This window comes from Pelobates fuscus, chromosome 4, assembly GCF_036172605.1.
Source record: "Pelobates fuscus isolate aPelFus1 chromosome 4, aPelFus1.pri, whole genome shotgun sequence".
Lineage (NCBI taxonomy): Eukaryota > Metazoa > Chordata > Amphibia > Anura > Pelobatidae > Pelobates > Pelobates fuscus.
In genome coordinates this window covers 202745435-202889613 of record NC_086320.1, presented here as the reverse complement: position 1 = coordinate 202889613, position 144179 = coordinate 202745435, and the positions used below count along the sequence as shown (strand labels likewise).

At 42.1% G+C, this 144179-nt stretch overlaps 2 protein-coding genes across 4 annotated transcripts; one reads left to right on the top strand and one right to left on the bottom strand.

Moving 5' to 3' along the window:
* Window positions 1–69300: 69300 nt before the first annotated feature.
* On the bottom strand, window positions 69301–122821 carry NSUN2 (NOP2/Sun RNA methyltransferase 2). Of its 3 annotated transcripts, none has more exons than XM_063451853.1 (20): window positions 122530–122821; window positions 121648–121834; window positions 120856–121013; window positions 109867–109971; window positions 103504–103609; window positions 97099–97170; window positions 96117–96201; window positions 92290–92482; window positions 87049–87123; window positions 86705–86835; window positions 85470–85543; window positions 85238–85368; window positions 84727–84823; window positions 82940–83115; window positions 80513–80605; window positions 79432–79567; window positions 78080–78160; window positions 75033–75171; window positions 70821–70860; window positions 69301–69908 (listed from the first exon to the last, which is right to left on the bottom strand). In XM_063451853.1, exons 2-20 carry the CDS (start codon window positions 121747–121749, stop codon window positions 69536–69538), a joined length of 2367 nt encoding a protein of 788 aa, XP_063307923.1. In that variant the 5' UTR covers window positions 121750–121834; window positions 122530–122821; the 3' UTR covers window positions 69301–69535. The 3 variants fall into 3 exon arrangements, with proteins under 3 accessions (XP_063307923.1, XP_063307926.1, XP_063307925.1); XM_063451856.1 differs by having other exon boundaries at window positions 122469–122532; XM_063451855.1 differs by having other exon boundaries at window positions 122452–122530.
* Window positions 122822–123237: 416 nt separating this feature from the next.
* On the top strand, window positions 123238–133413 carry SRD5A1 (steroid 5 alpha-reductase 1). The gene is made up of 5 exons (XM_063450567.1): window positions 123238–123592; window positions 124433–124599; window positions 126852–126953; window positions 131960–132110; window positions 132970–133413. The coding sequence occupies exons 1-5, from the start codon at window positions 123306–123308 to the stop codon at window positions 133034–133036; spliced, it is 774 nt and encodes a 257-aa protein (XP_063306637.1). The 5' UTR covers window positions 123238–123305; the 3' UTR covers window positions 133037–133413.
* Window positions 133414–144179: the final 10766 nt, after the last annotated feature.

Here is a 144179-nt window from a genome sequence, read left to right as displayed (position 1 = left end):
CTAATTTGGACAGGAACAGATAGTCATTCAAACTTATTGGTTTGCTTAAAAGATTGCTATATCAGCAACATACACTACGTTCTTCTGTGTAACCGTACCTAACGCTCTTCTGTGTAACTATACATAACACTCTTCCGTGTAACTGTACCCAGGGGCGGGCTGGGCCGGGGGGCAGGGAGGCAATTGCACCCCAGGCCGCCCGAAATTCTTTTAGGACCGGCCGCGGCGGGCCGGCCCTTTAAATGCTGCGACCGCCGAGCGCTCTGTAAAGAGCGCTCAGACGGCTGCAGCTGCTTTTTCCTCCCTCCCCTGTAGGTGGCCGAGCTGCACTCCGGTCCGCGGTCCCGGCCGGAGTGATAGGAAGGTGCTCAGTGTGCACCTTCCTGTCAGTCCGGCCGGGTACAGGAAACAGAAACTCCTGTTCCGCGCGGAACAGGAGTTTCTGTTTCCTGTACCCGGCCGGACTGACAGGAAGTGCACACTTAGTGTGCACCTTCCTATCACTCCGGCCGGGACCGCGGACCGGAGTGCAGCTCGGCCACCTACAGGCGAGGGGGTAAGAAGAAGGGGGGGAGGGGAGAGTAAGAAGAGGGGAGGGGGAGAGTAAAAAGAGGGGAGGGGGGAGAGTAAAAAGAGGGGAGGGGGGAGAGTAAAAAGAGGGGAGGGGGGAGAGTAAAAAGAGGAGGGGGAGAGTAAAAAGAGGGGAGGGGGGAGAGTAAAAAGAGGGGAGGGGGAGAGTAAAAAGAGGGGGGGGATAGTAAGAAGAGGGGAGGGGGGAGAGTAAAAAAAGGGGAGGGGGAGAGTAAAAAGAGGGGAGGGGGAGAGTAAAAAGAGGGGAGGGGGAGAGTAAGAAGGGGGAGAGTAAAAAGAGGGGAGGGGGAGAGTAAAAAGAGGGGAGGGGGGAGAGTAAGAAGAGGGGAGGGGGGAGAGTAAGAAGAGGGGAGGGGGGAGAGTAAGAAGAGGGGAGGGAGGGGAGAGTAAGAAGAGGGGAGGGAGGGGAGAGTAAGAAGACTGGAGGGGGGAGAGTAAGAAGAGGGGAGGGGGGAGAGTAAGAAGAGGGGGGAGAGTAAAAAGAGGGGAGGGGGAGAGTAAGAAGAGGGGGGGAGAGTAAGAAGAGGGGAGGGGGGAGTAAGAAGAGGGGAGGGGGGAGAGTAAGAAGAGGGGGGGGAGTAAGAAGAGGGGAGGGGGGAGAGTAAGAAGAGGAGGGGGGAGAGTAAGAAGAGGGGAGGGGGAGAGTAAGAAGAGGGGAGGGGGGAGAGTAAGAAGAGGGGAGGGGGGAGAGTAAGAAGAGGGGAGGGGGGAGAGTAAGAAGAGGGGAGGGGGGGAGAGTAAGAAGAGGGGAGGGGGGGAGTAAGAAGAGGGGGGAGTAAGAGGGGAGGGGGGAGTAAGAAGAGGGAAGAGAGGGAATAAGAAGAGGGAAGAGAGGGAGTAAGAAGAGGGGAGGGGGGATAATAAGAGTGGGGGAGTAAGAAGAAGGGGGAAGTAAGAAGGAGGGGAGATAAGAAAAAGAGGGGGTAAGAAGAAGAAGGGGGGAGTAAGAACAAGAGTTGGAAGTAATTAGAAGAAGGGGGTAAGAAGAAGAGGGGGGTAAGAAGAAGAGGGGGGAGTAAGAAGAAGAAGGGGTAAGAAGAAGGGGGGGTAAGAAGAAGAAGAATGGGGTAAGAAGAAGAAGGAAGGGGTAAGAAGAAGAAGGAGGGGGTAAGAAGAAGAAGAGGGGGTAAGAAGAAGAAGGGGGTAAGAAGAACAAAGGGGGGAGTAAGAAGAACACAGGGAGGAGGGAGTAAGAAGAACACGGGGGGGTGAGAACACACAGAGGGAGGAGTGAGAAGAACACAGGGAGGGTGGAGGGGGGATGAGAAGAGCACAGGGAGGGTGGGTGAGTGTGAGAAGAGACCGCTAGGGGAGGGTGGGGGAGAGGAGAGACCACTAAGGGGCAGGGGAGAGCTCTAAGGGACAGAAGGGACAGCTCTATAGGACAGGGGGCAAGACAGGGAGCTCTTTAACACTACGCGCACACACACACACACAATGCATCCCTATACATACACAGAAACACACAATGCACCCCTATACATACACAGAAACAAACAATGCATCCCTATACATACACAGAAACACACAATGCATCACTATACATACACAGAAACAGAACATGCTTCCCTTACACACAGAGAAACACACAATGCATCCATTACACACACACACAATGCAACCCTTACACACAAAGACAATGCATCATTTGCACACATACACAGAAACATACAATGCAAACCCTTACACACACATGCAAACACACACACTGTTTTTCTTACATACACACAGAAACACAATGCATCTCTTACACTCAATGCACACACATACAGACACACACCTTGCATCCCTTATGCATACAAACACAGATTCACACAATGCATCCCTCACACACAACCAGAAACACATAATACATCCCTTATACACAAATACACACTGCTTCCACTACACACAAACACACTGCATCACCTGCACAAACTGGTATCCCTATACACTACATACCATAAGCACACATATTAGATAACACATAACACATCCCCTACACACTCCACTCCCTGTGAGCGAGCTCATGGGTGGGTGGAACATATAAGTGGACTTATGAGTGGGCCTTATGGGAATACTCACCGTCAGGCACTGGGGCCCAGACCTTGAGCTGTGTAAGAGGCCCCCCAAAAATGGAGCTGCTTCCAATTCTCCCAGAACATTGAATTTTGTGACCAGAGTTGCAAACAGCCTCCAGAGGTCCTGTTCTACACCAGACCAGTGGAGCCAAACTGCAGCCCATCATCATCCTCGTCTAATTGTAAGTAGGCAATTTAGTATATTATTAGTGACTCTAATCTATAATTTACCTCACATTAAAGGGACACTATAGCTTAATGAAGTGGTTCTGGTGTCTATAGCTGGTCCCTGCAGGCTTTTTAATGTAAACACACACTGTGTGCAGCACTGGCGTTAGTTCATATGGCAGATCATATGGGTGGGGCATTGTGATGTCACATGGGGGGGGCGGCAAATTTATATTTTGTCTAGGGCGGCAAAAATCCTTGCACCGGCTCTGATCCTGGGCAGGTGCACCAGTCTACTGGTGACCCACAGGAGGAGAGTGCACTGATTGCACTGCACTCTCCTCCTGCCCAGACCCGTCTTGACCGCAGTGCAAGTGCCCTCTGCCCCTAATTTACAGTGGCTCACACTCACAACAAGCAGTGCCTGGAGCCCTTTGCAGAGACGGAAACAAAGAGGTTCTGCGGCAGCTGGCCGTCCTGCAAGCATTACATTAAACAGCTGTTCCCCAAGCAGCCACAGGTGGCGTTGTGCTGGGAGACTGTGATTACTCTTCACTTCCTCCCAGCCTACAGAGCAGCGCATGGGGGAGAGAGTGTGGTGGAATCTCGGTAAAAATAAATTTAGTAGGCCGAGATTACCACGTGGCATGTGTACGTGCATATGCTGACGTATCGATCAGTTGGTTGCACGAGGCAAGATACGATCAGTAGTGTACGGAGCATGTGCAAGAATACAGGATGTAGTATTCCCCTCCTCCATTGTGCTGGACAAGCCATGCGGTCAAGCAGGAAGTTAATTCTTATTTGTATTGATTGGTCAAGAGAATGTGCGGGTGGAGCTTAATATGGGAGGAGTTATGTGCCTATATAAGGAGCCTGCACTATTGTCCGGGGCTCAGAACTTGTGGTATTTTGGTGACGCTAGTCCCTCTGAGTCCCGATCGGTGATCCAATAAAGAATCTCTTCCTTCCTGAAGAAACCTGTGTCCATCTCTCTGTGCTTCGCTTCCGTCAGTTTCTCCGGTATCATTTGGTGCATTGGCCGGGAAGCTCATCGTTCAACGGTAGCTGAGAGGCAGAGGCGTGAGACGGTCTATCTTTGCCCACGTTCTCTACGGCTGCACCCCTGAACTTCTGCGTGGACCTCCCTTCGTCTCGGCGCCACTGGTCTGTTGTCCAGGAGATCATCGGCCTCTACGTGAAAAGTGCTGGGGTGTCCCCGTCGATGAGTGTGAACTCAGGTTCAGGAACGAGGAGGTAAGACAACTGCTGTTTTAGACGGCAGACCCACTAGGGGTATACCGATTGTGCGGTAGGCCCATAAGGGGTTATTTGTGTATGGAATCTGCCCCCTCTGTCGGAGGGAAGGAGCGAAGGCGCACCGCTCGATCGAACGCTCTTTAGTCAGACCGTTTGATTTTGTTAGTCAGGCGGGGCTCTGGTGTAAATAGCCCTAGCCGGACACCGGTGTCTTATCTAGACTAGCGTTCTAGGGTGTATATTTTGTTCGCTAGGTCGGAGGGACCGGGAGACTAAGCGGCGTCTGTGTAAATTCGGTTCGCTAGCTCTCAACCTATCTTGGCTAAGTGGGAAGGCGTGTAAATTTGGAACCCACTAGATTTTTGATAGTAATCGACTAAGAGGCGTCTGTGTAAATTCGGTCCTCTAGCTCGCTATATGTGGTGCTTGGGCAGTGTGGCTAACCAAAACGTATGTAGATTGTTTTTGGTAGTCCATTCAAGGTACTGGCCAATAGTTTAGTTGGGAATTGTAAATGTGATAAAGATTGTTTAGTAAAGTGTATATCTTGTTAGATAGCGCAAGCTCAGCCGTCTAGCGAGAGTGTTAATAGTGTGTTGCTGTATCATAGTGCACGGTACCATAACCCTGTATATTTACTGACACTGTATATAAGTACTAATCATTGTCGTCCATTGCATGTTTAACACCATAACCACTAATAATTGTATTGTGACCTTAACTTGTGCTTTGACCTATGCTAACCGTACTGTAACCGCTATTTGTAAAAGACGATGTTACTGGGGTGTGTTATAGACGGGTAATTTGTATATAGAGAATTATAGCGTGGGTGACTGTATAGTTTCGCCAAAGGGCATAATATTGATTATTTAGTGACTGGTGTAACAGCTGTGTGTACGGGAATTCCCTGAGTGTTTATTGTGTTATTGTATACGTTTCACTTGGTAACTGTACCACGTGGTGCTGTTGCCAGAGGAAACGGGTGTGACTGTTGAATAGTACGCGTGCATAGTATTCGTTGTCAACGGCGTTCCATTGATAAGTATGGGCGCGTCGCAGTCAACGATTCCGGATCCCTTAGGTTGTATGGTGAAGAATTTTAAAAAGGGATTCAAGACATGTGATTTTGGGGTTAAAATGTCTCCTGTACGTTTGGTCACTTTGTGTACTAGGGAGTGGCCTACTTTGGTTGCGGCATGGCCGCCACGTGGCAGTTTGGATCCAACTCTGGTACAGCGCTTACACGTGGCTGTATCGGGTAGGCCTGAACTTTACGGCCAGTTTCCTTATATTGATTGTTGGAGACAGGCCGTAAATGACTCGCCAAAATGGCTTCAGACATGCCACGAGGAGCAGTGTCGCCTCATGGTAGCTAGGACTTGTTTGTCCACTAGGACTGGTGTTAGGCCCATTTTGGACACGCCCCCTGAGTCCGAGATCCCTTTGCCGCCCCCTTACTTTCCGTTAAGAGGAAGTGACGCAAATGCAGGAAGTCCTGCAACCCTTCCCTCATTGCCCTCATCCACTTCCGCTTCCTCCTCCAGTACAGAATCCACCCCCTCTCGTACTAAATCTCCCCTTCCGGAATCAGAGCCAACCCCCATTAGATCCGAATATCCTGATTTGGCGCCACTTCAGACTTCCGGTCAAGCTTCTTCTAGCTCGACTCGAAGTGTTTTATTTACAACCTTTTCCCAAAACCAAGCTCCCACATCCCCATACCCTATTTCTCCCCGACTGGAACCTATGACTGACGCCCCTCCACGTAGCCCCATACAAACCCGACAACTGACCGGTACCCAACAATTAAAACACTATCAGATGCCTCTTCGTCTGAATCCTGGGTCAGCCTATATCGATGCCGCAGGCCAAATGGCACATGCTGACCCAGTCTTTGTATATGTCCCGTTCACGACAACCGATCTCTTAAATTGGAAGACCCACAATTCCTCGTATACTGAGAAACCACAAGCTATGACTGATCTGTTCACCTCAATAGTACAGACACATAACCCGACATGGGCTGATTGCCAGCAGTTATTAATGACTTTGTTCAACAATGAGGAAAGGACAAGAATTAATCAAGCGGCCATTAAAGCACTAGAGGATAAAGCCCGTACTTTAAACCAAGCCAATCCATCAGCATGGGCCGCAACACATTATCCCAACACCGATCCCGATTGGAATGTAAATGGTGCTGATATGGTTCAACTCAGAGCCTATAGAGACGCTATAATTGCTGGCATGAAAGCCGGAGGAAAGAAAGCCATTAATATGTCGAAGACAGTTGAGGTGATTCAGAAAAGTGATGAAGCGCCCAGTGTCTTTTATGACCGATTATTGGAGGCATACCGCTTGTATACCCCCTTTAATCCGGAAGACGCAGATAATTCCCGAATGGTGAACTCCGCCTTTGTCAGCCAAGCTTACGGAGATATTAAGCGCAAGCTACAGAAGTTAGAAGGGTTTGCAGGTATGTCTATCACCCAACTAATGGAGGTAGCGAATAAGGTATACATGAACAGGGAAACAGAAAGTAAGAAAGAGGAAGAGCGCAAGATGCGTAGAAAGGCAGACATGCTAGCGGTAGCGATCGCAGGCGTAGATAGACGGGGCCCAGATAGAGGCGATAGTAAGTGGAATGAGGAACCTCTAAGTAGAAATCAGTGCGCATACTGTAGGGAAGAAGGGCATTGGAGAAATGAGTGTCCTCGAAGAGAACAGTGTGAGAGAGACAGACCTAGGACAGGTTATGGAAACTTTAGAGGCAGAGCGAGAGGTAGAGGAGGCCCCGGAGGGAGTAATGGTAATAGAGGGAGCAATGGGAACAGAGGAAGTGTTAGGGAAGATAGGTATATCCCAGCAGCGCAAAGGTCCCGCGATAGAGAAGGCAGGGACTTTGTAGGATTGGCTGACACGGTCATGGAGGACTATTGATACCGACCGGGCTCCATCCCCCTTGGTCGAGCGGAGCCTATGGTCGATGTATCAATAGGGGGAAAAAGGAGTGCGTTCATGATCGACACTGGTGCTGAACATTCAGTGGTGACTAATCTAGTTGCTCCTCCATCTGGAAGGACTATTACTGTAATAGGAGCAACTGGAAGAAGTGCTGAAAAACCGGTTCTTAAAAGTCGACTCTGTACATTGGGAGGCCACGTAGTAAAACATCAATTCCTTTATATGCCTGAATGTCCAGTCCAATTGCTGGGACGTGATATGCTATCAAAATTACAAGCGCAGATTACGTTCCTACCAAATGGAACAACATCCTTAAAGTTTAATGGACCTTCAGGTATTATGACATTATCTGTACCAAAGGAAGAAGAGTGGCGACTTTATACAGCGTTGACTAGCCAAAACCCTAGGAGTGATGAGTCCTTATTCAACATACCAGGAGTTTGGGCAGAGAACAACCCACCAGGACTGGCCCCCAATATTCCACCTATTAAAATTGAATTAAAACTTGGGGTTTATCCAGTAAGCCTAAGACAATACCACATCCCGCAGAAGGCTAAGAAGAACATCCAATCTTATCTGGATAAGTTCATACGGTATGGTATCCTAAAATTCTGTACTTCCCCCTGGAACACCCCATTGCTGCCTGTTCAAAAGCCCGGTACAGATGAGTATCGACCTGTGCAGGACTTGAGAGCAGTCAATGATGCGGTTGTTAGTATACATCCAGTTGTACCCAATCCATATAACCTGCTTGCTTTAATTCCGGGCGGGGCTACTTACTTTACAGTCTTAGACCTCAAAGATGCCTTCTTTTGCCTCCGAATTGCCGCAGAAAGTCAATGTATTTTCGCTTTCCAATGGGAGAACGCTGTAACGGGCTCAAAACGCCAAATGACTTGGACAAGACTGCCCCAAGGGTTTAAAAATTCACCTACCCTATTTGGTTCAGCTTTAAGTCAAGATCTATTGGATTTCGAGTCCATCCCAGGAGAGTGTGTATTGTTACAGTATGTAGATGACTTGTTGATAGCAGCAGTTACAAAAGAAATCTGTCAGCAAGCAACGCACGATCTACTACACATTCTCTGGAAGGCAGGATACAAGGTGTCTAGAAAGAAGGCTCAGTTGTGTTTGCCAACTGTCAAATATCTGGGATTCCATATCTCTGAAGGTCAAAGAATTATGGGGCCAGAGAGAAAAGAAGCTGTGTGCCAAATACCGATACCCAAGAATAGAAGACAAGTGCGAGAATTCTTGGGGGCAGCAGGCTTCTGTAGGATATGAGAAATACATACAATTGGTGGAACACACGTCCACCAATAGCTGCGTACAGAGGTTTTGCCAGTATCGCGTAGCTGGGAATCCATATCCTACAGAAGAGTAAGCAAGTGAATATACAGTAGTAAAATACGTGTGGTAGCCAAAAAATGGCTACAGACCACCAAGTGGGAACCCCTTATACCACTTATACAGAAAATATTAGAAATACATACAATTGGTGGAACACACGTCTGATGATTCTAGAAAATAAGACAAAATGGCATAGTATAATACTGTTTAGTATAGATATATATGGAAAAAATAAAGCAATATTACTCACAAGCCCAGAGCCAAATTAGCATATGGCTCTCATGGGAAGCGTGGTGGGACGCTTAATAGGATGTCCCCATCCTTCTTCTTGTTGTTCCTTAAATAGTAGTTGGTGAAGGATGCAATATTCAGATGTCTTTCAAATTGCAGATGTGTCTTTATTTGATGAATAAAAATTGTACAAAGATAAAGGATAAAAATTCCAATTGATAATTAAAAGGTGATATAAATAAAAGTCCTGTATATACAGTCTGATCCAAAACGCGTTTCGCCCTGTGGTAGGGGCTTCCTCAGTTGGTGTCAGTCAGTATCCTCTGGGTAGGCTTCCTCGGCGTTCTTTTGTAGCACTTCTGTGTTCTACTTCCGGGTTTGCATTACTTATCCGCATTTGGAACGCATACTGCGTTCCACCGCCGTCTACATGCGTTCCACTTCCGGGTCGCGTATTGTGTGTCAATCGGGCGTACAATAGACGTCACTGGAACGCATGGTAGTCGGTTTATGCGTTCCACTTCGGGATATTTAACAATTAGAGTCATAACAGAAAAAATGTCGGAATATTTTACAATTAGAGACTTTACAAAGTGTATATTCTCAAAGTGTGGTGATTACTATGTAATATATTAATTTGTATATTCCAAACTCTATTTTATATATATATATAAAACTTGTATGGTAGCTAATAACCAGGAATAAATAAAAATACAGAGCAATCTTCAAGGAAATTATAATGCTGTGAGGTTTAAATTAATATATGGCATTAAAATACATGATATGCATATTGATATTGGGTTCATATATCTGTTATATATAAATAAATGTTAAAAAAGGCATATGTGTAATAATATATACATATAGAACTTATATGACATATAATGATGTTGTACGTAATTGTGGCTAAAATCTATTATGGTAATATGCTATAAATGGGAAAAAATTTCATACTATAAAAGGAGTGGATAGGAAAAATTATGTATATATTTTAAATGAAGTGACAAATCTCGAAATCCGAATTTAGACCATAAGGGATAAGGGTATTAAAATTGAAAATAAATCTCATCTCTTCTGAGCCTATCTTTTTGGTGTAATCTCCCCCTCTCCAATTTTTCTTAACTATTTTGAGGGGGCAGAAAAAAAGGTGATCCGGGTTAAGGTTATGATGTGTTTTAAAATGGTTGGATACGCTGTGGGTTTCCAAACCTTTTTTAATATTTCTCACGTGTTCTGATATTCGTACATGTAGGCACCTAATTGTCCTGCCAATATATATTAAATTACACGGACATTTTAATAGGTAAATGACTCCTTTTGAGTAGCATGTTAATTGGTCTTTAATAACAAAATCGATATTGGTGTGTTCTCTAAGGTCTGTTATATGTCTTTTCCGAATAAAAGATATATTCCCTCGTACGACCAGTCTCATAGAAGCTACAGTGAGGTAGTTAAACAGGGTTCACAAAGGACAGATAGAAGGTCCCCACTGAAACAAAGAGAGAATAGACAATATGAGAGACCCTCTCCCACATCGGCTGCAAGAAGAGATACATACTCCAAACCTATTCAAAGGAACAGCCATCCAGAAACAAACTCTATCAGAGAACGCAGAAGGGACGATAGAGAGCCCAGAGATCAGGATGAAAGAAGAAGACCACTACAAACAATAGATGATACATTGGAAAATTATAGGACACAACAAGCATCAACATCTTCGTTTTTTTGGAGGGAACCGATCACAGAGAGGCTCAAATGGCAAGAAAAACCCCCATCGTGGGAATCCCCGGGCAAACGGCAAAGATCAATCGAACACGAAATAGAGGAGGAAGAGAGAGGGAACAAAGAAAAAAGAGGGAAGAAATAAACTCAGACGGGATCTTTAATCTCACCGACTACCCCCTAACCAATGAAGAATTGAAAGTCCTAAAAAAGGGTCTTAAATTTGCGCCCACATTAGAAATAAACAAATTCGAATTTTTAAGAAAATTATGTCTAAAGAAATTTTTTTCACAACAAAGAAACATCAACATACACAGAACAGGAAGGGGAATTAGAGTTCATACACACAGATTTAAAGGAGAGATCACAATTCTTTCCTAAAAACATGATCTCAAATGAGATGAGGGCTTTTGAGACGATAGTCATGGCAGAGGTAAATAATGTGAAAAAACTAAACAAATATCAAAACAATATGTCAGCAAAAGAAAGAAACACCCTTAGAAAGATACAGAAAAATGAAGATTTAATTATTAAACCAGCCGACAAGGGGGGAGGAACAGTGGTCCTTTCCAAAGCACAATATCTACAAGAATCGGAAAGAATTCTTTCAGACAACAACACTTATAAAAAACTAAATTCAGATCCGACCAGTAAAGTCAAAGATCTATTTGACAATTACATACAAAAAGGTCTAGATAAGGGTATACTAACGGAAAAAGAAAGTAAATATCTGTCAACTACACATCCAAAAATACCAGTATTTTACTACCTTCCTAAAATCCACAAAGACATAAAAAATCCCCCAGGACGCCCAATTATTTCCGGGATAGACTCCATCTCCTCCAGAGTCTCGGAATACATTGATTTACTTTTACAACCCATAGTAGTTAAAAATCCTGCATATCTAAAAGATACTATACACATATTACAACTTTTAGAAACAAGCAAATGGGAAAATGGCAATATATTAGTCACTAGTGATGTCACATCTCTATACAGCATAATTCCACACGAAATTGGTATAGAAGCAGTAAAACATTTTTTAACTAAAGCAAATTTTAAGGAAGAACAGATGAATTTTATATTGGAAGGCATCCATCTTATTTTAACCAATAATTTTTTTTGGTTCGAGAACACTTTCTATCTACAAATTAGGGGTACGGCGATGGGCACCAAATTCGCACCCAGTTATGCCAACTTGTTTATGGCATACTGGGAGGAGATTTTTATTTTTTCAGAGCATCCCTGGGTGTCGAATTTGGTGACCTATCGCCGATACATAGATGACATATTTTTAATTTGGAATGGTTCTCATGATCTTTTAAATATGTTTTTAGCCTTCCTCACATCCAATGAATGGGGAATCATACTCACTACCATACATAGCACTACAGAAATAAACTTTTTAGACCTCCATATTTTTATCGAAGCTCAACAGATTAAAACTAAAAACTTTTTTAAGCCAGTGGACGCTAACGGATTCATAGAAAAAAAGAGCTGCCACCACAAACCCTGGCTGGACAATGCTCCCAAGAGCCAGTTCTTAAGAATAAGACGCAATTGTACGACTGAACAGGACTACATGGATCAAGCCAGCATAATAAAACAACAATTCCTAGAAAGAGGTTACGAAGAAATAAAACTAACTAAAGCTATGGAAGAAATCCGAGACACTCCCAGAGAGCAACTATTAATTTACAAACAACAGAAAAACCCCAAAATTTTAAACACAAATGAGGCACATTTTATATGCAATTACAACGGAAACAATAACAAAATAAATAGGACTATTAAAAAACACTGGCACATCCTCCAAAGAGATCCAATTTTAAAAAGTGTTTTACCATCTAGACCTCGAATCGTCTATAGAGGTGCAGCGAATCTAAAGAAAGCATTAGTCCACAGCAGCGAAGGGCCACCAAAAAGCATCAGACACTTTCTAAACCAAAGCAAAGGTTTTTACGGGTGCGGAACATGTTTAGCATGTAGGTCAACAAAAAATCCAAAAAGACATATAACAGACCTTAGAGAACACACCAATATCGATTTTGTTATTAAAGACCAATTAACATGCTACTCAAAAGGAGTCATTTACCTATTAAAATGTCCGTGTAATTTAATATATATTGGCAGGACAATTAGGTGCCTACATGTACGAATATCAGAACACGTGAGAAATATTAAAAAAGGTTTGGAAACCCACAGCGTATCCAACCATTTTAAAACACATCATAACCTTAACCCGGATCACCTTTTTTTCTGCCCCCTCAAAATAGTTAAGAAAAATTGGAGAGGGGGAGATTACACCAAAAAGATAGGCTCAGAAGAGATGAGATTTATTTTCAATTTTAATACCCTTATCCCTTATGGTCTAAATTCGGATTTCGAGATTTGTCACTTCATTTAAAATATATACATAATTTTTCCTATCCACTCCTTTTATAGTATGAAATTTTTTCCCATTTATAGCATATTACCATAATAGATTTTAGCCACAATTACGTACAACATCATTATATGTCATATAAGTTCTATATGTATATATTATTACACATATGCCTTTTTTAACATTTATTTATATATAACAGATATATGAACCCAATATCAATATGCATATCATGTATTTTAATGCCATATATTAATTTAAACCTCACAGCATTATAATTTCCTTGAAGATTGCTCTGTATTTTTATTTATTCCTGGTTATTAGCTACCATACAAGTTTTATATATATATATAAAATAGAGTTTGGAATATACAAATTAATATATTACATAGTAATCACCACACTTTGAGAATATACACTTTGTAAAGTCTCTAATTGTAAAATATTCCGACATTTTTTCTGTTATGACTCTAATTGTTAAATATCCCGAAGTGGAACGCATAAACCGACTACCATGCGTTCCAGTGACGTCTATTGTACGCCCGATTGACACACAATACGCGACCCGGAAGTGGAACGCATGTAGACGGCGGTGGAACGCAGTATGCGTTCCAAATGCGGATAAGTAATGCAAACCCGGAAGTAGAACACAGAAGTGCTACAAAAGAACGCCGAGGAAGCCTACCCAGAGGATACTGACTGACACCAACTGAGGAAGCCCCTACCACAGGGCGAAACGCGTTTTGGATCAGACTGTATATACAGGACTTTTATTTATATCACCTTTTAATTATCAATTGGAATTTTTATCCTTTATCTTTGTACAATTTTTATTCATCAAATAAAGACACATCTGCAATTTGAAAGACATCTGAATATTGCATCCTTCACCAACTACTATTTAAGGAACAACAAGAAGAAGGATGGGGACATCCTATTAAGCGTCCCACCACGCTTCCCATGAGAGCCATATGCTAATTTGGCTCTGGGCTTGTGAGTAATATTGCTTTATTTTTTCCATATATATCTATACTAAACAGTATTATACTATGCCATTTTGTCTTATTTTCTAGAATCATCAGACGTGTGTTCCACCAATTGTATGTATTTCTAATATTTTCTGTATAAGTGGTATAAGGGGTTCCCACTTGGTGGTCTGTAGCCATTTTTTGGCTACCACACGTATTTTACTACTGTATATTCACTTGCTTACTCTTCTGTAGGATATGGATTCCCAGCTACGCGATACTGGCAAAACCTCTGTACGCAGCTATCAAAGGTACAGAGCACGACCCCTTCTTATGGACTCAAGAACAGCAAACGGCATTTGAAGATGTGAAGAAGGCTTTGATGAGTGCCCCAGCATTAGGTCTACCTGATCACACACGACCATTCTACCTGTATGTACATGAGCAAAGAAGAATGGCTGTGGGAGTATTGACACAGTACTTGGGATCATGGCAAAGACCTGTTGCCTACATGTCTAAGCAATTGGATGCAGTGGCCAGCGGACTTCCACCTTGTCTAAGAGCCGTAGCTGCAGCCGCCCTGCTAGTAGCTGAAGCCGATAAACTCACTCTGGGTCAAGAACTTTATGTACGAGTCCCACATGCAGTACAGACGTTGTTGGATTACAAAGGAAATCATTGGTTTAGTAACAGCCGTATGACCAAGTATCAAGCAATGTTGTGTGAAAACCCAAGAGTGCATTTAGAGACTGTAAACACCTTAAATCCAGCTACCCTTTTGCCACAACCTACCGAAAGTCAACATGATTGTTTGGAAGTAATGGATGAAGTATTCTCAAGTAGACCAGATCTTCGTGATTTTCCCATCCAGAACCCCGATGTTCAATATTATACCGACGGCAGTAGTTATGTGAAAGAAGGGATCCGCTATGCAGGATATGCAGTAACAACAATAGACAAGGTGATAGAAGCTCGGCCACTGGCGAAAGGAACATCAGCACAAAAGGCAGAATTGATAGCACTGACACGAGCGTTACAATTGGCTGAAGGTTTAAGAGTGAACATCTACACGGACTCCAAATATGCGTTTTTAACCACTCATGCCCACGGAGCTTTGTATAAAGAAAGAGGACTACTGAATTCAGAAGGAAAAGAAATCAAATACGCAGCTGAAATCCTACAACTATTGGAAGCAGTGTGGGAGCCGAAAGAAGTCGGTATCATACATTGTCGAGCGCATCTGAGAGGAGATGGTGATGTAACCAAGGGAAATCGGATGGCAGATAGTGCAGCTAAGCGTGCTGCTGAATCAGGAAGACAGGAATATGTGGGGCATATAGCTGCTCTTATACCAACTCCACTGTCTCAATGGACTCCAGTTTATACAGCTCACGAAGAGGAGTGGTTAAAGACTGAACCAGGAAAGTATTTGGAGAACAAGTGGTATCAGCTAGAAGATGGAAGAATAGTCATACCAGCATCACTAGCGGTAGAAATTGTCCAAAATTATCACAACGGGACACATTCTGGGAGAGACAGCACAGAAGAATCTCTCAGAAAACATTTCTACATACCAAGATTGTCCAACTTGACTCAGGCCATTGTACGAAGATGTGTAACGTGTGCTAAAAATAATGCAAGACAAGGACCAGTAAAGCCACCAGGAGTCCAGTTTATGGGGGGACTCCCCATGTCCGATTTACAAATTGACTTTACAGTGATGCCTAAATCGGGTGGACATCGTTACCTGCTGGTAATTGTGTGCACCTATTCAGGCTGGGTAGAAGCATGTCCTACTCGTACAGAGAAAGCAGGAGAAGTTGTGAGATTCCTGCTACGAGAAATAATACCCCGATATGGACTACCCTGTTCTATAGGATCGGACAATGGTCCAGCTTTTGTTCATCAGTGCCTACAACAACTGACTCATATGCTTGGTATAAAGTGGAGGCTTCATACGGCATATAGACCCCAGAGTTCTGGTAAGGTAGAGAGAATGAATAGAACTATTAAGAATCAGTTGGCTAAAATGTGTCAGGAAACCCAACTTAAGTGGAACGTTCTCTTACCCATAGCTTTATTGCGAATCCGCAGTACCCCTACCAGAAGGATGGGCCTCTCTCCTTTTGAAATCATGTATGGGCGACCACCTCCCGTACTTGGTAACTTAAGGGGGGACTTGAGTCAGTTGGGAGAAGGAATTACCCGGCAGTAGGTTGTAGAGTTGGGTAAGACTATGGAGGAGGTACAGAAATGGGTACAAGATAGATTACCTGTGAATATTTATCCCCCAGTTCATAGTTATCATCCAGGAGATCAAGTGTGGATTAAAGAGTGGAATAATGTACCGTTAGGGCCCAAGTGGAGAGGTCCTTATGTTGTTCTTTTGTCTACCCCTACAGCGATAAAAGTAGCCGAAGTGACTCCGTGGATACATCACTCCAGGGTTAAACCAGCAGCAGTCGATTCTTGGCAAGTTACAGCAGATCCAGAGAATCCCTGCAAGATCCGGTTAAAACGCACGACTCAGTCGGAGTAACGAGGAACTATTGTGGATTACAAATTTTATTATTTTTGGGATTTGGTGCGTGAGTGAGAAGGCCATAATAAAGCCTGTCCGCCCACCGACGTATAGTGTATAAGCCAGGGAAAGTCTCGAAGGGACTCCTGTGAAGACGAGCAGAACTCCATTCCCTGCAGCCCTTACATCCTGGAAGCTGAGGTGCCTTCGCACGGACGAAGACTGAGGATGACGGCGAAAGATGTGTTGATGATAATGTTTATTTATGTGTATTTTTATATTCAGGAAGGTAGAGGTACCGACACTCCTAGCTGTGAGGTATGCATTAAGACTACAAGAACAGGTAACCATATTTCCCAAACCCTAATTTGGCATTCACAATACGAGTGTAAAGGAGATGTATCGAGATGTAGATACCTAAATATAGACTATAGTGTGTGCCATTTAGGAGTAGGAGAACCTAGGTGCTTCAGTCCGGAGTATCAACCTCGTACAATTTGGTTGACTCTCAGGAATGGAGATCCTCAGGGGACCCTAATTAATAAGACGGTGTTAGAATCCGTACATTCTTCGGGTGTTCTGCTATTTGATGCGTGTAAGGCGATATCAAGTGGTAGAAAGCCGTGGAATGTATGTGGGGATCTTAGATGGGAGAGGACGTATGGGTCTAATGATAAATATATTTGTCCCAGTAGTAAAAATAAATATGTGAGTCCTAGATGCCCAAATAAAGACTATAACTTTTGCCCATATTGGTCTTGTGTGGGGTGGGCGACTTGGGGACAGACAGTAGACAAAGACATGATAGTGACTAAGTTGCCTACCAGCCCATATTGTAAGTCTATGGAATGCAATCCCATCCATATACTTATAAATAACCCCGATAAGTTCTTAGACAAATATGGCAATTTATTTGGGTTTCAAATATACGGGACGGGTTTAGATCCTGGGACAGTATTGTTTATAGGGATAGAGACTGATACGGTATCCTCCCAAACTCATCAAGTATATCATTCCTTTTATGAAGAGATGAGCATAGATAATAAGATCCCCCATAATGCTAAAAACCTGTTCATTGATTTAGCTGAAAGTATTGCCGGTAGTCTTAATGTTACCAACTGCTATGTGTGTGGAGGTACTAACATGGGAGACCAATGGCCTTGGGAAGCAAAGGAGGTAATGTCCGGTTCTGAGGCAGTTGACCAACTAATATCTACACAAGCCGATTATCATATGAGTGTTAGAGGTAAATCTGAGTGGAGATTAAAGACCTCCATCATAGGTTATGTTTGCATAGCAAGGAAAGGAATAATGTATAATACTTCTGTAGGAGAATTAACTTGTCTAGGGCAAAAAGCTTATGATGATGATACAAAGAATACAACTTGGTGGTCGGCTTCAAATGTCTCAGAACCATCTAACCCGTTTGCTAGATACGCCAATTTAAAGGATGTGTGGTTTGATTTATCCATCACATCTACCTGGAGAGCCCCAGCAAATTTGTACTGGATCTGTGGTAAGAAAGCCTATTCGGAGTTGCCACAGGACTGGGAAGGGGCATGTGTGTTGGGTATGCTCAAACCATCCTTCTTCTTGTTACCTATTGAAACAGGTGAGACTTTAGGTGTTAAAGTGTATGATGTGAATCATAGGAAGAAAAGGGGACCCATAGAGATAGGCGCCTGGGAAGATGATGAATGGCCTCCCCAGCGTATCATAGATTATTATGGGCCAGCCACGTGGGCAGAAGATGGTACCTTTGGTTATAGAACCCCTATTTATATGCTCAACCGTATTATGAGATTACAGGCGGTGGTTGAGATTATTACTAACGAGACATCACAAGCGCTCAATCTTCTAGCGAAGCATAATACTAGGATGAGGACAGCAGTCTACCAAAATAGATTAGCCTTGGATTACCTTTTGGCAGTAGAGGGAGGTGTATGTGGGAAGTTTAACCTGAGCAATTGCTGTCTTCAAATAGATGACGAAGGGCAAGCAATAGCTGAGCTTACTAGCCATATGGTTAAACTAGCGCATGTGCCTACTCAGGTATGGAAAGGGTACAATCCAAGTAGTTGGTTTGGTAGCTGGTATGAGTGGTTTGGAGGGCTTAAGGCAGTGGTAGGTGGAGTCCTACTGATTTTAATGTTGTGTCTACTCCTGCCGTCTTATACCCTTAGTAGTTAGGTCTGTGCAAAGCCTGATAGAAAATATAGCAGAGAGGAAGGCTGCTGCACAGATAATGGCAATTTATAAATATAAGGCTCTAGATCAAGGAGAACCAATGCAGGAAGATGAGTGTTGAAGATTCACATCATAAGTTAAGTCTGGTCTGGTTCCAGGTAACTCGCGGTGTATGCAAACTAAGGTTAAGTGATGCCTCAAGTAATTGTGAAATATCAAGAGGCATCAAAGGGGGGAATGTGGTGGAATCTCGGTAAAAATAAATTTAGTAGGCCGAGATTACCACGTGGCATGTGTACGTGCATATGCTGACGTATCGATCAGTTGGTTGCACGAGGCAAGATACGATCAGTAGTGTACGGAGCATGTGCAAGAATACAGGATGTAGTATTCCCCTCCTCCATTGTGCTGGACAAGCCATGCGGTCAAGCAGGAAGTTAATTCTTATTTGTATTGATTGGTCAAGAGAATGTGCGGGTGGAGCTTAATATGGGAGGAGTTATGTGCCTATATAAGGAGCCTGCACTATTGTCCGGGGCTCAGAACTTGTGGTATTTTGGTGACGCTAGTCCCTCTGAGTCCCGATCGGTGATCCAATAAAGAATCTCTTCCTTCCTGAAGAAACCTGTGTCCATCTCTCTGTGCTTCGCTTCCGTCAGTTTCTCCGGTATCAAGAGGAGAAGGCATGATTTAATCTTGAATAAATCCTCTAAGCAAACCTTTATAAATTTGGGGGGATCAGCTCTGTTTCCACAGTTTATTGGTGTTTACTCTCATCTCTGTATTAATATTGAGGGATGTCTAAGTAGTAACATCAGTGTGTGTCAGCAGGGCCAGCCGTTGGGGTGCCATGACAACAGAGGCGCCCGGCGGCCAACACAGCTCACAAGTTGGGTACACCAGCATATTTAATTTAAACGATTCGCTGGTGGTCCACTGGTGCGCACCAGCAGTAGGTGCAGTCAGATCATATCCTCTCCCTCGTGGTTCCGGCGCTCAGTTAGTGAGTCAGAGCACAGGCTCAGAGATTCTCAGCCTGTGCTCTGACAACATTGAAAGTCAGAGCCGTGAAGGAGCGGGTATGGCAAAGAGCTACTGATTAGCATAACATCAATATCCGTTATAAAACCAGAAAAAGGTGGGCATGGATGGTGAACTGATTTGGTGGCGCAATGGGCCACTTGACTGGTTTTGCCCCCCAGGCCTAAGGCTGCTAGCCCTCCCCTGACTGTACCTAACACTTTTCTGTGTAACTGTACACAACACTCTTCCGTGTAACTGTACGTACATTCTTCTGTGTAACTGTACATAGCCTTCTACTGTGTAACTGTACATAACATTCTCCTGTGTAACTGTACATAGCATTATCCTGTGTAACTGTACATAGCATTCTTCTGTGCAACTGTACATAACATTCTTCTGTGTAACTGTACATAATATATTATTGTGTAACTGTACATAGCCTTCTACTGTGTAACTGTACATAGCATTCTTCTGTGTGACTGTACCTAGCATTCCATTGTTTAACTGTAGATAACGCACTTCAGTTAAATAGTGCCTGACACTCCGTAAATAGTGAACTTGCATACTGAGTACACCTGTAGTCAGGGAACTCACCAACTGAGTTACCTCACAAGAGGTGCTCCATTGGTCAATATGATAAAACAGAGCGTTGCAAGCAATCATCTGAACAAACAAAAAGGGGGGGATGAGTATAAGTGGTAACACTGCCAGTTGTGCCTGTAACCCTTATGGGGTTGTGCACAGTTCTATATAGCAAGACTGTGATCTATACCATCCACTATGGTCCCCAGTAGCCTAACCTGCCAGCCACATGGGGCACAAAGCCAGGACAGCCTGAGGGTGCACTGCGCCCAAGTCATAGCTGAGTCCCAGTCACAGCTACAGCACATGTGCCTGCCATCGACGGAACTAATGCGGTAAGTCTGGAAACTGCCGGCCCCGACCCCCACCCGACCAAGCGGTTACGGGAAAGTGGATGCTCGGGGCCACCGCACTGCATGGGAAGGGAGCAGTATACAGCGAGCAGAAGTGTGGGTCGGGTGGGGGACAGAGCCGGCGGGCGGGATCCAACACGTGGGACCGCCGGAGTCTTACTCCGGGGTCCCGGCAGTCGGCAACGGAAAGCGGTCAGAGGACCGCTTTCCGGCTGCCGCAAACGGACGAAAAGCCACCCAGAAAAAGTTAGAGGGAAGGAGGGAAAAAGAAACCCCCCCCCCCAAACCCGAGAAAAAAAACGATCCCCAGACAGGGGGGCCCAAAACAGGAGAATGCAGAAAAGTCATAAGAGAAAATACATCCCTACAGCAAAAAAGTACCGAAAAATACAATCTAAATAAATAAATCATAATGGCAGTAGGAAGGTAAACACTTTCTAAAAAAATAAATCCCTGCAGCCATAAGAAGGTAGATGCAGAAAATACAGTATAGCTAAATAAATCAATCAATCCCTACAGCACTAAGTAGGTAGATGCAAAAATACCCTCTAAATAAATAAATCAATACAGTAATAAACATATAAATACAGTAAAATATCCACAACCACCCATATATAACAGGAGGCAGTGGTACTCTGACCTGTACTGACTGCGGAGCAGCAAATAAAGAGGAAATAGTTAGTTGGGAGAAGCCTTTTATAGATTCCTGATTTTTTTGTCTCTGATGTTTTTATCTCAGTGTTACTGTGCTGCGGTGGAGTTCTAGTAAAGAGAAACTTAAGCAAATATGAAGCCTCCTGTCATGCTATAAAATTAGGTGGACAACGCTAAGAATTATTATAATAAAATCATACATACAAAGGTTGTTAAATCTGCTACTACCTTTGTATGTATGATTTTATTATAATAATTCTTAGCGCTGTCCACCTTATTTACTAGCTTGTTTTGTTCTATTGTTCACAAGGTAAAATGAACTCCTTGTTGGTGAATAGCTGCTTTATTGGATAGAGAGCACTTATCACTTTTTTCACGATCTGCGATCAACAGAATCCGCCAACTCCAGCTGTCCCTGCACTTTAGCGAATGCCTTAAGTATAATGTGAGTGTGAAACTTGCTTTACTTACCTTGCAGGAGATCACTGAGGAAAAGTTATGATGCCAGCTGATGCAGTGTCACCAGGAGTGACGTGGTGATCTTGCGCATGCTCCCAGCTTGCACCGGATATGATGCGGGTCGAAATTTCTGACGCAGTTTGGATTTCTGACAGAACACCGGCCCGTTGTCTTTTGGCAGAAGGGCCTCCAAGCCCCTCCATGAACCACAGGTAGAGGGGATTCCATCACAGTTCTCTTCTTCCCTGTATAAGTTTTTTCTTGTTCATGGAAGCCTTATGCAACAATTTCTAGCAAGTTTAGATTTTCCTCCACAAATAAAACTTTCTGTATGTTTGCCCTTTTTGCATGCAAATGTATATTACCTTGGCTGTTGTTATAAACCAATTTGTTTCCTATGATGTTTATCAGTGTTTTGTATTGCAAATGCTTGTGTTTTGCCACATACTGCTCTCCTTGCTTGCTTTTTTTTTTTAACAAGTACTTTAACTTATTTTATAGATAGAGTCTCTCCAGTTTTTAATGCATGAATTAATGAATTGTAGCTTTCTAGAAGATTTAATAAAACCAGAATTACTTTGTCTTCATCAAATTCCTTTCCAATATAATCTAAATAATCAATTAACTAACAGTTCATTCAGATGATTATCTAGATCTTCTTTCTCAGACAGCTTCACATTGAGCAGTCAATTTGACAAATAAAGTATTTAAGTTAGACTGCTACTTCCATACCATTTGTTTTTTTAAGTCTTCCTATAGCTAATTGGCTATCTTGAAGTTTTTCATGTGGCACAAATTCCTGTTACTCACATAAACAAAGATCTCATCTTGTTTTTCTGTCTTTCCCTCCCACTGGATTGTTTCTGCATAATCTGCTGGTGGGGGCTCTTACAATTATTATTGCCATTTATATAGCGCCAACAGATTCCGTAGCGCTTTACAATATTGTGAGAGGGGGAATTTAATTAAAAATAGGACCATTACAAGCAGGGGCGGACTGAGAACCCTCAGGGCCCCCGGGCAAAATAAGTCAAGGGCCCCCTTACAGGCCCCACCCATACTCCGCAGCAAGCGCCACCCTTGTCCCGCCTCCATGCACCGCCTCCAGCCACACCCTACACAGTCTTTAGACACAAGGAACAAAAGTGCAATAATGCCTTCGAGGCCCCAGTAGAGACTATAATTGAGGGCTAATGGGCCATGGAGGGGGGTCATTCTAGCAGAGGCTATCTCAGTGTCCTTTAGAGAGTGTGTTAGAAAGAATTTCCTCCAGGTCACATTAGAGACTACAATGGAGTCTAATGGGGCCTGGATGGGGGGTCTCTCCAACACTCTGGTTCCTATTCACAATATAGCAACACAACAAAGCTCCCTGATACCTAGGCCAAGTAGGCTCCTCTTACCTTAATTACTGTTGCTGGCTGGCAGTCTGTGGGCTTGCTGGAAGGCTGTGAGCTTACTGGCTGTGGCTGGCAGGCTGTGGGCTTGCTGGCTACTGCCGGCAGGCTGTGGGCTTGCTGGCTGCGGCAGGCAGGCTGTGGGCTTGCTGGCTGCGGCTGGCAGGCTGTGGGCTTGCTGGCTGGCAGGCTGTGGCTTGCTGGCTGGCAGGCTGTGGGCTTGCTGGCTGTAAGCCTGTGGCTTGCTGTAGGCCTGTGGGCTGGCTACTAGCCTGTGGGCTAACTGGTGGCCTGTGGGCTGGCTGGTTACTGGCCGCCTGTGGGCTGGCTGGCTGGCCAGCCTGTGGGCTGGCTGGCTGGCTGGTTGGCCGGCCGGCCTGTGGGCTGGCTGGCTTGCTGGCTACTGGGGCACTTGTAGATTATTTAAAGCAATAATCCATGCACAATAACCACTACTGCTCTGTGTAGTGGTTATGGTGCCAGGAGGGCCGGGTCCCCCACCCAGAGTAAGTAGTCAAACCGTTTAAGAACAGTTTGACAACTTACCTGGGGTCTGCTGGGATATGAGGCTGTAGTAGGGTATAAGAGCAGTGGTGCAATGTGTGAGGGGTGCAGTGTGTGTGTGAAAGGTTCAGTGTGTGTGAGGGGGTGTAGGGTGTGTGGGGCAATGTGTGTATGAGGGGGCTGTGTATGTGTGTGGCAATGTTAGTATGGGGAGCTGTGTGTGTATGGGTGGGCAGTGTATGTGTGTGTGTGTGAGGCAATGTGTGTAAATGTGTATGGTGTGTGGGGGCAGTGTGTGTGTATGGGGGGCAGTGTGTGAATGTGTATGGTGTGTGGGGGCAGTGTGTGAATGTGTATGGTGTGTGTGTGTGTGTGGGGGCAGTGTGTTTATGGGGCTCAACGCTCTGTGCTCGCGCAAGAAGGACCCAGAGAAGCTGCAGGCTGAGCTCCCGGGTCCTCTCCCCCCCTTACTCCCCCTCTTCTTACTCCCACCTCCCCCTCTTCTTACCCCCTCTTCTTACTCCCCCCCTCTTCTTACCCCTTCTTCCTCCCACCCTCTTCTTACTCCCCCTCCCTCTCTTCTTACCCCCCTCCCCCTCTTCTTACTCCCTCCTCCCCCTCTTCTTACTCCCCCCCTCTTCTTACTCCCCCTTCCTCTTTTTACTCCCCCCCCTCTTCTTACTCCCCCCTCCCCCTCTTCTTACCCCCTCTTCTTACTCCCCCCTCCCTCTCTTCTTAACCCCCTCCCTCCTCTTCTTACTCCCCCTTCCTTTTTTTACTCCCCCATCGTCATACCCCCTTCTTACTCCCACCCTCTTCTTACTCCCACTCCCTCTCTTCTTACCCCCCATCCCCCTCTTCTTACTCCCCACCCTCTTCTTACTCCCCCCTCCCTCTCTTCTTACTCCCCCTTCCTCTTTTTACTCCCCCTCACCCCTTCTTACTCCCCCCTCCCCCACTTCTTACCCCCCTCTTCTTACTCCCCCCTCCCTCTCTTCTTAACCCCCTCCCCCCTCTTCTTACTCCCCCTTCCTCTTTTTACTCCCCCCTCCCCCTCTTCTTACTCCCCTCCTCTTTTTACTCCCCCTCCCCCTCTTCTTACTCCCCCTTCCTCTTTTTACTCCCCCCTCTTCTTACCCCCTTCTTACTACCCCCTCCCTCTCTTCTTACTCCCCCTCCCCCTCTTCTTACCCCCTCTTCTTACTCCCCCCTCCCCTTCTTTACTCCCCCCTCCCCCTCTTCTTACCCTCTTCTTACTCCCCCTCCCTCTCTTCTTACTCCCCCCTCCCCCTCTTCTTACCCCCCTCCCCCCTCTTTTTACTCCCCCCTCTCTTCTTACCCCCTCCCCTTCTTCTTACCCCCTCCCCTGTAGCGTGGCCGAGCTGCTCTCCGGTCCGCGGTGCCCGGCCGGAGTGATAGGAAGGTGCACACTCAGTGTGCACTTCCTGTCAGTCCGACCGGGTACAGGAAACAGAAACTCCACGTGGAACAGGAGTTTCTGTTTCCTGTACCCGGCCGGACTGACAGGAAGTGCACTCAGTGTGCACCTTCCTATCACTCCAGCCGGGCACCGCGGACCGGAGAGCAGCTCGGCTATGCTACAGGGGAGAGGGTAAGAAGAAGCTGCAGCCGCCTGAGGCTCTTAACAGAGCGCTCAGGCAGCTGCAGCATTTAAAGGGCCAGCCCTGAACACGGCCGGCCCCCTCAGAGTGTGCCGCCGGGCCCCCTGATGGCGGGCCCCCCTCCCGGCCGGGCCCTCGGACCATGTCCAAAGTGTCCGACCGGTCAGTCCGCCCCTGATTACAAGAAAACATACAGAAACAATAGGTTGAAGAGGACCCTGCTCAAACGAGCTTACAGTCTATACAAGTACATGTCCTATAACTCCTTTCTCACCAGCTCTTTCTGCATTCTGAACTTCCTTACCAGATAATGTGCAGCTGTGAGAACAGAAACAACAACTCCAATAACATTCACATTTCCAGTGTATGTGGCCATCCCTGCAGTTTTTACAGTTTTGACACTTAGCAAAGTTATATTAGCTCAACAGCAACATGTACAAGTCAGAGCAAGGTACACATGTGAACACATATGAAGTTAAGTAATCAAGAATTACTAGTGCTAAAAAACGTCCTGATTTAATAAAACAAGAAAAAAAATGTTTACATCTTAAAGGCAAAATGGTTTGCATAGTATGATTGAGAAATTAGGTGAGGAAAGACAAAATCATAACATACAGCACAACAGAGATCGGACAAACAATCAAGCTTTACCAGTAGCAGTAAGTCCTCCAACACATCCAGACTAGACACTGAGGAATATTACCAACATATCCAGACATATCCAGCTGCAAATTTACTAATTTAGCCTAAATTTTGCAATTCACTTTCAGTTCCATGTATAGGCCTGTAACGGATGCTGGTATAACAGCTACCCGTTCGTTTATTTCCTCCTGAACTGCCTGAGCCTGAGTGATTATAGCTCGCAGTTCAGGTGCTGAGTCGAACGATTCTCCATACGAATGACAGTCTCCCAAGTTGATTCTCCCAATAAAGTAGACAGGTACCCAAACATCAGCCGAAACTAGATGAAGGGTGTAACATGAAGGATTTTAATGGGTGCCTAACTGGCTTTTATGCAAGTCCCCATGCAAGAGACATTCCCACGTGGACCTTGTGGGGGACAGGGACACAAAGTGTACAGCCAATAACAATACAAACTGTGACACTCCCAATACAAAAAGAGAATTCCCTCCTCTCTGTCTGGAGATAATTGAGTCAGATACTGTAATTACTTAATTATCTCCAGGCAGAAAAAATACAATTTCCACAAAACTTGAAAAGTACCCCAAAACACACAAAATGTCATATCCCCTGATAGCCCTGATATGGAAGTCCAATTTTGACCATCCGCACACAAAGCTCCTGCCCAGAAACAGTTCTATGAGTTTAGGCTGTGCAGCCGGTTTATTTCGACAAGTCTTATTTTTCGACAAGTCTTAAAATTAACAAATGCACAAACTGCACCCCCTGGCTCATAGTAGCGTTTGTTCCCCTGGTTCATGGGAACCAAACTACCGACCCGCCATCTCCTGGCTGTTCGGGAAAAGGAAGCAGGCGTTTGTACTGTTTGACCGGTGGTCGGGAAGTTGAGTGTCCGATTTTAGTTCCAGACACTCGACGACCAAGTCCTGCTGCCTCCTTTTGTGCCGCTGTTTTCTCCTGCACGTGGCGTTTGACTATACAAACGGTAGCCACACAGGGAGAGCACTTAATCGACTGTTCCCTTTGAAGATAATGAGCCGGGGGGGGGGGGGGGGGAGAGGGCTAGTCGGTGTTCAGTAGTTACAGCTACCGAATGGAAAAAAAGTAAAATAAATGAAATAACTCTGTAATTTCTTCACAAGGCCTCTTGAAATTTCCAGCAGCTTCCTGAATCGTATAGGAGAGCAGTGAGAGGCATACATATTGCCTTCCTTTTAGTAAATGTAGCACAGAGCTCCCACATGCTAAATCTTGAATTTTATGTAGAGCTCTGTGTTTTATTCATGCCACAGTGCCACCTAATTTCAATTCCCCTTATGCCTTCTTCTTATTCTTTATCACTAGCTACCATCCCTCTCTTCCCAATAATTCCCTCCCCCACCATCATTGCCTACCACCCTTGCCCCATCCTCCAATTACATTAACTTATCCATCCCTTCTCTCCCCATCACTTCAGTCACCCTTCCCTCATTTCCCATCTTCCTATAACTTCATATAAATTTAAACCCATTCCTTTTCTCTCCCTTTCCCTCCCCATTTCACTCACTCTCCATCCTCCTATTTTTCCCTCTCTCCCAATCTCATCATTCCCCAACTCTCCATCCTGTCATCACTCCACCCACTTCCAGTTCTCCCATTAACCCTCTCTTACTATCCTATCCTCCCACCAATTCCCCTCTTTTATCCCAATATTATTTCATTCAATACACATCCTTCTATCTCTCCATCCACTTATCACTGCTGCCAATCCCCTACCATTTTCCTATCACTCCCACCTGCCCCTTCCCCTCTCCCCATCCCTTCCCTTTTCCCCATCCACTTATCACTCTCACCTGTGCCTCAATCCACATTCTCCTATCACTCTCACCCAGCCTATCCTCTCTCCCCATTCCTCCACTCTTTGCCATCCATTTATTACTCCCACCCATACCTCTACATACACATCCTCTTATCGCTCTCTCCTCCCATCCTCCCATCATTCTCACCTATACTGCAGTCTCACTCCACACCCTCCTTGCTCATTCTCCTATTACACCTAGTAGCATGCTAAAGAGGGACCGCTATTTCCCTGTTGCCCTCTTGCCAGGGCTGTCATGCTATGGTGCTGTTGTAATTGGCTGCAGAGCTGGCAGCGAGTTTGCTGCTTTGGGATCTTCACTGAGCATCCAGCTTCCTCACATATGTTGGTGTCAGGATGTGAAATCACCCAGTCCTGGAATCAGTATATAGTTGCAGGGAGCTGGGCAATCGAATGGAAGATCCAAGCAGCAAATCACTGTGAGATTCTAACACAGCTTCCTTTCATGGTAAGAAAAGGAAGCCTGGGTGAAGCTCCCGGTGAAAAAAAAACAAATGAAATAAAAATTGCGTGTATGTAAATGTTTGTGTGTATGTTTGAGTCTTAGTGTGTGTGTGTGTTTGTATATATTTGTCTGTGTATGTTCACAAATTACAGTCACCCCACACAGATCCTTATAAGAATGTAACGGAGCTCCTGTACTCCGACCAAGTACCTCCGCTCAGTCCACTTCCTAGCCACTTGCAAGGACCCTGGAACGCTTCAGCCCCAGTCACCGCAGCTTGACTGGGGTCTCTACGGAGCTCTTCCACCCGAACAGGCTGCAGCTCTCCTTCCAGGCAGGGATTGTCCCTTCTGCCTATTCCTCTGCAGCTTTCCTTCCAATCAGGTATCGTCCCCTCTGCCTATTCCTCTGGAGCTCTGCTTATAGCGATTACAGTTATTGCCTTTACAAAGGCAACTGCAGCCCTCAGGCCTAGATATTTTGATCTATCCCAGGGCTAGACTGATCCAGCAACCAGATCCAAAGACTCTAAAACTTTATTTTTCTCAGGACTAGCCCATATGATTATTACATAAAGATTGCTGTGACAACTCAATAAAAATACAAACAGTCAAATCCTAGCAGACAACATACAGCAACTTATTATAACACAGTGACATATTTATAATGGGGATGGGATAGACAATAAATAACAGAACAAAATCTCTCCTGTATGCAGAATTAGCAATATGCAAATATATCCGAATATGCAAATTAACCAGCCGGGGGCGGGGTGGGGCAGTTGAGTTGAGAGGCAGCAGAACACTATGCCTCCCGGCCTGAACACGGAAAAACTGCTAAAACTCAGCATATAGACGGACTCAATATACAAATGACCGACACATCCCTAACAAGCAGCATCCAAGCTTCATGGAGATCCCAAACAGGGACGGGTACCGGAGTCGGGAACACCGCAAATACAAAAGCGGCCTACTCGCCATCACAAACATGGAAAATGGCGGCTCCCAACAACACATAGATAACTGACTGGCAGCCAGGAGACAGCGGTATGCCAGCTACGCTCACTACACGGAAGACCAGACCGTTACGAAGGGCGGTCCGGCCCCGCCCCCCCCCCCCACCGACCGGGGGGGGGAGACAGACCCGGCCACATGGCGGTGGCACGCCCCGGGCGAAAGATACCACGAGGGGTTTGAGCAGACCGCCTGAACGGGCAAAGGCTACCAGAATGGAGCCCGCCCGAAGATTTATCTCAGACAGAGAGGCAACGGGGAGACAGCCATGGGCGGCTCGCACGGGCCCTGGTAGAACCGAGCGCTAGACAGATCCCCCGTGCTGTGTCCCTGACTGCTGGAGAAGTGGGTACCCAGGCCTCTGGGTCTGGGTGGACCCTGGAGAGCCATGTCCCCGATGCCGTGAGCCCGGTGGGGCGGGACTCTGCCACCCTCCCAACGGACCGGTGGTCGTGGGGGTGGAGCACCAGCTCCAAACATGTGGCCGACACCGGGCGAGACACTGGAGTACACACTTCAAGAGACCCACGTGGAGCTGGGGAGGTGCAGGGAGCGGATGACCCGAGGACTTTTGTAGTGGGGTCTAACGGACAGCTCCTACTCCTGAGTGCCCACAGCACTGCGGGGGTCCGACCGGTGAGCGGAGACCGACATGGGGAAGAAGGAAGGAGGCCTGGCGACCTAGGGACGGTGTGGTGGCAGCGCCATGGGAGACTCCCCCCAGACGGCTACGCGGTCTGACAAGGCCACGCTGCCGTTCTATAGTTCACAATTTATTTTTCTTTTTTTATTATTTTCCTTTTTTTATTTTTATGTTTATTTCTTTATTATTTCCACGCTTGTATTTACATTTTAAGCAGTTAGCATAAATATGCAGGTCCTTCACGAATCCAGGGACCATTAAAATGCCCAGTAAAGCATGGAGAAGCTGCTTTCGTAGCTCCACAAATTATTGCACACTCAGTGCAAGGAATGCCCATATTGTCATTAACTAGCGGCTGCACTAATGTAAACAGGATATATTGATGCCTCAAGATGCCAGACTAAATATAAGTTAATGCGCGTATACTATACAAGACAACAGCATTTTATGTTGGGAGTCCGTTTATATAACCTCTACCAGTACTGCACTATTAGCAACAGTCTATACCAGACCATGCATTATAAGCTAATTACGCTATTTCAATGAATATCTACATGCTTACATGTTACTGAGTATTATGTTTGGCTATAAATATGCAAGATAAACACATGAGAATTAGGTCAGACGGCAAGGACTTACCGATATGTTATCATTTAACGCCAAATGGTTATTAGATACTATAAAGTTTGAACAATGCTTTCAGAAGTAAGAGAACAAAAACACGTTTAAATGTGATATTATATTTAATGCTGAGGTGCTGAGGTGCTGAGGTGACTTATATGCCTCTGCGCAGGCAACCATATGTTAAAATTGACCAATTCGTACAATGTCTGCCAACGCTTTTCTGCGACTCTAATAAACATATTCAAAACAAATTAACCAGCCTTGCTAGTCAGGTAGTGCATATTGCTGTTGCTACCAACAGAGGGCGCTACACAGGCACCATAGCTAAATCCACCTAGTTGGTAGCAATCATCAAGAGTGCAGGAGTGCAGAAATATCCACAAGCCAGTCAGAGTGCTGCATCTTAAAGTGGCTCTATCAACACAAATTTACCTTTCTCCTTTTGTTTCCTCTCCTCTTTCAGAATCTGCTCTTCATTCTTTATTTCTGATCTATTTATCTTACGTATTTTTCTTACACTTGGTAATCTTGACAAAGGGTGGAGCTTAGGCAAGCTTCACCCTTTGTTAGCTTGACAAAGAAAGAAGGGCTTGCGTTAAGCTCCACCCTTTTGTCACAATTGTCAAGTGGAGGAAAGATTTAAAAAAAAATTTAACATGTCATAATTTTTTTTTTTTTTTATAATTCTTTATTTTTGTTGTACCATGCCTAAATCACTAAGTAACAATGACGTCGCATAGTAAAGCATAGTAAAGCATTAGAGATACAAGTAGGCCCGTAGGCCCTATGTCTGTCTGAGATACTGCACATTTTTTGTTATTATATAGAGAGATGATAATGCATGGTAGATAGTGGTCAGAAGGTAGAACAGAAACTGAGATCTAACACATGCTAGCTAGGTCTGTATCATGAGCTAAAAATTAGTAGAGGCTAAACAAATTATTACAAATAGATGAGTAGGAAACAATAACTGCCCGGTAAGCCCTGTGAAAGTACTGTGGCTGATGTGTTGCCTAACAGAGAGAGGTTGCAATCACCAAGCTTTGATGTTTGATTGCTGGAAATACAATACTGAGTCTCACTTAACCCTCGCCAGTCCTAGGTGAGACAAAGTCCCGTGGTAACACCTGTATCCAAGTTGCCATCTGCTCAGGCAGATGGATGAGTAGGGGGTGAATAGGTTGCTCGCTGGGGTGCAGGGACCTGCATTTCTGCTGCAAACGGGGGTGTCCGGGAATGAGCCCCTTTTTCTGGGAGAGCGGTCGGAGTCTGTAGGGTCCTCTGATGGCTGACAATAACCCTGGTTTGAACCTTCCCTGGCTTCTGCGTCGTTTGGAAGCGAGGGCATGTCGCGGTATGGCGGTGTATCTGTTGCTTAGGTATGGATACATGGAGTGGTTCCCACGGTATGATATGCCGATTGAGAGGGTGTCAGCAAGTCGTTCGCTTGGTGTTGTTGTTGGAGTTTGTGCTCCATGTTCCTCCAGAACTCATCAAAGTGTTCCTGAAATTTTGTCAGGATGCCGTGTGCCGCGTCACTGGGACCATCGGTGCAGGCTGTGTCCGCCATTTTGGGTGAGAGTGCATTTTCTTTTCCTGCCCCTGTAGGGGCACCCCCTACCTTAGCATGCTTCGGGTAACCTCTCATGGGTGGACCGGGATCACCCCCACCGGTCCGAGGAGGGGGTTGCGGGGCTTGCTCCAGCTGTGTGCGAATTTGAGACAACTCCGGGTCGTGGGAGCGCCCGCCTCCCCTATCCGATGCACTCCAGGCCGCAATGTTAACCGTGGGGCCAGCAGGCCTCGATTAGGTCTCATGGTACCCCAACGCAATCCCCTTGTTGTGGGGGGCAAGTGGGTATGAGGGACTGGTACCCGCTTCGCTGTAAACATCTGTAGCTCGCTCAGATGCCCATGAGAGAGTCGACTCTCCACCATGATGGTTAGGCCCCGCCCCCAGGAAAGATGTTTTAAAGAGAAATAGATCAGAAATTAATAATAGGAATTTGGTAACTGTGAAGCTTCAGAGCCACTTTAAGTCATCAGTCACATTATGTACAAACTTATAGGAAAGCATTGGATACAATGCTTTCCTATGAGAAGAAGTAGATGTGAGTGAAATTGAGCTATGATAGGCCAACAGTGCTGTACTAGTCATGTAAGGCATAAGGAGCTAGGAGAGCCTCCATTTTTGTCAAACTGCTCAAAAGCAGTTTAACATTGTCAGGATAATCTGATTTCAAACAGGCAGAACCCAAGTAACCAAATAACAGATCACTAGAAAACCATAAAACATGCTCCCAGACTTTATAGTGGCTGGATTTAACATAAAAACTAGAAAAAACAGGACACGCCAAAGGTCAGAAGAACAGAGAGGAGGTAAACGGTGAGACAAGCCAAGGTCAAGGATAATAGAAGTCAGAATAATCAAGTTATTAGCCAATAGTCAATAAGACAGAGGAATAAACAGAAAAACACGCTCTTGTATTTGCTAGAAATGGAAACCACAACAGGACACTGAAAAAATGCCTAACCAAAGTTTAAATAGCCCTAACAGGGCTATAATTCGCTATTAGCGATCACATGACGTCAGAATGTGCCTGTGCAAAATATATGTGATGACTCACACAAGTCTGCATCATATTCATAAGCAGAGTCTTTAGTTAGCTTTAAACAGCCAGTGTCCGTTACCATGCCGGATGTGAAGGCTGTCACCTGTGATGGAGGCTGCCCCGGCACTCCCTGGATCCTGACCAGCTGCATGGGTACACACAGAGTGTAAGCGTGACCAGCAGTTTGTGTGACAAACATTAACTGTAGCGACAGCTCCCAAAGACTCTTTGCAACATGACAGTGATACTATGCTATAGTATTCATGGTACTTAAAGTACCACCAGCTTTTTGTGTATTCAGGATGTTTTTATGGAGACAATTGCTAAACACAAAGCAAAGCTTAACTACATCTTTCCACTTATATAATCAAACCTTTGATTTGCAGAATCTGAAAGAGCATTAGGTCATTAAAGACTAATGGTACTTTCAACAGTAGAATGTTTAAAACCGCCCTAAAGGCCCAAATAGGAACAGATTCCTATATAACCACCATATTGTGAGCAAGACACTCATTAGACATGACATGCAATTATTATATGCTAATAATCCTCATACATATTTATTTGATGGGTTCTGAATCTGTGTTTGAGTGACCTTCATGGAATTTAGCAGAAAAGAGTTTCCATAATAATTTGCAATAAGAATTTGCAAAAATCAGAAATCGTGATACTCAAAATAGGAACCCTTCTAGTTTGAAAATGGGGAGCAAATGTGGAGTAAACGGTTCCCAGTTTTATGTCATAGTATATATCTTGAGCTTTTGTAAGTGGTATTGCTACTGAATATTATATGTAAATATCATACGTTCTGACATAGCAGACTGCCTCTTCGAAACACAAACCCATTGCACTGCTCATCTGCATTTTCTGCACAAGCCATGTACTATCGTAGATCAGAAGAATTACATCAGCAGAACACTACAGTTGTATGATGTATGTGGCCATTTGTTTTCACCATAACAGTGTTGTCATGATTATGTATTATTATCACATGTCATTTCTTATTTTAGAACTGTGATTGTTTGTATAGTGGATATTCATTTGAGGCATATATTCAAATATTGACACTATGTTAAAGAAAGATTCTGCTGAAGCTGCAGCCTGGCTGTGTATAATTTGTCATCTGCATTGTGTAGGAAATCGAAAAATATGACAGATTGCTGCTATCTGTTACTTAACATGTGAGACTGAATTCCTTGAGCTCCATTTGTATTATTATTTGTGCTTAGGTCGTGCAGACAGAAGCCTGGTTATTCAATGCATTTGTCTGAAAGAAAGGAACAATGCATCATTTCTTTATTACTTTCCTTATGCAAAAAATAAAGGCGAAAAGTCTTATATAACAAATAGTGATTGACAAGAATCACGGGAAGTTGAATAAGAAAAGCGGAAGGATGGATAGATAGATAAATGTAAAGATGGATATTGTTATAGACAGGTAGACTGATATTGCAAAGCTTATACGCATCTGATGTGAGTCCTGAACAAATGCATTACATTATATTGCTACAGGATATTATTGCAGTGATATTGATCATGTCAAGCCATCATGAATGTAATGTGGTTGGTCACTCTAATAGAAACATATTAATGTTTACATGTCATGCGCTGGGGAAGGGAAGCAGGAGAGAGAACCACGAGGCAAAGAGGTAAGAGAGAGGTTACAAAACAGGTAGATAGAATGTAGAAGATGGAAAAATACTTGCAGGGAATTTTGAAAGATGTGTACAGGAAATTTCCAATGTTAAATAAACAGAGATGCATTCCTAACGTTGGAGTCTATCTCTGCTTAGATTATTGGATCCACCCTTAACAGTTTAATACTTACCTTTAATCCCCTGGCACCACTCTGGCCACAGCCGCTGCTTCTGCCCTGGATAATTACAGATGATCTCAGCCAATCCAATGCTTTCTTATTGACTTAATGCATCTCTACGAGGAGCACAAAGACAATGGATTATATTTGAAGATATGAAAAATGAAGATGGAAGAAAAAAATGTTATTTATTTTATAGGTTTTTCTTTTATTGCCTCCCTCCCCCTCAATATTATTGGGGTGACGGGCTTGAGGACCCCTAGTCATCTTCTGCCAATGAGTGGAGGCTGGTGAGGTACAATAGGATCCCCTCATTATTATTTAGGTCCCTCACTTGCTGCCAATGGGTAGGGCAGGGGTGGACAATGGGTCCACTCCCCATTATTATTATTTAAGGTCCCCTCCCATTGCCAAAGGGTATGGGTGTCAGAATTACAAGCTGATCCAGCACGCAGAACTGTGTCACACCTGGGACTAAGGATAACGTATAACCGGACCTTGGAATGGCTGGACTTAACGTTTCCAAGAATAGTCAAAATACTTGCCAAGGTCAGGAACACAGAATCAGACACAATGATGAGGGAAAGCCAAAAGTCAAGAATACCAGAATCCAGGGAAGTCAAAACGAAGCCAAAGTCAAATACCAGAAAATCAAGATCAGGAACGAACTCTCGGATTACCATCAAGATGAAACCACGACAAGGCAATGAACAAAAGGAGAATGATTGCTGCTTGGCACAACTTTTCCTGTCAGGTCGGTAATGTTACTCGGCACAATTTTTCCTGTCAGGATGGTAAATGCCATTAACCACATTTTTATGTGCAGATGAATATGTGACAGTGGGCTGGGGGATCAGTAAGTCCTTCCCAACATCATTAAGAGCCCCAGCTTACCAGGAATGTGGGGCTTGGGGGGCACAAGGTGCCCTTGCACAGTAACCTCTCTTATTCACCAACACTAAGTTTTTTTTTTTACTTAGTCTTAGTAACGTTGTCTGAAAGAACAAAGTTAAAAAAAAGAAAGGGCTTTCTGTAATTTTGGTCTTTTAGCTTTTTAGTAGATAACCTTGTGGTATTGCCATAAGGATACCAAATAAAAGAGCTATCTACTAAACAGCTCCCTAATTTGGTATCCTTATGAAATATATGGCAATCCATATACAATATACATAGACAAGGGTACCAATTTAGGAGGTATCTACAAAACGGTAGATACCGCTGCTGGGAAATTTGTTTTGGAAAAAATAAAATACATTTTTGTACCAAGCAGGGCCATTTTTAATGTTGATTGGACCCTGGGCAAGCATTAGCTTGGTCCCCTGGTCCCCTCCCTCCCACATTTTAGCATGCAAACACGCCTTCCACCCAAAAACACACATAAAGAAAACACAAAAAAACACACACACATAGATCGTAGACTTAGCCACACTAATTTTTACCTAGAGAGAAAACACACACTGACACACAAACAGATGCAAACACTGACGCAAATGCAGATACACCCATACACAGGCTCAGACATACACAGACGTACAAAGACAAATACACAGATACACACTGGCACACATACAGATACACATATACACTCACTGAAAAACATGCAGACACACACTAACACACACAGATAAACAGACAAACACTCTGATATATAGAAACATAGAAATATAAAATGTGACGGCAGATAAGAACCATTCGGCACATCTAGTCTGCCCAATTTTCTTAATACTTTTATTAGTCCCTGGCCTTATCTTATAGTTAGGATAGCCTTATGCCTATCCCACACATGCTTAAATCCATTTACTATGTTTACCTCTACCACTTCAGCTGGAAGGCTATTCCATGCATCCCCTACTCTCTCAGTAAAGTAATACTTCCTGATATTATTTTTAAACCTTTGCCCCTCTAATTTAACCCCTTAAGGACCAAACTTCTGGAATAAAAGGGAATCATGACGTGTCAGACACGTCATGTGTCCTTAAGGGGTTAACGGACCACTATAGGCACCCAGACCACTTCAGCTTAATGAAGTGGTCTGGGTGCCAGGTCCATCTAGAATTAACCCTTTCTGCTGTAAACATAGCAGTTTCAGAAAAACTGCTATGTTTACAAATGGGTTAATCCAACCTCTGGTGGCTGTCTCATTGAAAGGAGGGGAAAGGAGTCGGAAAGTCCCCACCGCCCGGAGAAAAGGTAAGATTTAACCCCTTCCACCCCTAGAGCCTGGCGGGAGGGGGCCCTGAGGGTGGTGGGAGGGGGGGGGGGGACCTACAGACCCTATAGTGCCAGGAAAACAAGTCCAGAGGCTGGATTAAGTAACCAATCAGAGAGTTATGAGTCAAATTACACAGCGTGGGAAAATTCCAAAGAACTTTCCCACGCTGTGTAAAATGACACAGAGCACTCTGATTGGTGGATTTCAAACCAACCAATCAGAGTGCTGTGACAGGTAAATGTAGAGACTTACCTGTCAGTCTCTTCATTTACCTGTCAGAGCACTCTGATTGTATGGCTTAAACCCACCAATCAGAGTGCTCTGAGCCTAATTGCAGGGCGGGGCAAGGATTTATTTATAAGCCCTTCCCCACCTTGCAGAGCTCAGTCTGCGCGGAGCCCTCGCCGGGTGAAGGATAATTTTTTTTTGCGCTCGGTTTTTCTTTTCTTTTTTTATAATTGCATCAGTTATTGTGTTTTTTTATTTGCCCTTTTTTGGGGCTGAAAAAAGAAGAATTTAGAAGAAAGAAAACATTGAATGGTAAGTTTATTTTTATTTTTACAGGTACTTAGTGAAATGGTCCCCCCTCATTAATTTTAGGGTGAGGGGGGTAGGTAGGAGTTTATTTTTTTTGGGGGGGGGGGGGTGACTAGGGGTTTGGGGACCCCTAGTCACCTGGGGGGAAGGGGGTTAAATTTTCATTTAGGGCCCCCACCCACCGCTCAGGGGTGGGGGCCAGGGGGAAGGACATTAGGTCCTGCCCCATTTGTATTTAGGGCCCCCACCCGCCGCTCAGGGGTGGGGGCCAGGGGGAGGACAATAGGTCCCCCCCTTATTCTTGTGGGACATTAGGTCCTGCCCTATTTGTATTTAGGGCCCCCACCCGCTGCTCAGGGGTGGGGGCCAGGGGGGAGGACAATAGGTCCCCCCCCCTTATTCTTGTTTAGGGCCCCCACCCACCGCTCAGGGGTGGGGGCCAGGGGGGGAGGGGATTAGGTCCCACCCCATTTGTATTTAGGGCCCCCACCCGCCGCTCAGGGGTGGGGGTCAGGGGGGGGACATTAGGTTCCCCCCCATTTGTACTTAGGGCCCCCACCCGCCGGTCAGGGGTGGGGCCATGGGGGAGGACATTAGGTCCCCCCAATTTTTATTTAGGGCCCCCACCGCCTCTCAGGGGCCCCCACACACTCAGGGAGGGGGGACCCTTTTTTATTTTATTTTTAACAGTGAGCAGCCATAGGCTGCTCACTGTTTAATAAACATGCCCTACTCACGGTATTGCGAGTAGGGGCACAATTTACTAATACTAAGTAATTTTTACTTAGTATTAGTAAATTTGGCTGAAAGACCAATTTAGGTCTTTCAGCCTTTTGGTAGATAACTCCCTAATACCATGGGAATTAGGGAGTTATCTACCAAGCGGCTGCAACAAAAGTCCCGAAATGCCAAAGTTCGGAAGTGCCGTAGTTGCCGAAGTGTCTAAGATCCGAAGTGCCGAAGTTCCGAAGTGGTCAAGTGGCTGAAGTGCCGAAGTTGCCGAAGTCCCGAATTGATGAAGTCCCGAATTTCGGAATGCCGATCCGTGCCGAATATTTTCCCCATGCACATGCCTACAAGCTATACATGTTAAGTTCCTTTAACCTTTCCTTGTAAGTTTTATCCTGCAACCCATGAACCAGTTTAGTAGCCCTTCTCTGAACTGTCTCTAAAGTATCAATATACTTCTGGAGATACGGTCTCCAGTACTGCATATAATACTCCTAGTGAGGTCTCACCAGTGTTCTGTACAATGACATGAGCATGTCCCTCTTTCGACTGCTAATACCTCTCCCTATACAACCAAGAAATGTGCTAGCATTTCCTGCTGCTCTATTACATTGTCTGCCTACCTTTATTTTATTTTTACTAATTATAATTTTTATTTTCTGTCTGCCTACCTTTAAGTCATCAGAAATAATTACCCCTAAATCCCTTTCCTTTCCTCAGATGTTGAGGTTAGGACTCTATCAAATATTCTGTACTCTGCCCTTGGGTTTTTACATCCAAGATGCATTATCTTGCACTTATCCACATTAAATGTCAGTTGCCACAACTCTGACCATTTTTCTAGTTTACCTAAATCATTTGCCATTTGACTTATCCCTCCTGGAACATCAACCCTGTTACATACCTTTAAATAGAAAAGAAAATAGTGAAAAATTCCCAAACTAGGAAAATAGTGGAAACTATGTCTTTTTTTCTTTGATTTATTTCAGAGAATGATGTGACCCTATGTCTTTTTTTTTCTTTGATTTATTTCAGAGAATTATGTGACCCTATGTCTTTTTTTCTTTGATTTATTTCAGAGAATTATGTGACTTTATTATTTATTATTTATTTAATTATGTGACTTTGTGAATTTATTTTCTTGAGTGCTCTCACCATTGTTTATCTGTCTGTTACATATCTTCGTATCATCAGCAAAAAGACATACCTTACCATCAAGACCTTCTGCAATATCACTAATAAAAATATTAAAGAGAATGGGTCCAAGTACAGATCCCTGAGGTACCCCACTGGTGACAAGCCCAAGCTTCGAATATACTCCATTGACAACAATCCTCTGTCATCTGTCACTCAGCCACTGCCTTACCTATTCAACAATATTGGAATCCAAGCTTAAAGATTGCAGTTTATTGTTAAGCCTTCTATGTGCAACAGTGTCAAAAGCCTTACTGAAATCTAGGTAAGCAATGTCTACTGCACCACCCTGATCTATTATTTTAGTTACCCAATCCGAAATATCAATAAGATTAGTTTGGCATGATCTCCCTGAAGTAAACCCATGTTGTCTCTGATCTTGAAATCCATGTGATATTAGATGTTCAACAATCCTATAATGTAACATGGTTTCCATTACTTTCCCCACTACTTACTGGTCTATAGTTGCCCGACTCCTCCCTACTACCTATAATGTGAATAGGCACAACATTCGCTAACTTCCAATCTTCTGGGACTACTCCTGTTAACAATGATTTATTAAATAAATCTGTTAATGGTTTTGCTATTACACCACTAAGCTATTTTAATAACTGTCTCTTTTAATTCCATCAAGTCCCATTGACTTATTTGTCTTTACTTTTGACAGTTGAAATAGAACTTCTTCCTCTGTAAACTCACATATAACAAATGACTAATTTGTCCTTTTTCCTAACTGAGGTCCCTTTCCTTCATTTTCATCTGTAAATACTGAACAAACATATTCATTGAGGCAGTCAGCTAGACCTTTATCCTCCCTTACATACCTTCCTTCTTTTGTTTTTAATCTAACTAATCCTTGTTTTACTTTCCTTTTCTCATTTGTGTATCTAAAAATGTTTTGTCCCTTTTTTTTACTGACTGTGCTATTTTTTTCTTCTGTGTGTGATTTGGAAGCTCTTGTAACTTTCTTAGCCACTTTCTGCCGAATCGTATAGATCTGTCTATCTTCCTCACTCTGTGTTTTTTTATAATTACTAAATGCTATCTTTTAGTTGTTTTTTTTTACTATTTTTGGCCACATATGAGTACCAGAGTGGTTTTGTGAATTTTTTGCTTTTACTGGAAAGCCTAATGCAATTTTCTATTGCCTTCAGCAGTGCAACTTTTAAGTAATCCCATTTTTCTTGGACTCCATTTAAATTGCTCCAGTCTGATAATGACTCCTTTACACATATAATAATGTTAGAAAAGTCTGTTTTTCTAAAGTCTAAAATAAAACTTTAGTTTTTTTGCGGTGTACTCAGTCACGGTTCTTATATTAAACCACACTGACTGATGATCACTGGATCCTAAACTTTTACCTACAGTAATATCTTATACCAAATCTCCATTTGTTAACACTAAATGTAGTATGGCCTCCTTATGAGTTGGTTCCTCAAAGACTTGTTTTAGAGACAATCCCAGTAGGGAGTTTAGAAAATGTGTGCTCCTGGCACAAGCAGCTACAGGTATACCCCACTTTACATACACTCACTTTACATACACTCACGAGTACAGACATACTCACGAGTGTACTTAAAGGTGCCTCGCGAGTACAGACATTCCCGCACCTCTTCTGTTTGCGAGTGAACAGTAAATGTTCTATACTCGCCCAGAGCAACTCAGTTCAGTGTCATTGGGGCAAGAACTTTTCACACCCTCTGACATGGCACAGGTTAATCATCTCAAATTTATAATGCGAACTCCTAGCTAAACATATATATATATATATATATATATATATATATATATATATATATCGTTTTCTGCCCATACATTGTCCATATTCTGGAATCAACTGCCATCCAGTGAAAGGGTTTACCTTGCCATTTTCAATAACTATAACTTAGCAGCTTAGCTGCATTAGCCACAATTCTGAGGATTCAAAGTAAAACCATAAATGCTTAAATTGTGCAACTAAGCTGCTAACAAATACAAATTGGCACTGAATTGACAGAAAATGGCCCATTGGGCAGGTTTATTTTACTTTTCCTCCCAGTTTAAGGTTGTCAGATGAGATAAAGTACAATCTGGTATAAGATTTCTTTTTTTTTGTTTTTGTTTTTTTACTGTTTGTTTTAACTGAATAAAAGCCCACTGGAAATCACTAAATAAATCACTGGAAATCTGCAGTTGCAGATGCAGTATCAGTTATGCCTGTAAATTACTATTGCAATGCAGTACATGCATCGGGAAGTGAAAAAAGGATTGTTTCACTTTAAGTACATTTTCGTTTTACATACATGCTCTGGTCCCATTGTGTACTTAAAAGTGGGGTATGCCTGTATTTTGTTTTTCCAGTTCACATCAGGAAGATTAAAGTCACCTATAATGATAACTTCCCCCTTCATTGTCATTTTAGCTATATCCTCAACTGGCAGATTATCTAACTCTTCTATTTGTCCTGGGGGCCAAACGTAACCCAAACGGACTCTATGTTCACCTTACTTTTATTAAGCTAGATTTTATACTATCCTTCACATACAGGGCCACCCTTCCCCCTTTCTTGCCTTCCCTGTCTTTTCTGTATAAAGACTACCCTGGTATTGCTATGTCCCAGTCCTTTTTCTCATTATACCATGTCTCAGTAACAGCAACTAAATCTACATTATCAGTTGCCATTATTGCCATAAATTCATGGATTTTATTCCCTAAACGGCAAGCATTTATAGACATGACTCTAAGCTTAGAATTTTTTAACATACTTGCTACAGGCACCTTCTGTTCTTGTTTTGGGGGACAATTGGATTTATATTTCATCACCCTTTTGCCCCTCCCCCCCTTCCCCCCCCTCCCCATTTAAATACATCCTAGCAAAACCTCTGGACTGTTCACTGAGAACATTTGTTCCCTTTTGAAAAAGATGTAAGCATCCTTTTTGTACAGTTTATTTCCATTCCAAACAGAGCTACCATGCAAAATGAAGCCAAATCCTTGCTCCTGACACCATTCACCAAGCCACAAGTTAAAGTCCATAATATGCATCCGCCTGTCGTTTTGAGTGTTATGCACTCCAGAGAATGACAGTGTGGAAGCAACCTTTCTTATATCATTGTATCATCAAAACACAAAAAAAACACAAAAAACACAAAAAAACTTCATTTACCTCTGAAACCTCATTGCAAGACAAGTACATCCAATTCCCCTTCCTGCTTTGTTCGCTTAACAATATTACAACATATGTCTCCTGTCTCTGTAAGCAGTAGCACCGAGAAGACATCTTACAAGACTATTATTGTCCAGCTCCACACCCCTTATGATAGAATCTCCCAACAACAACTGCTTTCTATCCAGCCTCACCATAGTCTGCACGCCTGTCTCCACAACACCACTACACTCGGTAATATATGCAGATACACACAATAACACACATACAGATACATACACAGACACACATGCAGTTACACAGACACACACTAACACATACAGACGTACAGACACACATACTGACACACATACAGATACACAGACAGATACACAGGGGCACACACTAACACACACGCAGATACACAGACACACATACTAAGAGATGCATACACAGACACAGAGATACACATACAGACACACTGATACACGTGCAGGTACACAGACACACTTAATGAGAAACCTTCAGATACACTCATATAGAGGCAAACATTGACACACACAGATACAGAGGGGCACACACTGACACACATACAGCCACACTTACAGACAGATACGCATACAGACTGAGACCATTACAGACACACAGATACACATATAGACAGATACACACACATATGCATATACACATACAGACAGATACATAGACAGAAACACACAAATACGCATACAGACAGACACATACAGACACACAGATAAACATATAGACAGATACACACAGATACAGACACACTTGCATATATACATACAGATAGATATACACACAGATACACAGACACGCATGCATATACACATACAGACAGATACACACAGAGATTAACAGACACATGCATATATACATACAAAAAGATATACACACAGATACACATGCATACAGATATACACACACAAACAGACACACATAGAAAATATACAATTTCAGTCACCCTCCTGTTTCCTACCTTTTGGGTGCAGGAGGGTGACTTGCCTGGGGTCCAGTGGCTATCTGAGGCTGTTGGGAGTTGGGCTCTCTACCAGTCCGTGCTCCTCTTCTCTTCCTCCCTCCCACGCGTCACTCTCTCTGTTAGCTAGAAGGAAGTGACTGCACTTCCTCCTAGTGCTGACCTCATCACAGGGGGCCCGGTCGCGCTGTTAAAGCGCTGCAGCTCTGAAAAGGTTCCTGCAGACTCATTGCCATCGGGTGGCCCTAAGAGCATGGGCCACCCCATGGGTCTCTCATTGTGCGGCCCACGGTGGTAGTACCACTTGGCCCGCATGCACCACGGCGGCCAGCGGGCTCGAGGGGCAGCCCTAGGAATGACTGGGCCCAGCTGCTCCTTTTGCCCCACGTTAAAGATGACCCTGCGCCCAAGTCTAGTGTTTATAATTGTCAGCCTGCTGTGAAATGGCTCTTTGCACCAGAAACCATTACATTTATTTGTTCTGGTGCTTTGAGTGTCCCTTTAAAGAAACAAATAAAGACTCAGTGAATGTACATATACACATGAAGCTGATATGAAAAAACGTGCAACAGATATATATCATGTACTACAACAATCAACAGAAAATATCTGTCATAATAGGCAAAAACTCAAATATCTGTCTTTGAGGGAAACTTTTTTGTTAACAGCTTTAACCATCTGCTGACTATGGCATTTTTTTATTTTTTTTGCACAGTAGCAAAAATGTATACTCATATTTTATATAGGAAAAAAAGTCCCACAAAACCTACATGGCCTACAAGGAGTTAAAAGATGGGGGAAACAGTTCTATAAATAATTTAAACCCTTCTCCAGCAAGAAATACATTTTAATTTTAGGATGCCTGAAAATATAGAGGTAAAAGTTTCCAGGGCCATTACGTAAAAAATGCAGAGGTATTCTTTATCCTTACCTCTGGTTGTATGTAACCAACCTTACCTCTGGTTGTATGTAACTTACATGTTTATGCATTGAAAGACATCAAAAATATTCAAGGTCACTCATTTCCACAAATGCCCTAAATACACCCTGTTCCAAATTATTATGCAAATGATATTTTTCTCATTTACCTAAATAATTGATGTAAATAACAGTCAGCATAATTCTCTTGTTAGCAACTATTAAGAGTACAATTCCAATTTTATGATGATAACAGTATTTTTTTTAGTAAGTTTCAAAACACGTTATAGGTTGTAAAGAACTGAATATTGTCATTTGTTGTGTTTGCAGCATATTTACTAAAATCAAAAGCTATTTCAATCAAACTTATAACAACATTTTAACTTTTTAAACATGTTAACAGGTCATGTTACATTTTAACATAGGACCCTTTATTTGATAGCCGCTTCACAAGTCTTGCATCCATTGAACTTGTGAGTTTTTGGACAGTTTCTGCTTGAATTTGTTTGCAAGATGTCAGAATAGCCTCCCATAGCTGCTGTTTGGATGTAAACTGCCTCCCACCCTCATAGATCTTTTGCTTGAGGATGCTCCAAAGGTTCGCAATAGGATTGAGGTCAGGGGAGGATGGAGGCCACACCATGACTTTCTCTCCTTTTATCCCCATAGAAGCCATTGATGCAGAGGTATTCTTTGCAGCATGAGATGGTGCATTGTCATGCATGAAGATGATTTTATTACGGAAAGCATAGTTCTTCCTTCTGTACCAGGGAAGAAAGTGGTCAGTCAGAAACTCTGCATACTTTGCAGAGGTCATCTTTACACCTTCAGGGACCCTAAAGGGGCCAACCAGCTCTCTTCCCATGATTCCGGCCCAAAACTTGACTCCACCACCGCCTTGCTGACATTGCAGCCTTGTTGGAACAGGGTGGCCGTCCACCAACCATCCACTACTCGATCCATCTGGACCATCCAGAGCTGCACGGCACTCATCAGTGAACAGGACTGTTTGAAAATTAGTCTTCATGTATTTTTATGCCCAATGCAGCTGTTTCTGCTTGTGAGCATTGGTTAGTGGTGGCCAAATAGAAGGTTTATGCACAGTTGCAAGACTCTGGAGGACTCTACACCTTGATGTCCGTGGGACTCCAGAGGCACCAGCAGCTTCAAATATCTGTTTGCTGCTATGTAATGGTATTTTAGCAGCTGCTCTCTTGATCCGATGTATGGATCTGGCAGAAATCTTCTTCAATGTGCCTTTTTCTGCACAAACCCGTCTGTGCTCTGAATCAGCCACAAATCTTTTAATAGTGCGATGATCACGCTTAAGTTTTCATGAAATATCTAATGTTTTCATACCTCGTCCAAGGCATTGAACTATTTCACTCTTTTCGGCAGCAGAGAGATCCTTTTTCTTCCCCATATTGCATGAAAATGGTGCTCTGCTTAATAATGTGGAATACCCTCCTATAGTAGTTTTTCCTTAAATTGGGCTCACCTGGCAATCTAACTATCACAGGTTTCCGAGATTATTTTCAGTGATCAAAAGAGCCCTGAGACACAATGCCATCCATGAGTTAAACTGAAAAACAAAATATTTATTCTTTGTGACACTTAAATAGAATTTGCATAATAATTTGGAACAGGGTGTATATTTTGCACACACCGTCCAAAATATATAAGTTAGCATTAAAATATTAAAGGGACACTCTAGACTTTGTGAGACTCTACGGCGGTTCGTAGAGTCTGCAGTACTTATGGTGTCTACGCAGTAGTTATGGTGTCTACTGTGCTGATGGTCCTTTGGTGAGTGCTAGGAGCATCATTTCTATGATACAACTTCCAGCCAGCCTGGAGGCAACCGTAACACTAAGCTCTTGTAAGAGCTGTTCCTGCTACGCTCTCTGGACTAGGAGAGGTCTACCTACTGGAAGCTGGATCCTGTTCTTGGGTCCAGGGTGGGTGGAGGACGGCGAGACCCCAACCAAGCTGCGGTGGTTCGTGGGGTGTAAGGTGGTTATGGTGTTCCACTGCAGTGCTTATGGTACTCACAAGTGACGGAGGTACCCAGTCTGGGTGCCAGGCTGTCCGTCACAAATTACAAGGCACGACACTCCCACACAGAGCACACAATCCCTCCCCTGGGAGATAATTGGATCAGTAACTGTACTAATTCTAATCCAATTATCTCCAAGCACTGAAAAAACATACTTTTTTAAAACACCCCAAAAGTACCCTAAAAATACATAAAACACTGCATTCCCTGGTAGCCTTGACCTGGGTGATCAACATATCCAAAAATCACCACGATCAGTTCAGGGGTTCAGGAATTTCCTGGAAGTCTTTTTTTTGTCCTATGCCCAAAACAGTTCCAGGGAATCAGGGCTAACGGTCGGTCTCTCTGTCTGGAGTACAAAAGTACATACTGTATATATTCGAGTATAAGCCGACCCGAATATAAGCCGAGGCCCCTAATTTTACCCCCAAAAACTGGGAAAACGTATTGACTCGAGTATAAGACTAGGGTGGGAAATGCAGCAGCTACTGGTAAATGTCTAAAAAAAATTAGATCCTAAAAAAATTACATTAATTGAATATTTATTTACAGTGTGTGTATATAATGAATACAGTGTGTGTGTATGAGTGCAGTGTGTGTGTGTGTGTATGAGTGCAGTGTGTGTATGAATGCAGTGTGTGTATGAGTGCAGTGTGTGTGTGTGTGTATGAGTGCAGTGTGTGTATGAATGCAGTGTGTGTATGAGTGCAGTGTGTGTATGAGTGCAGTGTGTGTGTGTAGGAGTGCAGTATGAGTGCAGTGTGTGTATGAGTGCAGTGTGTGTGTGATGCAGAGTGTGTGTGTGATGCTGAGTGTGTTGCAGAGCCTTGGTGGGGGGTGGGCATTTTTATTATTATTTTTTAGATTATTATTTTAATATTATTTTTTGTTTGTTTTATTAGTAATTTTTTATTGATTTTTCATTTTTTATTATTAATATTTTATTATTATTTATATTTTTTTTCCGTCCCCCCTCCCTGCTTGATACATGGCAAGGAGGGGGGCTCTCACTCCCTGGTGGTCCAGTGGCATTGGCAGTTCAGTGGAGGGGGCTAGCAGGAAGCACTTACCTCTCCTGCAGCTCCTGTCAGCTCCCTTCTCCTCTGCGTCGGTCCGGTCAGCTCCCCTGTCAGCCCACAGTGTAAGTCTCGCGGCCACACTATGACCCCGCGGCTCTCGCGAGACATACACTGGGAGCTGACAGGTGCTGACCGGACCGGCGTGGAGGAGGAGGGAGCTGACAGGAGCTGCAGGAGAGGTAAGTAAGCGCTCTCTGACAGCCCCCCCTCCTACGCAGCCCCCAGTCTGTATTATGGCAATATAAGTTGCCATAATACAGACATTGACTCGAGTATAAGTCGAGTTGGGGTTTTTCAGCACAAAAAATGTGCTGAAAAACTCGACTTATACTCGAGTATATACGGTAACTCTAATGAACGGAGTCTTTTCAAGTGCATTGGGCAAGGTATATTGCAGGGCCCATAATACTGAGGCAAGAGGCTGGCCAGCAGGCCCCTCCAAGAACCCGTGACGAGGTTCAGTTCGTCACAGGTAGGCTAACATTATAGCATTAGGAATGCGTTTGTATTCCTGATGCTACAGTGCTCCTTTAATCTATGATAACATTTTACTCAGTTATTAAAAACATTAAAGGACAATACAAATACTTCTCCCAAAGTCTGTTTATATCATCTGCACTCTGAATGTTGAGCCGCCACTAAAATGTGTATTTCATTAATCCAGCTACCCTAGCAGGAAATGCAATCATCAACGTACACATTAAAGAGCAAACATCTAAAATGCAGTTAGCATATTAACAATTTACTGATCCTATTTACATTGTACATGCCAATAATGAGTCGACTGTATTTTTTTCTTCACAGGGACGAAAATAATACAAATCAAAATCACATCCTAGGATAAACACAATTATATTGCAGCTGAGCAGAATCACAACAGAGTTTATGCTTATCCCACTTACTGAAACGCCTTTGGAATGCCCGATCAATTACTAGCCAATCTACTGCAAGTGAATGTATGCTGCCCCCTAGTGCTCAAATCATATATGCTTCTCATAATATGGTAGATTTATGTATTCTTTCAAAGCCTCACACAAATATAATGAAACTATTTACCTATTTAACTATTCTAAACATAGCCCATATCCCAGTAGTGTGCAGTTTTATTCACTGCAAACATTAATTCAGTTATTATTTTACAACCCAGCCTGAAAAGCTGAGCAAGTCTTGTCTAATAACTCTGTAATGTAAGGTAAGATGACCTGAATAATTATTTAAAACTTTTCCAAAAAGTGTATATACAATAGTTAGTATAAGTAAACCATTCGAGTGTAAAGCAATTAATGTTAAATGTATGTAATTTATCAAAACATTATAATAGTCATATATATACACAGACACCCAGAGTCAGAGAGAGGGTTTTATCATCACCAATGACAAGCATGTCCCCTCTCAAAGTGAGCATGTTGGTTCAATGTGCAGAGTCCAGCTTTAAGAGCTCTCGCATAGAAAAAGGCACTGTATTTTTTTTCTGTGCAGTGCAAGCATATTTATTAACATGCTTGCGTTGTGTTTGCTTGTGACTTGTCTCTGGTGCCTCCTCTCCTCTTAGTGGACACCAGAGGACAAAAGGGCCAAGAAAGTGTATAGTGCATGTGTTTGGAGCCTGCTTCTGGGATTGCGTATATGTAGAGTAAGCCGATTGTGGTGTAGTGTTTTGTGTAAAAAGGTTGTTTTCAGTTTTGTTGTGGTTGTAGTGTAAAATGTGTGGCTAGGGGCTGTAGAGAGAGAGTGTGTGTGTCTAGAGGGGGCATAATATGTATTGGGGATGTAGTGAGTGTGTGCATTGGTGATGTAATGTGTGTAGAGGTTGTAAAGAGTGTGTGTTTAGGGAATGTAGTGTGTTTGCTAACACGGGATCTAGTGTGTGCATAGGAGATCCAAAGTGTGTATGTCAGTGTGTGCCAATAGGGGATCTATTGTGTGTAGGTTATCTAGTGTTTGTGGAGAACCCAGAGTGTGTATAGGAGATCTAGTGTGTACAGAGGATTCAGAGTGTATATAAGGGATATAGTGTGCATACGGATATGTGTGTGTGTATGTGTGTAGAGGATCCAGAATTGTGTAGGGGATCTAGTGTGTGTGTGTGTGTGTGTGTGTGTGTATATGAGGGGTGCAACATGTGTGTTCAAGGGGTGCAGTGTGTGTGTCAGGGGTGAAGTGTGTGTGTGTGTGTGTGTTGGATGCCGTGTGAGTGAAGGGGTGCAGTGTGTTTAGTGTGTGTGTGTGTGTGTTTGAGGGGTGCAGAGTGTGAATGTGTTGGGAGTTATTGTGTGTGTGTGGCAGATTAAGGCAAATATATATATATATATATATATATATATATATAATTTATTTATTTTTTAAATAAAAAATATATACTTTATATCCCCCTCCCTTCTTACTTTTGGCCTGATATGGGGGACATTGCTCAAACCCTGGTTGTCTTGTGGTAAAGCCATGGTGGTCCTCGGCCCAGGCAGTAGGAAGTTATTTACTAAACAAGGCAAATATCAGAATGTCATTCGTCCAAATGAAATTCTGAAATTAAAAAAATGACCAAATTTCATCCAAATCCAAATGGACTAACTGACTAAATTTGGTTTGGGCAAAACAAAATTTTTGGCAGCACCCAAGTCTACCTTACACCATAACTACTATAGCACCCCTAGTGGGAAATATGAGTAGATGCTCACGCCCAAGTAGGGAACTATTTTGCTGTCCTTGGTGCTGAACAACACTCCCAGCTCTTTCTGTAAGACCTTCCGTAAACGGATATTCACAATTTGTAGTCAGCATGACGTTACAGTAGGTCAGCTCATTATCCTTCAAGACATTTTGCTGACATGATTATTACTGGTGTGTATATATATATATATATATATATATATATATATATATATACACTGCTCAAAAAAATAAAGGGAACACTTAAACAACACAATGTAACTCCAAGTCAATCACACTTCTGTGAAATCAAACTGTCCACTTAGGAAGCAACACTGAGTGACAATCAATTTTACATGCTGTTGTGCAAATGGGATAGACAACAGGTGCAAATTATAGGCAATTAGCAAGACATAAAAAACACTCAGAAGAATAGTGCAAAAAATCCAGGAGCTAGCTAGTGTAAATGGCTCAAAGTTAAGGTAAAAATTGATACTAAATAAAATGCTATTAAAATAAGTCCTGTGCCTTTAAGAGGTGTAAATAAATAAACGTGTACTGTGTCTTTAAAAGTGATAGAAGATAAATCTATCAATCGATATGGGGAACAAAGACAGAGTGAAATAAAAAAATATAAAAATGAAACCAAACCAAAAATAAACAAAACAAAAAGAAAAATTAGGATTTAAAATGAACCACAATGTAACAAATAATTGAAAGGTGCAGCTACAAACTTTCCCTGATTAGTAACAGGGTAGCAGATAGTTGTACCAAATACTATACTTTGTACTTAAACAAAGATAAATGGATGAAATAACACTACAGTATATAGAACTGTATGCTATAGTAATAAATATCGTTAAGATGTGTAGGCAATGGTCAGAAATCATATGCTAAAAAAATCATATGATAGAAAACTGGGTTAGGTGATAAAAAATTGTTTATTATACAAATAGATGAAATTAAAATTAAAATAAAAAATTCATGAGATACAGATCAGTCCATAGTTAGATATAGGTTACCAGTCATTTGAAGTCTAAAAAAGTTCAAAGACCCTCGGATAGGGCGAGGATGGTGATGGATTGAGTTGGCAATTTGTGTGCTGGAATCCGGTTGCCGGTGAGGACGGCGTGCAGATCGTTTTGTGCGTCCCAGCACAGACCTCACTCCGGGGGACGTACACAACTGACGGACTCGGTTCACAGGTTAACCAAAGATCCTGAACAGGTAGGTGCTTCTGCTGGTGACTGCTGGTAGAATCTGTATCTGGATTTGATCTGTATAGTGAATTAGCAAGACATCCCCAATAAAGAAGTGGTTCTGCAGGTGGTGACCACAGACCACTTCTCGGTTCTTATGCTTCCTGGCTGATGTTTTGGTCACTTTTGAATGCTGGCGGTGCTTTCACTCTAGTGGTAGCATGAGACGGAGTCTACAACCCACACAAGTGGCTCAGGTAGTGCAGCTCATCCAGGATGGCACATCAATGCGAGCTGTGGCAAGAAGGTTTGCTGTGTCTGTCAGTGTAGTGTCCAGAGCATGGAGGTGCTACCAGGAGACAGGCCAGCACATCAGGAGATGTGTAAAAGGCCGTAGGAGGGTAACAACCCAGCAGCAGGACCGCTACCTCCGCCTTTGTGCAAGGAGGAACCAGAGGAGCACTGCCAGAGCTCTGCAAAATGACCTCCAGCAGGCCACAAATGTGCATGTGTCTGCTCAAACGGTCAGAAACAGACTCCATGAGGGTGGCAAATTCGCCACTGGCGCCCTGTGCTCATCACAGATGAAAGCAGGTTCACACTGATCACATGTGACAGATCTGGCAGAGTCTGGAGACGCCGTGGAGAACGTTCTGCTGCCTGCAACATCCTCCAGCATGACCAGTTTGGCAGTGGGTCAGTAATGGTGTGGGGTGGCATTTCTTTAGGGGGCCACATAGCCATCCATTTGCTCGCCAGAGATAGTCTGACTGCCATTAGGTACCGAGATGAGATCCTCAGACCCCTTGTGAGATCATATGCTGGTGCGCTTGGCCTTGGGTTCCTCCTTATGCAAGACAATGCTAGACCTCATGTGGCTGGAGTGTGTCAGCAGTTCCTGCAAGACGAAGGCATTGATGCTATGGATTGGCCCACCCATTCCCCAGACCTGAATCCAATTGAGCACATCTGGGACATCATGTCTCGCTCCATCCACCAACGTCACGTTGCACCACAGACTGTCCAGAAGTTGGCAGGTGCTTTAGTCCAGGTCTGGGAGGAGATCCCTCAGGAGACCATCCACCAACTCATCAGGAGCATGCACAGGCATTGTAGGGAGGTCATACAGGCACGTGGAGGCTACAAACACTACTGAGACTCATTTTGACTTGTTTTAAGGACATTACATCAAAGTTGGATCAGCCTGTAGTGTGTTTTTCCACTTTAATTTTGAGTTTGACTCCAAATCCAGACCTCCATGGGTTGAAAAATGTGATTTCCATTTTAAAATGTTTGTGTGGTTTTGTTGTCAGCACATTCATCTATGTAAAGAACAAAGTATTTCAGAAGAATATTTAATTTATTCAGATCAAGGATGTGTTATTTTTGTGTTGCCTTTATTTTTTTGAGCAGTGTATATTAAAAATGGCTAAAGTTTAACAATAGGTTGATGAGGACCCTGCTGCATATAGTAACTGTGCAATACTCATCTGTGATTTGTCAGATGTGCAAGTAGCCAGCTCTTCCTGACGTAGCCGGTAATAACCCACCAGGAGAATAAACAGATTGTGTGACACGTTATGGACTATTGTATTCATTAGTGACAGGTCATTGATTGTGTGAGCCTTAACTATCGAGCAGTCAGACCCCATAGAGGTCCCATATTTATTGAGCTGTGCTTGCCTTGTCAAGTCATGACAGCATAATCCTAAGGTAGGCACCAGGGACCATCAAGCTGTTGGAGAAGTAGTTATTCTAGATCAGAATGAGATTGAATCAAGCTGTTGGAGAAGTAGTTATTCTAGATCAGAATGAGATTGAATCACTTGGAATATCTCATATGTCTCCTGTATTCCATACATCACGTTAGCTTGATAGCAGCCTGAATTGTATGAAGAGCCAGGACAATACCACCTGCAACATTCCAATATATGTAACACTGTCTTGACATACATAGCTATTGTAGGTAATCTAGGTTGCATTAGAGCAGGGGTGTAAAAAGGTTCCCCGAATGTTGTAAACCAACAACTCCCATGATGCTTTGCATGCCTTTCGAATGTCTTTACATTATGGAATCTGTAGTTATAAAAAATCTGGGGATCTACCTTTTGGGCACCCCTGCATTAGACTATTTTAAGGGGGAAGTGTCACTTTTTGAAAACTACATAATTGAACAAAGCACTGAAAATCACCTATAATTTATTCACTTTTTTATGCACTGCACCATTTTTTGGAAGTGTATATTAAAGATTTAGTAACTGATGACAAAATCTAGTTTAGTCAAAACAAGCATTGCATTTTATGAGAAATAGAATCATTGTTTCATTTCCTCAGTCTCCACATATACTCAGTGACAGAAAAGAGTAGCTTCTAACAATGATTGACAGGAAGCCAAGATGCAGGCACTCAGTTCTAGGATACAGGTACATACAGTGGTATGGATCTCTAAATTTTATTTTATAGACACCAAAATTATTTAATAACTATAGAGCATAAATCACATTACTAGTACAAAAAAATTCAAAGATCTGATGGTTCCCATTATCAATGGAAACTTACATACACTGATCAGCCACAACATTAAAACCACTGAGTGGTGAAATGAATAACATTGATGATATCGTTCCTGGTCTTTTTGTCACCTAGCAATGCCCCTGTGGGCAACACAATTCCAGTTATCAACACCAAGAATATACTTATTAGTGTTCTCCCCTATTAGGTAGGTTAAAGCAGCTCTGCCACTTTGCAGGTTTTGCCCTTGAATTTTTCAGCTTTATATATTTATTTGTAATTATCCTTTTATTTGTTTTGTTTTATTTATAGTAATAAAACATTTCCTTCTGGGGAGTGTGATCTTTGATCATTTTTGCAGACCACTGTCACCTCAAAACTATATTTTAATATAATAATCCCTTTATCAAGGTTTGAGAGGAAATCAATGTGTTTTTTTTTAAATGAAGTGCATGAAAAAACTCATCCCCACCTTTAGAATATGACAGGATCCTTCAGCTATTTACCTATAGAACCTTGGTTCGGACAGTGTTTGAAAACTCTGGTCTCTCCAGCATCGGTGCAGGGAGTGAAGCAGGGAAGACCATAGACTAACTGTAGGTTTTCAAACGCTGTCCGAACCAAGGTACATGTATTTGGCCCAATGATCATATCATATATTAAAGGTGGTAATTAGAGATGTCCCGAATGGTTCGCTGGCGAATAGTTGCTGGTGAACATAGCTTGTTCGCGTTCGCCACGGATGGCGAACATATGCGATGTTCGGTTCGCCCCCTATTCGTCATCATTGAGTAAACTTTGGCCCTGTACCTCACAGTCAGCAGACACATTCCAGCCAATCAGCAGCAGACCCTCCCTCCCAGATCCTCCCACCTCCTGGACAGCATCCATTTTAGATTCATTCGGAAGCTGCATTCTTTTATTTTTTTTAATTTTTTTTTAATTTTTTTAGACAGAAGTGTTATATTTGAGCATGCTAGGCTGAACATGGCTAGTTGCACTGAGGGTATGAGTATATAGCAGTACATTGTTGTGAAAGATGGCTGTCATGTTTAGGGTGTAGCTTGCACGTTATCAACTGTGTATTTATATCAGCAGCTCCACCACTAGTTATAAATCAAGTGTGAGTCGCCCCATGAGATGAGACTAGTGAATAACATGATATATGAACGGTTAAGGTAAAGGCATGTAAGGAACTACGACAATAAACTCTTTAGGAGGTGAAATAATGACATGTTTAAACGCTTGCTACTTTACGATTAGTTAATGTGCAGAGAGCAGTTCATGTAATCAAAGGCATGGTATGGGGGATCGGCTATAGTGGGACATGCTTGGCAGGCTGCTGTTTACTGCTTGTGCTCATCTGATCCCTTCTAGGTGCCAGGTGCAGACCCTGGGAGTCCCTGATACCTGGAACAACAAAGGCAAGTCTCTGGCTGAGTGCCGGGTTTGCGGCTTGAGGTGGTGGAAGCTTGTTTTGTTAGGTGGTCGGATCAGTCCCGGTGGTGCTTCATGTCCGGTGCGGGATTGTGGTGGCGGCTTAAGGTGGAGGCGAGTGCTTGACGTGGGCAGGCTCTGCATTTCTGTTTGTGCCTCCGGTCCCGTCTTTGACGCCTTTTGCGTTGGTGGATTTTAATGGGGACTGCTTCGCTTAGCTGTGGTGGAGCTTGTTGGGGCTGTGGTGGAGCTTGTTGGGGCTTCCTGCTTGTTCTTTGCTTCCAAAATTGATTAAAGAGTCTGTCCAGCTTAGACTCAATATCCTGCCATGCTTTGCTGGTACCAGGAGGACACGCGGCTGCCGCCATATTGGGAGAGTCGCAGATGAGTATGTCAGCCTGGGCGGCTGTGCTCTGTGCGTCCATTAACTCCAGACAGCCTCTCAGGGGTGGACCGGGATAACCCCCACCGGTCCGAGGGGGGGGGGGGGGTAACGGAGCTCCTGCCGGGAAGTAGCTGCTCCTGGGCATCCCAGGATCAGGAGATCGTCCGCCTCTCCCGCCCGGTAAGCACCAGGCCACACTTGCCACGCGGAGGTAAGTAAGACTCTGTCGAGTTGCTGACCGCTATTAAGCATGTCGGGTCGGTCAGGTAGGAGCAACATTGCTGGGTCATCCCCTTCTGGGTTGAAATTCGCTTGTTGATAGCTGCTTAAAGTGAGATATTGAGGGAGCTCACACGAAGTGCGTCTTTCCTCCATGACAGCTAGGCCCCGCCCCCTGGAAGCTGCATTCTTAGTGAGAGGAGGGACAGTGTAGCTGCTGCTGATTTAATAGGCAAATCGATAGCTAGGCTAGTGTATTCAGTGTCCACTACAGTCCTGAAGGACTCATCTGATCTCTGCTGTAAGGACAGCACCCCAAAAAGCCCTTTTTAGGGCTAGAACATCAGTCTGCTTTTTTTCCCCTGTGTAATCTAATTGCAGTTGCCTGCCTGCCAGCGTGTGTGTCAAGCTCACAGCGTATACTGTGCCCACTTGCCCAGTGCCACCACTCATATCTGGTGTCACAATAGCTTGCATTTAAAATAATATAGCAGTCAGTTTCCTTCACACGTGTGCGTTCCAGGTCCTGCCAGGGCACAGTGGCACACCAGTGCAACTCATATCTGGTGTAACAGTAGTGTACATTTAAAAAAAAAAAATACAATTTTGACTGAAATAGATTGAATAGCAGTTTGTTGTCTGCAAGCGTGTGTGTCAGGCCTACAGCGTCTACTCTGCCAACTTCTGCCAGTGCACAGTGCCCCTCATATCTGTTGTCACAGTAGCTTGCACGCATAGTACCACTAATCGAAAAAAAAATGACAGGCAGAGGCAGGCCACCCCGCAGGGGCCGTCGTGGTCGTGGTGCTGTGATTCCCTTTGGCCCTAGAATAATGCCCAGTGTTCAGAGGCCACGTACCCTGAACTCGAAAAGTTGACTGGCTAACACAGGACACCCAATCTTCTACAGCTTCCGCTCAGAACCTTGACGCACCATCCCCCTCCAGCTTAGCTTCGTGCACCTCTCAAGTTACCACTCGCCCACCTGCCGCCACCACCAACACTACAGGGAGTGCAGAATTATTAGGCAAATGAGTAATTTTGACCACATCATCCTCTTTATGCATGTTGTCTTACTCCAAGCTGTATAGGCTCGAAAGTCTACTACCAATTAAGCATATTAGGTGATGTGCATCTCTGTAATGAGAAGGGGTGTGGTCTAATGACATCAACACCCTATATCAGGTGTGCATAATTATTAGGCAACTTCCTTTCCTTTGGCAAAATGGGTCAAAAGAAGGACTTGACAGGCTCAGAAAAGTCAAAAATAGTGAGATATCTTGCAGAGGGATGCAGCACTCTTAAAATTGCAAAGCTTCTGAAGCGTGATCATCGAACAATCAAGCATTTCATTCAAAATAGTCAACAGGGTTGCAAGAAGCGTGTGGAAAAACCAATGCGCAAAATAACTGCCCATGAACTGAGAAAAGTCCACTTGCCACCAGTTTGGCCATATTTCAGAGCTGCAACATCACTGGAGTGCCCAAAAGCACAAGGTGTGCAATACTCAGAGACATGGCCAAGGTAAGAAAGGCTGAAAGACGACCACCACTGAACAAGACACACAAGCTGAAACGTCAAGACTGGGCCAAGAAATATCTCAAGACTGATTTTTCTAAGGTTTTATGGACTGATGAAATGAGAGTGAGTCTTGATGGGCCAGATGGATGGGCCCGTGGCTGGATTGGTAAAGGGCAGAGAGCTCCAGTCCGACTCAGACTGGTTTGGGCTGGTATCATCAAAGATGAGCTTGTGGGGCCTTTTCGGGTTGAGGATGGAGTCAAGCTCAACTCCCAGTCCTACTGCCAGTTTCTGGAAGACAACTTCTTCAAGCAGTGGTACAGGAAGAAGTCTGCATCCTTCAAGAAAAACATGCAGGACAAAATTTTCATGCAGGACAATGCTCCATCACACGCGTCCAAGTACTCCACAGCATGGCTGGCAAGAAAGGGTATAAAAGAAGAAAATCTAATGACATGGCCTCCTTGTTCACCTGATCTGAACCCCATTGAGAACCTGTGGTCCATCATCAAATGTGAGATTTACAAGGAGGGAAAACAGTACACCTCTCTGAACAGTGTCTGGGAGGCTGTGGTTGCTTCTGCACGCAATGTTGATGGTGAACAGATCAAAACACTGACAGAATCCATGGATGGCAGGCTTTTGAGTGTCCTTGCAAAGAAAGGTGGCTATATTGGTCACTGATTTGTTTTTGTTTTGTTTTTGAATGTCAGAAATGTATATTTGTGAATGTTGAGATGTTATATTGGTTTTACTGGTAAAAATAAATAATTGAAATGGGTATATATTTGTTTTTTGTTAAGTTGCCTAATAATTATGCCGGGTAATAGTTACCTGCACACACAGATATCCCCCTAAAATAGCTAAAACTAAAAACAAACTAAAAACTACTTCCAAAAATATTCAGCTTTGATATTAATGAGTTTTTTGGGTTCATTGAGAACATGGTTGTTGTTCAATAATAAAATGAATCCTCAAAAATACAACTTGCCTAATAATTCTGCACTCCCTGTAGAACCACAGCTGCTTCACTTGATCTGTCAGAGGAGTTATTTACACATCAGTTGGAAGAAATGAGTGATGCGCAACCATTATTGCCAGAGGATGTAGATAACAGGGATATGTCTCAGTCAGGCAGCATTACACACATGGACGTACGGTGTGATAATGATGATGTTGTCATCAGTGAGGACAAGGAATGGGACATGGCTAGCTTGGTATCCAACCTTTTGCAAATGGGGAGTTTGCGGTTGTGCAAATGGACTGTTTGCGGTTGTTTGCGGTGCGTTAAACGGGGAGTTTGGTCTGTCACTGTGAAGTGGGCATAACCCTTACACTACCTGATCGATACAACATCATACCTGATGTTTTAAAGCACTTTATTCCAAACAATTTAGGAATGTTAGGTGATTTATGCCCTTTATGGATTAAAACCAGACTCTGCATCAACTATGTGATTTTCCATGGGAGTTTTGCCATGGATCCCCCTCCGGCATGCCACAGTCCAGGTGTTAGTCCCCTTGAAACAACTTTTCCATCACTATTGTGGCCAGAAAGAGTCCCTGTGGGTTTTAAAATTCGCCTGCCTATTGAAGTCTATGGCGGTTCGCCCGGTTCGCCTGTTTGCGAACATTTGCGAACGGAAAATTTTATGTTCGCGACATCTCTAGTGGTAATGAATTTTAACATATACTTATTTTTTTTTTAAATCTATTTCCTTTGAAATCGAAACTATTATTATATTAACAAAATAATTTTGAGTTGACTATTGTCTTTTTTTATTCTTTATTTTTGCAGTGCAGATAATTACAAACAGGCTTGTGGTGCCACAATAGCATCGACAAGCGTTCAGTATCATACATAATGGTACATTAGCATGGCATGTTTTTTTAAGGTAATATAAAAGATTTTCAAACAAGAGGTGTCAGACAGATTCTAAAGTGTAAGAGAAATGATTTTTAAACAAGAAGTGGCAGACGGATATAAAAGCAGCTCAAAGACAAATTCGAATACTCTGCAGGTTATGCACGAACAGGCATTGATTACTATATACGTTAGTTAGCATAAGACAGAATCCTGCACTTGATACAACAGAGATATATTCAGTATACCTGCTGAAGTAGGATAGATCATTCAAGGTTGGGTTACACTCTTTTGTATAAAACCACAGCTACTATGTTATGGAACAGCCGAGCAGTTATAGTTATAGCATAGACCCGGTGTAGGGAGCAGGGGCAGATCACATGCATTTTGAGCACAGCAAAATAACATAAAAGAAAATCTGCTGCAAGGTACATGCAGGTTACTTTAGGGTGCAGAGTGGCCTAAGAGCAGTTCGTGCCCCTCACCCAGGGCCGGACTGGGGATACAAAGCAGCCCTGGAAAAAAAAAATATGCCAGCCCCATAAGTCAATGCGCCATATATTGTCGCATGTAATATGTAAGGCTATGTCTTGCCACCCCAGATGATTGAGAAAATATATATATATATATATTTTGCTTTATCTAATATAAAATATTGGTCCTTTCATAGTAAAACGTTTAATTATACAGTAAGCATACTCACATGCAGACACAGACAATGTCACTGACACACACAAGTTCATTGATACACAGCCTCATAGACAAACAATCTCACTGATATACATAAGCTCAATGACATAAAAACACAAGCTCACTCAGTAACAGACACACACACACATGCAAGCAAGCAAGCAAGCTCACTAGCAGGCGCGCACACACACACACACACACACACACAGCTTAATGTAGTGGTTCTGGTGTCTATAGCCTGTTCCTGCAGGCTTTTCAATGTAAACACTGACTTTTCAGAGAAAAGGCAGTGTTTACATTGCTTCCAAGTGACACCTCTAGTGACAGCCAGTCAGACTGTCGCTAGAGGTGCTTCCTGTGTCAGTGCTGCACAGTGTGCAGCACCTACATTCAGGTCCTCCACGCTTTGGAGACACTGAAGGTTCCCCATAGAGATACATTGATTCAATGCATCTCTATGAGAAGATGCTGATTGGTGTAGCGTTTTGCAGCCAATCCTATGGCAAGCTTGATGATCTCAGCCATAGAGGCAGGGCCAGTCGAGGGGAGACCAGCATAGCGTGGGGGGGGGAAAAAAAAAAGGTGAGTAAAAACACTATTTTCAAAACACACACAGACACACACAGACACCCTGACACACACACCATGACAGACACACACACACACACCACGACAGACACACACATACCACAACAGACAGACCATGACACAGACAGACACACACACACTCCATGATAAAGACACAAACACAACGTGACACAGACACAAACACACACAACATGACAGACACACACCATGACACAAAGACACACGCCATGACACACAGACACACGCCATGACACACAGACACCCACAATGACACAGACACACACACACACCATGACACAGACAGACACACACATACACACCATGACACAGACAGACACATACCATGACACACACAGACCATGCCACATACACACACACACACCATGACACACAGACACACACACACACATCCACCATGACACAGACAGACACACACACATACACACCATGACACAGACAGACACATACCATGATACACACAGACCATGCCACATACACACACACACAATGACACACACACACCCACCATGACACAGACACATACCATGACACACACACACCATGCCACAGACAGACCATGCCACAGACACACACACACACACCATGACACAAAGACACACGCCATGACACACAGACACACGCCATGACACACAGACACCCACACCATGGCACAGACACCCACCATGACACAGACACACACACACACCATGACACAGACAGACACACACATACACACCATGACACAGACAGACACATACCATGACACACACAGACCATGCCACATACACACACACACACCATGACACACAGACACACACACACACATCCACCATGACACAGACAGACACACACACATACACACCATGACACAGACAGACACATACCATGATACACACAGACCATGCCACATACACACACACACAATGACACACACACACCCACCATGACACAGACACATACCATGACACACACACACCATGCCACAGACAGACCATGCCACAGACACACACACACACCATGACACAGACAGACACATACCATGACACACACACACACACTGACAGCATAACACATATTACCTGTGGGTGACCGGCCAGGGGGGTCATGCAGGGCAGAGAGCTGGGTGTGATGGCGGCCGCTGGAGGAGCAGGGATGCAGTGGCGGATCCAGAGCCTGACCTCGGGAGGGGCACTTGCAGATTATTTAGAGAAATAATGCAGACACAATACCCACTACAGCTCAGTGTAGTGGTTATGGTGCCAGTACCCCTCCCAGAGTAAGTAGTCAAACCGTTTAAGAACAGTTTGACAACTTACCTGAGATCTGCTTGGAAATGGGGCTGTAGTAGGGCATAAGAGCAGGGGTGCAGTGTGTGTGTGTTTGTGTAAGAAGGACTGTGTGAGCAGTGTGTGTGTGTGTGTGAAAGTTGCAGTGTGTACGTGAGGACGGCAGTGTGTGTTAGGGGGGCAGTGTGTGTGTGTGTGCGTTGCAGTGTGAGTGGGGGGCAATGTGTGTATGGGGGGAAGTTTGTGTGTATGAGGCAGTGTATGTGTGTGTGGGGCCAATGTGTGTGTAGGGTGTGTGTGTGTATTGGGGGCAGTGTATGTGGGCAATGTGTGTGTATGGGGGAAGTGTATGTGTGTGTATGTGTTTGTATGTATGTGGGGCAATGTGTGTGTATGGGGGCAGTCTATGTAGTTGGGGGACAATGTGTGTGTGTGGGGGCAGTGTATGTGTGTGTTTGTAGGGTATGTGTGTGATAAGGATGTGGGGCTTTTTAATGTTTTTTTTTTTTAATTTGATAAAATGTTTTTTTTTTTTTTTTTTAAATATACATAATGTCCCCCCTCCCTTCTTACCTTTGTTTAGGGAGGAGGGGGGACATTTCTCGGTGGTCCATGTGGTGAGAGTGAACTCTAGCCCCGGTCTCCAGGGCTAGAGTTCACTCTTGCGAGATCCGGAGCGTTGCCATGGCAACGCTCCATGCTCGCGAGAGAAGGACCTGGAGGAGCTGCAGACTGAGCTCCCCCGGGTCCTCTCTCTCTCCCTCCCCTGCCGGCGGCCAGCAAACAGGAGGAGAGGGAGAACCTCGGATTCTCGGGGGGGCAATTGCCCCGTTGTCCCCCCTCCCCCCGGATCCGCCAGTGCAGGGATGGCGGCCGCTGGAGGAACTTTTCTGGCGGCCGCAGGGGAAGCTGTGCTGTGTCTGCTCCCCCGCCCTCACGCGCTACTGAATGAGACCGGGGCCGGAATATGACGTCATATTCCGGCCCCGGTCTCATTCAGTAGCGCGCTGGAGAGCAGACACAGCACAGCTTCCCCTGCGGCCGCCAGAAAAGTTCCTCCAGCGGCCGCCAGCATACCCACATGTCTGCCCGGCCCCAGGTGCCGACGGCACACCGGGAAATTTCCCGGTATCCCGGTGGGCCAGTCCGGCCCTGCCCTCACCCCACGCCAACTTCGGGGATAAGATGAGTAAGTCCGAGATGTGGGCTGAGAGGGGGCCTGTGTAGGGTGTCGCCAAGCTGCAAGGCCGCCATCGCTTCACGTCTGCCGGCTTTCTGAACTCGAGTGAGCATGTGGGGTTTTAGACGCCTTTAAGAGGAGCTGCTCGCTGACACAGCCTGATTTTGCCAGAGCGGCTCTGACCACAGGTAGGTGGGTGCCCGCCTTTTTTCTATCTCGAACCAAGAGGTCTTCTCCCCCACTTGCCTTGCTTCTGATGGGACTCAGTCAGGTCCGTCTCAGCCGCTGTTGCAGCCTGATAAGTCTGAGGGGTAGACCGCTGTGGTGTCGCTTCCAAACTGATGCCATCTGCCAGCCTCCCTTGCACACTTCACCAGGATGTTGCACAACGCTGTTCAGAACATGTTGGCAGTACGGTTCTGTGGTATGTGGGTTCAGCGTGGTGAATGGCGGGCTTTTTCTTACATATAGCCGCCATCTTAGACAGGGTAGGTTGCGTTAGACACTTGTGTCTGTGCCCATTCACCAGGGCCTGTTTGTGTGGATCCAGGCTCTGGTCGGTACTGTGGTGGACCGGGATATCCCCCACCAGTCCAAGGGCGAGGGAGAGGTGGATCTGCGAGGCCCTGCAGAACTTCGAAGCTGGGAAAGCAGCCGCATCTGACCTGCCACTGCAGAGTCATCTGTGGAGTCCTGTTGCCCCATTTCTGCTCCCACCGAGAGCACTGTGGGGAGGGTAAGTGCTATACCTGTTCAATACAGCTATATCGCAGAATTGGTGTCTCCATTTCAGCTACTTGTTCGGAGCTCAGGGTGGATGCGACCACTCCGCTTGACAGTCAAGTTCTGCCCCCTAGTTGTCTTTTTAAGCAAACTTTTATTTCTCTTGATAAGCTGATTTACCCACAATCCATCAGGAAAGAGAAACCCACAGAAGGGCAAACAGCAGACTTCATGTGCATAGGAGAACAAAATGGAGGCACCCTGGTATGAGATTGCGCACAAGGAATAAAATATTCGAAACATAAGCAATGGCAACTGGCTATGGAGGGAGTGTAATCGTTAAGATATAAAGGCCATAAGCAATGTAAAAACTGAAAAGAGAAAGAAACGTGCCACTTTAACCCCTTAAGGACACATGACATGTGTGACATGTCATGATTCCCTTTTATTTCAGAAGTTTGGTCCTTAAGGGGTTAAGTATACAGGTGCAAAAGTTACCATTCCAGAACCCTATGATCATGTACTATTGTGGTTGAGCAACACAAATAGTGCATCCACAACCCTCAAACCACTTGCAAACAGAGACTGTTGTCAGGGCAGGTGCATCCTATAGGCTAAGAAGGTGCTTCTTAAGGGGGGGGGGGTGCCCATAAGAAGCGACGCTCTATGAGGGACACATTCTATATTGCATGCCGTAGTGTGGTGACATTTTGTCATAAAACTAATATGGTGATCAGGGGTCATGTGACCAAGCTCATGTAGGTCTTTCATGTAGGGGGATAAGCTTTACCCTTTGATATGGTAATTGGGTAATTCAATATCTTTACAAGTCAGGAAAGAGATAATCACTTCCCCCTATCCCCATCCCTTCCTGTTCCTTCTTGGCTGTGCTACTGAGCAGACATGAACTAATTTTTATAATGGTGAACTGTGAGTGGGATCCTGTGACTTTATAAGATTTAGTTGTTATTGTTAGTTAGATTGTTGTTGCTGTTGTTGGTATAGTTACTTAGATTGTGTGTCATTATTTGTATGTTGTTGTTGTTGTTTTGTCTCTGAATAAATATTTGTTAAAGTAGACGGACCATAGTTTATATGTGTGTGCGTACATAATAATTTATAGAGTTTGGTAATTTACCACACGCAGGTCATGGCAATGGGCTCTAGGGAGCACTTACATAGCTGCAGACTAGTGCCTAGTGCCTTCACTTTCAGCACGCAAAGATCAGAGAGCCCCCCCCCCCTCTCTCTCATATGCCGGCAGCACACGTGCGCATCATACAATAGCTCCCGCTCCTTGCCCTGTACTCTGGGTCAAGTGGGTGGGAGGATAGTGGGGGCAGAGCTAAAAGAGAGTCAAGGCAATAAGGCCTAGTCTGGGACCCATGGAGAGAGCATTTAAATGAAGGCAAGTGGGGGACTTCATGGTGTATGTGTGTGTGTGTGTGTTTCAGCCTGTTTCAGTCAGTATGTTTGTGTGTGCTTGGGTCAGTGTATGTGTGTCTGCTTGGGTCAGTATTTTATATGTGTGTGTGTGTCTGGATCAGTATTTTGTGTGTGTGTGTCTGCTTGGGTCAGTGTGGGTGTGTATCTAGATCTGTGTTTGTGTGTGCTTGGGTCAGTGTGTGATTGTGTGGACGATTGAGTGTGAGTGAGTGTACGAGCGTGAGTGTGTATATGTATATAGTATCAGTTATTGTATTTGAGCAAAAAGGACCCTTTTAATAAAAAAAATCAATACTTTTAAAGGAACACCATAGTGTTAGGAATATAAACCTGTATATTAGATATAAACCTACATTGATTCAAGCCCACGTGTGTTTTCTGTTTGCCTGTTTTTTACCTTGGCAGCTAAGTGGCTTACATTGACCGAGGTTCAACAATAACTGCAGCCTGAACCAGGAGCCAATGAAGCTGCGAGCTATATGTTATTCTGCAGTCAGAGGTCTGCTCAGGAAGTACGTTACCTATAAGTATCAAGAGAGTAGAAGATAAAAATGATAATGACAGAGTCTGGAAACTAGATCTAAGAAAATATTTATGCTAAGAAAATACAAACTTCATCTATATTTAATTACATAGGCAGCATGACGAGAGAGCCTGCTGCAGATATTGGAATGCAGCTTATAAACAAGATTACTCCAGAAAAGAATGCGAAACAAGCTTTTTTTTTTTTTCCATATTAGCTCCATTAACGTGCAAAAAGAAACCAAAGACAAAATCAGTTAAACAGCCACAATGGACTTCATGATGAGGAACAGCTACATTTCAGGTTAGGTCATTAAAGAAGCCAGCACACAAACATACACAAAAAAATAGGTTTAATTTTCTTCTTCTGTACATGATTGTCTACTTCTCAATCCAGACTGCCTTCTGATACAGCACAGGACATATACTTTTTCCCATGATTCCACCAGTTCATTTACAATATATTGTATCCAAAAATTACAGATAACTCGTATATATTGTATATTAGGAAAAAACAAAAAAAGAGAAAAAACACAATGTGTAGCAAGTGTCCAACAAAGAAGTGCAACATTTGGTCAATGCATTCAGAAGCATTGTTTTTGAATATTGCTTCCTAGAACACTTTTGCAAGACTGTTGTTTTAATAGTTGCAGGATGGCTGGTCCCGACATGTGGAAGAAGGCATCCTCTGTCCTGGTTTAGGGGTCTATCTAAGGTACTCTAGAATAGTATTCCTGCTACTGGAACCAAGTTCCATCCACTTTCACTTGTTGAGATTCCGTGATTGGTATGTATTCTGTCTATAAGTTCCTGCATGTAGAGAACTTCTGCCTCTGCTATTTGAGAAATCTAAAGTTTTTGGCTGCTAACATCACTTGAGTTGCTAGGTCAGGTTGGTAAAAGAAAAGGACGGAAGGGAAGGCCATGCATCCGATAAAGGGAGGGTAACTTTGCATAAGGGGTAATTAAATCACGGACCTGCATTCAAAACAGTTAGAGAAGGGGTCAAGCCCACCATATATAAATAGGTTCTCTTATAGGTTGAAGGCAACTCCAGTAACTAGAAATATCAGGTATCCAATACAATCTACAAATTATTTTTTTGTTTGCCTTAGTGTGGTTATAGCACCAAGTTATGCCTTTTAAGCCATTAGTCAACTTGATCCACTCATCAGTATCATACTCCACCCCACTTTTTGTTTCCTAGTGTAACATATAACCAGGTATCGTTTTGTTGCTACTATGATAAGTTTTGAGAGCATCATATCAATAGCTATTTAGGAATAAGTGAATTAGACAAGCTCTGGGGGTATATGCATTGTATCTTCATGAGTTGTGTTAATTAGCTTTCTTATCTTATTCGTTCAAATAATTAAGACTCCTTACGTCCATTGAGTGAAGGTTAAATATTATTTGCTGTAAGATTAGAATAGGGCCCAATGGAGTAGTCTTTCTAGAACTTAGATTAGAGGTCCTGCGAGGCCAAACCCCATCTTTATAGTTAGAGGTATTTTGCCCCTCAGCCCAACTCAAAGCTAGTGACTCGCAAGGTTACATCGTTAGGGCCTCAACTGTCTCTTTCTATCATATGTTGATAGATGTCACTGAAAGGCCAACACCCTATCACATCGTTCGGTGGCCTCTCTCCTCTTGGCCCAACGCCTAGATAGAGAGTCATTAAAGCAACTTGGCAGTAAAAGGAAAGGAAAAGTTCAAAGTATTGATTTTTTTTTTTTTTTGGGGGGGGGGCGCAAGTCTCAAGCTTCATATGTAGGAGAAGATTTCTCACCTACTAGTTTCCAAGCTAGGGCTAGTATCCCTTCTAGGAGATAAGTGGCTACAAGTTTAAGCTCCACTAGGTCATGTGACTAGGCCAAAGATCACTGCGGATAGCTACAGCTAGAAAAGCAGAACTGCTTAGGCTCATGAAGACCAATATTAATAATGCTAATGCCGAAGAAATCTCCTGTTGTAATAGCATGGCAGAATAACATGCGATGACTACTTCAGCTTTTTTTTTTTTTACCATAAGCCAGATTAACAGACTTGAGGGACGGGAATAAGCCAATTTGGCCATGACTCCAGCTATACGTGCTACCACTGGCCATGTATGCCTTTTAACCTTGGATTAAAACCTAAAACCTATAACATCCTTCCAATCCCCCTATCACACCAAAGATTACCCCTGCTCATCTAATTTCCTAATATTAGTAAAGATAGTCTGAACGTAAAGATATTAACTCTGCGTCTTTATTTATTGCATCCCAGGATATTTTAGACAATAAAACCTTCTCTTAAGATTTGTCAATGATTATGAATAGCAGGGACCCTAGGCTTAGCAAAAAACGTACTATACCAAAACATTTTTGGCGTTTGGCATTTGTAAGAATGTTGTTTGTTCTAGTTTCCCACATCATAGGGAAGAGTTTGACCTCTACTTGAACAAGTTGGTGGGTCTAGGGTGCAAATATGGGGGCTCTGCATTTTACAATTAGCATCGCCAATAAAAGAAACTAGGTTGCCCTATTGTTTTCCTGGGTAAAGCACAAATTTCTAATAATTTGATTGCCGGCACTGGTGGTTTAGGCTGTTAAAAGTTTGCTCAGTATGTTTCAGGGCACATGCCAAGTCAATATGTCCAAATAAAATGTATCCTAAACAATACCGAATATCTCAAAAGTTTAATTTTCTGACTTACCTATTTTCTACCTATACATCACCTCATTTAGCCAAATTCCTAATCACCGGGTTCACCTAAGGTTTTCACGCTGGTATACTTTTACTACCCACAGGGATCTTCGAATGTAGCAATCTTCAAACTGCTTTGAAGGATCCTGTTACAGCTGACTTCCTCCTAGCCATAGAATTTGAACAAGACTTTAATAGTTCCCTTTTACAGGATGACGTACCAATACTGATGAAAGTTCCATAGGGAACTGAAACGTCGACTTTGATGGAATTACTCTAACAAGTAATAATTGGAATTGGAAGATCTAGAGGATTTATAATTCTTTTTGTATATACTTTGCATTACTAAGCACGTAAAAAAAAATACAAAAATGTCATGTGAAGTACAAAGCTTATTGTTCTGCATTATACAGATATATATATTTATATTTTTCCCCTCTCTTAGCGAACTCCCATATATTTTAAATGTATGAAATCTTAATTAGAAAATTCATGCTAAAATAGCCAAGCCAATTCTGTAGTCAATTTGTTTTGTTTTACATTACAATTTAGTGAATATATCCCTCTTATTTTTAAAGATGCAGTAATCTGTTACAAGGAAACAAATAAAGCTTTACAAGCTTTTTGTGGTTACTTCCTTATAGGAGTTTGATTTAGGCATGGGAGAGCATTGCTTTGCATGGATTAATTGTAATTTGTTTGTACTGGAAGGTTATTTTTCCACTCAGAATCATTATCTATATTTGACACAATGGCATTAAGAAGCTTGACTGTCAAAGAAAATGCATAGTTTTCTCTGTTTCACATACAACATGGATTACTTTGTTATGTAGTTTGTTTTTTAAACTGCAGACACAAGAAACCAAACCAGTAGATAAAAAAAAATAAAAAACTTCTCTTAAATTCTTTATTAAAATAAGCAAATCCACATTGGATTAAATTGTATTTGGGATGATACAGACAAATAAAAAAAAAAAAAAAAGTCTTTAAAAGTGTTTTACTGTTCAAAATATAGAACTGGTAGGGAGGGCTGCAATACTATTTATGACAAACAACTAGTTTTGTCCTTTACAGATAAACGGCACCTTGTGCAACAATAAATCTATGATGCATTGTGGCCACTGTTTAAATCATTCTGTTAATTTTTCATCTTCGTCCCCACTGGCTTTTGTGATATCTAGGTTAGAATCCACTGCACATTTTTCATCTTCGCTTAAAGGTTCTACTTGACCTAGGTCATCCGTGTCGTCTCCAATATTTACAGCATCTGAATCCTGATTTCCCTGTGGATCTTCATCATCTTCCTTTATATGTGCATCTTCTTCCCTATGCTGGCCAGTTTCAGCCGAACTAGTCTCTGGGACTTCCTTTTTTTCCTTAAATACTTCCACGCCCATCATTCTTAGATAATGCAGCCTCTCATTTTTTGGCACAAAAGATCGGATTGAGGTTTTTCCCCTCCAGCCACAAAGAACAATAGAGCACTGGAGAGTATCAAGTTTCCTAATAAAAGAACAAGAAATAATTTTGCTAAGTAATTAGAGCATGCAAACCAAGGTTTCTACTCTGACATTAAAACTCGTGCACATAATCTTTCACAAGGCACACTATAGTCACCATAACAGTTAGAGCTTAATGTGGTTATTCTGGTGTCTGAATAGCCTATCCATGCAGACTTAATGTAAACACTCCTTTTTCTGTGAAAAGGCAGTATTTACATTATTGCCTAGTAACATCTCTAGTAACCATTACTCAGACGGTACAAGAGGTGAGAAGCAGAGTGACGCAGTGTAGCGTTTTGCCATACATACACATTAGCCTTGCAATGCTTTCCTACAGAGATCATTAGTTTTGATTATCTCAGTCGCAGAGGCAGGGCCAGCTGTGGAGAGACCGGCGCAGCACTGGAAATAAAGAAAATACCTTTTCAAACAGAAGCATGGGTCTGGGAACCTAAATAGTGATTTCATCACTATAGTATCAGGAAGGAACACAAGTTTGTGCTCTTGATACTATAGTGTTCCTTTAAGCAACTAACCAGCTGAGTATAATGTATACAGTAAAAGTGACAAGTGTGTATTTATGCAACAGGCGCTTAAAAGTGCAAAATCAAATTAATAAGTCAGAATAGCTGCAACCAGCTATGTGTAAATTCATCCCACCTTAACATGCTACTAAACCAATAAAACCTAACTGTGTGTTTTTTAGGCACTAGCTCTCCACTGTTAACTGGGGTGGGTGTGTATACCATACTGTTACGTTTTATTGGTTCAGCATACTGTACATTTGTCACTAATAGTTCAATGCATAACATGCATTTTTAGAGTCAAAATAAACCTAACTTGAGTGCTCAGTAAACTGTAAAGCAACATTTTCATGAACCTTAAAAGAGAAAATAATACATATTTTACTTACAGTGGGTCAGGTTCATATTTTAAGACAATGCTTCCCATAACTGAAAAACATGAAAAACAAAACAAAAATTAATTTCTTTCTAGATGAGTTTAAATAGTCATGATATATGGTATAGAGTACATCCCAACCACATGATGTAAAAACACCCAAAATGCAAATCTTAAACAGGTTTCTCCTTCTCCAGCCACTTTACAATACTTGGTTCTAGGAATAGTCAAGCACAGGGGGATAAAATAAGTAAATATGGTAGTTTAAGCATGGGCCAGGGTATCAGCAGCCTGTATAGAGCAGGGCCTCATGGGCTCTAACCATTCAATAGGAAATTAAATGTGTGAGAAACTTTGGATGGTGACAGCCTACAAGCCGTGACAAATGGAATCTTATACCTAAGCAGAGCAAGGCCACCTTCAAAACATAGTGTGGATCTTAATGGAGAAGAACACTTTCTAAAGGGTTAAATTGACTCATCATACTTGAAGGTGCAAACAAGTAATGAAACTTATGCATCAATCTCTCCTTGTCTTTTGCAGAGGAAGTAAAAAAAGGGAGATTAAAAAAAATCTCCTGGTAATATTAGTGGAGATCATCTGCAAAAAATAAATGTTAGTCCTCCTCAGGATCCTTATGGAAAGCCAATATGCAGGTTGCCAAGAAAGCAAAACGTTTGAAACCCCCTCCCCCCATAAAAAAAAAACCCTCCTAATTGTGGAGATTGCAGAATTGTGGAAACAACTCCTTCCAGAACAACAACTACATATCCAGTGAATGCATACGCTCAAAAGAGCACACTGCAGGCTTCCCCAAAAAGCGAGGAAACTTAAAAAGGCATCCAGTAGGAGCCACAGAAAGAACAAGCCAGGCATGCATACCACACCTAGTGGTAAATGTGATTGATGATTGTCTTAGAAGCCGGAATAAAAGTCTCAAAAAAATCTCTGGAACGCAAGATCATGTTATATGACCTTAAAGAAAAAATTCTTGAGACTACCAAAGTTGCATCCTAGGCATTATCCACCTGAAACTCAGGAGCCCTATCGTGACAGACTCTGCCCACCACTGAAGAGAATAAAAGGATTGAAACGAACAAGCAGTTAAAGCAGCATATCAGTGCATCTACCAGGGTTGCAAGCAAGTAGAGGCTCCTGGAACACTTCCTTCATGGCAGCATCACTTTGAGTCCCTTTGTGCTTGAGATGAGAAATCTCTGTGACTTTGTCTGGCATAAGACCAAAGACACTGTTCCAGCCAAGCGCCGAAAAGTCAAGTAAATTACTCTGAGCTCAATACATCAACTGGAAGTCTAGCCTCCTGAGGTGACCAAGGTTTTTTTTTTTTTTTTTTTTGTTTTGTTTTTTTTAATAAAAACACCAATGTGGAAAAGAGGAAGGCAAGAGGGAATGCACAGTGAGAGGGGGTTCTTGCTTGCCCTTGCTGGCACTCTGCCTGCAAGGAGAAGATTTCTACAACTTTCGTCAGCATAGAAACATAGAATGTGACGGTAGATAAGAACCGTTCGGCCCATCTTATCTTATAGTTAGGGTAGCCTTATGCCTATCCCACGCATGCTTAAACTCCTTTACTGTGTTAACCTCTACCACTTCAGCTGAAAGGCTATTTCATGCATCCACTACCCTCTCAGTAAAGTAATACTTCCTGGTATTATTTTTAAACCTTTGTCCCACCTACGGTATACAATGAAACACTGTGACCTGTGCGTCACCAATGTCTGCATGTATATAAACGTATTGGTTCTCGCATACCTTTAGTCGCTTTAAAAACGACCGATGGGACCTGCAAGTCCACACGGTGGTTTCTTTCTTTTACTGGTATTCTGGACAAGAAAATTCTCAATAAAAAGATATTTACACAAAAAAAAAAACCTTTGTCCCTCTAATTTAAGACTATGTCCTCTTGTTGTGGTAGTTTTTCTTCTTTTAAATATAGTCTCCTCCTTTACTGTGTTGATTCCCTTTATGTAGTTTAATGTTTCTATCATATCCCCCCTGTCTCGTCTTTCCTCCAAGCTATACATGTTAAGATCCTTTAACCTTTCCTGGTAAGTTTTATCCTGCAATCCATGAACCAGTTTAGTAGCCCTTCTCTGAATTCTCTCTAAGGTATCAATATCCTTCTGAAGATACGGCCTCCAGTACTGCGTACAATACTCCAAGTGAGGTACTGACAATAGGTGCTGACAACAAATGTATTTTATGCACAGACTTTACATTGCCAGGCCATGTCATGTGTGCTGGGAGTGCAACTAGGCCCGAGAGCATAATTATACATATCTCATTATGTGCAGTGGTTTCAAGTTGAAACACTGCACATAATGACTCTTACCACCATGACCACTTCAAATTACAAAAGTGATCATGGTAGTTGGCAACAGCTGTATTGCAATGCTTTAAGGGTTACTCCAACTCCTCCATTTGTTAAGCAATTTATCCCATACATGATGACACGTGAGCTCTCAGCATTCACAAAAATATAGTACAGAAATCTAGCAATTATCCATTTCCCAGTTAATGAGTTTCAAGCTCAAAAAGCAGAATGAAATGTAATTTCAGATCTAGAATATAGATTTACTTTTTTTTTTTTAACATCATTAATACAGCAGGGACAGTTAAAACCTTGGCACCAGGAGGGTTAATTACAAGATGGCTAGCCAGTGATTGCAAACCAGCAACCACATAAAAAACAAATACAATTTCTATGGGGGTCAATAAGACCCCCCATATTGTTATGAAGGATGATGTAAACATCCATGTGCTCCCACCTGCAACCTCCATTATAGCAATATTGGTGTTTTATTGATAACCCTTAAAATGTTTTGTTTATTTAACGGTTTTCATGTGGCTGCTGGCTAGTGCATTCAGTCAGTCTGGATTTCAGCAGTTCAGTAGTGTTCTGTACAGCTGAAACCTAGACTAAATTCTGGACCATTTAGTGCCTGAAATACAAAACAGATGTAAACTAAAATGAAACTATTTTTGTGCACATTACGCAGTAAAAGGGAAACGTGTTTACTTTGGCTGCTCTCTGTTACTTACACATGAAATAGCGGCCAGCAACCAGGGCAAGTCTAGCTTCACGTTATATAATGAAGGCTGGTTGCACAAAATAAAACAGCAAATGCAACATAGTGCATGCAGTTTTATCATCACTTAAGAAGTCAAGATAAAGAAAGGCTAATGTGTGAAAAACATTTGAAGCTTTTTTGATCCAATTGTATTACCTCTAACGAAGTGCTAAAACTAAACAAAAAATAAGTTGGGAATAAAATATTTTGATGAACTAACAAAAGGTGAAAAGTATGTTTAATGCATATGTACTTATGTGGATTTATTCAGATTTTTTGGGCATAGTGGAGTTGGAAGTTGCCCCATCTTTATCCCTATCTGACCTAGACATGCATGAATTGATGGTATTGCAGGGCAGAGGGCTCACATCCCCAATATTAAAGCACAAGCACAACGTAGAAACAAGTAAATATGAAACCAGATGAAAAACAAGTATGTGCATTAATTCTGCTGAGCTGGGGGGGACAGCAGCTCTGTAAAGTATAGTTAAGTGAAATGTATTGCTTGTCTGTGCCTCTCCCCCTCCCTTTTCTGGTTACAGCAAGACATTTAAATTGGAGCTGCTTTGTCCCTCTTTCATCCCCCGCATCAGCTTCTTGGGATTGAAACCCCTGGTGTATTGTATTGGAGACCCCATGTGGGGGTCTGTGCATGTAAAACCATGTGTGACAAAATAAACAGTTCAGTCAGTGTTGTACCTCCAGAAATGTGTGTTGTCCAGTTAACGGGAGAAATGGATCTCTTTAAACTCTAAGTGTTTCCTGAGTGGCTGAAGGAAGCAAATTAGCGGAGATAACCAGTCCGGTTACCCTGAGTCCGCTACAGTCTGGTACCTTATCTTTTTTTCAGCAGGGTGGGAGCAGAGGGGATGGGTGGGACCACAGCAACTTACAAGCTGTGGCTTATACTACATATACACGTCTTGATAAAGTCCCATGATAACTCACTGAAAAGTTAACTTTTTTTTTATAATTGTTAAGGAAAGCCAAGCTATTTTTTTTTTCCATATATCAAGATTACTTAATTGTCTTGCAAGATGAGATATTATAGCATAATATATTTATAAATAAAACATACATGCGCGCACACAGAATAACATACAAAACATGAAATGTTTCACAAGATTGCTTACCTAGGTCTTCTGCCTGTTTTTGTGTCTCCTTGCTAAATTTACTCAAGAATGGATTTTCTTGAGTTAGAAGGATCTTGATATCATCTACAGATACACTTACAATTCTTGATCTGATGAAAGGATAAAGGCTATATATGCCCTAGATTGCAAGGAATAGAAAACATGTTAAAATACAAAACCTGCCATGCAGCCTTACAATGTTATACACACAATGCACAGCACGAACATTTTTTATGAAAAAAACATATTTAACCCCTGTCCTTAAGGGGTTACATGTGTCCTTAAGGGGTTACAGGGGCACTTCAATAAGCACACCTGCTCATTAGACTGTTCTCAGTTCTCCTCCCCCCCTTCGCATACCCCTTTTAGACTAAACTTCTTTGATTGCCAAAAAAGCTATCCCACAATAATAACTAGAAGAAAACATCTGACCCGCTCAGACACTAAAGGAAGAAAATATATTATTTTAATACAAGGATCACAGTTCTAATCTTGCAAGGAAAACTTGGCTTTAACATTATTGAGATCAGTCGAAGCCACGTATTCAGTCGAAGCCACGTATGCAACTGATGATCTACAAAGGAACATAGATGATTTGCATTCAAGCTTACGCAGGTGTCAAAGGAAGTCAACACATTAAAAGACACAGACTGATCGTTTGTTGCTAATCATGGAATCACAATATATACACAGTTTTTTTGTATGCTTCAGGCTCACCTGCTCTAAAACAATATAAAATATAAATTGCATTCTTGGCCTAACTGCAAGACTCACAATCTTCTAGTGCTAATGCACTTGGTAGGTCTTAATGCACTTTGAGCACTTGGCATCATTCTGACAAAACCCGGTGTTTAATGAATTATCCTGCATATGTAACATTTACACAGAGCTTGGCATGATTAATTTTTTTTCCCCCACACAGCATTTAAAAAGTGTTATACATAAACTCTGATAAAAATTAAGCATAGGGAAAGTGTGCTTTATAAAACACATTTGCAGTCTGGAAGCAGCATGACTTGATGTGGGTTTCATTGTTTTTAGTAGTCTTTGGGTGCCAGACCAAAATATTTAGACACCAGTGTTATTTTCATAGATGCCAATCCAGAGTGACACTAGTAATGTTCTATATAAAGTATCAATTAAATAGTAATATCATATGATTAAATTAAAACATATTAAAGCTTCTGCATCTACAGTATTACCCAGAAATGGATCTTTCTTATCTTATTTTACAGACAGGTTGAAACCATACTTAAAAATGAGAGAAAAGTGTTAAGGTAGACTTCCTGGTGAAATATTTTATAATATAGAACAAATATTATGAAAGGAAACTAGTTGAGTTCTAAACAAGATATTGTGCTTTTGTAGGATCAAACTTTTAAAAGTGGTGCATCTTGATTTCTGTTAGTGTGACAGTATTGCAGCTGTGGCTTTTAATAGACTATTCAGTTAATGGAAAAAACAAAAATCACTCTATATAGCTTGATTTACACAGATGCTGAAACACAAATACAGCAACCAGGGCTATAGGGTTCACAAGGAAGCAACTTGCTTTAGAACATGTAATACTGCACACATCTAGCTTTTGTACCCTATAATAATACACTATACATATACTGAAAAAAAAAAGTCACACGTGGCCATGAATTTGGAATATATATATATATATATATATATACACACACTCTCTTATTCACCCCCATTATTTTTTGCCTAGGTGATGTGTTTTTAAATTATTATACTATTACAATCTCCCAGATTTGAAGTCATTGTTTAGTGAATAAGCGAGTGCGCTGGATTCTGTATTTTGTATATTTTGGCCCCAGCAGCACTCTATAATGTATGCATGTTCAGGTGAGTGCAGCCCTCTTGGTTCTTGGCAGGTCCTACTCTATATTTGGGAGTCCAGGCCAACTCCTTGGTTTTGCACCCCTCCCTGTCACAGGTGCCTCATTCCAGGGCCATATTTAGCCTTGACTTGCAGAGAGTCCCAGTAAGGAAGTATTTCCCAAGTAAGTGGGTTAATCTCATAAGAGCAACCATTAGGCTGCTACAGTAGGACCTGCCAAGAATGGGGTACCATTGACTGTGTGACAGGCTTATGCATATACGATCATATAATGTAACTAAACCTCCATTATTTTTTGCCTAGGTGAGGTGTTTTTAAATAAAACTATTACAATCTCTAAGATTTGAAATCATTGTTTAGTGAATAAGCAAGTGCGCTGGATTCTGTAATTTGTAAATTTAGCCCCAGCAGCACCCTATAATGTATGCTTGTTCAGGTGAGTGCAGCCCTCTTGGGGGTGGGGGTGTGTGTGTGTATATATAATATATATATATATATTATATATACACACATACACACACATCAAATGTAATACCAATAAAGACTATTGAAATGGATTATAAGTAGATGTAGAAATAGCTTAATTTGCTCATGAGTTACAATCACAATATTTATGTAAAAATACAGCTTAAAAGAGCTTGCCAATTAATTTAGTAATATATACTTAGTGGCTTACACAATGACAACTACTGGAAAATGTTAAAATAGGCATCAGGTCTTGAAATGTTCCAGTCAGTGAAAGGGCACTCCAAGCATCCAGATGCAATATGTAGTTTAGATCATAGTATTTATCCTTGATTATTGAATATACTTTTTTTTTTTTTTTAAATGAATGTTTTGCGCCATAAACCAATCCTTTATGATTTCATTTTTGCTCCTCTTCTCTTCTCCCCTCCCCCTCCTTTTTTTTTAGAAGCAAAAGTTGAAATTTTGAATGGGAAGAAAAAAATAAAATAAAAAAGTTAGTTATACAACTTTACAAATTAATAATTTATTTTTATTTTTTTAACCCCTTAAGGACCAAACTTCTGGAATAAAATGGAATCATGACATGTCACACATGTCATGTGTCCTTAGGGGGTTAAAGACTCAATGCACCCCCACTTATGACAGAAACCCAACTTACTTTACATTTTGATTGCAGTATTGAACATAAAGTAAAACATTTAAAATGTACCAATCCCAATTTAAAATGTACCTCTTGGGCTAATCTATAAGCACATCCATATTGTTCACCATCGTTATTCCGGCACAGCACTTTGATACCAGTGTTAATAACCTATGAAAAGAAAGAATAATTATTATAGTGTAGCATATTGCTTTAATCAGAGGCAAAACTTTTTTTTTTTTTTTTTTTTTAATCAAGTCACTCTGCTGATTACGTTTGGAAGCAATGGCATAAAATTAACAGTAAAATTGGAGAACTAAACCATTTAAGGTTCATCATCTCTAAATTTTGCAGAAGCATTAAATGTGCTAAATTAGTTTCCATGCTTTCAAAATTTTCTTCTTAATCAGCTAATTGAAACATTTATGTGTTAACTAGAAATGCAAACATATTTCAGGAAATAACCCTTTGTAACTTCTTTTATATGGCAATTAGAGATATGCGATACTGTGACAAAAACCTTAAAAGAACACTGTTAAAACAACACGATTGAATGACACCCTAAAGAAGCATAGCTCCAAAGACAAAATTATGGAATCAAAGAAGCTATTCTGAAAATGCATAACAAACACGCTTTTTTTTTTTTTTTTTATTATTTATGGTATGCAGGTACTTGAACATGATAAAAAGTCATTGTGATAAATATTACACATTTTGTAATTAATGGCTACAAAACATGATCACCACTGTTATGGGAAAATGCAAATATTGTATTTCTCAAACTGTGTACTTGGTCTTTAAGAGATATTGCAAACTGACAAGGTGTTAGAAATTTAACATTGTTTTTCATAACTGTTTCTTTAAGCAATTACCTTTTACCTATTTTCAGTGCATAATATGTTTACGCCATTTTGTCCCAGACAAAATACAATAATGCATAAACAAGCTTCAAGGCTATGCTACGACTCTTTCAGTACATAATATACTGCGGTAACCCTAAGTAGATAAAGATGCTCAGACTTTAATATGCCATCTTGTCCTAAGTCAGGGAATTTCCCATGACGTGTGGACCCTTACGTTTTAGTATTGTATTTTTGCCAAGTTAAGGGAGGTCCCTAGGAAACTATCCAGTTTGTCTAAGGTGGGCTCCTCCGACGAGGAGGACTCCTTGTGATGCTATTTTATCATCAAGCCTGCTTGGATCACAGACTTAGCTTTTTTTGGATCTCTGTCACATCTCCACTGGAAATGGGTTTGGAGGCAATATGTGTCTCAATTGACAAGACGCTGTAGACCCAGAGGGGGTCTTTAAAGCTGTAGACCCAGAGGGGGTCTTTAAAGCAGGCATCAGTAATTTATTTATTTTAATACCTAAAACAAGCAAATAAAGTAGACCATGCAATATAGGAAAGGGACAAGGGAGAAAGCAACACACAATTTACCTTCATCTTCTCACTATTGTGAAGTAGCACATTCCTCAGTTCCTTAGAGACCATATAAAGTTGCCTCTTCTTTCCTTCCTGAGTTCGAGTCAGTAAATTTCTCTTTGGAAAAGATTCATCTAATGCATAGAATTTCCTGCAAAAATTATAAGCATCTTTTAATTATCAGAAAAATTAAAAAATAACTATTTATACAGAGCCAATTACAGCTGACTATTTCAAGCTGTATAATGAGACAGAAGTCCATCTAAGAGGCAATGTAACTAGTTAAAAACATGTAGTCATATACGATTTTCTTTTCCCACATTCCCATTTTTAAAGGTTTATGGTGTTGAACAAGGAGACACGCTTCATTGGGTCACCCACCATTTTAAAATGTAATCCGCCACTGCTTACAATCATATCATTCATTTAACATGAATATATATATATTTTTTAAAAGGAACCTTTACATGGTTTTCCTATAGTCACAAAACTAGCGCAGCTACAGAAAAATACTCAATATGTCTAATTATATAATTTTCGGTTAATATGCATGGCTATAAGTCCATCACCATTACAAAGCTAAAGAGTTTAGGAAACATGCACATTTGTTTTATTCTTCCTTAAAGGAATTGATTTAATGACTCGTTTCTCTTTTGATTGGATTTTAAAATCGATTAGTTTTATAAACTATCAAAATGTACTCTATGTCTGATGAATCGAACAAACCATTCCAACTAATGCACGTCTAATGGTTAGTATGCTCAGTCTGCTAGTAAGATAGTAATCACAATCAAACCACCACACATTAGTATACATTTTAGAATTTACAGTTCATTTAGCTTGCATTATTAAGTCACTTTTTTATTTTTCGTGTGTGTCTGTCTCTCTCTCTCTCTCTCACACAAACACAATATATTTCATTTTGCAGTGTCTCAACCGATGTCAAACCAGTAGGTAATTCGTTTTAAAGCAGTACTTCAAAGAACACTATTTTCCTTGTGATACTAATTCACATTATGCAATAACAAGGTTGGTATTACCAATATTACATAGGTAATTTGATCAGTTGTGTATAAAATAAAAAAAAGTCACTTACTGGATGGGAGGAAATATTGGATCATCTTCAGAGAGAAATACAAAAGGATCTTCTTTAAAGCCAAAGAGTTTCATTTTTTTGGCTGGCGGTGGTCTATAAAAAAGAAAAACAAGTCACTGTAGATTGCAAGTACTCAGAAAGACAAAGCACTTCTCGGATATAAAAATATCCTGCTGCCATTATTATTATTATTATTATCGCCATTTATATAGCGCCAACGGATTCCGTAGCGCTTGTTCCCTAGGTAAACGACGCACACACATCCAGTCATCCACGTGATCTAAAAAGGTAACCCAATTCATCAGACCAGGCAATCTTCTTCCATCGCTCTATATATATTTTTACCACTCACTGAAGGTGCTTTCGGTGGTGGACAAGGGTCATCATGGGAACTGACAAGTCTGTGACTATTCAGCAAACAGTGATGTACTATGACACCTTTCTATCATGGCCAGTGTAACGGAGCTCCTAAATCATGAGACGAGGCACTATGTTGAGGGTCAAACAGGAACAGACAGAGCTGTGGTTTTATTGTTCTTATATACACATTTTTACACAATAGTACCACCCACATGGTTTTGTGGAACAGCCATTTAAACACTTATTATACAGTAAAACACTTTCATTCCCACAAAATCCTCCCCTCTGCCTCTGATATAATTACTGAACACAATGGGTTAATGTAATTATCACAGGCAGGAAAATATACAGTTTTACACAATATTCATAACTTTAAAAGTATACATCACATTCACATAAAAATTACATTTTCAGAATCAGCATACTACATATACAAACAGTCAAAAACCAGGCAATTCCTTCCAAGGGTTTAAAAGTTAGGTCGAAGTCCTTTGTGACCGACTGCAAGCATGGCTTTCCAGCCCAAACCAGTTGCACAGAGTTAGGCTATGCAGCCGGTCTATCTTCTCCTCCATCCTGGAGATAATTGGCTTAACTGGATGTAGTAAGCCAACTATTTCCAGGTACAGAAAATCTCTATTCACAACAGCAAAAATACATAATTCCTATCATACTGAACAGAACCTCCACATTCAACCTATCCCTAGATAGCTTGGATCTGAGCGCTCAGATCCCATGAACAGAATAAAATCGCAATGGGGTTAAAGTTTAGCACGGGCTGATGAGAGGTTGAGGAGGGACAAAACAGCCAGTTTCATTTAGAGGGCCAGAACAGGCTTTTAATACACCAATAAGTCCAAATAGTGTTTTTAAATGGCAAAGTCTCCCAGGGGCCATAGTCACATGGCAAGAGGCCGGCAATTAGTCCTCTCCAGGCACAAGTGGCGAAGTTAGTTTCGCCACAACCAGCATTAAGTTTTTCAGCAGCTGCTCTTCTGTTGGACGAGCCTTGGGCACCCATGATACTGATGCCGGTTCACCGGTTGTCCTTTTCTTTTGGTAGTTACTAGCAAAAGACTTGCCGTTTTAAAGACGCTCTGACAAGAGCCAAATAGTGATGGCCAAATGACTAGTCAGAGTCACTTGCCCATTTTCCTGCTTTCAACACATGAAATTTAAGAACTGACTTTACGTGCTGCCTAATTTATCCCTCCCCTGACAGATGCCACTGTAGTGATATAATGCCAAGACAGGAATGGCAAAGCTTAAATGAGTTATGAAAATAAGATCAGTGATGTACCATTAAATTAGAGGTTTCAGTTATATAACTTAGCCACAACTTTCACGCAGTCAAGTATCATTAAGCACTTACAGGAAGCCAAAGTGCATGCTGCATCATGAAAATCTTCATGATGACTGCCAGAGATAGGTAGGTGATCTGTGGAGTCTGTCGTCCCACTGATCACATGCCTACAGGGTGCTCTAGAACAGTGTTTCCCAACCCAGTCCTCAAGGCACACCTACTAGTCCAGGATTTAAGGATTACCCAGTTTTGTCTAAGGTGTTTTTAGAAAAAAAAGAAAAAACACCTTGGACAAAACTGGGTAATCCTTAAATCCTGGACTGGTAGGTGTGCCTTGAGGACTGGGTTGGGAAACACTGCTCTAGAAGACTATTTTGGGATTTATTAGTGAGATATTTAAAAAAAAAAAAAAAAAAAACACGTCTCGCTGATCATGGAAAGACCAGATTACAAAAAAGCGCCTTTGACAGACAAAGTACAGCATACATTATGTGTCACCAAATGCATGAGACAATGTATACTGTACATTGTCACTAGGCAGATAAGTCAATAATCCTATACTTTTGATTGGAAATGTTGCCATCGCTTACATCTCATTGTCTATGTTTTTGGGGACTGAAGACTGAAAGACTAAAATGTGAAGCAGCTCGAATATGAGGTATTTAACAGATTTTTGTGGACATTTAATTGTCTGTTAAATCAGAAAAGTGTTTCACTTGTAATAATAAAGATAGAAGCAGAATAAATCATGTTGCGGTACATACCCACACACACTCTCCTTTTTATTGGAATCTGGCTCAGTATTTGTGCAAGGTTTGGAGTCTCCATTTTTTGTTTCTACTATTGGAGCACCTGCAGTTTCAGAAGCAGCCTCCACTGCCTCAGTAACCTCAGCTGTCACAGACACATCAGACACAGCAGCAGGTGCCCTGCGTTGCAGCTGCAAAAAAAAACCAAAAAAACACCGAGTATTAATTACAGGCTCTAGTCATTAACATCACATATGCTATTAGGACCAATCACTGCCTTTCTGTGAGGGAAGGGAACTACAGGCAAGTTGTGCCATGATCATGTCATTAACTTAATTTTATTTTACTTCTAATTGGCACTTTGTGGCAAAACATTTTGAGTGGTGTAGAACCACTGGTACTATACACCTAGGAAACAAAAAAACAAAAACAATCGATTGCCACCTTCAGCAGTAACAATAGTGTTAAACTACTTACAATTAAGATATCAGAATGTTAAAAGAAAGATTCTGCTGGAAAAAAAAAAGCAGTAATACCTAATACTAGCAATGATACAACAAAATATGGATCCAGTCAGCACTCTGACAAAGATTTGGATTAAATTTGCAAAGATAAGGATTTAACCTATGCAACATTTTATCTTGTCTACGACCATGAGTAGGACTAGATAGGATTATTTTTTTATTATACTTATTATAGAGGATTAAAGACTTCCGCAGGGTTTTGGGATGGTAGAATTTAGTCCATACTGTTCTGCTTGGATGAATTTCGATATCAAAAAATTTTTAATTAGGAAATTCAGACCGCCAGGACAAAAAATAAAAATAAAAAATGGTGCCCATGACTATGCTGATATGCAAAAATTTCTAAAATACTAACGGATTAAAAATGCTACGCAATAGCAGGAGAATTTTGGAGAGAACTTTTATAATGATAAATTTCCTTTTCCGCTCTTCTCTTGTTTTTAATGAAGAATGAGGAGCAGGTGTCATTCTAAGTTGAAAATAGGGGATACATCTAAAAATGAAAAGTATAAGTCAGTGGGCAATTGACCACCCACTCATCCCTTCCACCCTGACAAGACAAAAACTATCCCACATATCCAATCGGTAGTCAATGACCGTCCTTCAGTGCAGGGAAAAACACAGTGCCATATCTGCTTCTCCCAACTGAATCTTCGGAGGTAACAGTCACCACAAGACAGAGTAATAAGTGCAAATCGGGCAAAAACGATCCAGCTGTGTAAAGGGCTAGTCGGACTGCAAAATCCAGGCATTGTTCATACATTCCAACAATGTCCAGATTTTGTAATTCATGCATGAGTTTGGTCCGGATTTCAACCAGACTGAACAGAGCAATGGAAGTCAAGTTGCTACTTTTAACATGTTCGCATACATGCTCCCAGCTGCCACATGGCAGGCGGGAGCATAGGGAGGTCTCATGCCAATGACAAGGAATTCTTTTAGGCGGAGAAACCAAACTATCAGAGAAAGGGGAGGAGTTATTAGCAAGACAGCATTTCTCTTAAAACACAAAAAAGCAGCCTGAATAAATGTCCTTGGCTTTTTCCTAGCTTCTATGGTTCACTTAGAGACAATATGTCATACAGAAATTACATAGTATTTAAGAACACTTCTTGACAGAATACACAAAAAAAAGGGGGACAGATCATTGAACCTAAGGCAAATGCAGTATAACATTTTAAAAAGATAAACAAGAAATAACGTACAAATAGAACACTAAGAACATAAGACAACGAAGCTTATACAAATAAATTAACTGTATTTTATCCAGTAACTTACCTTTGGCAGTCTCTTGTTCCATGGCATGGGTGCTCTCTTTATAAGCACAGCAACAAAGAATCCCCCTGTGTTCTGATGATGGGGTAATATCCGGAGGCTTTAAAATAACAGTGGATGGTATGGAGATTTAATCAAAACACAGCACCAACACACATTTTCATATTTTTAAGAGAGTTTTATAGCCAAGCATAGATCCTCTCATTTGGTTTTAAGTTCTTGTGGAAAATATAGTAAAATCTTATATGGATATATCTTGTATATCTATATATTAAAAGTATTTCTATTTTTTTTATATAACGGAAATAATTTAATTAGCATTCTCTAATTTAATGGAAGTAATTTTAAAACGCTAATAATAATGACTTTATTGACCCTGCTCCTAGTTATAAAATCATGAAATGACCTGTACTCTAAAGAACATCTAACTATGCATAAGCCGTACAAAACACACACACACACACACACACACACACACACACAATACTTCCAAACAGCAAGAGGAAAATCTTACCATCTGTTTAGATTCATAGCTTTCAATTTTTCTTCATCTTTTGGAGGAAACATTGTAGGACGGATCTGAGTATGTCTACTTTGGGGCACGTCTTCCCATTTCTCAAACCACTGTCCATCTTTTGTCATAATCTTAATGATGATAACATTTGAGTGAGAACTAATACTACAACGAAAATAAAACTAAAAAACTAAAAAGCAAGAAGGTCAAAATGCATCTATAACCATTTCACCTTCCACTGGGTGATTCCAGGCATCCATTTTAAACCAGGAAGCTCTGCAGACACATCAGCAAGTTCCAGACTCCCTAGAACAAGGGAAAGTAGATTACAATCAAATATATCATTCATCACAAGGAAACCCCAATATATTGGTAGGGAAAGGAGCATGCTTAGCAAACTAATGGAGAAAACAATTTTGGGGGGTGAAAATTTCTTTGCTAGAGGCTTATCTGAGCATGTGTTTATTAATACAACACTATAAGCACCCAGACCACTTCATTTCCTCATTGAAGCTGTCTAGGTGCAGTGTCCCTGTCCCCTCAGCCGTGCAATCTAAAACAGAGGCACTTCCTGCATTTTTATGGAGTTTAACTTCAAGAAACGACTCTAGATGTCCTAACTCTTCGCATGAGGATGTCCAGCATCTCCAAATCCCCCACAGGAAAGCATAGATTTAATGCTTTCCTATGAGGAAAGTCTAATGTGTGTGTCATTTGCCATGCATGCGTATTAGGTTCCCCCGATTGACGACATCAGAGCAAGTGAAGACAGCGGCAGCACTAAGAGACCTCAGCACTGGAAAGAGGGAAGTATTCAAAAGGTTTGTTTGTTTTTTCATTTAACTCTTTAACCACCAGGTGGGGAAAACCGATAATGGCTTTAGAGGGACAAAAAATGTTTGTGGCATATCTTAATTCAGTGAAACATATCCATTTCATTATGTTCAGGAATAGTAAAAAGGTTAATGTGTTGTCTTTCAAGTAAGTATCCTCTATTGCAAAGTGCTTACAAATGTACATTTTACATCTACTGCTGAAAATTGCTTATTCCCTTAACACTGCAGCATGTTTAACTAACACACACACACACACACACACACACACAAAGGCTTCTTTTTTTCTGCAGCAAGTTTACATGGTATAATAGCACAAAGCATTTGAATAGAATTGCCTCATCCCCAACTACAGTGTCTACGGAGTGTATAAATTAACCAATATCATAAATAAATCATATGCATCTCTACTTCCTTGTGTTACATGGACATATTTTCTACTCTAATATTGCAGTTTATAAAGCCTCTGCTGTATTAAGTAAAAAACCAAAACAAAACAAAAATTAAACCTTGCATTTACTTTAAAAGATGTTAAGTTCACTAAAAAGCCCATGTTTACAAAGAGTATTAAAATTCTGTTATGCATTCTATAAATGAATTTTGTATCTGGAGAGCTGAAAACTTGTTGCCTTGCCTTCGCTCTTTTCCAACAGAGAAGCAATAACAGCTTCATCCTCGACAGGATTCAGAGAGCACGTAGAATAAACCATTCTACCCCCTTCTGCCAGCTGTTCTACACCACGGGTAGCAATCCTAATCTGTAACCTAGAAATAAAGCACACTGAAGGTTAATAAGAATTTACAGCAGATTGCAAAATAATTTAATAGAACGTGGCTGCATGCAGCCTGTCAAATTCAGCTGCAATGAAAAGGTCAACTGCAAAAATCGATAGGTAAACCTTTTGCAGTATAACAGAATATATGGCAAGTGTTCACTTATATTTATATGGAACACATTTATTGGGCACCACTACATACCCATGCAGCTGCAAGCTATTTAATGTTGTCCACTTCTTCCACACATCAATATTCTTTCTCAAGGTTCCATCTCCACTGCAAGAACAAAAGACCATGTTACACCAGGAAACAAAGAATTTGACACACTAGGGGAATAAATGCTTCCAGTGCTATCTGCAATGAAATATTGATTTCAAAATACAGTAGATCAGTGTTTTACAGGTAACTAAATTCTCTGAGCCATACATTTTCTTTAGAAATGCAAACAAACAAAAAAACCTAGCCACCTAAATGTCATTACTCACAGAGTTGTTTTCCCTGCCAAGCTCCACTCTGGGCACAATACAACTTGAATGCATTGCATAGGTTTTGGCCTTATTAATTTTGTATGATCAATTTTATGTTTTTTGCACAATTTTTTTTATTTTTCACATAAAGCAGAATGCTAAACCATAAGCCTGACTCCTTAGCCATGCCCCCTCATACTGTATTTCCTTATCAAATGTATGCACAGTCTCAGCCACTGACACTGAGTGAGCTGCTCTTAATTAACAGCATGGATGCAGACAGAGAATCTACAAACTTGCAGTGATAGCCTTACTACAGGTTTCCCTGGGTCTCCCCTCCTAACGCAGGCAGCTTTGTCGTACAAATCGCTCCATGTTGTCAGTGACTGAGCTGTGTGCATACATTTGATAAAGAAGTCTAAGCAGACTTGTGGTGCAGTATTGTGCAATTATTTATAACTCCTGCCTAATAACGTGACGTGACTGTTACAGATAGAACTGTTAGGCATAATTGACACTGGTCTACAATCGTGCATGTTTGATTTAAAAAGACCTTTTGAACAACAAGACAACCTTAATGCATTTGGTTCGGGCCTCATTAATATAATGGATGTTTTGAATGCACAAATCTGTAGAGTTTTTTTTTTTTTGCAGAAATATCTTAATTAAAAAAAAAAAAAAAAAAAAAAATTAAAATTAATATATAAAATTAAGATATTTCTGCAAAAAAAAAAAACACTACAGATTTGTGCATTCAAAACATCCATTATATTAATGAGGCCCGAACCAAATGCATTAAGGTGGTATTGTTGTTCAAAAGGACTTTTTAAATCAAACATGCACAATTGTAGACCAGTGTCAATTATGCCTAACAGTTCTATCTGTAACAGTAACGTTACGTTATTAGGCAGGAGTGTTTGACTTTTAATGAGACATTGGAAACAGTATGTTCATACATAGACAATTTAAGCAAGGTAACAAAATTTATATCTATATGTGCATATTCCTAGTGATACATAACTCAACTCTACAATATAAACATTTAAATAAGCTTTAAAAACAAGTCAGGAGCCACATAAGGTAACAGTTGTTTGGTTGAAAAATCTATGCAGACCTTAGAAACCAGGAAAATATACATCGATATAGATTACTAGAAAATAACACAAAGACGCCGATATGTGACAGGAAGTGCTTACTGAACAACGTACAGCTTCCTGTCAGACCGGATAGAGGAAACCGAGGGCCTGGGAGGGCACACAGTGAGGGCCTGGGAGGGCACACAGTGAGGGCCTGGGAGGGCACACAGTGAGGGCCTGGGAGGGCACACAGTGAGGGCCTGGGAGGGCACACAGTGAGGGCCTGGGAGGGCACACAGTGAGGGCCTGGGAGGGCACACAGTGAGGGCCTGGGAGGGCACACAGTGAGGGCCTGGGAGGGCACACAGTGAGGGCCTGGGAGGGCACACAGTGAGGGCCTGGGAGGGCACACAGTGAGGGCCTGGGAGGGCACACAGTGAGGGCCTGGGAGGGCACACAGTGAGGGCCTGGGAGGGCACACAGTGAGGGCCTGGGAGGGCACACAGTGAGGGCCTGGGAGGGCACACAGTGAGGGCCTGGGAGGGCACACAGTGAGGGCCTGGGAGGGCACACAGTGAGGGCCTGGGAGGGCACACAGTGAGGGCCTGGGAGGGCACACAGTGAGGGCCTGGGAGGGCACACAGTGAGGGCCTGGGAGGGCACACAGTGAGGGCCTGGGAGGGCACACAGTGAGGGCCTGGGAGGGCACACAGTGAGGGCCTGGGAGGGCACACAGTGAGGGCCTGGGAGGGCACACAGTGAGGGCCTGGGAGGGCACACAGAGGCGCGCAGTGAGGGCCTGGGAGGGCACACAGAGGCGCGCAGTGAGGGCCTGGGAGGGCACACAGAGGCGCGCAGTGAGGGCCTGGGAGGGCACACAGAGGCGCGCAGTGAGGGCCTGGGAGGGCACACAGAGGCGCGCAGTGAGGGCCTGGGAGGGCACACAGAGGCGCGCAGTGAGGGCCTGGGAGGGAACACAGAGGCGCGCAGTGAGGGCCTGGGAGGGAACACAGAGGCGCGCAGTGAGGGCCTGGGAGGGAACACAGAGGCGCGCAGTGAGGGCCTGGGAGGGAACACAGAGGCGCGCAGTGAGGGCCTGGGAGGGAACACAGAGGCGCGCAGTGAGGGCCTGGGAGGGAACACAGAGGCGCGCAGTGAGGGCCTGGGAGGGAACACAGAGGCGCGCAGTGAGGGCCTGGGAGGGAACACAGAGGCGCGCAGTGAGGGCCTGGGAGGGAACACAGAGGCGCGCAGTGAGGGCCTGGGAGGGAACACAGAGGCGCGCAGTGAGGGCCTGGGAGGGAACACAGAGGCGCGCAGTGAGGGCCTGGGAGGGAACACAGAGGCGCGCAGTGAGGGCCTGGGAGGGAACACAGAGGCGCGCAGTGAGGGCCTGGGAGGGAACACAGAGGCGCGCAGTGAGGGCCTGGGAGGGAACACAGAGGCGCGCAGTGAGGGCCTGGGAGGGAACACAGAGGCGCGCAGTGAGGGCCTGGGAGGGAACACAGAGGCGCGCAGTGAGGGCCTGGGAGGGAACACAGAGGCGCGCAGTGAGGGCCTGGGAGGGAACACAGAGGCGCGCAGTGAGGGCCTGGGAGGGAACACAGAGGCGCGCAGTGAGGGCCTGGGAGGGAACACAGAGGCGCGCAGTGAGGGCCTGGGAGGGAACACAGAGGCGCGCAGTGAGGGCCTGGGAGGGAACACAGAGGCGCGCAGTGAGGGCCTGGGAGGGAACACAGAGGCGCGCAGTGAGGGCCTGGGAGGGAACACAGAGGCGCGCAGTGAGGGCCTGGGAGGGAACACAGAGGCGCGCAGTGAGGGCCTGGGAGGGAACACAGAGGCGCGCAGTGAGGGCCTGGGAGGGAACACAGAGGCGCGCAGTGAGGGCCTGGGAGGGAACACAGAGGCGCGCAGTGAGGGCCTGGGAGGGAACACAGAGGCGCGCAGTGAGGGCCTGGGAGGGAACACAGAGGCGCGCAGTGAGGGCCTGGGAGGGAACACAGAGGCGCGCAGTGAGGGCCTGGGAGGGAACACAGAGGCGCGCAGTGAGGGCCTGGGAGGGAACACAGAGGCGCGCAGTGAGGGCCTGGGAGGGAACACAGAGGCGCGCAGTGAGGGCCTGGGAGGGAACACAGAGGCGCGCAGTGAGGGCCTGGGAGGGAACACAGAGGCGCGCAGTGAGGGCCTGGGAGGGAACACAGAGGCGCGCAGTGAGGGCCTGGGAGGGAACACAGAGGCGCGCAGTGAGGGCCTGGGAGGGAACACAGAGGCGCGCAGTGAGGGCCTGGGAGGGAACACAGAGGCGCGCAGTGAGGGCCTGGGAGGGAACACAGAGGCGCGCAGTGAGGGCCTGGGAGGGAACACAGAGGCGCGCAGTGAGGGCCTGGGAGGGAACACAGAGGCGCGCAGTGAGGGCCTGGGAGGGAACACAGAGGCGGGCAGTGAGGGCCTGGGAGGGAACACAGAGGGGGGCAGTGAGGGCCTGGGAGGGAACACAGAGGGGGGCAGTGAGGGCCTGGGAGGGAACACAGAGGGGGGCAGTGAGGGCCTGGGAGGGAACACAGAGGGGGGCAGTGAGGGCCTGGGAGGGAACACAGAGGGGGGCAGTGAGGGCCTGGGAGGGAACACAGAGGGGGGCAGTGAGGGCCTGGGAGGGAACACAGAGGGGGGCAGTGAGGGCCTGGGAGGGAACACAGAGGGGGGCAGTGAGGGCCTGGGAGGGATCACAGAGGGGGGCAGTGAGGGCCTGGGAGGGAACACAGAGGGGGGCAGTGAGGGCCTGGGAGGGAACACAGAGGGGGGCAGTGAGGGCCTGGGAGGGAACACAGAGGGGGGCAGTGAGGGCCTGGGAGGGAACACAGAGGGGGGCAGTGAGGGCCTGGGAGGGAACACAGAGGGGGGCAGTGAGGGCCTGGGAGGGAACACAGAGGGGGGCAGTGAGAGCCTGGGGAATAGCAATCTACTGAAATATTTATGAGTCTATCCCCCTTATCTAATTATTTCCCCACTACTTGGCTTAAAGTGAACCGGTTAGTTAGAATTGTACTTTACATAAATATGCACTTTTTGCTTTATAATTGTTGAAAATTGTGTTCTTTTACTAACCTATGTACCTTCATGGAGTTTTCAGGCATGATGTCCCTGACGTGCTAGCTTCACTGTCAGCACATCATCCCACTGAACAGAGTGACATGACATTCTGTTCGTTTTTTCCCCAAACAAGAACTGTCTTGGATAGTGGGCTCACAGATCTTACAGTAATTTTGTTAGTGAGGCTCCTTCACGCTTTGTACACAGAGCATAGGAACCTCACCAGGTAATAAAGTTTTACCAGTGGAGCCTGGAAGTCTTTAGAGTGGGTGTGTGTATAGCCTCCTGAAGTGTTTGGAGCGTTGCCATGGTACTGCTGACGCACACTTGGATTGAATGAAGCTGGGCCAGAGAACAGCCAGTAAGAAAGGTTTCTTGCAGACAGGTAATGCCTGCAGACAAGGTCTGTGCCAATGGGCCTGCAGGGAGGATGAGCTATTGCAAGAAATCTATACCTTTAGATTTAAGAAATCTATAGATATGCAACGATTTCACTAACACATTGCATAACAGAAATCATGATTATTTCATTTTACGTGAAAAGTAGCATGACAAGTATCCTTTAGCAAAGCAAAAGTCAAACTTAATACGATAAGATTGTTTGACAATTAAGGAAATAACAATTGCATTGTTTGTAAGTGTCAGATCGCAAACAGTAGAACAGCTTACTAGCAGATATCAAGGGGCACAATTACAAAATAAATTATGGAAAAAAGGTTTAACTAACTACTAATCTTACATTGTATAAAATACTATTTGAGTTCAAAATAAAAACTCATTGTACCAAATCCATAAATACACACACTTACCTGCATGGTACATCACACAATATTCTGTCATAGTAGAGGACTTCTTTGGCTCCGTTATTTTCTACCAAAAGCCTTGGAATGCTGGAAGCATCATGGTTAACCACCATAATGCATGGGCTGTTCAATCGCTTAGCTTGATGGACCAACAAGTAACAACGCTTATTGTCAACATCGTTAGCTATGACAAAACCCTCTGCAAAAAGAGCATTAAGAAAAATTACTGCAATAAATTAAAAGGTGCAGTTTTATTTATTTTTTTATGCGTTATAAATAAAATAAATGTTGAAGTTTAAAATCATGATGATAGCTCTTCAGTGAAATGATTCCAAATGGGTGAAACCCAACTGAGCTCTGTTAGAGGTCATGTGGCCTCAAGGGAACTTACATACGTGGAGGACCTGGCCACAAGTGGTGCCATTTTGATTTCCAATTATTAACAGATACGCTTCAGAGACCTGGACCTTTTGTGTTTTCCAGACCCAATATAAAATAACCATAGTGGCCACTGGTTACATACTACTGTTACCCCAACTAATGAGATCACTGCCAAAATGATAATCGCCTCATGAATAAGCCAATCTCAATTCTACATTGCTCGCTTCATTCTTACAATAAAATCTGGTCCCAATGTAATAATTATACTGTTCGATTCTTGAAGCTTCCTGGATTTGCCTGCAACAATTCATGGGTCTTTACAATGAGCCGTTTTCTGTATTTTTGTTCCTTGTTACTGGTCAGGTTTTACCAATGGTTCCCCCTTGGTTTTTTTTTTTTTCCCGAAATAGCTCAGGTTCTAATTCTTACTGTACCTTCTTTCCATGTACATTGTATCTGTGCTAACAAAGTATTAATAGAAAACAAAAAATCAGACTCCTAATAAAGGTGAATGTGTAGTGTCTACCAGATATCCAAAATAGGGGGTAACCCTGGTAAACTTGAAAAAAGAAAAAATGTACAAGGGTTCTAACAAGTAGACCCTAGAACATAACTGATATCTGTAAAGAATGGTCTAAATAAAATATAACGAAAATAAATAATTGCTTTATTGAATAAATGGAATCCTAACTACTAATTCAAACACAAAAAAGTGAATTCCAGAGGGGAGCTATAAGAAGCTCAAAATGCCAAAATAAACATACTGAGCCATGAATTGTGAAATATATATGCCTAAGTATAGTATAGCCTATGGCTAATCCTATATAGAGGGTAGATACAAAACCCTTCTAAGGAGGTGAATACTACTAAACCCCTAGAGCATATAGACACAAAGTTGCAGAATATCTGCTAAAAAGGTAACAAGGTATAGCCAGTATAACAACTTAAGCGCTTACATAAGGATTGCAACAATTCCAAAAAAGAAAAAAAACGCTGAAAATAATTGAAGGACTGGACTGATAAACTGTATACCCTGATAGGGATGTGCACTAAGGATGTACCTGGTAGAATCTAGCTAGATAACCAAAATTGAAAAAATCCTATGATAGAAAACACTTCCTTATGGCTAGGACTGCAGACTTTAAAGTAAAGGCAAAAGATCTCAGAGAAAGATTCAAGGAAAGGGGCTACCCAGGTAGATGTTTGAAACAAGCCTACCAACGGGCATTGCAAAACGATAGGGAAAAACTTCTTGATGATATCCCTGAACCAAACACTACAAAAATGATACGCTGCATAGCCAAATATGATGCGGGTTGGGATGTGGCAAAGAAAATCATTGGTAGGTTTTGGCCCCTCCTCACTCAAGATCCCCATCTAAAAATGTGGTATCTCCTACAGTATCAATTACGGCTAGGAGAGGTAAGAATCTGAAAGAGATGCTTGTCCCGAGTCATTTACAGCTTAAAAATAAAAACAAGGGAAGTTGGCTCATGGTACACGGCACATATAAATGCGGCAGGTGTGTCGCATGTTGTTTCATGGCCAAGGACTCCAAAATTCTATCCGACTCCACAGGTACAATTCATATCCCCATAAAACAATTCTTTAACTGCAATACTGCAGGTTAGGTCTATCTACTAACCTGCAGCTGCGGCATGAAATATGTGGGGAAGACTATACGTCCCTTTAAGAGAAGGGCAATGGAGCATGTCCACTCTATAACATCATTTAGAGACACCCCAGTGGCCAGACATATGAGACAATACCATAATGACTCACCGAGAGCCATAAAATTTGCAGGTATTGCACGTGTCTATAAGGGCAAAAGAGGTGGAAATTTTGACTTAATCTTAAGAAGAAAAGAATGTTTCTGGATAAGCAAATTGGACACTATGTCACCAAAGGGACTTAATGAAGGGTTTTCTTTTACCCCATTCATTAATGTCTAGACCAGTAATAATAATGTTTTGGCTTTACTATTGATAATAAATAACTTAAGTAATTGTTGTTGCTTCTTTAATTTCAATTCCAAATACACTACAAATATAATGAACCAGAATAAGACTCCTGTTAGTGTTACATCTGTTAGCCCAGTCACCTGTATGACAATATTTCAAATAAACCAACCCCACTTTCTGTGTATGTTTATATATCCTTGGATCACTCAAGGGTCTTAATTCTCAGGACCTTAAGTGAAGTATGGGGTAATATAACCCTATAATGACTTAAGGGTTAACATTTAGGATCGGTATTGACTTCAAATACACACCCTATTATGCGGAGTTTCGCCGAGGATGTAATTGAAGGGGTGGCAGAATCGGAGGGGGAAGTGCTTCAATTAGCACGTTGCGTTTCAAGCCTCGTTCTGGTACGAACGCATACCCGCCCATCATCAGCGATTGGATAGCTGAGCTCTCCCTGCACATATAAAAGAACACGCAGGAGTCAGCACGGTTCATTCTGCCTTTGACAAAGGCGCTTCAGTAGCGCCGAAACGCGTTAGGCATCATGCTATTTTTATTTTCACTTCGCACGATTTATTTAAGCACTTTTTTTGTTGTTTGATTATGGGGGTTTTGCCAGCCGGATTCAAGAGCCTTTAGGTTGCAGTTTGCTACTGGTTGGGGGGCACTTCCACTCAGTGCTAGAATCTCATTAGTTACAGTCTATTATTTATAGCACCTGCAGGATCGAGTAAGGGGCACCTCTACTTAGTGCTACCATCTCTTTAGTTACAGGGTCGGTTTCTAAGATCTATAGCACCTGTAGGATTGAGATTTCTGCAGTCCTAGCCATAAGGAAGTGTTTTCTATCATAGGATTTTGCTATTTTGGTTATCTAGCTAGATTCTACCAGGTACATCCTTAGTGCACATCCCTATCAGGGTATACAGTTTATCAGTCCAGTCCTTCAATTATTTTCAGCTTTTTCTCTTTTTTGGAATTGTTGCAATCCTTATGTAAGCGCTTAAGTTGTTATACTGGCTATACCTTGTTACCTTTTTAGCAGATATTCTGCAACTTTGTGTCTATATGCTCTAGGGGTTTAGTAGTATTCACCTCCTTAGAAAGGTTTTGTATCTACCCTCTATATAGGATTAGCCATAGGCTATACTATCCTTAGGTATATATTTTTCACAATTCATGGCTCAGTATGTTTATTTTGGCATTTTGAGCTTCTTACAGCTCCCCTCTGGAATTCACTTTTTTGTGTTTGAATTAGTAGTTAGGATTCAGTTTATTCAATAAAGCAATTATTTATTTTCGTTATATTTTATTTAGACCATTCTTTACAGATATCCAAGTTATGTTCTAGGGTCTACTTGTTAGAACCCTTGAACAAAGTATTAAACAAAGAAAAACAAAAAAATTCAAAATGTTCTTGTAACTTTGAATTATTTATATATATCACATAAACGTACAATGTGTCTACCCATGACCATGACATACCAGGGAAAGGAATGTTCATATCTGCGTGTAGCATTTCAATAAGCTGTGCCGTCTTGGATCCTGGAGCAGCACACATATCCAAAATCTAGGCGAAAAATAAAATGTGTTTATAAATTTTATAGCTCAGCCCACTGTAAATATCCATGCAACATTTGGCACAACAACTTTGCAAAATTATTATCAGTTTAAACCCTCTTAAATTCTAGCTTTGGAAATTCGCCTATTGACCCTCAAAGTCAATACCACAGGAATAAACAAAAGAGGATAATAAAAAAAAATTGAGAAAAAAATAAAATAAATTGATCTAACTGAGGAGACAAACACTATTTTGATAGTTTAGCAAATATATGAATCAGCTTTTGTTGTCCACAGATTTGTGGAAAAATGTAAATCAAAATCATCTAGTTAGAGGTATATTGATTGGAGCATTATAGGTTTGTGAAACAGGCTTTCAGAGTCCATAGCCTTTACTGTTTAACAATTAATTAATACTGTTGGAATTAATACAAGCAAGCCTATCAACAGTGCATTAGAACACTGAAATTGCTAGTGATTTTCTGAGCAGTTGTACAATTCCACAGCTAATGCAACCAGTTACAAATGAATTGCTGTATTTACCGTATTATGCAAGATAACCGTCACTTTCATTATTTGCAATGAGAGACAAAGTATGTTCCTTCACCACCCATGAGTGCATGCACTGAAACCAGCATTAACATAGCCTTAAGACTTGGCAGCATAATGAATAAGTTTACACTACCACAGTTTACCTCCCTAAAAGTGATCCGGAGCGAGAGACCTCATAACGTCATAACGATAAAGTTGTTATGGTGCCAGAAGTGTTCCTTTAAATGTTGCAATGCTCTAGTCAACCCTCCAAAATTCTCAGTATACTAAATAACTGATGAACAGTGTACAATATATAAAAGGCTTTATATGAACAGCAGCTTGTTCTGATTGTTCTCATCAAGTTCCAAATCACCTTGTGATGAGGTTCCACATTCAGAAGAACAGGAGGAATCATACTGACCGCTTCTTGACGGCTGATGTTACCCTGAAACAAGACAGACATTTAATACATATGGTTACAACATATGATCAGTGACTGCAATATAGCTTTACATGGGATACTTTTTAAGCACATTAACAAGTAAATTAAGTTATTTGTGGAGCATTCAAGCTGACCCAGCAGGCTTGTAAATGAAACAGCCTTTTCTGGAAAATTTCACTATTCACATTTTCCAATATCCACGGCTAGTAGATGCTGCCAGACAGACAGCTACAAGTGGCATGCAACAGAAAGATTAAGTTACTGGATATATTTAATGTGAAAATAATGCCAGTACCATACAATGTACCATCCAAAGCAGTAGAATCAATTGTCGTGCATGTGCTGTGTGTTCACTACTTCTCTATGAAAAGCACCTGATTGAAAGAAAGGATAAAAAAAAAATAAAAGTCTTGGTTGGGGGCTGGGGGGAGGCAGTAGGTGCCCCCCACCTTTTGTCTATTAGGGCCCCTACCTGCCGTTCATGGGTGGGAGCCACAATAGGTTCCCCCCCCCCCCTCCCTTTTGTTACTTAAGGCCTCCACCAGCTGCTCATGGGTGGGGGCTGGAGGGGACGCTAGTTCCGTTAGTTGAATAGCTCCCACTCGCAGGGCATGGATGGCGGCTGGGGTGGACACTTTGCCCCCCCTATTATTTTCATAGATGCCCCACCATGCGGGAGCTATGCTAGCTCCCCCTTTATTGGATTCAAGGGCTTGAGGTCTATTTTTATTTATTTTTTTTAAAACTATTTAGTAGACTTGCACCTACTTGCGGCACAGGGAATAGGGGCATTCGGGAGATTTTAATCTCCCTCATGCCAATATGGGGGTCATATCGATCCTCAGATTAACAGGGGGCATGGGTGGGGACTAGGAAGTGGCAGGGAACACTCCCCGCCACTTCCATGTTCACATATTACAAGGAGGGAGACGCAAGCTTGTAGCTTTCTCCTTGTAACAAAAATGTTATTCATTCATCCTTCTTGCAAATTAAGGAATAGCCAAAATTCCCGTCAGAATTTCGGACAATAGTGAATGTCCAAGTGCTCAACTGGGCATACGCAGGAATTTCACAGCGCTATCTAGTGTGGGCAGAAGACGTGTCCCACAGGGCCTTCATCCCCACACAAAGGTGATGGTGCCCAGGATCTAGGTCCCACCATAAAATAAAGATTTAAAATGGGGCATTTGGGAGTGACTATGTGGACAATAAAATATATTGCAGTCAGGAGGAGGGGTTACAAAACAAACAGAAAAAAAAAAATGGATGCGGCCATGACAGTGCTGCTTTAACATTTCAAAGGGCGGCTCAGCATTACCCCAAAGAATTCAGTTCAGGAATGTTTATATTTCACAAATCAGCAAACCTAATTGGTCTAAAAACTGGTTAACTAGCCCCAGAAGGGTCTTTGCTTATAATGTAGCTATACATTTTATATTCTAAAATAATCCACCTACAATTATAAGCTTTTTTCCAGAGAGATCACCTATAGCATGTTGAGAACTGATGTTTATTGCTTGGGAAGTAGCACTAATTAATAGGAGTGGTTCACTGGCTTTCCTAAGTTGTGTTTCAAAGCTGTTGTATACAGCAAACAGACAAAGGAATCCATGTTTAAAATGCAATGAGGTAAAAATGTGATTCTTTGTTAAACTAATTTGCATTTGCCCACCCAGAATCCTTTGTGATAGTAATATCACTGCAGATTTGTTATTTCTGTGGGAAAAGCAAGTCTTAAGGCTTGACTGCTGTGCAGATTTTTGTTTAACATTGTATTAACTATCCACAGACTTCAGGTGGAAGGGGTTTTCAATTACAATCTTTCCCACCAAAACCTTGTTGGTTTGTGTTTGTTCACACACAGAATATAGCTCATTAGCACACTGCAATATAAATATACACACACAACTGAAATGAATATTTATACCAGTGATTTTTACTTTGCTCTTCCAGAATATAAGACTAGGCTATACAGGAAAACCTTCCTTTGATACTTGAGTGAAATTTTACACAGAAAAAAATTAAAAAAGGAAGGGTTCTTTGTAGTAAGTAGCATTACAACGATACATGCTGGAAAGCTCTTCTACTAAAGCAACGTGTTTATCAAGGGAGAAATCAGACATGCCACTATCTAGCAAGAGCTAAAACTGGAAATATCTCCAGCAAGTGTTTTCTTTCTTGTATGACAGCTTCATTAGCTGTTAGAGAATTCAACTATAAAGAACCACTTGGCCCAAAAAAAAAAAAAAATTAAGTTTAAACTATAATGAACAATAGCTGCTACAAGTAAACAAGTTTGCTTTTTGTATAAAATATGTATATAGTAATACCTGTCTGTAACAGTCTTTGCCAAGTTGCATTTTGAATTGAATTTTTTTTATTAAATTGTCCACACACACATAATATATACAGCAATAGAGTGCAAAAGATATCCACAACATTGCTATATTATCTCAGTAGTTCTACGTATATATTTTTATATGAATTGGTACTTTAATTCCTGTTTAGTATAGCTTGTCCAACTGCGTGAGTGATTTTAGTTCGATTCCCTGGGACACAGGCATGTTCAATAGTAAGCCGTTATTACCCCCGGTAATACCCCCGTTACATATAACTGACTTGTTGTCCGGTTACCTAGGAGATGACCCCTTGTGATGTCATGACGCCGGATGCAGCGTGATGACGCAAACAAGGTAAATTTTAAACCCGGGCAGGCACTGGCGATCCCAGACCGAATCTTTACACGGATTGGTAAGTTAATATTTTGGTGGTGGATATATAAGATTATCTCTTACTTTATTAGCTCAGGGCAGACGGGAGGAGCCTCGCACACGGTGGCACACAGGGCAAGCCTCTGGGCCACCTACAGATTTTACCAATTTTCAGGCGAAATGGGATTGGCCATTTTTGGCAGCCAAAATTTCAGTACATCCCTATTTTTTGGGAATATTTGTATTTTTTTTTTTAGGCAGCAGTGATTGGCTGAGAACATCAGCTGACATCAGCCAATTACCATTACCCAAGAAGATCCAGCAGAACAAGAACAAATGTGGTGTCCAGGGCAAACATTACAAGAGAAAGGACAGACATGCACTAAACTTCAGGGTTGAAACCATACTAAAACGGTTTAACGTATAATGCTGGCAAAATCAGCAAGAAAATGTCTCAAAGTCTGTTTAAATGAAGATCACTTCCTGCTCCAGCAACATCATCATTGAGAATGAACAGAGCATAGGAGTGTGAAATAAATGATATGCAGCATCATCATGTCCACCTTTACCAAAACACCCTACAACAATTTTTTTTAAGCTTCAAGATGCATTCCAGCAGCTAAGGACTAAGGAAACAGTAAGAAGTAGTGATGGGGTCTCTGAGCAGAGATAGGGAAACTACTAGGCAAACTGTTGCACCCTGCACACAAATTTTTTTATTTTATTTTTTAAAGTAGGAGTACCATATATACATGGTGTTACGGTGCTTTTTTTTTTTTTTTTTTAATGTGGATAAAAACTCCAGAAACAAGTGAACATCTGATTGAAAATGAAAACTTTTCTTCATGCAGGCTGTGTCAGTCACAACCAGGGGAGATGTGGCTAGGGCTGTATGGACAGAAACAAAAGTGATTTAACACCTAAATAGCAGACACTTAAAAAATAAGACTCCAGTGGCATGAGCTATACACTAAAAAGCTAAAGTTGTTTTGATGCCTATAATGTCTCTTTAACCTCTTAAGACCGCAGCCAAATGTACAAGTTGTGATCCAAAAAAACATAAACAAAACCTGGCATTTGCGCTATATGTCTGTCCAACCATAATTCACCTCTTTCATATTAAATGCACCCCCCATTATTATATATCATTTTATTCAGGGGAAACGGGGCTTTCGTTTAACATCAAATATTTAGGTATGGAACATAATTTAATATGAAAAAAATATTTTAAAAAATGGGAGAAAATAAGATTTTTTTAAATTTTTTTAGTTCTACGTGACATTCTAACTGTGAATGTCATAATACTGTTTGCTTTTACTGCAATACAATACACATATTTGTATTCAGCGATGTCTCGCGTGTAAAACAGTACCCCCTATGTACAGGTTTTATGGTGTTTTGGGAAGTTACAGGGTCAAATATAGCGTGTTACATATTTCAGTTTTTTTACATTGAAATTCGCCAGATTGGTTACGTTGCCTTTGAGACCATATGGTAGCCCAGAAATAAGAATTACCCCCATGATGGCATACCATTTGCAAAAGTAGACAACCTAAGGTATTGCAAATTGAGTATGTCCAGTCTTTTTTAGTAGCCACTTGGTCACAAACACTGGCCAAAGTTAGTGTTAATATTTGAAAATGCAAAAAACTAATTTGAACGCAAATTTTGCCCAGTGTTTGTGACTAAGTGGCTACTAAAAAAACTGAACATACCCTATTTGCAATACCCTGGGTTGTCTACTATTGCAAATGGTATGCCATCATGGGGCTAATTTTCATTCCTGGGCTACCATACGGTCTCAAAGGCAACCTGGCGAATTTTAATGTGAAAAAACTGAAACGCAAACCTTATATTTGACTCTGTAACTTTTGAAAACACCATAAAACCTGTACATGAGGGGTACTGTTATACTCAGGAGACTTCGCTGAACACAAATATTAGTGTTTCAAAACAGTAAAACGTATCACAACAATTATATCGTCAGTGTAAGTGCCATTTGTGTGTGAAAAATGCAAAAAATGTCACTGTCACTGACGATATCGTCGTTGTAATATATTTTACTGTTTTGAAACACTAATATTTGTGTTCAGCGAAGTCTTCCGAGTAAAACAGTACCCCCCATGTACAGGTTTCATGGTGTCTTGGAAAGTTACAGAGTTAAATATAGTGCTAGACAATGTAATTCCCTGAACTTTTGGCCTGGGTTGGCAGGCAGGTCCTGCAAATTGTAATTAATAAAATGACCTAATTATGTAAAATTATTACATAAATATATGCGTAGAATTATTATATATATATATATATATATATATATATATATATATATATATATATATATATATATATGTGTGTGTATATATATATGTATATATTTTTTTTAAATTATTTTTATTTATATATAGGTATATACATAGTGATATATACGTATATACTTATGTATATAGATATATTATTTCGTTCTACATGTATTTTGATATCAATATATATATATTAATTTTAAAATACAGTTAGAACGAAATTACGCATGTTTATTTTTTATCTATTTTTTTTTTATTATTTTTTTTAACGTATTTATATATTTATTATTATATATAAATATATATATATAATGAAAATTATATATATATTTAATCAATATCATTGTACGTGTATTTTGATATTAATATATATATATATATAATTATGTATATATTAATATTAAAATACACGTAGACAGTGTATGCATATTTATGTGTATGTGTGTATATGTGTGTATATATATACTTAGATCATATATATAATAAATATATATATGATCTAAGTATATATAATTTATTTTTACACTGTTTTAACATTTTTTTTTTTTTTTTCAGACAGCAGGGGGAGTACCTGTCATTACAGGCACTCCCCCTGCTGGCAATGCCTTGGACGGCTATGCCGTCCATGTGATCGCGGGGTCCTCGCAAGGACCTCGCGATCACATGGCCCTGAGCGGCTGAAGAGGACGCAGGGGGACTCCCTGGGCTCCCAGGTAAGTCCCCCATACCGCGATCGCCGGCGTGGGATCGCCGGCGACCGGGTAAGTACATAAGATCGCAGGACGTACTATGCCGTCCTGCGGCTTTTAGAGCCACCAAAATAAGGACGGCATAGTACGTCCTGCGGTCTTAAGGGGTTAAGTCATGTTACACACCACTTGTTTTAAATGCATTGATGAATAGAAATCTAAACATAATTCTGCCAGTACATCCTACATTCATGCTAGCGACTCATCTCGGAATTCAAATAAATGTTATGCTATAGATTTTAAAGTGGAAACAACTTGGGGAGGGGGTTAAATGATACACTATTTTAGGTTAATCTGGAAATCAGTTGCTAATGCAAAGTGACAATAGATTTTTGTAGAGTAATGCCTCAGTGTTCCTATGTGTAAATTACCAAACAAATGTATAACTGGAAATCGAGCCTTTCAATTCCATATAAATTAATATATAATGATGCTGTCCATATACAAACCCAACCACAGAATTGCAACACATAGATCATTTCAGTTTAAAATAGCAGTGCTGATGGAACCACATTTGGCTAAAGCCTCTTCCACCTTTGGCCAAGTTAACACATTCTGGAAATCCTGTGTTCTTACCGATTCAGTTTCACTGACAAGAAACTGGTGGAACTTTTCCAGTTCAGGAGATTTGCGGATTATCTTTCTGCTCATATTTGTATGCCATGCAAGGTCATCAGGGTACCTGCGGTGAATATTAAATACAATATTTTTTATGAAAGTTTAACTTTTCAATCAAAATTGTTGAGAGAGGGGAATACAACTATACAGACTAACAAGTTTTATTTCATATACAAATGTTTATAATATATATTTACATATACACACACACTTAAGAAAGGAAAGAAGACGGATTCAATTGACAATATTCTATGTAGTATTTGTGGATATGTAACAACAAATAATGTCAGATACTGCTGGATGTATCGTAAGTGGCACTCCTTAATAAGACATCAAGTAAATACGTAAAGTAAAGCACACATTGAGCTATCCAAGTCTGGTAAACGTATTGCTTAAGGAGAGAATTGATTCAATTAAAAACACAAATCAGACTTTCCCAGTCAAGACAGTACATCGCAGTACTGTGATCGTTTCCTCTGTTGGTTGCTTATCAAGTGTCGAAGCAGTGAAGCTCTGGGAACTCACACACCTATTGAATTTATGTAAATAAAATTATATATTATAAAGTATATTTTATATATTTTAATAGTAGCCTTTTGTTCATTTGTAACCCTCTATATCTTGTTTTCCCCTCTAACATCCAATATACATCTTGTTACTGCTGCTTACATTCTAGCAATATGAAACCTGTACATCTCTCAGTAAGTTCCTGATGCAACCTTGTGTATTCGCACTGCTGCTATACAATAATAAACCCTTAATTTGTAGAAGAATATAAAGATTTAACCACTAGACAAAAGGTGTGAAGGCACCTAGAAAACTTATTTTATTAACAACCACACAACTCAAACAGCATTTGCATGAGAAATTGCAAATCTGACTCTGCTCTTATTTTGTTTTAAATGACTACATACAGTCAGAATTTTGGTTTTGGAGGAGATGAAAGAAAGGTGTGCATCACAGAAACCAAATGTGTGTGTCCTGATAAGACAAAACAGGTGAGGCTCACATTAACATAGAGGTTAAGATAAAAAGAATGAAAAACAAAAAACCTAGTGTAAGCCATACTTTATCCTCTACCTATTTTGCTCCTAAAGTGCATGTGCTAGCATAGGATGTTGTCTTGTTCTAGCAATGGCAGCACAATATTATTATATTTATTTAGCGCCAACAAATTCCGTAGCACTTTACAGTGGGTGGACTAACAAACACGTAATTGTAACGAGTCAAGTTTGACGCAAAGAAACAGAGGGGTTGATGGCCCTGCTCAGTGAGCTTACATGTTAGAGGGAGTCGGGCAAGTGATAGAAAAAGTAAGGGAAGGATCAGGGAATTTGATTGATAGCCTTGACGTCTATAAATGAATAGAATATTGTCTTTTTGGAAAATGATCCTTTAATAATAGGCATAGTGCTTTGATCATAAACAAAGCACTCTGTTTTTAAAGGATACTGGTCCTCAATGGGGTTAGAACACAAACATGTCATTATACCAAAAAGTCATTGGCGTCTTGGGAGATACTTAGTCTGTTACATCGGAGATTCCACTGACAATTTCTTAAAAGTGCCACTGTAGGCACTTTAATAAATCCACCTTATTGAAGTTATTATAGTGCCTACCGTTCTGCTCTCCCTTGTCCTACCACCCTAAACCCAATATTAAACTAATGAGAAGGCTTTGAAGCGTAGCTTCAAGCCGTGCCTCCATGCCATCTGGGTATGAGAGTTGTGAATCTTACTCTTACTTTGTGGACAGAAGGGGATGGCAAATTCATAAGTGGCATCAGGACTGTGACATTAGGAATAGAGATATGCAATTCCCAATGGTACAGTGTTTTTAATGACCAGCTGATGTCACCAAGAGCTACATATCTGGATAGCTCTATTGGATCACGTTACTAAGAAATAAAAGTAGACATTGATTCTAAACATATTCACCACCTTTGCAATGTATGCTTTAGTAGAATTTCATTGTAAACATTGAGTGGGAGATAGGGGGTAGCACTGACTTTGCTTTGTATGAGTTACACTTATGTTCTGTGAAATAGTATATGTATCCTACCTAGAGTGTGCTTAGAAAAGTATTAAAATAATTATGGTCATAAGAACATTTTTAGGCTATGAAAAAAGTGATGCTGGTTATAGGTTGTTCCTATATTTTATTTATAAAATATTTTACCAGGAAAGATACATTGAGATTTCTCTCGTTTTCAAGTATGTCTTGGGTCCACAAATCATTGCATTGTTACATTAGGGTACAATAAAATACAAAAACAATATTAATACACAATATATACAAAATGTAACATAGAACAGGTAGGAAATATATAATCAACCATGACATGTGCATTCTGTTTTGAGGCATGTAGAGAGGGATCTCTTAAAGGACTTTAGGCTTAGGGAAGATTTTAAATTGTGTGGGAGGTCGTTCCACAATTGCGGTGCTATGTAGGAGACGGAGGATCGGGCTGCTTTCTTTTTGTATTGAGGTAGACTAAGTAAAGTGTTGGTACTGGATCGGAGGTTATAGGAAGTGGGAACAGCTGGTGAAAGCATTTTGTTCAGGTAGGGTGGGAGTTTCCCAGAAAAGCTCTTAAACACAAGGCTGGAAAGATGAAGGGTGCGTCTGGATTACAGCGACAGCCAGTTTAGTTCTTTTAGCATGTCACAATGGTGGGTCCTGTAATTACATTGTAGCACAAATCGGCAGAACGAGTTATACAATGTGTTGAGTTTATTAATGTGGGATTGCGATGCAGATGCATATACTACATCCCCATAATCAATGATTGGCATCAGCATTTGCTGTACAATCTTTTCCTTTACTGTAGGGCTTAGGCAGGATTTGTTTCTGTACAGGGCACCTAGTTTTGGATAAAGTTTAGATGTAAGCTTTTCTATGTGCAGGCCAAAAGATAGATTGGGGTCTAATGTCATACCCAAGTTTTTGAAAGAGTGGACTGCGGTCAGTGTGCCATTTGAATTTGTTTTGATGGATAGGTGGGAATTGTGTAATTTGTGTAATTTAGGTACTGTTGCAAAGATGATTGCGACAGTTTTGTCAGTGTTCAGGAAGAGTTTGTTTTTTGCGATCCACTTTTCTACCTCTGTAAACTACCTCAAGCTGCGGTAGATCGGATTTGCTCGCATAGATTACTGTGTCATCTGCGTACATTTGTACATTTGAGGATTTGCAGACATTAGGCAGATCATTTATAAATAATGTAAATAGTAGGGGGCCGAAACTGGAACCTTGGGGAACACCACACGTGAGTGGGAGAGGGAGGGAGTCGCTGTCAGAAATGGACACATATTGCGAGCGATCGGATACATACGAGCGAAACCAGGTTAGCGAATGATCACCGATACCTGAGTTTTTGAGTTTGACACAGTAGACCACAACATTCTACTGCACAAAGGCCTTTGCAAAATCAAGGAAAATAGCTCCAGTTAGGTCTTCTTGTTCCTTGCTAGTTTGGATGTCATTGCAAACTTAAGAGGGCAGTTGCAGTGGAGTGATTCTGGCGAAAGCCCGATTGATCAGGGGTCAGATAGTTGATTGTTGGTAGTAACATAGTTGCGTATGGACAAATTTTTCTAAGATTTTTGACAATACCGGGAGCAATGATATTGGGCAATAGTTAGAAACCAAAGTAGTGTTACCACTTTTATGGATAGGCACTACTCTCGCAGTCTTCCAAAGTTTGGGTATGTATCCAGACACCAAGGATTATCAATTGATACTTTAATGTAAACAGTTACAGTACTGAATTATTTCAAGTAATGTGATTTGTAAATGTAAGAAAAACAAAAACCCTATATAAAATTATGATGTAAGGTGATCAACAATAGGACTATGGTTCTTGTGTCAATATGTAGAAGAGACCTTCATACATTAAAAGATTATAAGAAGAGGGTAACTTGTTTTTGCCATCAATGTATACACCAGGGGTAGGAAACCTATGGCATGTGTGCCCTGCATGGTACTCAAGGTGTCTGCACGGCACTCAGGGCTGCTAGAGCCAAACAGGCTCTGGCCTATCAGGAGTCCCAGTGAAAACATCAGATATCTGCAAATACGAAAAGGTAGTGAAGGACAATACTCAATTTATGCATTGCAGCACATAGACGAAGTGATCTTAGATCACTTCATTCAAGCACTTGTGAATGGGAATCCACACTGGATTAGAGCAGCCCGCAGCTGCTGTTTCAGCTTATGTCCTTGACCAGTACCTGGCCAGCCTGGTCCCAACTGGAACCCAGGAAAGCCATCCACACTGTTCGATATACCCAGAGCAGAAGAATAACCTTTCCCTCATACATATAATACAAACAGCCCATATACACGCACACAATTCGCACAAACGTACCACCACTAACAATCCACATACATGCACATAACCCCACATGCAATACCCCAAAAAGTCCCACATATACACACACAATGAGACATCCATCCAGACAATTCCACAAGCAGCCCTCCCATTCATAGGTATCATACAGGATAACACAAACTACTCATGTACATATACAATATAATAGCTCATAGACGCACAAATACGACACAAAGCAACAGCAGTATAAATCACACAAGCAGAATATCAGAACATACACACCTCAATTTAGAAAAATAGGACCGGCTATATATCGAATGGCAAAAAGCTAAGAATAAAGAAAAAGATTTTAGAGAAAAGTATAGATAAAGGAAGGGCAACAATCCCTAACATTAAAAAGGTACCATGACGCTGCTATCCTTAAGTATATTTTTAAAAGGTTCAAAATAGATTCTAAAGATTCTTGGCAGGATATAGAAAAAATATATGTTGGAGATATTGGACCTCTCCCTTCTCCTGTGGATTGAGCCTAAAAAACTGGGCATAGATTAGATCCCAGCTAACAATGGAGGCAAAAACAGCCTTTAGTTTTGGTCTAAATTCAAAATAGAACATAATTTGTCATGGGAGAATACAATTCGCTGTAGGAGCAATATTAGCCTCCGAGAATATAACATGGAGGAGTTGAATCTATGTACTTGGAAAGAGAATTGTGTAAAGATTTTTTCTGATATCTTAAATGGCTCTCATTAAGTCTTCAAGAAATAGTCTCCAAATACCATATTCCCACAAAAGAAGTCTTCCGCTACCTTAGAATTAAACATTATCTTCGAAAATATGTATGCAAAAAAGACAATGAAATTCAGGGTTTGGAAAGTCTGTTAAAATATGGAGACAATGTTAGTACCCTGATGAAAATCCTTCTATAATAGATCCAGATAAAAATATAATAAATAAAAATCTATTTTCATCTAAGGATGGAGAGAGAGATCTCCCCTACAACTAAATATGGATAGAATATTTGGAACAATTATATCAAAGAGGCATAAAGTACAACTCTGAGTCTTATGTCTATGTCCAAGGAAAAAAAGGAAAGGATTCCTGGCATACACTATTATTCATGTCTTCCTACCTTAAAAGAGCACTATAGTCAAAATGGTAAAACTCTAGTTTTATGTCCCCAGGCCTTCTTTCTAATTTTCATTATTAATATCACCCAATTTTTTTATTTATAAGGCTTATTAATTTTAAAGTAATTAATGTGTTACTGCAGTTCCAACGCCGAGATCTTCCGCTGGCTATGGCCATTTTTTGTCCTAATGACGATTAAGGTCTCAAACGTTTCTCATAAAAGCATCATTGTCCTTATCTGCGAATGCGCTGCATAGCGCTCCAAACAGCTGCCTCCTCATAGAGCGGCAACTGAAACGAAAGTCACTATGATTTAGCATGGAGCGCTTCACTGCGCATGTGAACAGCGTAAAGTTTGTGTGTTGTATAGACACTCTCTCTCTGACACACTCACTCATTAAAATAAATGTACTTACAATTTGAAGTCCAGTAGATCTCTGGATCCTCCTGCTGCCTGTCAGTCAGAGCCAACTGTGTGTGCAGGAGATCCTCATCTTCCACACTATTGGCTCTGACCGCAGACAGCCTCAGGGGTTACTGCAGGAGCGTTCACAGTGCCTGCAGTGTCCTGATAATGTGTGCCTGCAGTGTCAGCTAAACGTGAAGACATCAAACTGCACATCAGGCAGGACTTAACCAGGAAATCCCTCCAGTGGCCGTCTGAGTGTATGCCGCTGGAGGTGTTCCTAGGCCAAGGTAAAAAGCCTGCAGGTATCTTATATACTCACCTGTGCAGCCTCATTAAGCTGAAGTTGTTCAGGTGACTATAGTGTCCCTTTAAATGGTGCACACTGCACAATTACTAATTGCAGGATCAATTGTAAATTGTTACATAAACATACAGTATAGGTACTCACCAGCTAAGTGGTTGAGGAGCTTCTATCTTTTGTCCATCAACCTCGATATCTTGCAGCTCTTTGAAGTATTTATTCTTTAAACAATGAAGAATTTCTGTGGCATGGCTAAGAATTAAGGGGGCGGGGGGGAGAAATCATTAATTATCAGACAGTTTGCCTCTGACAAGCAAAATTCGAACATAATATTACAAGAAGAAAAAAAAAAAAAAAAAAAAACACATACACCTTTCATTTTAATTACCATAAAATCCTTTTTCCTTAATATGGTGGCAGTACACTAGGGATGTGCTCGTTCCTGGGACAAGCATCTGAAAGAAATCAACATAAAAAGATCCTCGCCCACTAAGTATAAAGTACTAATCATCCAAGATCCCACAGTTTGTAACAATAAAACACTAGAGACCCAATACTGAAATAATTCATATATTATTAAAAAAAAAAGGGGGGGGGAGGGGGCGGGGAAATCTTGTACTCCAACCATATTAAAGCTGCTTGTAACACCTTACGCCCGAAAGCTGATTCAGAGGCAGAGAATATGTCAGCCTGTAATGCTGCACAAAGGTGTTGAATGAAGCCAATGTAGCTGCTCTGCATATATCCTCTGGCGATGCTTGAACCTTTTCTGCCCAAGAGGTAGCCATAGCTCTAGTTGAATACGCTTTTAAAGATGTAGTCAAAGGCAATTTAGAGTAAGTGTAAACCAATTTTATGGTATCCACGAGCCATCCAGCCAGACTAACCTTGGAAGCTGTAAAACCTTTGAATTTTCACAAAAAAAAATTAACAAAAAGATGGTCCGATGTTCTGAAGCCAGATGAACGATCAATAATATATCAATAATAAATTCTAAGGCCTCTTCTAACATCTAGCATATGCCAAGTTTTCTCCTGTTCACAGGCTGACTGCTTACCAAAAGAAGGAAGTACAATTGAATGATTGATAGCCCTAGACGTGATGACTTTTGGAAGGAAAGAGGATTTTAGATGTAGGACAAACTTTGTCTGGAAAAGATATAGTTAATTCTTGAGATGATTAAAGAGCCTGAATTTCACCGATTCTTTTAGCAGATGTTATTGCTACGAAAAAGGCTGTTTTAAGAGACAAAAGTTTCAGGGAAATTTCTTCCTAAGGTTCGAACAGTTCTTCACAAACGACATTAAGAACAACCGACAAGTCCCATGATGGAAAGAAATTCCTCTTTGGAGGTCTGATCTTTACTGCTTCGAAATATCTCTGAATCAAAATGTTGAAAAGCAAAATTCTTGACCAGAAAGTGGCTAAGAGCGGAAAGCTGAACCTTGAGAGTAGATAACCCCAGTCCCGCATTAAGACCATCCTGCAAAAAAATTCAATGGAATCTGTAGAAGGAGAACTACTTAGACAATGATGATCCTTGCACCAGTGAAGAAATTTAGTCCAGATTATTACATACCAGAGGTAGATTTTCTGGTGGAATTAAGTTAAAACTGGCATCTTTCATTCTTAATACCCTTGTGATGTAAAATCAGCCTTGCATCAGCCAGACTGTCAATCTAAACATCTTCAGGATTTCTATAGGAATCACAGTGTTGTCCAGGAGACTTGTTGATAGTGGAAGTTACCATGACCTTAAAAAGCCTTTGTCCTCAAGGCCGAGAACCAACTTCTGTTTGGCCAGTATGGGACTACTGCCAGAACCAACTGGCAGGCGTTGGTTCTGGCAGTAGTCCCATACTGGCCAAACAGAAGTTGGTTCTTGGCCTTGTCTGTTCTTATTTTTTAATAGAATCCTCGGAATGAGGCCTATCGGAGGAAAGACCTAAGCAAGGACCAGTGGAAAGTCTGCCTTGAAAAGGGAGGCACATTTTTCTACCTTTGCGTTCTTCCTTCTTGCCATAAGGTCTATGACCGGCATCTTAAAGTTTCTCCACAATCTGAGAAAATAACAGGATTCAAGGACCATTCGCTTGGAAACCATCTTGATCTGCTGAGGTCATCTACTATGATATTGTTTATACCCCTAATGTGAACAGCCGACAGGATCCTCCAGATTATGTTGAGCCCAAGTCATAATTCTTGTGCAAAAAATCTGTAGTTTTCTCACCCTTGTACCTCCTTGTTTGTTGATGTATGCAACAGTAGTTTGGTTGTTGGATTGTATTCTTACTGCCTTTCCCAGAATGAGGATTTGAACTGAAAAAGGGTATAAAAAAAAAAAAACGTTATTAATTCTTTGAAATTGGATGACTCTTCTACTGACCATATGCCTTGTCTCATACAATACTGACGATGAGCTCCCCATCCTAGATGCTATGCAGTGGTGGTGATGATGATCCAATCCTTTAGTTGAAATGACAGGCCTGCTGAAAGAAATCAAGTTTCTGTCCACCAGTGTAGTTGATCTTTTACTGGCTCTGAAATTTCTATTATAAAATTCAAATCTTTTTTGGACCATTGTGTCAGGATTACCCACTGTAATGGCCTTGATTCCGCTCTGGCACATTTTACTGCTGGTATTGCAGATGTGAGATGTCCCAGAACTCTAATGGCTCTTCTTATAGTGCATCTTGTTTCTCTTTGAAGATCTCTGATCGATACTCAGGTTTTTTTCCTTCAAAAGGTGGTAGGTGTATTGACAGGTCTTTTGACTTGATAATAAAACCTAGAAATTGGATGGTCCTTGTTGGACGAAGTTGTGATTTCTCTAGGTTGATGACCCAACCGTGCTCCTATAATATACGGAGAGTAAAATTCACATCTTTTACCAGAGCGTTTCTTGATTTTTCCCTTGATAAACCAGTCGTCTAAGTAGGGAACGATATTGATACCTTTTTCCCTCAAATCCACGGTGATAGGTGCCAATACTTTTGTAAAGATCCTTGGCGCCGAGGAGAGACTGAATGGTAAGGGTTTGAATTGATGATGAATCTTGGAACCCCTTTTTATGGCAATTCTTATGTATTTCCTTGAGACCTTGTCCATAGGAATGTGCAGATGTGTCTTAAAAATCCAGAGTTGCCATAAAATCTCTTTGTAGTATATGTGTCACTTATGCAATGGTTTCCACTCTGAAGTGTTGGTATGGAATCATACTCTTTATACCCTTCAGATCTAGAATGGGACTGAATGACAAATCCGGTTTTGGAACCAGAAACACAACGAGTGTAAACCATTGATGGGCCCTTGGAACTCATTCTATGACCCCTTTTTTTGATAGGGTAACAGTGGCTGAGAACAAAGCTTGTTTTTAGTAATTCGATTGGTAGGAAGATACTAGGAAATTCGGCTTTGGAGGGTCCGAGAATCTGATCTATCCATTTGCTAACAGATGTAAATTCCATGGATATGACGTGGTGGCTCTCCATCTGTGTCCAAAATTGTGTTTCCTGGCCATTCATGGCAGCATCACTAATGGGTTAGCTCCGCCCCTAACATTAACAGGACAGGAAACAATCAATCAACCAGACTATAGGTATAAAAGGTCCCTCCTCCTTCCACCCCACAGTCTTTTTTTTCTGTCCTTAGCAGGACAAACAGGAATTATACCTTTAAATTTTTATTTTTGAGGCCACCTCCCCATGTTTACCATGGGTTCCTTCCAGATAAAGTTCAGCCTCTCTTGATCTGAAGAACTCAGTAATCAGCCTGCAAGAGCAGGACTGAGTTAGGGTACATTTTAGTATATGTACCTCTTTAAATGGAAGGGCTGTATAATGATTAAATGATGTGGGGTCGGTGTATCCTTAAAAATTCCCCATTAAGCATCAATAACCCCCCCTCAGAATTGTGACAGGAGAAGCTGGGTAAGTGACCGAATTAATCTTACCCTAAATACAGGGATTTCTGTGTAGTATTTGGTCTGTTAACTTATTCTCCTGTCTCAGGCTGGTGCCTGGGATCAATCTGGTGTGGCTTGTGTTCCCCTGGAGCAGTAAGTTGCTTCTATGGCAGCTCGCTCAGGGGAGCTAGATCTGCATCCACTTCCGGGTTCGGAAGGCTAGCGTCGGGAAATCTCTATTGCGCATGCGCGATCTGCCGGGGCTCTTAAAGCGATATCGCGCCAAAATTCAAAAAAACGCGAAAACATAAATAAGCGGTTTTTTAATGTTCCCAATGCCCTGGCTGATGTTTGGGAACTGTTTTGGTGTGTTTAAGGCTGCCCTAGACTGAATTCTGCTGAAGCAAGGTAAAAGATTCTTTTTCTTGAAAAAAGAAGTTTTTTTCTTTGGTGACTTAGTTGTCAAGTATATTAGGATAACAAAAAATGTTTTTGTTAAATAGATGGCTTCTCACTCTGCGTCTAGAAAACATAGGTGAGCCTCATATATATAAGTTATCCCGTATGGGAGGGGGTTAAAAGAGTGCCACTATGGGCCAAAAATATACGATTATAAATATGGCTCTTGTTTTTACAGCCCGAGCAATCCACAAGAGGATTCACCTAGAAAACATAAAGAGAAAACGAATAGGTGTGTGAACTGCAATCAAGTTGCACCTAGTGGACGTAACTTATGTATAGATTGTCTGACTGAAGCCGCTGAAGGAAGGGAGAGAAGAAAGTCTCCACAGACAGAATTGAAAAAATGGATTGCAGAGGCGATCGCAGAAGGGTTTAAAACCACAAGCAAGATGTCCTCATCTAAACGCCTGAGAAGAGAAGAAATCTCCTCGGAGTCCAGTGATAATATGGAGATGGAGGATATGTCAGACTAAGAGGGTGAAGCTGATAATGCTTCAAGAAGTCTGGATTCTAGAGCAGTTGACAAATTGATCAACATAATCAGAGAGACCCTGAGATTCCCAGAGGAAGAAGCTGAAATGAAGGAATCTGATAGATATTTTGAGGATTTGAGAGCCAATAGACCTACTTTCCCAGTACACGCTACCATAAAAGAGATAATTTCTCAAGAATGGCAAAAACCAGAAAGAAAAGCAACACTGAAAAGTAAGGTGTTCGGATTGTATCCTTACGCTAAGGAAGACTGCAAAACCTGGAATTCTGTTCCCAAGATTGATGCCGCAGTCATTCATATGGCAAAAAAGACAGCCCTTCCTATTGACTCCATGGCTTATTTGAAAGAACCTATGGAAAAAAGGCTAGATGCCAGCCTGATAAAGTCGTACCTGGCTTTAGGATCAGCACTACATCCAGCAGTTGCATTAACAACGTTAACAAGAGCTTTTAAGGTATGGCTAGACAACTTAGAAGAAGATATCTCTAAAGCAGTTCGCAGAGAGCATCTACTGGAAGGAATGAGAGATATGAAGCTGGCAACTGAATTTTGCTCAGAAGCATCGCTGGATGTTACCAGAATGGTGGCAAAGAGCATGGGCCTCTCTGTAGCAGCAAGAAGAGCTTTATGGCTACATTCTTGGGGGGCAGACTACGCTTCAAAAGCATCCCTGTGCGCACTTCCTTTTCAAGGGGATCTCCTGTTTGGGAAGGTGTTGGATGAAGCGATACACAAGGCTGCAGATGGGAAGAAAGCGTTTCTCCCTCAAGTCAGAAAATACGGCTCTACAACATGGAAAGATAGGCGATATAAAGACCGGGCCTTTCGAGAAAGTAGAGCATACAAACCAGGGAAAGAATATTCCAGACCAAACTGGAGAAACACCCAGCAAAAATCTTCCAGAGGAAGGGGAACTAGACAAGGTAAAAATTTCTGAACGTGTGCCGGCCCAGCCAGGGATTACAGGGGGAAGACTACATCTTTTCTATCCTGTCTGGGTCAGAAGTGTGACGGACGCCTGGGTCCTTTCAATATTGGAAAAAGGATACAGGTTAGAGTTCGAGACCATGCCAACAAAAAATGTCTTTACCCAGTCTCGGGTAGCAAAAGGAGAAAAGGAGAAAGCCATGAAAGATTGCATCTCAAAACTCCTGAAAGATCAAGTAATAGAATGCGTCCCAAAAAGAGAAAAGAAGAAGGGTCACTATTCTACTGTTTTTCTAGCCCCAAAACCTCAAAAGAAGTGGAGGCTTATCCTGGACTTAAAGAAGTTGAATTTAACACTAAAAAGAAAATCATTCAAGATGGAATCTATTGCAACGATTATTCCAAACATCAGTGCGGGGGATTGGATGACATCAATCGACCTAAAAGATGCGTACCACCAGATCCCAATCAACTTGGAGCATCGGAAGTTCCTCAGGTTTTGTGTTTTTGGAAGTCACTACCAGTTCCGGGGTCTCCCATTCGGATTAAGCCTGGCTCCGAGAACATTCTCAAAGGTGCTTATCGCATTAGTCGCAGTAATCTGAAAGAAAGGGATAGAGATATACCATTACTTGGACGATTTCCTGATTATAGGACCATCCAGCCAGACGGTAGCACTCCACACCAAGTGGGTCGTGAATATACTCGTAAAACATGGGTGGAAACTAAACTTGGAGAAGAATATGATGGTTCCCTCTCAGAAGATTATATTCCTGGGGGCTACCATAGATACAGTAATCGGGCAAGTGAATCTGTCAGTGGAAAGAATGGAGAGGATTCAGACAAAGATAAGGAATCTTCGCTACAAGAGTTGCATTACGGCACGGGAATTTATGAGCCTTATAGGTTCCCTTACATCAACTATAGGCCTGGTGAAATGGGCACAGTGGAAGATGCGCCCGATCCAGTCGCAGTTTCTGCAAGAATTCATGACGCAAGAGGAAAACTGGGATCAAAACATTCCTATTTCTCGAAGAACATTAGACGACCTCACTTGGTGGGAGAATACCAAAAACCTTTCTGTGGGGTTTCCCCTGGAGGATCCAACTTGGATCACGGTAACGACAGACGCAAGTATATGTGGTTGGGGTGCACACTTCGAAAGGGATTGGATTCAAGGATCCTGGACTCAGAGAGAGAGCAAGCTGCACTCAAACCTAAGGGAACTGAGAGCAATTTTATATGCCTTGCAAGGGTTTCAACACGTAATATCGAAGTCTTGGGTGAAGGTCCAGACGGACAACAGAGCAGTGGCCTCATATGTAAACCGACAAGACGGAACCAAAAGCAAGGCGCTGTTACGAGAAATAGCTCCATTGATGGAATTTGCTCAAGACAAATTGCAGGGCCTGAAAGCAGTATATCTACCTGGGAAAGAAAATGTTCTGGCAGACTATTTGAGCAGAACAAAAATTCTTTCGGGAGAATGGCAATTAAACCCAGAGGTTTTTCAACAGATAGCATCAAGGTGGGGCACACCCCAGGTCGATTTGATGGCTTCGTATCGGAATGCTCAAGTCCCGAAGTTTTTTTCTCTGAAGGCAGAATATCAGTCAGCAGGACAAGATGCCTTTTCCCATCATTGGGACTTCGATCTGGGGTATGCATTCCCTCCCCTGCCTATGATTCACAGGTTGTTGAGGAAAATTCGGAAGGAAAAGAAGACAGTGATTGCTATACTTCCGAGTTGGCCGAGAAGACCATGGTTCCCCCTATTGAACAAGATGTGCGTGGGTCCTCCATGGCCTCTTCCTCTAAGAATGGACCTGTTGATACAAGGTCCAGCGGTGCATCCCAATCCGAACCAATGGAACTTGGCGGCATGGCTCTTGAAAAGCAGAGACTTTTAGAGCAAGGAGTACCAGAGCATGTGGTGAATACTTTGCTGAAATCCAGAAAAAGTTCTACATCTGCATGTTACCACAGGATATGGGATATGTTTCGTGAATGGGCGAATAATAAGTCCAAGAATTTCCTACAGCCTTCGAATTTGGATGTTTTGGAGTTCCTCAACAAAGGTCTTGAAAAGGGCTTAAGCTTAAGCACTCTGAAGGTGCAGTCATCAGCCCTGTGTAACACCTCCTGGGCATTAGACCCCATCATTGCGAGGTTCTTTAAGGCAGCTATACGCATAAGACCTCCTTCTAGAAACTATGCTCCTCCTTGGGATCTTCCTTGGGTACTGGATGTGTTGTCAGAAACCCCCTTTGCTCCGTTGGATGAGTTGGGTATTATTAATCTGACGTACAAGATTTTGTTCTTGGTGGCAATCACGACAGCAAAAAGAATGTCGGAGATTCAAGCCTTCTCCAGTGATTCTGACCACGTTCAGGTCTTTCATGATAGAATTATCCTAAGACCTAATATGGAATTCCTACCAAATGTGGTTTCTAGTTTTCATTTGGCTCAACAAGTGGTTCTACCTTCCTTTTACCAGAACCCCTCTTCTGCGGAAGAAGCTAAGCTCCATCAGTTGGATGTGAGGGAGTGTGTCATGAAATATATTGAGGTCTCTAACAAGTTTAGAAGATCGGAGCAATTGTTTATTATCCCGTCAGGATACAGACAAGGGGAGGCGGCATCAACAGCTACTTTAAGGCGTTGGGTTTCTAATACCATCATTATGGCATATAAACTAAAGAAAATATCTCCTCCGGAAAAGATAAAGACGCACTCTACGAGAGCATTGGCCACCTCCTGGGCTAATTGGGCAGAGGTTCCTTCTGATGACATATGCAGGGCAGCCACCTGGTCGTCACCGGTAACTTTCATCAAACATTACAAACTGGATGTGGTCCCTTCATCATCATCTTTCGGTAGAGGGGTTTTGTCCTCAGTGAATCTATCGTGAATAAATTCTCCTTTGCAGCATGATATTGCAGTCTCGTTTTTTATTTACCCTCCCTTGATTACGGAGCTTGGGTATTACCCATTAGTGATGCTGCCATGAATGGCCAGGAATATAGAAAATTTTCTCCATACTTACCGTAATTTTCTTTTCCTGGCTATAATTCATGGCAGCATCAGCGACCCTCCCAATAATTTTTTTTTAAGCTTTATACTAGACTGTGGGGTGGAAGGAGGAGGGACCTTTTATACTTATAGTCTGGTTGATTAATTGATTGTTTCCTGTCCTGTTCATGTTAGGGGCGGAGCTAACCCATTAGTGATGCTGCCATGAATTATAGCCAGGAAAAGAAAATTACGGTAAGTATGGAGAAAATTTTCTATAATCCTTTTCCTCCCACTTCTTTTATGGCATCAGAATCTTTTGGCTCTATATGTTCTGATGTCTTTGCAATCATCAAATCTTGGATCTTTCTGTTGTCTACAAAAAAAAAAAAAACCATGATCTTTCTGGATAACCTCTACAGCTTTTATACTGGAAATGCTTATATCCAGGCTTCCAGGAATACTTCCTGTTTGAGGAAGCACCGTCTTAGTTTTCGACATCTGTCGAGTCAGTTCTTCTAATGGAGATACAAATAACTTCTTCCTTTTCAAAGGAAGTTCAGATTGCTGCCTTAGAGGCTGTATCGGCCATCCAGGCTTTTAGCCATAGGGCTCTACAGGAAACAGAGGTAATTCCATGATACGAGCCAAGAGTTTTATTATTTCTGTTATCATATCCAGAAGGTAATCATTAGACAATTTTAGGTTTCTGAACAGGTGTACCATATCCTTATCTTTTTGATCTACTAGGTAATCATCTAATGCCTGAATCCAGTAGGTCTGAGCTTTAGCTACTGAAGCTCCTGCCATCACTGCTTTACTTTGGAAAGTGCAGCTTGGTAAGCCCGCCTGCAAGAGGTTTCAGCCCTTTTATCAATTGGGTATTTTAAGCCAGACACTTTCGCAATTGAAAATTTTTTTTTTTTGTTTTGTTTTTTTTAGACAGTTGTGCTACTTGCACATCTACAATTGGCAAATCTTCCCATCTGTCTTCTCCTTGTAACCTGAAAACCTGTTAGAAATGTCTGGAGATAAACGCCCTCTTCTCTGGATTTTTCCACTCCCTATTCATGAATTCCAGAATATGTTGCCGCCTTGGCAGGTCCTTTTTAAGTGCCTTCCTTTAGTATATCCTCAAGTAAGGCAACATTAACTTCTTTAATAAATCTTTTTAATTCTTCATGCAGAAACACAAATTCCACTAATGAAGAATCACAAGAAGTGTCTGAAAATGCAGACTGGGAACATTCACCAGAAGACAACTCCGATCTAGACGAGGATCTTTTCAGTTTGTCTTTTAGAAGTTGTTAATTGAACTAGAGGAGAGGGATTTGCTTTTGAAGATTCTTTAATTAAAAGGATTCAAAAGTTTGAGCTAGGTTGTCCTGAAACCAAGATATAAAAAAATGTCATGTACTGTTGCTTAGATCTTTCCAGCGTTCAGGATGAACAGTGATTGCAGATTTTTTTATTTGTGCCATCTGGTAGAGGTGTAGAATACATACTACATACCAAATGCTTTGTCTTATATGCAGCTTTGGAGCACTGGAGCTGTCACTTTGTCTTTTTCCATATTTTCAGGACAAACAGGACTAGACATATTTAAAAATAAAATACCTTTACATTTTTCCAAATAAAAACCTTAGCGGAGATTTTAAAGATTGAGACAAAATACAGCTCACCTCTAAAACCTCTGACCAGTGGGAAGGGGGGTGGGCTGGTAACACTGGAGATCTGTTCTGAGTAGCCTCCAGGCTCTCAGCAGGACCTGCACAGCTTTTTATAATAAACCTTTTCAAATCTTGTGCCAAACTTTGGAAGTTCTGATTGCACATGCGCAGTGACACGATCTGAACTGAGTGGAACCCACAAACTCCATGGCGTGCGTTTCACCGCTATGTGCACGTGTCCTATTCGGGCAGTGATTGGCTGCCCTCTTGTTCCACTGGTAGCCACACTCTGCATAAAACAAGCAGCTCCTACCTGCTCTGTAATCCTGCAGGTTGGAGCGTGGACGTTCAGCTCTCCACCCGGGAGGCTATTGGGCCAGTTCCCCCAGGCATCACCCTGTGTGCCTCACCAGTCTTCCACTCATCAGATGCTCGTCCGTACCTATTGGAACAAAAAAAAAAAAAAACACAAAACTGTGGGATAAAGGTTAGTACTTCATACCTAGTAGGGGAGGATCTTTTTATGTTAATTTCTTCCATACGCTTGTCCCAGGGAAGAGCACATCCCTAGTGTACTGCCATCATATTTTAGGAAGAAATTGTAATAGAATTAACAGCATGTTAAATGACAACATTTCTTGCTTACACTTTCTCCAATCCAAGTGTACCTTTTGTATCCAGTGATTCTTATTGTTGATGGCAACGGCTCTCGAAGCGCAGACATAAATTGTTCCCATTCTCCATCGGGAACAATTTTCAGTTCCTGATAATAATGTTCAAAGAGCTTGTTTTCTTTAATGATTTCAGGGTAGCCACCTTCCCAGGCCTTAAATAGATTCAGAATATAATCAGCAAGTTTAACCAAAAACCATCAGTTAAATCCAGAAGGTACAGAGATTGTACTGAATGTATTGGAAATATGTGACAAAAATAACAGTTGGTAGACTCTTTGCCTCTAATTTAACAAAAAAAAAAAAATAGCGACATACATTATAATGATAGCAAAATGATTACTTAACATTATTACAGATAATATTTTTGCTTAAGCATGCCTATGTCAACTAGACTTTAAACTTCAGCCGTGCCAACTAAACCGTGTAGTTACAATGCTTTCCTATGGTGTTTTGGGTGACGCTGGACAAAGTACCCCTGACAGCCCTGAAGTCCCTTCTAGTGGCGTCGGGTAGACACTAGAGGTGGAGTTAACCCTGAAAGATAATTATTACAGTTTCTTAAAAACTGCAATAATTACCTTTGCAGAGTTAAGGGACATGGGACAGTGCACCCAGACCACTTCAATGAGCTGAAGTGATCTGAGTGCCTAGAGTGTCACTTTAATTGATTAGATGTTATACTGACGGGAGAGTTCTTTTAAAATGGGGGGAGCAATTCCTGTCTTTTGTGTCCAATTAAAAATTATCTAAAGTACTTTACATATCCTTATTATATTAAGAACTCACCGCCTGCTCTCTAGCTTTGCGCCTTGCCTCCTCTTCAGCAGGAGTTCGTTCTACTGCACTCCGTTGGTTTCTTTGTCTATTTCGTCTATTCTTGCGCCCCATTATGCCACAGAGTGATAAAAACGAACGGCGTGGCAGGAAAATAATTGCTGGATGTGCAGCGTCACCAAAGCTTGCAAGGTGGGCACTAAAGAGCATTATAAAAAAAATTACTTCAAAGTTAAACCAAAATAATAAGTTACACACATTTATTAATACAAGATGCAGCTCATAATAAAGCAAAAAACAGCCTTTAGTACAGCTTTTTTGTATGAATACAAAAATGCAAGAGTTAATATAGAAGAGCAATAGAAGGTTCTTCCCCAAGTAGTGTTGGGTAGAAAAGGTTGTGCAATAGTCAGATATCATACTGTTCTTCAATACATGTGGTTTATTTGCTAAATTGCAGTGAATAGAAAATGTAATTGGAAAAAAAAGTTGCTATTGGACAATTCAACTCAGAGATATTTTTGCAATTCACAACCATTTTGTTTTCAATACATAAACCTCTATGGCTTTAAATACTATATAATAACCCTGTCCTTAATTAGTTGAGATGTAGGTCGTGTGCCTATCCTAAAACCAGGGTGAATAACCACAATGCCTGCGCCAGGTTTCTTCAGTCAGTGCACAGGATTCATTACAGACGGTATATCACATACAAACGGTGTGCTCTGCTCTCTGCAAGAGAGGGAACACTGCAAACCAGCTACAAATTAGCTCTTATTATGGAACTTTCTGTAAAGGGATGTATGCGCAACGTACACCAGACAAACACGTACAAGTAGCAGCAATCTGCGCTGCAAACAGCTTAACACGTGTGAAGCAGGAGTATTTCAATACCTGAGCACAATGATGACGTCAAACGAAATACGGATGGCGGCGAGGATCTAAACACAACGCAAAAGAAAAAAAATGCGTAGTGACGTACAACAAAGCGTAGGAAGACTCCGGTGGCCATCTTTATTTTGGGCCAAGGGCACGAGTACAGCATTACTGTGCTGTCAAATGTCACCTTGTGCATCAGACATATACATGAATACAAATCACAGAAAATAGAGCCGCGTCTAATTCGGAACTAGGTCTTCCATGGTGGTATCCCACCTTTAAAGCTACAAATATACATTTTGACTAGCACTAGCCAACAGCCAGCAGCAAGAAGTGTATATTACTGGCTGGCACAGACCTGGTCACCTGACTAGCCAAGCCACTCCCCTAAAGTATGCTTCACATAGACATATAATATGTCTATGATGCTTCCCCCATGGCCCATAGACCATAGACATAGACATAGAATACCACTATGCCATGGCCAGTAACAATGACCAATCAGAACGTCTCTCTCTGTCCGCGCTATCCGATTGGTCAGACTGGAAGTCTGCCACTTGTTCCTATAGGTGTTTACATAGACATATAATATATGTATTCTATGTCTATGGGTGTTTAGGAGTTGGGAAAGTCCAGCAGCATGGGATCTGCTGATTGGTTACAAAGTGACAGCGAGCCCCGCCCCCTCTCAGCCCTGATTGACTGTTGTCTGGTAACGCTGTCAGGTCCGCTCTGGGGCCATGCTCGCTGTGTGCGGTAGTCAGTGTGTGTTGTGCCATTGACGGGAAGCCATGTCGGTGCCGGGATGGCTGGAGGATGAGCGCAGCCGGCTCGACATGTTGGCCGTGCTGATGGTCCTGATGGGGCTGCTCTCGTTCTGTTTCCTGCGCTTTATCAACATGCCCTACGGCCGGTACTCCAGCTCCTCCTTCGGCCCCCCGGTCCCTGCTCGCTGGGCATGGTTCCTCCAGGAGCTCCCTTCCTTCGCTCTCCCAGTTTACTTCATAGTGCAGCACCCGGAGCTCGGGGCCGGCAACCTGCTCCTCCTGGGGGCATTCACCCTACACTACCTGCAACGGTGCGACAGCGGGGCTTCATACAGCAAAGCGCTACGGAATCTGTGGGCGCCATATAAATGGCGATGATAATACCGGGGACAGGGTGACCCTCTGACAGCATGCAATGTATAGTGTAACTCTAAACCCCGGTCACTCAGTGCTGGGATAGAATCAGAGTGCACCGGGCTAAATACATATCAAAGGGCAAAACACGGCTATAGTTCTCGTGTGCAAAGTGCACTTTTTATTTGTTATTAACAGTGTGTGAAGTGAAATATTTATTGACCTTTATATTTATGTAAAATATTGTGCTATACACAGATTACATTAATTGGTTGCTTGTTTTACCATTTTATATGTGTGTTACCAATTTGCACTTATTCTTGAAAGCTATATATGTATTGATTGCTGTGTTTTGCTCTGTGATATTTATTTTGCACTGCACCATTTGGTTCACTATATATACCCCAGCACTTTGTGATCAAGGTTTGGATTTAATTAAAGCGTTCCACTATATTTTACGTTTTTGCTTTTATTTGTATGTTATGAAATACACTTAATAGTGCTCAGTAGCTTATAAAAAATATTTGGGATTGTTTCACTTTAAAAATAATAATAATTTAAGCACAATTATATACCCCCCCTCTTTGCCTGTCGCATATCCCACTGTGTGCACTCTGTACCTGTGGAATGCCTCACTGTCTCTGTACACGCTCTGCCTGTTGCATACCTTGCATTTAAGTTCACTAACTCGCCTCTGCTCTATTTGTTTTTTTTCTAGGTACAGTATTCTTTGCGTGATATACTAATGCTTTGTTTTAAGTGTATTGCATATTTTAAAAGCACATTTGTTTTCACAGCACCCTTATTTTCCCATTTCTGATCCGTGGAGGAAAGCCTACCCCAGTTGTATCTTTTATTCTTGCCTTTATCTTCTGCTGCTACAATGGGTACATGCAAAGCAGCTACATATGCAGACATTCTCTTTTGAAAGGAGAATGGTTTAGAGAACCCCACTTCATAGCAGGTGAGAGACTATGTTGGTTTCATGATATAGAACAGGGGTAGGCAACCTACGGCACTAGTGCCATGCACGGCACTCGAGGTGCCTTTGCACGGCACTCAAGGCTACAAGAGCCAAACAGTCTCTGGCCTGTCAGGAGTCCCAGTGAAACTTCAGATATCTGCTAATACGAAAAAGTGGTGAAGGACAATCCTCCATTTATGCAATGCAGCACGTAGAGGAAGTGATCTCAGATCACTTCCTCCCAGCACTTGTGAATAGGAATCCACACTGAAGTTTAAAGAGCCCACAGCCTCCTGTTGCAGCTTCTGTCCTTGAGCTGTACCTGGCCAGCCTAGTCCCCACTAAAACCCAGGGAAGCCTCAGAGCTGCAAAATAACCCTCCCCTCATACAAATAATACAAACACACACACAGTCCGCACAAACACAAAACCACCAACAATCCACATACATGCACACAACCCCACATGCAGCCTCTCACATGCAATACCCCAAACAGCCCCACACATACACACACTACCAAATACACAATGTGACATATCCATCCACACACAATTCCACAAGCAGCCCCCATACACAGCCCAAATCCATAGGTATTATACATGATACCACAAACTATTAAAGAACAAATACAATATAATAGCTCATATACGCACAAATACAATGATACAAAGCAAATGCAGTATAAATAACGCAAGCAGAATACACACCTCAATTTAAAGAAATAGGACCGACACGATACGGGACATCACAATCATATTTCGGCACAGTGCTGCTAAAAGGTTGCCTACCCCTGATATAGAATATCATATTATGTTGATATATGTCTGTTCAGTAAGGAAATGAATAAGGTCTCTGTCTCCTAATGTGTTTTGTGAGTGGATTAGTGTGTGCACATTGGACATCACTGAAATCGGCACTGTCTGTTTTTAGTTTTGTTTTTTTTAAACCCCCCTTCCGACTCCAATAAATTTGATTGTGCTCCGTCAACCCCCAAATGCCCCTAGGTTCTCCAGTTTACCTTTTTAAATAACTTTAATTTATGCCCTAGGTCCTGGGAACTGCCATCTTTGTGTGGGCAGATGAAGTCCCCATGGGACATGTCATCTGCCCACACTAGATAGCGTTATGAAATTCCCATGCATGCCCAGTTAAACACTTGGGCATTCGCTATTTTCCGAAGTTACGATGGAAACTTTGTCCATTCGTTCATCAGAGAGACGAATGAATAGAAATTAAAAAAAAAAACACTGTGGTTTTGTTCGTTCATTGGTTTATTACAAGGAGGGAGCTACTGGCGCGCTGCTCCCTCCTTGTAATATGTAAAAACAGAAGCGTCAGGGAGCTGTGCTCTCTGCCACTTCCTAAGCCCTCTATGTCCTCCCTCACTCTATGGGGGTTAATATGACCCCCATAATATCATAAGGGAGATTCAAATCTCCCGAATGCCCCTACTCGCTATACCACGAGTAGGGACATGTCTACTAAAAAGTGAGCAGCCTGTGGCTGCTCACTGTTCTAAAAAATAAGCTCCCCACCCCCGAATCAAATAATGAGGGAACTAGTACAGGTCCCCATGGTGGGACATCTAGAAAAATAATGGGGGAGGACATAGTGTCTTCAGCCAGCCCCCACCCGTTCTCTGTGAGTGGGGGCTATTCAAAGGAACAGTCCCCCACCCATGAGCAGCGGATGAGTCACGTAATAACAAAAGGGGAGGGGGGCATACTGTCTCCCCCCAGCCATGAGCGGCGGGTAGTGGGCCCTAAATGACAAGAGGAGGGGGTACCTATTGTCTCTCCTCCCTCCCGGCAACCACCCATTGGAAACTGCTATGTTTACATCGCAGGGTTAATCCAATCCTGACAGCCGCTAGAGGCACTTCCCCGGCGCTCAATGCGAAAATCGCATTGAGCACGCAGAACTAACATAGGAAAGCATTGAGCTTTTTTTTTAATGCGCTCGCGGCTCTGGCTGTGCATTCGGCTCCACTCGGGAGCTGCTGTCAGATGGGCAGGAGAGGTCACAAGCGCCGATGGAGCCCAGCGTTGGATTAAAGTAAGTAACTGAAGGGGTTTTAACCCCTTCAGCCCAGCAGGAGGGGAGGGGGGACTAAGGATTATATAGTGCCAGGAAAACAAGTTTGTTGTATAATTTATTTTTTCATTTTGCATGAATCATATTCATTGTTTGTTTGTTTTTATTTTACACACAACTCAATATTTTTTTTTCTCCTATTTGGACCTTTATATAGGTATTTTAATATTTTTTTGTGGAATGTTTATCAACATTTATTCTGACCATATACTAAGAAACCTCAGGAAGCCAGGGGAGACCGGCTACAAAATACCTCGGGGTAAGTAAACATATGTAATTCTATATTTTAAAGGATCACTATAGGGTCAGGAACACCAAAAATGTTAACACCACCATCTAGCCCCCTGAGCCCCTCATGCCTCCATAAATATAGTAAAAAATTTACTGTATTCAAGCTTGAAGCTGTAGATCTGCATGCTGTTAGACTCCGAAACACAAGTAGTGTGCTGACATCATCAGAAGTCGTGGCCTGATCCAATCACAATGCTTCACCATAGGATTGGCTGAGACTGACAAGGAGGCAGATCAGGGGCAAAGCCAGCACAAGCCAAACACAGCCCTGGCCAATCAGCATCCCCTCATAGAGTTGAATTAAATCAAAGAATCTCTATGAGGAAAGTTCATTGTCTGCATGCAGAGGGAGGAGATACTGAATGTTTGGATGCATTTTAGGCAGTCATGACCCAGGAAGGATCTCTAACAGACGTCTGAGGAGTGGCCAGTGAAGTTGTCACTAGGCTGTAATGTAAACACTACATTTTCTCTAACAATACAGTGTTTACAGCACAAAGCCTGAAGGTAATGATTCTACTCACCAGAACAGATTCAATAAGCTGTAGTTGTTCTGGTGACTAAAGTGCCCCTTTAATTTTTGTATCTTTTTGATTCATGATGTTCACACCAATAATTTCAATTGAATTTGCTTAAAGGGACACTATAGTCACCTGAACAATTTTAGCTTAATGAAGCAGTTTTGGTGTATAGAACATGCCCCTGCAGCCTCACTGCTCAATCCTCTGCCATTTAGGAGTTATGAACCCTAGTCACACCTCCCTGCATGTGACTTGCAGAGCCTTCCATAAACACTTCCTGTAAAGAGAGCCCTATTTAGGGTTTCTTTATTGCAAGTTCTGTTTAATTAAGATTTTCGTATCCCCTGCTATGTTAATAGCCTGCTAGACCCTGCAAGAGCCTCCTGTATGTGATTAAAGTTCAATTTAGAGGTTGAGATACAATTATTTAAGGTAAATTACATCTGTTTGAAAGTGAAACCATTTTTTTTTCATGCAGGCTCTGTCAATCATAGCCAAGGGAGGTGTGGCTAGGGCTGCATAAACAGAAACAAAGTGATTTAACTCCTAAATGATAGTGAATTGGGCAGTGAAATTGCAGGGGAATGATCTATATACTAAAACTGCTTTATTTAGCTAAAGTAATTTAGGTGACTATAGTGTTCCTTTAATATTCACAACATACTGGGGTTTGTTTAGTTTGTTTGTTTAAAGGGAAAATATAGTGCCAGGGAAACAAAGTTGTTTTTATGCCACTATAGTTCCCTTTAGTGCACGCTTATCTGGTGGCCCCCACCCGCTGTTGCAAGGAATTCATTCATTTGTGTATTCCGAAGTTTGTTGGTAGAGCATACATGCGTAAAACATTCCTGGTCAACTGCCCCCTTTTTATAAGTGGATTTTATACAGCAATGCTGTATGGAATTTCTAGCTATTACTGTTGAAAACAGACTAATAAGTGTCACCCTCATTGTTGGATTTATCTCATCTCTTCCATAAAGTATACACCAAAACAAAAAGGAAAATATGTTGCAGAAATACCCTTTATTACTGTTTAATGTTTCTAATAATGCCATGTTGGGCACTAGTTCATAGGTCCCCCAACCTTTACTTTAAAGGAAAACATTTTAAAATAAAGATTAAAATTCCTTTGAAACCAGTGCTGGGCAAGGTTTTTCCACACCCCCCTACCACATCTGGTGGTGTCACTCCTTCTCTCTCTGTTTTCCAATTAAATGCTTCTCTAAGAGATGCATTTGATTGGACCGTTTTACTGGCTCAGAGAAAATGCCTATGCTCTTATCCATTTGGGGTAAATTGGAGAGGGAAGGGTATTGAAGCAAGCCGTAAATGAAAGTTAGAATTTCGGTATGTTGTTGGCACGCTTTTTACACAGAACTCAATTAGGCAGCAAGAACAGAGTTCCAGGCTGCCTAAGTCCAGTGTGCAAGAGGTGTTACTAGCCCCTACCACAAAAGTGCAAATATCTCTGTATGCTGTACATACAGACCTCTACCACTGTGACTACTTCAAAAAGCAGAAGTAGTCATGGTGGTTGGAGTAACCATTTAACATTAAACACTGTTGCATTATACAGTACAATTCCTTTTTGTGTTTTTAGGAAGTTTTTTTTTTTTATTTAAATTCTTTATTTTTGAGGTGCGTTGAAATTCACGTTGGTAACATGTGACAGGGTTACAGTATACGTAGATAAAGCATTAACAAGGTATATTTGTCGTATGTAACGCACCATTTTTGGTAGTATATAACATGGTTAAACATTGGACAGAGCAGAGGTTTTACATGACATGTGTATAGTTTGCAGACCTGATCTGTCCTAGGTGTGTCAATGTATACATGTCTCTTTAGTGGCGTGTTAAGTTCCTAGAGTGGTTAGTTGTCAGTCGACATGTCTTTGTGATGTCGTGAGTCCATAGAGTTTATAGGCGAGATGTACAGGTGCCTCAAGTTGTGTGTCTGAGTATGGTTCATGGGTGACAGAGTTGTGCCAAGGCTTGTTCCGAGGCCGCTTTGTGAATAGGCTCCTGACATCTGGGGTGGGTGCCCCTAACCCAGGGGGCCGCAGGGGTGGGAGTGTTGGGCTGGAGGACGCCAGCTGGTTGCGGTGGAAGTGTGAGTAGCTGCGCTAGCTTATTGTGGTGTTGGTGTCGTGTATATCACTGGGCGCTGTGGATAAGGTGTGTAATATAACTGTTAACATAAACTTTAAGAGCGACAAAGCATGACCAAATTATATAAGAAGTAAAATGAGATAGAAAATTGCAAATATCTTTTGCTCGCTTAGCCTAAAAAAGTTAATTAAGTGAAATGCGGAGAGCGTCCCAGAGGTTAGCGAGTTCTTAGTGAGTTCGCCAGTTCCTGCCGACTCTTATTGATCCATCTTTAGGGCTGCAGTGTGTCTCTGTCCCTAGCGACACGGGCTGCATTCTGCAGTCTGGATTCCCTTGGGACGAAGGGGACCACCGTGGCTGGGTCCCAAAGTTCTGTTGTTGTAGTTCCAGGTGTTTCAGGGTTTGGAGTAGAGATCCCCAGGTTACGTAGGAATGTTGGTGCCTCATTCATTGTTGTGAGTGTGTGAGTAGTCCCATCTCGGGTGAGTATGATTGTACAGTTTGCTCCCCACCTATAGGCCAGATTTGCTGCTCGGAGTTGTGCAGTGACAGTGCCAAAAGCCTTGCGTTGCAGAAGTGTTGCCTTTGTGAGGTCATGGTAGAATGTGAGAGAGGTGTTTTCAAACATTACTGGCATTTTACCTCTGAGGGCCGACATGATTTGGCTCTTATCTTGGATTGTAAGGCACCTGAGGATCACATCCCGGGCTGAGTAGGTTGGAGCGGGGTGGCGCTGGCGAGACGATAGACTCCATCTATGGTGATTTTTTTTGCCGCTGTGTGAGGCAGGATTGTAAGTAAGAGTCTGCGGACGTAATGTGGGAGTTCCTCTGCCATGATTGTAGCTGGGATACCCCTTATTTAATATGGGTGCATCTTTGGCGGTTTTCCACCGCTGCTAATTTATGTGTGAGGGTTTGCTGAGTGGTTTGCATTTGGGTGATTGATTCATCAATTTTAGCTAGTTGGCTCTGTACTGCCATCACGTCTTCCTCTGTGGCTCTCACCCTTTCTTTGACCGCGTGTACCTCCATTTTTAAGAGGGCGGAATCGGCGGGCAGTAGTTTGTGGATGTCTGCTAATAATATTTTTAAGTCCTGTTTGGTTGTCGGGGCAGAGTCATCAGAAAGGGTCTTGCACAGAGGTTAGTGGGGTCTCCTTGCCTTGTTGTTGTTCCCGGGTCGGGTGGTGTTCGGGTGTCGCCACTTGCGGTACTACCGCGGACGCGGGTCTGTGAGGAGTAGGCCTCTAGAGCAGCTCTCCAATGTCCCTGGTCTCCGTTGCGGCTTGGGGTTTTTGTGATCGTCTGCCCATTGCCTGAGTGTGTGCTGTCGGGATAGAGGTATGTGCCCTTTCGGCTCCTCTTGCCGTTATGCTTTCTAGCAGCTCCCCTAGGTTCGGGATCGATGGCGCGTGGTAGGCCCGAGACCTTCGTTTCTCTTGGGGTAGTCTCGGGGCGGCGAAGAAAGGCATCAATCAGTGCCGGCTGGCTTACTGGAGCGGGTGGTGAGGGTTCGGGTCGGGCTCAGGTTGGCTGATATTTGTGTGATTGATCAGGTATGAGTTGGAGCTGGCAGAAATGGCGTCCTGTTCGTTTGCTCGTAGGCCCCGCCCCCCTTTAGGAAGCTTTTAAAAAGAAAAAAAAATACAAAGTAACATGAGCAGGGTTATTCAATTTGAGAATTGTCAGAATTCAAAGTGAATTTCACATTTTAGACCTAAATAGCTGAACTGGAAACAGCTGGCTTAGATATATTTTCCAGCTGTTTTGGTATTACACTTGAAATTCACTTTGAATTCTCAGCAATTATGAGTTTAGAAAATAATTATGAAGTTGTATTAATTCTGAAAAAGACACTATAAATGTCCCTCAATTTTTAGAAAAAAATTTTTTTTAGAGAGATTATCTCCTTTGACCCAGGAATTAAGTCTTTTAGATTTTGGGGTGATGATGTTTTTTTTTTTGTTTGTTTTTTGTTCTTTACCGGTCGCACATTTTATACGGCATAAGAGACCCCCACTAGTCACTTGAGCCGGCTCTCCGTGTTCAATTTGCTTTACTTATTTGTTTTTTATTTCTAGGAGAAGGAAGTTTTCTGACTGTCATGGGCATCACTTTTCCTGCAAGGGGAAGATTTTTTTTTTTGTGTGTCTGTCGAGCCCCCAACACACAATTAGCAATAAATCAGTATGTGCAGAATTTAATCCTGTATTAATCCTGTATTGTCATCATGTTAATCATCCCTCCTACACATGTCTGATTTCAATAACTACTTTATTTTGAAGTAGCCTAGATACTCCCTGAACCTGAATACTAAACCTACTCTTACTTATTTCTGTAGGAGGAATGTTTGAATATGTGTCAGGAGCAAATTTTTTTGGAGAAATAGTTGAATGGTCTGGATTTGCAGTTGCTGGATGGTCTCTACCAGCTGCAGCATTTGCCATCTTTACAGCTTTGGTTCTTTCATCTAGAGCAAAGCAGCACCATCAGTAAGTATTATTTAAATTAAACTATGCCAAAAAAAGTGTATTTATTGCTTGGTAACATCTATAATTTGTTGCACGCATGATATGGAAATATGGCAGTAGTGCTCTCTTACCTGAATTAGGAGGCTTGCATTGTTTGTTTTATTTATTTTTTTATTATGCGCATTGAAAGGAAGACTTTGAATATATGCACCCCATGAACGAAATGTATCATTTGTCATTATTTACAGGAACATTCAAGTTTCTATATATGGACCTACACCATAATTTTAAATTACATTTCCTTCATATTGTATCAACTAATGCCTTTCATTCCTTTTAATCCTTAAAGATTTTAATATAAGGGCCACTGTCACACCACCCAAAAAGAGCCTTTCATAAACAAAATCTTTATGAAATTCTCGTAAAGACTCTGTAGGGATCAATTTTGTCTTAGGTATTTTTTTCCACCAGGCTTGACAGAAGGCAGAGCTACCTTTTTGTCATGCCCTGACTGGACAACTGAGGGGGGGTTCTTTCTAGGAGGATTCCACAGTCTGAAGTGCCAGGGGCTGAAGAGGACCTTGAGGGATAGTTCAGTCAAGTAAAGACGAACTTTCACTGCACAACAAGTGAAGCAGACACCATCTGGCGTCTTTGCAAAATATGTAAAGACTTGAGAATGTGACAGAGCCGCTTTAAACTCTATCCAGATTTCGGCAGCCTTTGTCAGCAATTTTCAATCTAGTCCTCAAATATCACCAACATTCGTGAATTTGAGGATTACGGAGTTCTGTTCAAACTGGGATATTGACACTATAAAAATTGGGTAAATCTGCTATACTGTATTGAAAGAAATGCTAATACAGTTTATATTTTCCAGATGGTACATTGAGAAATTTGAAGACTATCCCAAGTACAGAAAAATTCTTGTTCCATTTCTATATTAACTTGGAAATGTTTAAGTGGAGTATCTCAAGAACTAGCTGACTTCAATTTCTTTTAATTATCAGGGATGTTTGTTATTTTAACTCTCTTCCAATATTCCTTTTAATGGTGCGGTTTCTATGGATCTTGGAATTTCTATTTAACTTTCAGAACTATGCAACATTTTCTTTTAGTTCTGTCAGTTGTACACAACGCAAACTTACCTTTGTTTTAATGTACTGTGAGTTTTACAGAATTGTTAACGTCTGTTTGGAAAATATCTGCTACCTTGGTGCTCTATTTAAAATGAATTGTAACTACAATTTAATAGACTTTTTTTTTTTAATTTTTTTGTTGTTGAATGTTTAAGTCATTAAAGAGTGGTTTATTTCATATTAAAAACAATCTGTTTATAACCATTAGTTTCTTTTTGCTGTTGTAAGGCACTGATAATTAACCCCTAAAGGATGGAGTCAACTGTCCAACTTCTGAACCAAAACCATACCTAGAAGTTGAGCTATGTCTTTGTTTAACCATAATTTACCTCTTTCATATTACGTGTACCTACACTTATTTTATATCATTTTGTTAACAAATTGTATTTGTTTCACGTTTGGCATGACATTTTTTTTGCAGTAAATATCCTAATAATGACTGTACAACAAATCCACCCATGTATAGGATTGCTGGGCATTTGGAAAGTTACAGGGCCAAATTTGAGCCCTATTCTTCAAACATAGAAACTTGTCAAACTGTTTGTTTTTCTGGGCCTATGAGGTATTGATACCGGAGAAACTGACGGAAGCCAAGCACAGAGAGATGGACACAGGTTTCTTCAGGAAGGAAGAGATTCTTTATTGGATCACCGATCGGGACTCAGAGGGACTAGCGTCACCAAAATACAGCAAGTTCTGAGCCCCGGACAATAGTGCAGGCTCCTTATATAGGCACATAACTCCTCCCATATTAAGCTCCACCCGCACATTCTCTTGACCAATCAATACAAATAAGAATTAACTTCCTGCTTAACCGCATGGCTTGTCCAGCACAATGGAGGAGGGGAATACTACATCCTGTATTCTTGCACATGCTCCGTACACTACTGATCGTATCTTCTTGCCTCGTGCAACCAACTGATCGATACGTCAGCATATGCACGTACACATGCCACGTGGTAATCTCGGCCTACTAAATTTATTTTTACCGAGATTCCACCACATTCCCCCCTTTAATGCCTCTTGATATTTCACAATTACTCGAGGCATCACTTAACCTTGGTTTGCATACACCGCAAGTTACCTTGAACCAGACCAGACTTATCTTATGATGTGAATCTTTTAACACTCATCTTCCTGCATTGGTTCTCCCTGATCTAGAGCCTTATACTTATAAATCGCCATTATCTGTGCAGCAGCCTTCCTCTCTGCTATATTTTCTATTAGACTTTGCACAGACCTAACTACTAAGGGTATAAGACACGGCAGGAGTAGACACAACATTAAAATCAGTAGGACTCCACCTACCACTGCCTTAAGCCCTCCAAACCACTCATACCAGCTACCAAACCAACTACTTGGATTATACCCTTTCCATACCTGAGTAGGCACATGCGCTAGTTTAACCATATGGCTAGTAAGCTCAGCTATTGCTTGCCCTTCGTCATCTATTTGAAGACAGCAATTGCTCAGGTTAAACTTCCCACATACACCTCCCTCTACTGCCAAAAGGTAATCCAAGGCTAATCTATTTTGGTAGACTGCTGTCCTCATCCTGGTGTTATGCTTCGCTAGAAGATTGAGCGCTTGTGATGTCTCGTTAGTAAAAATCTCAACCACCGCCTGTAATCTTATAATACGGTTGAGCATATAAATAGGAGTTCTATAACCAAAGGTACCATCCTCAGCACACGTGGCTGGCCCATAATAATCTATAATACGCTGGAGAGGCCATTCATTATCTTCCCAGGCGCCTATCTCTATGGGTCCCCTTTTCTTCCTATGATTCACATCATACACTTTAACACCTAAAGTCTCACCTGTTTCAATCGGTAACAAGAAGAAGGATGGTTTGAGCATACCCAACACACATGCCCCTTCCCAGTCCTGTGGCAACTCCGAATAGGCTTTCTTACCACAGATCCAGTACAAATTTGCTGGGGCTCTCCAGGTAGATGTGATGGATAGGTCAAACCACACATCCTTTAAATTGGCGTATCTAGCAAACGGGTTAGATGGTTCTGAGACATTTGAAGCCGACCACCAAGTTGTATTCTTTGTATCATCATCATAAGCTTTTTGCCCTAGACAAGTTAATTCTCCTACAGAAGTGTTATACATTATTCCTTTCCTTGCTATGCAAACATAACCTATGATGGAGGTCTTTAATCTCCACTCAGATTTACCTCTAACACTCATATGATAATCGGCTTGTGTAGATATTAGTTGGTCAACTGCCTCAGAACCGGACATTACCTCCTTTGCTTCCCAAGGCCATTGGTCTCCCATGTTAGTACCTCCACACACATAGCAGTTGGTAACATTAAGACTACCGGCAATACTTTCGGCTAAATCAATAAACAGGTTTTTAGCATTATGGGGGATCTTATTATCTATACTCATCTCTTCATAAAAGGAATGGTATACTTGATGAGTTTGGGAGGATACCGTATCAGTCTCTATCCCTATAAACAATACTGTCCCAGGATCTAAACCCGTCCCGTATATTTGAAACCCAAATAAATTGCCATATTTGTCTAAGAACTTATCGGGGTTATTTATAAGTATATGGATGGGATTACATTCCATAGACCTACAATATGGGCTGGTAGGCAACTTAGTCACTATCATGTCTTTGTCTACTGTCTGTCCCCAAGTCGCCCACCCCACACAAGACCAATATGGGCAAAAGTTATAGTCTTTATTTGGGCATCTAGGACTCACATATTTATTTTTACTACTGGGACAAATATATTTATCATTAGACCCATACGTCCTCTCCCATCTAAGATCCCCACATACATTCCACGGCTTTCTACCACTTGATATCGCCTTACACGCATCAAATAGCAGAACACCCGAAGAATGTACGGATTCTAACACCGTCTTATTAATTAGGGTTCCCTGAGGATCTCCATTCCTGAGAGTCAACCAAATTGTACGAGGTTGATACTCCGGACTGAAGCACTTAGGTTCTCCTACTCCTAAATGTCACACACTATAGTCTATATTTAGGTATCTACATCTCGATACATCTCCTTTACACTCGTATTGTGAATGCCAAATTAGGGTTTGGGAAATATGGTTACCTGTTCTCGTAGTCTTAATGCATACCTCACAGCTAGGAGTGTCGGTACCTCTACCTTCCTGAATATAAAAACACACATAAATAAACACTATCATCAACACATCTTTCGCCGTCATCCTCAGTCTTCGTCCGTGCGAAGGCACCTCAGCTTCCAGGATGTAAGGGCTGCAGGGAATGGAGTTCTGCTCGTCTTCACAGGAGTCCCTTCGAGACTTTCCCTGGCTTATATACTATACGTCGGTGGGCGGACAGGCTTTATTATGGCCTTCTCACTCACGCACCAAATCCCAAAAATAATAAAATTTGTAATCCACAATAGTTCCTCGTTACTCCGACTGAGTAGTGCGTTTTAACCGGATCTTGCAGGGATTCTCTGGATCTGCTGTAACTTGCCAAGAATCGACTGCTGCTGGTTTAACCCTGGAGTGATGTATCCACGGAGTCACTTCGGCTACTTTTATCGCTGTAGGGGTAGACAAAAGAACAACATAAGGACCTCTCCACTTGGGCCCTAACGGTACATTATTCCACTCTTTAATCCACACTTGATCTCCTGGATGATAACTATGAACAGGGGGATAAATATTCACAGGTAATCTATCTTGTACCCATTTCTGTACCTCCTCCATAGTCTTACCCAACTCTACAACCTGCTGCCGGGTAATTCCTTCTCCCAACTGACTCAAATCCCCCCTTAAGTTACCAAGTACGGGAGGTGGTCGCCCATACATGATTTCAAAAGGAGAGAGGCCCATCCTTCTGGTAGGGGTACTGCGGATTCGCAATAGAGCTATGGGTAAGAGAACGTTCCACTTAAGTTGGGTTTCCTGACACATTTTAGCCAACTGGTTCTTAATAGTTCTATTCATTCTCTCTACCTTACCAGAGCTCTGGGGTCTATATGCAGTATGAAGCCTCCACTTTATACCAAGCATATGAGTCAGTTGTTGTAGGCATTGATGAACAAAAGCTGGACCATTGTCCGATCCTATAGAACAGGGTAGTCCATATCGGGGTATTATTTCTCGTAGCAGGAATCTCACAACTTCTCCTGCTTTCTCTGTACGAGTAGGACATGCTTCTACCCAGCCTGAATAGGTGCACACAATTACCAGCAGGTAACGATGTCCACCCGATTTAGGCATCCCTGTAAAGTCAATTTGTAAATCGGACATGGGGAGTCCCCCCATAAACTGGACTCCTGGTGGCTTTACTGGTCCTTGTCTTGCATTATTTTTAGCACACGTTACACATCTTCGTACAATGGCCTGAGTCAAGTTGGACAATCTTGGTATGTAGAAATGTTTTCTGAGAGATTCTTCAGTACTGTCTCTCCCAGAATGTGTCCCGTTATGATAATTTTGGACAATTTCTACCGCTAGTGATGCTGGTATGACTATTCTTCCATCTTCTAGCTGATACCACTTGTTCTCCAAATACTTTCCTGGTTCAGTCTTTAACCACTCCTCTTCTTGAGCTGTATAAACTGGAGTCCATTGGGACAGTGGAGTTGGTATAAGAGCAGCTATATGCCCCACATACTCCTGTCTTCCTGATTCAGCAGCACGCTTGGCTGCACTATCTGCCATCCGATTTCCCTTGGTTACATCACCATCTCCTCTCAGATGCGCTCGACAATGTATGATACCGACTTCTTTCGGCTCCCACACTGCTTCCAATAGTTGTAGGATTTCAGCTGCGTATTTGATTTCTTTTCCTTCTGAATTCAGTAGTCCTCTTTCTTTATACAAAGCTCCGTGGGCATGAGTGGTTAAAAACGCATATTTGGAGTCCGTGTAGATGTTCACTCTTAAACCTTCAGCCAATTGTAACGCTCGTGTCAGTGCTATCAATTCTGCCTTTTGTGCTGATGTTATTTTCGCCAGTGGCCGAGCTTCTATCACCTTGTCTATTGTTGTCACTGCATATCCTGTATAGCGGATCCCTTCTTTCACATAACTACTGCCGTCGGTATAATATTGAACATCGGGGTTCTGGATGGGAAAATCACGAAGATCTGGTCTACTTGAGAATACTTCATCCATTACTTCCAAACAATCATGTTGACTTTCAGTAGGTTGTGGCAAAAGGGTAGCTGGATTTAAGGTGTTTACAGTCTCTAAATGCACTCTGGGGTTTTCACACAACATTGCTTGATACTTGGTCATACGGCTGTTACTAAACCAATGATTTCCTTTGTAATCCAACAACGTCTGTACTGCATGTGGGACTCGTACATAAAGTTCTTGACCCAGAGTGAGTTTATCGGCTTCAGCTACTAGCAGGGCGGCTGCAGCTACGGCTCTTAGACAAGGTGGAAGTCCGCTGGCCACTGCATCCAATTGCTTAGACATGTAGGCGACAGGTCTTTGCCATGATCCCAAGTACTGTGTCAATACTCCCACAGCCATTCTTCTTTGCTCATGTACATACAGGTAGAATGGTCGTGTGTGATCAGGTAGACCTAATGCTGGGGCACTCATCAAAGCCTTCTTCACATCGTCAAATGCCGTTTGTTGTTCTTGAGTCCATAAGAAGGGGTCGTGCTCTGTACCTTTGATAGCTGCATACAGAGGTTTTGCCAGTATCGCGTAGCTGGGAATCCATATCCTACAGAAGCCTGCTGCCCCCAAGAATTCTCGCACTTGTCTTCTATTCTTGGGTATTGGTATTTGGCAGACAGCTTCTTTTCTCTCTGGCCCCATAATTCTTTGACCTTCAGAGATATGGAATCCCAGATATTTGACAGTTGGCAAACACAACTGAGCCTTCTTTCTAGACACCTTGTATCCTGCCTTCCAGAGAATGTGTAGTAGATCGTGCGTTGCTTGCTGACAGATTTCTTTTGTAACTGCTGCTATCAACAAGTCATCTACATATTGTAACAATACACAATCTCCTGGGATTGACTCGAAATCCAGTAGATCTTGACTTAGGGCTGAACCAAATAGGGTAGGTGAATTTTTAAACCCTTGGGGCAGTCTTGTCCAAGTCATTTGGCGTTTTGAGCCCGTTACAGCGTTCTCCCATTGGAAAGCGAAAATACATTGACTTTCTGCAGCAATTCGGAGGCAAAAGAAGGCATCTTTGAGGTCTAAGACTGTAAAGTAGGTAGCCCCGCCCGGAATTAAAGCAAGCAGGTTATATGGATTGGGTACAACTGGATGTATACTAACAACCGCATCATTGACTGCTCTCAAGTCCTGCACAGGTCGATACTCATCTGTACCGGGGTTTTGAACAGGCAGCAATGGGGTGTTCCAGGGGGAAGTACAGAATTTTAGGATACCATACCGTATGAACTTATCCAGATAGGATTGGATGTTCTTCTTAGCCTTCTGCGGGATGTGATATTGTCTTAGGCTCACTGGATAAACCCCAAGTTTTAGTTCAATTTTTATAGGTGGAATATTGCGGGCCAGTCCTGGTGGGTTGTTCTCTGCCCAAACTCCTGGTATGTTAAATAATGTCTCATCACTCCTAGGGTTTTGGCTAGTCAACGCTGTATAAAGTCGCCACTCTTCTTCCTTTGGTACGGATAATGTCATGATACCTGAAGGTCCATTAAACTTTAAGGATGTTGTTCCATTTGGTAGGAACGTAATCTGCGCTTGTAATTTTGATAGCATATCACGTCCCAGCAATTGGACTGGACATTCAGGCATATAAAGGAATTGATGTTTTACTACGTGGCCTCCCAATGTACAGAGTCGACTTTTAAGAACCGGTTTTTCAGCACTTCTTCCAGTTGCTCCTATCACAGTAATAGTCCTTCCAGATGGAGGAGCAACTAGATTAGTCACCACTGAATGTTCAGCACCAGTGTCGATCATGAACGCACTCCTTTTTCCCCCTATTGATACATCGACCATAGGCTCCGCTCGACCAAGGGGGATGGAGCCCGGTCGGTATCAATAGTCCTCCATGACCGTGTCAGCCAATCCTACAAAGTCCCTACCTTCTCTATCGCGGGACCTTTGCGCTGCTGGAATATACCTGTCTTCCCTAACACTTCCTCTGTTCCCATTACTCCCTCTATTACCATTACTCCCTCCGGGGCCTCCTCTACCTCTCGCTCTGCCTCTAAAGTTTCCGTAACCTGTCCTAGGTCTGTCTCTCTCACACTGTTCTCTTCGAGGACACTCATTTCTCCAATGCCCTTCTTCCCTACAGTATGCGCACTGATTTCTACTTAGAGGTTCCTCATTCCATCTACTATCGCCTCTATCTGGGCCCCGTCTATCTACGCCTGCGATCGCTACCGCTAGCATATCAGCCTTTTTGCGCATCTTGCGCTCTTCCTCTTTCTTACTTTCTGTTTCCCTATTCATATAAACCTTATTCGCTACCTCCATTAGTTGGGTGATTGACATACCTGCAAACCCTTCTAACTTTTGTAGCTTGCGCTTAATATCTCCGTAAGCTTGGCTGACAAAGGCGGAGTTCACCATTCGGGAATTGTCTGCGTCTTCCGGATTAAAGGGGGTATACAAGCGGTATGCCTCCAATAATCGGTCATAAAAGACACTGGGCGCTTCATCACTTTTCTGAATCACCTCAACTGTCTTCGACATGTTAATAGCTTTCTTTCCTCCGGCTTTCATGCCAGCAATTATAGCGTCTCTATAGGCTCTGAGTTGAACCATATCAGCACCATTTACATTCCAATCGGGATCGGTGTTGGGATAATGTGTTGCGGCCCATGCTGATGGATTGGCTTGGTTTAAAGTACGGGCTTTATCCTCTAGTGCTTTAATGGCCGCTTGGTTAATCCTTGTCCTTTCCTCATTGTTAAATAAAATCATTAATAACTGCTGGCAATCAGCCCATGTCGGGTTATGTGTCTGTACTATTGAGGTGAACAGATCAGTCATAGCTTGTGGTTTCTCAGTATACGAGGAATTGTGGGTCTTCCAATTTAAGAGATCGGTTGTCGTGAATGGGACATATACAAAGACTGGGTCAGCATGTGCCATTTGGCCTGCGGCATCGATATAGGCTGACCCAGGATTCAGACGAAGAGGCATCTGATAGTGTTTTAATTGTTGGGCACCGGTCAACTGTCGGGTCTGTATGGGGCTACGTGGAGGGGCGTCTGTCATAGGTTCCAGTCGGGGAGAAATAGGGTATGGGGATGTGGGAGCTTGGTTTTGGGAAAAGGTTGTAAATAAAACACTTCGAGCCGAGCTAGATGAAGCTTGACCGGAAGTCTGAAGTGGCGCCAAATCAGGATATTCGTTTTTAATGGGGGTTGGTTCTGATTCCGGAAGGGGAGATTTAGTACGAGGGGGGGTGGATCCTGTACTGGAGGAGGAAGCGGAAGTGGATGGGGGTAATGAGGGGAGGGTTGCAGGACTTCCTGCATTTGCGTCACTTCTTCTTAACGGAAAGTAAGGGGGCGGCAAAGGGATCTCGGACTCAGGGGGCGTGTCCAAAATGGGCCTAACACCAGTCCTAGTGGACGAACAAGTCCTAGCTACCATGAGGCGACACTGCTCCTCGTGGCATGTCTGGAGCCATTTTGGCGAGTCATTTACGGCCTGTCTCCAACAATCAATATAAGGAAACTGGCCGTAAAGTTCAGGCCTACCCGATACAGCCACGTGTAAGCGCTGTACCAGAGTTGGTGTCACGTTTAAACATTTGTTATGAAGGAACACAACTGCAGATTTCGTATAGTTGAATATTTATTAACGAAAGTAAAAGAAAAAGACCTTAATTCCAATTTACAGGTACTGTAGCTTTAAGTAGTAACGATAACTGAAGTCCACAATTACAGGCACTGTAGCTTTAAGGAGTAAATGATAACTGAAGTCCACAGTTACAGGCACTGTAGCTTTAAGGAGTAAACGGTAGTAAATTGCAGACACTGAATCAATAAAGAGTCTCTTAGTAGAGTTAACGGTTTAGGTGATAAGTAATTACAATAGCTGTTCCATACTTTAACTGAAGCAAGACAGATGCAGATAACTGATAAGAAGTATGAGTTGAAGTTAGCTGTAACGGGCTTGTTTTTACCGAAGGACTTTTGGAGACAGGTAATAACAGCTTTTAGATGCAACTCTTATCACATTGGTTTTACTTAGCTTCCGGCACATAGAACACTGGTTCCCGAGATCTCCTCAGAGGCGTATGAAGAGTGTTTAATCCTTAGTCGTGGATGAGGAGAGGTGAAGGGAACTTTGCAGAGTCTTTCAGTCCAGTCTGGTAGCAGAGGCTTCCACCATGAAGTTGTAGCCGGGTTGTGAGTAAGGAACGTAGTTCAATAATCCAGCCCTGATCAGCTGGTGCAGTCAGATTAAATAGGCAGACCGTGTCATAAAGGGGTGTGGCTAGGCTCCGTGGAACCAGGAAGTAAGAGGATACCATAGTTAAGGCATGACAGTACCCCCTCTTTAATGAGCAACCTCTGGGTGCTATTGACTTGGTTTAGAAGGGTAACGCTTGTGAAATTTGGAAACCAATTTGTCAGCATGAACGACAGAGGAGTTTTCCCATGTATCTTCATCAATTCCATATCCTTTCCATCTGATGAGGTATTGTAAGGAGCCACGATGGATCCTTGAATCCAGTATACTTTGAATTTCGTATTCTTCTTCACCCTGGACCAATATGGGATCAGGAGAAGTAGTGACATTTCTTTGGAAAGGGTCAGGATGATGAGGCTTCAACAAGGACACATGAAAAACAGGATGTAGCTTTAAAGTTGGTGGAAGTTTCAATTTAACAACATTACGGTTGATAACCGATATTATTGGAAAAGGACCAAGGAAAAGAGAACTTAACTTCTTTGATGGACGATTTGTAGAGATGTTCTTTGAGGAAAGCCAGACAAGATCACCAATTTTATAAGAAGGTGAAGGTTGTCTTTTTGTATCAAAAAACTTCTTTTGATTGGAGGAGGCCAATTCTAGATTCTCATGCAATTTCTTGAATAAAGAGGACATATGAGAGATTTGATTCGAATCGGAGAGATTAGATGAAGAAACTGTCTGAGCAGGAAATGAGGAAGGATGAAATCCATAATTGGATAAAAATGGAGTCATTTTACTGCTGGTATGAAAAGAGTTATTGTATGCAAATTCTGCCATAGGTAACCAAGTTATCCAATCGTCTTGTAAGTGAGAACAATAACATCGTAGATATTGTTCTAAGCATTGGTTGACTCTTTCAGTTTGTCCATCTGTTTGAGGATGATATGCAGATGATAGTTTACGTTGGATATGAAGAGTGGCACATAATGCATTCCAAAATTTGGAGGTAAACTGAGTTCCTCGGTCTGAAATGATTTCGTCTGGCAGTCCGTGAAGTTTGACTATGTTATCAAGAAATATTTTCGAAAGTTCAGAGGATGTGGGTAACTTCTTTAAAGGAATGAAATGAGACATTTTCGTGAAGCGGTCTACCACCACTAAAATGGTGGTATGATGATGAGAAGGAGGTAATTCTACCAGAAAATCCATAGAAATGGATTGCCAAGGTCGTTCAGGAATTGGTAAATTCAATAATTGACCAAATGGTTGATGATGGGCATGTTTTGATCTTTGGCATACAGAACAAGATTTGACATAAGATTCAATAGTTTGGTCTTGACGAGGCCACCAATAGTATCTTTTAGACAATTCAAGGGTCTTTTTTATACCTGGATGACCTGCCAGAGGAGAATCATGAATAAATTCGAGTACTTTAATTCTGAAAGAGGGAGGAACGTAAATCCGGTCTTTGAAGTAGTAGAGACCGTTTTTCTTGGATAATTGAATTGATTTAGGAAGTTCGAGAGCATCTTCACTGAGATCTTTAATGTCATCAATAAGAGAAGATAAGATTCCAATGACTTTAGGCGAAGGAGGTTCAATTTGAGTG

What these genes read in the sequence shown, in the direction of transcription:
- NSUN2 (XM_063451853.1), bottom strand. Translation starts at nt 121,749, where the DNA reads ATGGGGCGCAAGAATAGACGAAATAGACAAAGAAACCAACGGAGTGCA. An exon ending in GCAAAGCTAGAGAGCAGGCG is followed by an intron (nt 121,014 to 121,647) that starts GTGAGTTCTTAA and finishes AATCTATTTAAG; the next exon opens with GCCTGGGAAGGTGGCTACCC. An exon ending in CCAATATTTCCTCCCATCCA is followed by an intron (nt 79,568 to 80,512) that starts GTAAGTGACTTT and finishes TAATTTTTGCAG; the next exon opens with GAAATTCTATGCATTAGATG.
- SRD5A1 (XM_063450567.1), top strand. Translation starts at nt 123,306, where the DNA reads ATGTCGGTGCCGGGATGGCTGGAGGATGAGCGCAGCCGGCTCGACATG. An exon ending in AGAACCCCACTTCATAGCAG is followed by an intron (nt 124,600 to 126,851) that starts GTGAGAGACTAT and finishes ACCTTTATATAG; the next exon opens with GTATTTTAATATTTTTTTGT. An exon ending in AGAGCAAAGCAGCACCATCA is followed by an intron (nt 132,111 to 132,969) that starts GTAAGTATTATT and finishes TATATTTTCCAG; the next exon opens with ATGGTACATTGAGAAATTTG.